The 113,439-nt window shown below is 48.9% G+C and overlaps 4 protein-coding genes across 10 annotated transcripts in view; all 4 read right to left on the bottom strand.

The window, feature by feature from the left end:
* The window catches only part of LOC123032631 (lysosomal acid glucosylceramidase-like), a 16,017-nt gene extending 1,352 nt beyond the window's left edge, over positions 1–14,665 (bottom strand). Inside the window, exons 1-10 of one of the 2 annotated variants that reach the window (XM_044448686.1) lie at positions 14,305–14,660; positions 12,012–12,203; positions 11,308–11,454; positions 10,370–10,503; positions 8,826–8,998; positions 7,382–7,619; positions 4,670–4,897; positions 3,381–3,544; positions 2,404–2,529; positions 918–1,390 (exon numbers count right to left, since the gene is read on the bottom strand). In XM_044448686.1, the coding sequence (XP_044304621.1) occupies positions 1,288–1,390; positions 2,404–2,529; positions 3,381–3,544; positions 4,670–4,897; positions 7,382–7,619; positions 8,826–8,998; positions 10,370–10,503; positions 11,308–11,454; positions 12,012–12,203; positions 14,305–14,371 (1,572 nt within the window). In that variant the 5' untranslated portion in view covers positions 14,372–14,660 and the 3' untranslated portion in view covers positions 918–1,287. Of the gene's footprint in view, positions 1–917; positions 1,391–2,403; positions 2,530–3,380; positions 3,545–4,669; positions 4,898–7,381; positions 7,620–8,825; positions 8,999–10,369; positions 10,504–11,307; positions 11,455–12,011; positions 12,204–14,304 lie in introns of those variants that run through there. The other variant, XM_044448684.1, reaches the window with a different exon arrangement.
* Positions 14,666–26,874: 12,209 nt separating this feature from the next.
* Positions 26,875–59,283, bottom strand: FAM189B (family with sequence similarity 189 member B). 3 transcript variants are annotated; one of them, XR_006416510.1, is made up of 15 exons: positions 58,848–59,283; positions 56,676–58,510; positions 53,970–54,042; positions 51,150–51,206; positions 48,125–48,270; positions 47,571–47,684; positions 45,003–45,110; positions 44,720–44,880; positions 43,725–43,824; positions 42,426–42,513; positions 40,911–41,435; positions 39,701–39,772; positions 38,980–39,242; positions 33,371–34,096; positions 26,875–26,909 (listed from the first exon to the last, which is right to left on the bottom strand). XR_006416510.1 is itself a non-coding variant. In XM_044448674.1 (14 exons), the coding sequence occupies exons 2-14, from the start codon at positions 56,895–56,897 to the stop codon at positions 33,932–33,934; spliced, it is 2,094 nt and encodes a 697-aa protein (XP_044304609.1). In that variant the 5' UTR covers positions 56,898–58,510; positions 58,848–59,283; the 3' UTR covers positions 31,788–33,931. The 3 variants fall into 3 exon arrangements, 2 of the variants coding, with proteins under 2 accessions (XP_044304609.1, XP_044304610.1); XM_044448674.1 differs by lacking the exon at positions 26,875–26,909 and having other exon boundaries at positions 31,788–34,096; XM_044448675.1 differs by lacking the exons at positions 26,875–26,909; positions 53,970–54,042 and having other exon boundaries at positions 31,788–34,096; positions 48,125–48,301.
* An 8,578-nt stretch (positions 59,284–67,861) lies between these two features.
* Positions 67,862–108,257, bottom strand: LOC123032628 (dual specificity protein kinase CLK2-like). Of its 4 annotated transcripts, XM_044448681.1 has the most exons (20): positions 108,086–108,237; positions 103,552–103,715; positions 102,313–102,541; positions 98,721–98,814; positions 98,290–98,356; positions 97,133–97,249; positions 96,261–96,427; positions 95,005–95,099; positions 94,720–94,849; positions 94,428–94,510; positions 91,945–92,024; positions 91,504–91,594; positions 77,592–77,669; positions 76,575–76,715; positions 75,668–75,788; positions 75,448–75,576; positions 74,405–74,564; positions 73,120–73,221; positions 71,825–71,942; positions 67,862–70,065 (listed from the first exon to the last, which is right to left on the bottom strand). In XM_044448681.1, exons 2-20 carry the CDS (start codon positions 103,713–103,715, stop codon positions 69,919–69,921), a joined length of 2,313 nt encoding a protein of 770 aa, XP_044304616.1. In that variant the 5' UTR covers positions 108,086–108,237; the 3' UTR covers positions 67,862–69,918. The 4 variants fall into 4 exon arrangements, with proteins under 4 accessions (XP_044304616.1, XP_044304614.1, XP_044304612.1 ...); XM_044448677.1 differs by lacking the exons at positions 67,862–70,065; positions 71,825–71,942; positions 73,120–73,221; ... (3 more) ...; positions 76,575–76,715; positions 77,592–77,669 and adding an exon at positions 89,626–90,024 and having other exon boundaries at positions 108,086–108,257; XM_044448678.1 differs by lacking the exons at positions 67,862–70,065; positions 71,825–71,942; positions 73,120–73,221; ... (3 more) ...; positions 76,575–76,715; positions 77,592–77,669 and adding an exon at positions 90,333–91,050 and having other exon boundaries at positions 108,086–108,257.
* LOC123032640 lies at positions 81,223–86,217 on the bottom strand. The gene is made up of 4 exons (XM_044448701.1): positions 85,831–86,217; positions 84,011–84,167; positions 83,334–83,421; positions 81,223–82,431 (listed from the first exon to the last, which is right to left on the bottom strand). The coding sequence occupies exons 1-4, from the start codon at positions 86,213–86,215 to the stop codon at positions 82,225–82,227; spliced, it is 837 nt and encodes a 278-aa protein (XP_044304636.1). The 5' UTR covers positions 86,216–86,217; the 3' UTR covers positions 81,223–82,224.
* Positions 108,258–113,439: the final 5,182 nt, after the last annotated feature.

Raw genomic sequence — 113,439 nt, 5'->3', positions numbered from 1 at the left:
GGGCACAATGTGGAAAAGCTCTAGATACGTTCATCAGTAGAAGCAATGTTCCTTCACACAGTACTTGAACAAGGGAACGGTGGGATGCATGACCCCAACGTTAATTTATATATGATTTTATCTATCATTTATTTAAATAATTACTATTCTGCTTTTCCAAGGTTTCAAAAAGGCACAGTAGTGAAAGCAGCACATTCGTTCTATATTGGCTGAGGAGTGGGGTATGTTTTTGACTCTAAGTTGTATGTCATCCCGATGTTGAAAGCCAGCTTGGTTAGCGGTTGGAGTGCTTGACTGGGGCTTCGGAGATTTGGGTTCTAATCTCCCACTCAGCCATGAAGCTCACTGGGCGATTTTGGGCAACCTTAGCCTAGCCTACCCCACAGGGCTGTTGTAAGGATAAAACTGAGAGGAGGTAGATGAGAACTGGATTTCTTGCAGAAAGAATATCGGCATATAAACCTAACTAAGTAAAGTTAATATTTGGGAAGGCTATATTCATTAACAGGCTGAATATTTAAGCACTGAATTGAATGTTTATTGGTAGGTCCATTGTAGTATTTTATCAGCTAACTGTTCCTATTGTTGTCTTCTGATGTTTTCTTTGATACTGCTATATTCTAGACAGTAGTTTTAGCTGATTTTGACTTCCTTTTGGAGGGGAAATAATCCCCTACAGACAAAAAAAATCCCCCTCGTGCATGATTTCAGCATGGCCAGTAGGAGGGAACATCCGCACCCTTCCTTATAGGATGAGCTTATCCATACAACAAAAAGCCTTCAAGAAATACAATGTGCAATATTAATGTTAGTTTGTTTTGAAAACAGAATTGATCCTAATGATTAGGGACCCTTGTGAAAGAGTTCTTACAGCTCTTGTGAAGGAAAACAAGAAAGACTCGAGACAAGTGGCAGGGCAGAGTGCGATTCCCTTTAATTTCCAGTGAGAAAAAAACACCAAGTGTACAGTCCCCGCCAGCGTAAAAAGAGAGGGCTTCGCTTCCCTCCTGGACCCATGCAGGGGGTCTCCTTCATTTTGCCAGTGTGGGTGCCGTAAGCATAAGCCCATTGCTCTCACATCCAATGAGGACACATTTCCATTTGTTTCTTTAGCATCTTGACAGCAGAGTTTGCTCAGGGCCGAAACTGAGGCCTGGCCTAGACTTGCCTTTGGCTTTGGAACAGAGTGTAGAAGAGGTAGGCCAGTTTCACATGGAACAAGGCCACCGTTACCAGGAATGGCAGCAAAAGGTGAGCCCTGGTGGGATTTCCACCCAGGCCATGTCCTCACTGGCGTTGCCACAGGTAAGTCTGGATGGAGTTGGCAGGGATATGGGTCATAATAAGGCCAGGTGTGTCAGAAATCCCGAAGGAGACGTTGGATGCAGACCTAAGCAGAATGGCAGCAGATAAGAAGAGAAAAATGAATTTGAGAGGGGATGGGAGTGGCACCGAAGACCCTTCACACAGCAAAATCAAATGTTGACAGACTTTTCTTTCCCTTCCGAGCAATGCAATGTAGCAGGGCTTGAGTACTCGACTTGGACTTGGGAGAGGTGGGTTCTAGTCCCTATTGGCCATGAATCTCGCTGGGTGACTTGGCTTGCTCCACCTCACAGGGTTGTTGCAAGGATAAAATGAAGCATACATGAGCCATTTTGGGCTTCTTTGCATGAAGAAAGGCAGAATAGAAATATAAGAATTAAATGAAGCTAGAAGGACTGCCCCAGAAATCTAAAAGGGTCCATGTTTAGAATGTGGAAGAGCTACGAAGGGTTGGGGCAGAAAAAAGACTTGTTTTTTCCTTAGGGACAAATTTTGGGGGGGGGGAGTTAGGGTAACAGCAAACATATAATTTTTATTCTTATTATTTTATTGGTCCATGGGGACTTTTCCCAGGCATTCATATCCGTAGTCATCACACTTCCAAATCGGCGCCAGGTCAAGACCTTTTTATTTAACCAATATTTTAAAGTTAGTTAATTTTATTGCTATATTTATTTATTTAATTCATTTTAACTATGTTATTTTATACTTTTGTGGTATAGTCAGTTTATATATTTGTTTAGGATTGGTAGGTTTTAATGTTTGTAAACCACCCAGAAAGCTCTCTGGGCTACTAGGATGGTATATAAATGCAAATAAAATAATAATTATAAATAAATAAATCCCTGTCCACCAGAGATTGTGTGAAAGGTGTCAGTCACCTTCAGTTTGCCCCTTACTTAGTGCTATACAGAGCAAACCACAAACCTGCCAACTTCGATCACCTGGGCACTTGTCACAGGGTGTCGGAGAAGAACAGCTGGTTCTCCTTTGGACCCCACTGACATGCAGCCTACCTGGCCCTTGCCCTTCTCAGGTACTTCCCTCCAGGTAGGTACACCTTGACCCAACACTCACCGGTTCAGGACAATGAGGGCGGCAGATCCATCAGGGCGTAGCACAGCCACATGTTCCAGGTTGCATCTGATGCATTTCTTCAAGAGTCTCAGCCCGATACGCTGGGAGCCTTCTGGGATGAACTTGCTGCAGGTGGGGTGAGAGAAAAGAAGGTCAGAGGGGGCCAGGAACTCAGCAATAGGTAGGCTGAGCCCCCCTTTGAGCGGTTTGAGCAGGGCCAAAAGCTGCCAGGGGCAGGCTTGTCCTGGGCCCTTGTTCTCAAGGTGGCCCAGCAGAGCATCACTGGCCAGGGAGATCCAGGTTCTGGTCCCCATTCAGCCAAGAAGCTCGCTGGGTGACTGTGAGCCAATCACAGTGTTTCAGCCCAACCCCCCTCACAACCCAGCAAGAATGTTGTTGCCAAGAAAAGATGAAGAGGAGAAGAAACTTGGGTTCCTTGCAAGAGGAAGAAAGACAGGGAATCAATGCAATTTTAAAGAGGACCAAAAACAGCTTCATTGCATGGCAGGCAATTCGTTTCGGGAACCTGCAGCCAGCCACCAGCACAGTTCATTAGACAAATTCAGAGAGGAGTGGAATACTTCGTTATGGTTTAACTAAGGGGGGTTGATTGGGGTCAATCACACTGGAGACATTCAAGGCGAAACTGGGCAGCCATCTGAGTGGGATGGTGTAACCTGGTGTCCTGAAACAGCAGGGGGCTGGTCCCAGTGGCCCTCATGGCTCCTTCCAACTCTACTATTCTATGATTCTATGACCATGAGCAACCCAGGAAACAACCCCCAGTTTGCTGATGTGCTGGGAACTCTTGGAGTAGCTTCCAATGAACCACCTACAGTTCTAGCAGAGTTTGCATAGAACAACCCGTGATCCAACGGCAACCCATACTCAACACATACGCTGGGTTATCACCAGGTGAAAAGCATGCTGGTCCCTCCTGCTCAGCGTAACAGAAGCCGGAGGATGTTAAGCCTCACCTGAAGTGCGCCATGTGGTAGAACATGGGCTGTTTATAGAAGACGTCCCTGGCGGCGTCCACGATGATCGGGCTGTCCACAAAGTTCTTGACCCAGTTGGGGCCCCCTTCCAAATTGAGGGCCAGGTTCCAGTCTGTCCAGCCTGACACATGGTGATTGAGGTTCTATAGGGGAAGCAACGGTGAAACGATTTGCAGAGTTCTGTTGCCTTCTGTATATACTTGCCTGGAGTCAAAAATAATCCTCAGGGGACCTTCTCCAGGTGCCCCCACTGAAGAAGGGCCTATTGCTACCTACTATCTTCTCAGGTAATCTTCTCAGCGGAGGCACCACAGTGGTGAAACAGCCTCCCCAAAGAGACTTGCTACATTGTGAGGGTCCTTTTGGAGCTGGATGAAGGCTTCAACAAAGCCAGCCGGAAAAATTAGATCCGTGCCCTTTAGGTCTCTGCATTGCGGGTTTTTATCCTTTTCAAACACCTCCTGCCCTATGTGCCTACCCAGCCTTTAGATCATCTTTTGGGGTCCTCAGGGAGCCCCTCCAAAAGAAGGAAGGGGGTGATGTCCAGAAAAAAGGCCTTTTCAGTCGTGACTCGCCATTTATGGAATCAGTTCCTCAAAGAGGTATACCTGGTCCCTACCTTTTTCTCTACCCAGTTCCAGGTTATTCTCCAGATTTTTAAATGATTAAACTTTAGTTGTAATATTGCATTTTATATCATTACAGTGCCTGTATTTTTCTCCTGATTACAGTGATTATGGCCTTGTTGGATTGTGTTCCTGGACCAATGTTTTTGTAACTTGATATGGTGAGGGTGACCTTGCCGTTACTGGTTTAGTGATTAGACTGGTTTTGCTGTTTTGTTGTAGAAGCACAGAAATATATTCAAAAATATAATATATAAAAATAATAAAGTGCACCATGCATGTTGGGATTGGGCCTCAAGAGGATATGCGAAGAGATTCTGATTCGGAAGAAGAAAAAGAGGGAAAATAGAGACTGAAGAGCCAAAGACAGGAGAAACAAAAAGAAGGGGGAGGAAAAAGAGAGTTAAGTTGTTCCTGTGGGAGCAAAGATTTTTTCTGAAGAGGAGCAGGACAGAGGAAATGGCTGAAGCAAACCAACAAGTGAAATGTCAATTAAGGAGGGAAAACCGAGGACAGGACAACTGAGGGAGAAACCAGGTCTCGAGAGTCTGGTTTTTGGGATTAGGGTTAAGAGACAGAGGTGTGTGAGGGGAGGGCAGGTATGAAGTTCAGAACTTCCAGAGCCTTTTCCACAGAACGTACCTCCAAAATGCTGTGGCTGTAGTCATTCCCCCGATCCCAGGAGCCGAGGATCACGTCCTTCTCCCAAAAGTGGGATCCGGCACAGGCCTCAGTGAAAAGCAAGAAGTAGTCTGGGAAAAACTGGTGGGTGGTTTCCACTGTGTTGTCAATGGGGGCAATGAAGTCCAGGTACCAGTGCAAGCCGATGCCGTGAACGTAACGATGAGCTTGGCTTTCTCCACTCAGCACCTGGACGGACGAAGGAAGGAGGAGAGCATCAGAGACAGCTCAACAGAGGTTGGCAAGAGCTGAGGCAGAGAAGACCAGCATGGAATCACAACGAGGAGGCAGACATAGTGAGAGGAAATGAGACCTTTCCCCAAGCGCCTGACTTTCGTAGCTTTGACCTTTTCCCCCTCAAGGGAGGCTGTGTGACGGACACGATGCTATTCTACTCATGTGGTACAGCCCTAAGCTGTGAACCCTTCAAGTCACTGCCCTCATGGCTGCTCCATTCCTACCACCCTCTTTCTTGGCCTAATGTCTTTTAATTGTGCTCAGCAGCTGCTGCTGCTCCTCTGCACAAGGCAAGTGTCAAAGGCAGAGATTGCTGAACACCAGCTGACATCCACATTTCCAGCAGGGCCCCCACTTCTCCCCCTGGGAGCCTCTTGGCTCTGCTCCTGCCCCTGCTTGCTCATCTCCCTTACATGCCCTCACGCCCCTTAAGATCTGCGGGAGAGGCTCTGCTCCGGAAACCCTCTTTAAAGAAGATCAAAAGAACATCTACCCGGAGCAGGGCCTTCTCTGCGGTGGCGCCCAGATTATGGGATGCGCTCCCTGGACAGGTGCACCTGGTGTTGAGTTTATATCCTTCTTGGTGCCAGGTTAAAACCTTTTTATTTAATTGCTGTTTTAAAAACTAGTATTTTATCGTTGAAACGTCGCTGTCTCTGTTGTTTGTCTTTACGTAATCTTTTATTGAATTTGTTATTTATAAAAATCATTTTATTGTATTTTAATTGTATGCAATGCGAGCCATCCTGAGATGCCAAGGCATGTGGTGATGGCATACAAAAGTTTTAAACAGACAAACGAACAAATCTCCATGCAGAGGTCTGTGAGGATCTGTCCCTAATGAGCTCCCCAGAAGGACGTGCCTCCTTCCCGACACCACCCTCTTTGTCCCAACAACAGATTCTTGGTGGCACACCTTTTCCAAGGTTTGGTGACAGGCAATGAGAGTCTGCATCTAAAATACGGATTTGGTGGAGGAGGGACTCTTGCAACTCCACTGCCATGCAGCCATTGAGAACTTCTGAAGGAAGTTTGGTCCTCACACTGGAAGAGGTTTAACACACCCGTCCTACAAGCGATCAACCTGCGGAGGCGATCAACCTGTGCTTGGGTCAACCTGTGCAAACTGCACCATAAAAGCAGTGGGTCTTGCTTCTGAGTAATCTGGGGAGATCCGCAGAGAGTGGTGCTGCACAAATTCTCTGCACAAAGACTCCAACCCCTATCAGCCCCCTGCCAACATGGTCAGGGACTACAGGCAGCGTTGGCTCAGAGGTTCTCTCAAAACAGGACTTTGGTAAGCTGGTGACCTTTGATCACCCATTAAACAGAACATATTTAAATTCACCCAGGAAGATGTTCAAAACCTAGATATGGGTAAATAGATTTTTAAACACTGGGGCTCTAAAAAGGCTCCTTTGTCCTTTTCCACTATTAAAATACCAGCATGATAATAATCAGGACAATTCTCAGTGTGGGAATGCTTGGGAAAAAAGCGTATTCCCAACCACGTGCTGTTCATGCTTGTGGGTCTCCCAAATAAACCCTTCTGAGCAGCTCTTCCTCGGCCTCAAGTACCTATCACACTTCCCAATTTTACAGCTATTTTAAGGCTCTTTGGGCACTGTAAGGCATCTGCTTTAGTGTCTTCGGATGAAGAATAAGAAAATAGTATCACTGATGGCCGATGCCCTCGCGCCTCTGTGTCAACCCAGAACAGCTCATGGGGAGGTCATGCTCTTCATGCAATTTGCAATAAGGGGCAGAAGAGGCTGACTCAAATGATTCAGGGCCTCCTGCACAAAGAAAAGATCAGCCTTTGCATATGAGGTGGTTTGGCTTAGGAAAATGGTCAGTGAGGGGGAGATACCGAAGGTGAACAAAATGAGCCCTGCTGAGCACAAGGCATCTTCGTTGTTGTTGCTGTTGTTGTTGTTATTATAACATTTCTATGCCGCCCCTTGCCGAATCCTAGGAATCATCCCATGAGGTTGATTGCGGGTTCAGGACAGATAAAAGGAAGGACTTCCGTGGTTAAATTATGGAAGCCAGTGAATGGAGTGATGGCCACCACTTTGGATGGAGGGGGCTGGGCAAATTCCTGCAGGAGACAGCTATCCAGGGCTACTAGTCCTCATGGCCATGCGCAGATTCCACCATCAGAGGCGGGATGCCTTTGTACACCAGATGCTGGGGAACATGGGTAGCTGCTGCACTTCTGCTCTGCTTGGGAGCTTCCTGTGGGTAGATGCTTGTCAGCAAGCCAGGCTAGGTGCAGCTGGGATACGACACAACACACAACTCTGCCCACATGCTTAACCTGGAAAACGCCACACCTTATGTTGCCCATCTGGTGCAAGACTCAAAGGCACCCACAGGGCAACCCATTTCAGAAGGCTGCCTGGCACCCGCATCCTGGGAGCCTGCGGTACTCACCACTTTGGCCCAGTGGGGCAGAAGTACCCGGTTGTCATCCAAGATGATGAGTCGGATGTTCTTGTGTGAACTGTTTGCCAGGGCAGGACCCAGATCCAGCGCTATGAAGTCACGCTGCTGCTCAGCTGTGAACCCGAGGCACTGGAAAGGGTAGCGGCTGATCAGCCCGGCGCTTGGCTCATTCTGGGCTGTCACAGCCCAGAAGGTCAAGTTGTGCTTGGCGTATTCATCCAGAAACCTGGAGAAGGGGAGAAGATGCAAAACCCTTTTTATTTTCCCGTTATTTTAATGTTTAATTGCTTTTAATTGGGGTTTAAGTATATCATGGTCGGATGCTGTGGGCCTGCTCTATTCTATTTATTTATTGTAACGCTTCCCAAGATGTTCTGTAGGAGACGGGACAGAAAAGCTTTTGACGAATAAATCAATCAAGGGAGACGGTTCGGAGCCAGGGTTGCCAAATCCCAGACGCCGAGCAGCTGCATTGATGCAGCACATGACAATTCCCTTCTGTACCGGTAGAACAGGAGTGAGAAACCTTTTCCCTCCTGGCTGAGGGCTGCAGTGCCTCAGGGGTTACCTGTCAGGTGCCGCATCCCAGCAGCCCTTCAGAGACCTGACAAGCCTTTCCAGGCCTCCAGGGCCAGGGCCTGGGCCAAGGGAGGCCCAGCCAGACAGAGGCCACTGACCCTCATCCTAGCAGGGACCCATCAATTCCCAGCCCTGTGGAATTGCATCTTCTCTTTACCCCCTTCAACCTGCTCAATCCGCCACCTCTGCTCTGGCCCAACTGTGGTGGGGAGATGGAAGGGCAGGAGATGCTGCTTGCTCCAGGCTCCTTGCTGGTCAGGCAAGCGAGCTGTAGCCATGATGGGCAAGATGGGGGGGGGGGGAATCACAGATGCCTTCCTGAAGGCCCCCGCCGAGGCCTGGAGGTGCTCCATGTCTCCTTCACTGTGCCAAGGCATCCCCGAGAAAACCATCTCCCACCTTGACCCCTGGACCTCTCCAGTTTGGACAAGAACCAAAAGGAGGTGTGGCTTGAGATGTGAGGCTGAGGCGCAGCCCGTCCTGCTACGCAGACCTGCCGGGTACAGACAGGCCTGGCCCTGGCCTGTGTACCAGACCTGGTCAATTCAGACATTCTGTGCTGGACATGGGAACTCCTTTCCGTAGCTGGAGAGTGGGAGCAGGCGACCTTCTCTGAGGGCTGCATTGCCTTGTGCATGGGGAGGGCTTTCAAAAGCAGTCTGAGGGCCGCATACAGCCCTAGTACCACAGGTTTTCCACCCCCGCTGCAAAGGGCTCTCCCAAATTCCCGAGAGAATGACCTGAGCACAGGTCAATTCCTCTACGCTGGCCTAGCAGCCATCTCCTGGCATCCTGTTGCTCAAAGCAGGAAGCCTCACCTCCCTTGCTCGCCCCACCCTGCTGCTCACTTTACCTGACGAAATAGTTGGCCCACATCTTGTGGTACTTGTCTCCCGCCTGCCCCTTCAGGGACCCCTTCCCTTTCCAGTCCTCGTTGGTTTTCATCCAAATCGGAGAGGTCCACGGGCTGGCAAACAAGGAGATGGGCTTCTTAGACAGGGCCTTGGCGCGATGCACGAGAGGGATCTACGGCAAGAGAGAACAGAAAGCCGGTGAGGAAGGTCTGGACCAAAAGGGAGGCCAAGAAGATCCAGGCCATATTTTGCACAATGACTCCCACAATCCCAGGCCACTGGCCATGGGACTGATAGGAATTGCAGTCCAAAACTTCTGGAGGGCACCAGTTGCCCTACTTAAATCCCGACACTCCTTTTCAGAGGAGTACGACAGCCTCGGAACAGTGACTCATGCACTGGTGACTTCCCGTCTTGACTTCTGTAACGCACTCTACATGGGGCTGCCCTTGAAGACAGTCCGGATACTTCAATTGGTTCAAAATAGAGCTGCCAGGCTGCTGACGGGAACTGGACGTTATGCTCACATGACTCCAGTTCTCCGTCAGCTTCACTGGCTTCCCATTGAAGTCCGGGCCCAATTCAAGGTGTTGGTGATGACCTATAAAGCCCTAAACGGCTTGGGTCCTGGTTACCTGAAGGAGCGCTTACGTCCATATATGCCCAGCCGCCCCTTGAGATCAGCAGGAGAGGCCCTCCTCCGGGAGCCCTCAGTGAAGGAAATTAGGAGGGTGGCTACTCGGAGGAGGGCTTTCTCAGCGGTGGCGCCTAAGTTATGGAATGCGCTCCCCAGAGAGGTCCGCCTGGCGCCGTCGTTATTTGTTTTTCGGCGCCAGGCGAAGACCTTTTTATTTATGCAGCATTTTAAATGTTAATATTATTGAATTTTATTCGGCCAGGGTGGCTTATTTTATTTTACTGTATATATTTTAATTGTCATTGTTTTAATGTATTTTGTATTCGATGTTGTAAGCCGCCCCGAGGCCTTGGCAAGGGGCGGCATAGAAATGTTTTAATAAATAAATAAAATAAAAATAAAATGATTTGCCATTATTGAGGGGAAAATAACACTCCGCGTACATGCATATGCTGTTCATCACGAAGCAGAACCTCTTTCAGCCCAAAGGCTGAATTCCGTAACAGAACGGAGAACTCTGGAAAAGGAACGGCTGACCGGGACATGGAATAGAAGGCAAGTTTGAGTAGGAGGCAACCTTTTGTGCCAAGGGTCTGCTGGGGAAAAAGTGGACAAATTGGGAAGAGGGAGGGAAATGGAATGGAGCATCCCCCAAAAGACTGTGGCTGGCTGGCACACTGAATGTTCCACACAACAATACACTGTGGATGCCTCTTGTCATCTCTAAGCTCTCACTGCCTTTCTTACAAAGATTTCCGCAGAGGCTCTCGGCAGATCTCGGAAGGGAGATGTAACAGTTCCATCGCTAAGTCGTGTTCCCGCCGGTCCCCCTTGCATGCTAATAGACCACCCGACAGGGGAGGAATGGTCACTCTCTTCCCCCGTGTTTCCTCACCCCACACTCACTTTCATCTTGACGTCCTCATCGACCAAGCTGAAGTGCCTCAGCTCAAAATCATTTGGCCAGTCGTCATATGTGTAAGTCCGCACGGAAAAATCGCAGCTGGCCATGGGCAGCCGCAAAAGGTTGTACTCGATTCCTGCAGAGGCGGGGGAGAAGGAAGACAGTCGGAGGGTGCAATCGATCCGCGCATCCTTCGTAATGCAGGACGGTGGTAGGGTGGGCATGGCCGGGCACTCGCTACAGGCCTGCACCACAACATGGGGCCTGCAGAGAAGGGCCCCTGGAGTTGCTCCCCGTCTCCCCCTTGCTGCCTGGGCATTCACCTGCCCCTTGCTCTGGCCCAGACAACAGTGAGGGTAAGGAGGATGATCAGGACTTGCCGCTGTCCTCATGGACCAGCTTTCCACCTATCAGGGTAGCAAGGGGAACCAGGAAGAGGAGTCAGAGCAAGGGCAGCTGATGACAAGGTTACGAGAGGAGCTCAGTTGATGGGGAGAGAGGCCCCTTGGTGGGGTCTCCAAAACCTGGATTGGAGGACTTCTAGCAGGCAGTACTGGGGATTGGATCCAGAACTTCCTCTGGGTCAAACACCTGTTCCTGTCCGTCTGGCAGCTTGGCCAATGAGTGCCAAGGCTCACCTGGGCACTCAAAAGGTGCCTGAATATACACCATCACCTTTCACCAAGATGTACCATCAGTCTCTCAAGGCCAGTGCTGCAGACTCTGCCGGCAGCAGTTTTTGAGACCGACAGATTAGAGAGCAAAGCAAATGAGTGGGACTCGGATTCCCTTCAAGTCAGTGTCTGAATTGAGTCCTGACTGCCAAGCAGACTTTGTGCAACTCACTTAGTCTGGGGCCAACCCTTTGCCTGCTTTCCCAAGCCATGATTCCTTATTGCACTTCCCCCTCACCCCACAACCAACAATTCCCGGCACTCACCTGTGTCCGAGAAGTAGGAACGCAGTAGATTTTCCTGAGCGTTTGGTGTGAGAGACAGGATGTTTATGGCAGCTGAGTCGGTGATGGCACCACCAAATCCTTTTATTATTTGATACCTCTGAGCTGGCTCCACCACCAGGACCAGACCTGAGATGCAAGAGCCGTGCCGAGCCGAGCCGAGAAGAGAGGAAGAAGAGAAGTTGTCAGTGCTAGAAACTGGTACGTATTCCAACTATGGCTCCCATGTCACCCCAGGACAGTGATGGTGAACCTTTTAGAGACCAAGTACCCAAACTGCAACCCAAAACCCACTTATTTATCACAAAGTGCCAACACTGCAATACAACCCGAAAACTGAGGTTTTAGTTTTGAAAAAACAACTCACAACCTCTCCAAGCAATTACACACACACACACACACACACACACACACACCCTTGGCAGCACACTGACCGGCCATGCGAAAGCTCGGACGAGTTGCGGCTAATGCGTTGCAGCTCGTGACGTCATCGCCTGGCGCCACAACCCCTCTCCGAGCGTGCGCATGGCCCCTGTGTGTGCTGTTATCCAGAGCTCGGCTGCTGGGGCGACTGGCTTGTGTGCCGACAGAGAAGGCTCTGCGTGCCCACTGCAGCATGCGTGCCAGAGGTTTGCCACCATCGCCCTAGGACTTCTTACACGCTCACAAAGGAAAAAAGGGGGTACCTGGGGGGGCTTTTTTCTCCTCGAACTTTCCTTCAGTGCGCTCCAGCCGGCTGCCAGATTTGCTGCTCTCATACTTGACGAAGAGGCCAGCAGGAGGGAGGGTGACAGGGTCCTGTGTGTCACAATAGGTGCCATTGCAGACACACACAATGGCATCCTGGCCAAAGTACTTTTTGTTGCAGGGTTTGCTGCCTGGAGGAGAGAAAAAAGAGGTCAGGGGGCTGTGGGAGGACCCCCAGTGGCCCTTGAGTTCCATGGCTCAGTTTTTCACCAGAAGCATGCAGGGCTGTCTCAATGTTTCAGTCTCCAAAGGGGGGAACTGAAAGGCAAGGCTGACATCTCCATACATACTGTTTACTTGCAGTATTTTTTTTATTCTACTCATCAGCCAAAAATGGGCTCCCAGAGTAGCTTACAGAGATGGAGAATGAGACAGGCCCTGTCCTCGGGGTTATGATCAAAAAGACATGACACAAAAGGAAAAGAGTTCAGGAGGGGAGGAGGAAAAACCACAAAGAGTGACTGAGATGCTGAGAGGACTGGCCACAAAGTTTGTTTGCTCCAGCGGGTGGGCTCTGAAACGCCTGCCAAAGAGATTCTGGCTAAATATTAGGATGATATTAACAGCAAGGGTGATGCTGCACTGGGAGCAGAGGTGGTGGGCACTCTTTTGCTGGAGGGAGGGAAACAGAAGCCAGTCAGTCACCCAGCAGGGATGCTGTCTCTGTACCCTACACAGAATGGGGGAGCTGGATTGGGGGAGCGCCAAGGAACTCTTCCAACTGTGTAAGTCATTTTCCAGCAAAAGCCATGATTCACCATAGGTGATCGAGTCAGCAGGCTGGATCCTCGAGCTTGAAGGGGAATTACCAGAGGAAAGGTGAGCAGGTAGCTAGGCACAAGGTGAACCCGAAGGGAGACACTGGCTTCATTGCAGCCTTGCTGGGAGAAGAATATGAGAGGCCCCCAAGCCAGCAATTCATGGTGCTTGAACAGGTAGCAAAGGCTCTCCAAGGGTTCAAGGAAGAAGCATTGCAAAGCAGCCCTCCAGGTGTTCTAGACTGTAGTTCCCATTGATGCCTGTGTTCGGACAACATGATAACCCATGCTCAAGGGTTTAGGATGTGGGGAGTGTAACTTGCTTTTGCTATGGGCTGTTGTTGGCATGTGGGTTCATGAAAACAGACAAGATAACAAATTTTGGAGAACAGTCCACAGTTCACAACCCATCAACAAGCCACGGGTTCTCTCTGGGGGTGTTCATGGCTAATAAGCCATGATTTGTTAGCACAGCTGGGTTTGAACCATGTGATAACCCATGTTTCAACAACAACCCACAGTTATTTTGTCTTGTCTGAACCCAATCTGCCAGTGGTATAGGGGTCAATTTGGGAGACCACCACAGCCATGTCCCTAAGCAAAATTCAAAAACTTCCGGCACTGGTGTTGATTCATATCAGCAAATTAGTCCAAGCGGTTTTCACCTCATCTGGGAGCTATTTTGCAAAGTAAATAGGTCTTAATTGCCTGCTTCAGATTAAGCCACCACAAAATACAGTTGCATTATAACAGAAAACCAGATTGTTGTCTAAGTCCAGGTGTATTAATGAGCCATATCTGGTTAATCATGAACAGCCCCTGAAAAGAATCCATGGTCTGTTGTTAGGTGGTAAGGTGTGGGTTGTTCACCATGGTTTGTTATTTCAGCTGTGCTCAGTAATTGACATTTCGACAACGATTCAAAGACAATGCATGTCAAATTCACTACTTGAGCATGGGTACTGAGTTGTCTGAACGCAGATGCTATGAGAATTACAGCCAACTCAGAGGGAATAGAAAAATCTGCGGGAAATGGCAGATGAGGCCAATGTCCCAGCTAAGCAAAAAGCCCCAGTCCTGTGTCCCTGTGAGCTTTACCTCCGATATCCCACTGGTGTTGCCCCTGACAATTAACAGGGTTCACTGGGAGTTTGATGGGAGTTGTAGCCCAAAATATCTAGTAGTTGCCAGATCAGGGAAACCTGTTTGAAGCTGGGAGATGCTGGAGAACTGAAAGCCAGGGCCTTTTAGAGAAATCACACACAGGTATTTCTCAACCAACACGCAGCTCTTCCTCCCCACAGCGTCTAAATAGGTGAAAATGTGTTGGCAGAGGTCTGAAGGCGTCAAGTCCTGACAGACAGGTTGTTGTTGCTAGGGGTATTTAAGGATTGCAAACCTCACCAAGTTCATGAATTAATATGGAGTTATATCCACCACCCCAGTGCCTCAGACTGCAGGGTGCCACACTCACCCATCGTTCCAACGGTATTGCAGAGCAAGAAGAAAGAGCTCCAAAGGCCGATCTTTCTACACTCCATTGTCACACCAACACCCAAGCAACACCGTGGAGACCTCAGACCTTAATGCCCAGTGAGAAGGAAGAACAGGGGCGTGCCACTTCTCCGTCACATTCGCAAGCAAGAGGGAAACTGTTAAGGAACAGACGCATTGACTAGGCTATGGTTGTGGCCAAATTATGAAGCAAAATGGAAACAGTACAGTCTGAAGGCACATAAGACATCCACCCTTTGGAGCTAAGCAGGTCCAGGGCTGGCCTGAGCTTGGCGAGGAGACCCCCTGGAAACTGCACTGAACCACCTTGAGTTCCACCATGACAGAAGGGTGGGACAGAAATATAATCAAGAAATAAAAGTTTTGGACTTCAAGTCGCACAGTTTGGACTGCAATCCCTGACATTTTCCATCCCGAGAAAAGTTTTAGGACCCTCTAAGGTTGCTGCTGGTCAACAGAGCTATGCAAGTCAATGGTCTGGCTGGAGCTGAAGGGTGCAGAAATCCAGCTAGTAAGGCAGTGTGGTGCAGTGGTTAGAGCATCTGACAGGGTTCTGGTCCCCACTTGCCCAGGAAGTCTAATCACTTCAGGCCACAGACATGACGATGATGAAGACGGCGCTATGAAGCCCCTGATGGCTAAAATGTAGAGCCACGTTGCATGGGGTGAATGTGCAGCTGCGCGCTGAGACTGTGGAAGCCTCGGTTTAAGTCCCCCTTGGCCATGAGACTCTCACTGCAGGCCAATCACTGACTCTTGGCCTAACCTTCCTCCCGGAAAAGTTGTGAGGATAAAACAGAAAGAATTATGTAAGCCACCTTTCAAGAGAAAGACAAGTGGGATATACTGTATTTTTCGCTCTATAAGACGCACCTGACCATAAGACGCACCTAGTTTTTAGAGGAGGGATCCATGGAAAGCTTCCCGATAATCACAGGCACATTCCCCATCACTTCCCCATGGGCTTCATTAAAAGACGGGTTGCCATTTGAAAACACACACCGACCTGTGATTAACAGCTCTCACCTGCGCCGGAGGAGGCAGGCGGAGCAGGGCATGCCGAGCGCGTGCCAGCCAGGTATGGTGCAGCCAGGCTGGCAGCGTGCTGGGGGTGGTCTTCCGGGTGGTGCGGCGGCGGCAGGTCTTCCCAGGCGGTGGGGGTGAGCAGTCCATCTCTCCGTGCGACCGGTGGGTTAAAGCCCACGGCTCCTCCTCCTCCGTGGCAGGTCTTCCCGGGCGGTGGGAGTGAGCAGTCCGTCTCTCTGTGCGGCTGGCGGGTTAAAGCCCGCAGCTCCTCCTCCTCCGCACTGCTCCCCGAGCGGCACAGCTCTCACCTGTGCTGGGGGGGGGGCGGCCAGGTGGTGCCACGTGGTGCAGGCGGGCCGGCAGCGTCCCAGGCGTTGGGCACACACACATTCACTCTATAAGACGCACAGACATTTCCCCTTACTTTTGAGGGGGGGGAAGTGCGTCTTATAGAGCGAAAAATACAGTAATGGTCATAGTAAAAATGAAAGGGACATCTTTTCAAAAGATTCTCTACTGCCTTCAGTGTTTGCTGTTGTCTCCCTTTTAAAGCTTTCTCCCCCAAAACACAAAGCTAAAAATTTCACCTTTTCTGAGAGGTTTCTTAATGTTTGTAAAGTTTTGTTTTCAAATCATGCTTTTAAATTGCTGCAATTTCTAACTGCATTTCACAAAAAAGGTCCAATTTGGGCCCAGAGGCAACCCAGAAAATACAACAAAAGCCAACATCTGGAGAGTCTCCCAGTCACCACTGAGGGTCTAGAACAAGAGGACGCAAAAGCAGTTGCTTGGCCGGCATTCGGTTGCAGCATAATCTCAGGCATGAGAATTTTATGACTCAAGACAACATTTGAATTCAGGACACCCCAAGCTCACAGTCTCCTCTTTCACATGGTCACACACACACCAGAAGGGGTTTACACGCACCTGCTGAGAGCTGCTCCCTCTGTTTAACATCAACTGGTCTGTCTTCAGCTTTTATTCGCTGCCTATTCCATTTACTCTGACCCTTGGCAATTTTATTTCTGCCCGACTTTACCGCCCCTGTCACATTTGCAAAAGCAGTGCTTTACAAGAATTCCTGCTCTATGTTGAACAACATTCCTGCATGCCGATTTCCTAATCTATCAATTCGCAACACTCATCCTCTTAAAAGATGTCTGGATAATCTGCCCAGATTAGCTCATCTCCGGTATGAACCAACAGAGTTTCCACCTTCATAAATCAGGGAAGAAAGCGAGAAACGCCAACATTGCATTACTGGCTGGGTTTCTAGACAAACACCCTCACAAGGCCTTGTAAAACCTGGCTGCTCTCCAAGCAGCAAAGACATATTTTAAGATGTTCTTAACTGCTTAAAAAAAGGCACAGCATTAGCTACTAGAAGAGAATGGAACAGCAAGGAGGCCTTCCAAACATTTATCAAGGGACAGCAATAAAACATAATCCTTTCCTGCCCTAAATGTATTGTTTAAACAAAGAAAACATGGATTTTTCTATGGAAAGATTGTGAATTCTGTCCTATTCTGGGGGTCAGATTAAACTCCTGGGTTTCCAATTCTTTCATTCTAAGTGTGTGTCTTTTGCACCTGGCTCAGGTTTATGGATCTCACGTTCAATTTGATGCTCTCATCTTGAGTGCTTAAAAAAAATGGAACAGCATAAGCATTGGCTATTGTGGCGAAGAGAAAGGAACCTTGATAAAGAGGGCCTTGAAGGCAAATATGGTTTGTCTCCCAAGACTCACTTAAGAAGATTTGGCATTAGTTGAAGTTGTTATTTCGGTATGTGATTTATACCCTGCGTTCCTTCCCCAAAATACGGCACTCACAGAAGATTACATTCAGAAATGAAATTGATGGGCATGTACAAAGAGCAGAGGGTCATTTGGATTCCCAGCTTTGAGGACGGAAAGCAGCTGCATCCTTGTAGCTGAGGATCCATGGTCAAAGTGCCACCAACCAACTACATTGGCTGGTTCTCCGAGGTTGAAAGAACAACCTCGGAGTAGGGGCTTAAGGGGTGCTGCGAGGAAGTAGTACTAAGATATGAGGTATCCTGACAACACTCTCAGACCCCTTCTTTCCCCCTCCCAAAGGATGCAGTTAGACACCCAAAACAGCCAACTAGCTGTTTTGTGGAGTGGAAAATACACAGAGATGACCTTCACCTCTGCACTCCCCCATTACGGGCAGGCTCAGGGAACTGCACCCTAAAGCAATAATAAACCTCTTGCATTAAAACACTGTGAAAAACATCCCAATAACTGTTGCTTTCTCACAAGCAGATCGGCGCAATGACGAATGGCATGCTGCTGAAAATACCACGGGTCTTGGAAGTTCAGGCACAAAAATGAACATTCTCCAACTACTTATAAAATTCAGTTGCTTCAAGTGATGGATTGCCCTGCCTGAAGCAAGTACAGAACTATTTCTACTCCACACACCCCTAAAAAAACCAGACAGGTGGAAAATATTTGAATTATTCAGGTGGCTACAGAACGCAAAGCACATACCAACCTTTCCAGTTGTCCTTCCTTCCCCTCTCCTTCTCTTTCTCCATAGGTGGACCAACAGCAGCATAGTAAACAGTGAAAGTCTGGACATGTGCAGAATACCCACAGTTTTGGTTCAGCCCTTCCTTGTCACAAAACAGGATGCTGCTGAGGCTGAGAACTTGTAGGAAACATTGCCCAGAATAAGCCAGGCTTTGAGCACTATCTGTCCAAGGAAGGGCCCTTTTTTAGCTTAGAGAAAAGGGCCAAATAGGATGCCATGGGGAGCATTCTCTCTCTTGCTGATCACCTTAAGCTTGTTTAATGACACTCCACTGGGCGAGAGGCTGGGGGAGGATACTTTTGCTTCTGCTTTGCGTTTCCTCTCAAAGCGTTTCTATTTACCATAATTTTATGTTTTATATAAGATGCTATGCATTTATGGAACAGAAAGAAGGACTTACAAAAATTTATCAAGAGGCAGCAATAAAACATAGGAAGGAGGAACTCCATTCCTTCCCTAAATGTATTGCTGAAAGGTAGAAAACACTGATTTTTCTATGGAAAGATTGTGAGTTCTGCCCTATTCTGGTGGTCAGACCAAATTCTTGGGCTTCCAATTCTTTGATTCTAAGTGTGTGTCTTTTCGCACCAGGCTCAGGTTCAAGGATCTCGCGTTCAGATTGAAAAAACAAACCCAGGAAAGATCCTGCGATGCTCAGACCTGCCACGCCCACCCTCGCCTCCCCCTGCTTTCCCAGTAATGCAGGAGTGTGGAATTTCTTTTAGCCCAAGGGTAGAATTCAGTTTTGGAAGATATCTCAGGGGCTGAATCTCTGAGCCGAGAGAGAGGACAGGAACTAAACTGCTAGCAAGTGGATGCTCAAAGCAACTCCTGCCCACATGGCAGCCAGGTAACCAGAGGATACCCCTGACCTGGGTTATCTGCTGCTCATCAACCAGGTATACCCTCTGACCAACCAGGCAATTGCAGGAAAACCTGCAACTGAGCACTTGAGTGGGTTGAGTGCTTATCTATATATGCAACATTAACATGGTCAAAGAAAGACATGAACCAATTACGCACTTAATGACTCGGGAGGTCCGTTACCTACAAAAGATGTCCCCATACCTAGCTTCCACCATAGCCCTTCTGGTTCGCAAGGTTCGGGCCAGGCAGAAAAAAAAGACAATGGTCACCATCAAATAGCAAGTGCTGAACTCCACCTATTTGGCAGAGATGACGACGATGGGCGGACAACCAGTGGCCTGGGAGAGCCAGGGTCTTTTTCAGGAGCAGAGACCCAGAACATCGTCCAGATCCATTCGAGTTTCCCTGCTCCCTTAGGGAACTCCCACAGGACCTTAGGGGCGATCGTCACTGTCCCTTGAGAGAAGAAATGGCTATGCCCAGCAACGGCCCACCACTGTGAGCAACCCATGTTGCAGCGCACTGTATTCTGTGATGGCTCAGTCTTGCGGAGACAGCAGACCTGCTCCAAGTGGGAGGCAGAGGTAAAAAAAAACATCCTTTGCCAGCTCTCTGTTGTGCAAGGTCAGCTGATCTGTATTGCGAAGCCATGCTGCTCCTCGGCACGCAGGTGCGTTCCTATATATACTTTCTCACTGCCAGTATCACCAGATGCTCCTGCTCATTCTGGTTCCTGTGCTTGACAGGCAAACTGTCCAGGAGTGGGCGTGCCATGGCATCTCCTTGCTCCTCGTTCTCATCCACACGACCGCTTGGGCTGCAGCGAGAGGTGGGGAAATTGTCTGGCTGCAAGGAGAGGAAGCAACTCCAGCAAGCTCTTAGCCGTGGACACCTTCTGGGCTGAGGACCCTTGGCACATGCCTGGTCTTGACATCAGCACTGCTTCTCCTGTCGGCATGGAGTACGCTGGGACGGGTTGAAAAATGGTGAGAACAGCCCTTCCGTCAGGTACTCACTCGCCTACCTTCCTGCCCTCAACGGTGGGCAAAAGAGAAGGGTCTCTCTTGCTGGTCTTGGGTGAAAGGTTCCTTCAAATTAATTAGTTGCCAGCTCTTCTTTCTCATCTGAGGTCCCACCTGTTTGCCTGGCAAGCAGACAGACAGGCAGCAAGTGGGCAGTGCACCTTGTGCATCTCCATCTCACCACTACCCTTTATCGGGGCCTGTGAGAAAGCCAGGTGAACGACGGGGAAGAGGAAGAGCAAACCTCGGGGGCTAGCAGTCTGCTCAGCAGAAATCCACCTGGCAGAACTTCCCGTCATTTCAAATCTACCCCAGAATATTACCTGCACAATTGAAGAGACCACAAGCCAATTATGAAAGAAGGCAAAGTCCCCCCTTGTTCTCTGACCCCCCCAGCCTCTAATATTCAAAGGTATACCACACACTTTGGCTGTGGGAAAGGGGCAGTATAACAGCAACAGCAACAACCACTACTGATATGCTGCCTAAACAAAGAGTTTTCATTTTGCTCGCCTACTAACAGTAGGTATCTTTTTTACTCCTGCCTTTCCTGACCTGGTACATTCCGGATCTGTGGGAAAGCAAATGCTGGCATCTATAACCATCTGGAATTGACTGGGCTTACAACTCAATGTATCTACAGGGCCTTTCATCTAAGAGAAAACAGACGAACACCTACCCCCGTGACCAGTCAGCTTACCATCTGGTAGCAGTATAGATCCAGAAGTTCAAATCTGCAGGGTGTTCCCTAGACTAGGGTTTATTACTGTACTCAGATGTTAAAAACGCCAAAGGAGAGATTTGAAAGTCTGAGGAAAAAATGGAAAAAATATATTTGGGAAAAAAACGTTTTTGTTGTTCTTTTTCCAAAACACCCTTTCCTTGCAATTTCACAATCTGCCCTCAGACAAAGACTAGAAACCTGAGTTTGCAGATTGTATTCAAGCAGTGTATACATTTTTCAATACAAAACAAAAGCTAACAACAACCACATAACAACTGCAGAAAAGGAAATACTGGAAGCCCCAGGAATCTTAGAGCTTTTATCATCAGCTGCACAGTTTCAAGGCTAACTTCATAAGGACTAGAAACTTGCTTTAATAGATCTTTTTTGTAAGCAACAAGGAAGCTTTGAAGTTTTATAAGCAGTCCTCCAAAAATCTGCATGTTGCTGAGTGTTAATCAACTAGCTTAACAAGACTTAAAATACACACACATGAAGTCTTCTATATCCAAAGAACCATAAGCATCCAACCAAAATGAAATCTCATTCCTGTTTCAAAGTGTTCTTCAAATTGTGCATAATCTAAGAAGCTCTTGGCACAGCTCCAGCTTTAACTATGCAAGGATAGTGGCTGTTGTAGTCTGACACCTTTGCAGGACATCAGGCCAGCAAAAGCTGTTCTAAGCCCAAGAATGTGGAACTAAAAACAGAATGAGTCAAAAGGTGCCTCCTGGGCCATCTAGTCCGACCCCCGGCTCCAGCCAGCTCCACTCATGACATGCCTACCATGTGCATGTCTAGTCTATCCTCGAACACCCTCAACCACCTCCCATGGAAGCCCATTCCATACCCTCGGGGTCCTAACTGTCAGGAAGTACTTCTGGCATCCAAACTGAATCTGGGTTCCCTGAGCTTTGCCCCACTGGGACAAGTCCTGCCCTCCTCTGCAGGGGAGAACAGGTCTCTACCCACCTCAACATGACACCCCCACACATACCTATATGTTGCCAACACATCCCCTCGGAGTCTCCCCTTCTCCAGGCTGAAAAGATCCAGTTCCCTCAGTCTCACCTCATGAATGGACAGTGACTGATTCAATTAAATTTACTCCCACAAAAATGTGTATATAGGATTGCAGCCTGAACAATCAGAGATTGCTCTCTAACTTCTCAAATTCTAGAATTTTTGAATGTCTGTCAGATTTTAGACAGCAAGTTCCTTGGCACAGAGACCTGAGAAAACAAACTTTGCAGAGCATGGGTGGGTAAATGGTGCGTCAACAGACATGGGCCAGACATTTCAGACTCTAATGCTCAATCATCCCTGATCACTGGCTATGCTGGCACAGGCTGATGGGAGGTGTAGTCCAAAACGTGGCGGGGGAGCAATGCCCTGTTGCTTATCTCACAATAGAGAAAACAAACAAACAAACAGCCTTCCCTCCCGCTCTTCCATGAAAAGTAAGAATGCTTGGAGGAGAGAAACAGAAATAGATTTGTACATAAGCTCCAGTTCTGGAGTGGGAAACAAGTTCTTGAGCTGACCCATATGCTCAGAGGCACCTTTGTCTCTCCGATCCTCAGACAACTACTTTGGGGAGCTCTGGGGAGAAAGAAGGTCGATCCCACCAGCCTGAAATTTGCACGCCCCACACTGCTAGTACAAGTAATAAATAATATTTCCCCACCTCCCTTGGCTCACATGCATACAGTTAAGGCAGGAAGGGGGGGGGGCTACGCAGCACCCACCCTCTCCCCGCAAAAACGAAAGGCCCACCCGCGTCCCCCTCCCCATACCTTACTCGGAAAGATGCCGCATCCTCTGCAGACACGTGGAAATGCAACCTCCGCCGCCCGCGTCCTACAACCCAAAGCCACGGGTCACCTGATCCGCCGTCACGTGACCTCCCGGGCTTTGCTGGGATGGGCCGGGCGCTTTGCTTCGCCTTCCCGCCAGGAAGAGGAACCAGCAGGGCGGATGCCAAGCCGTAGAGCTTCAGATCGTCTTTTTTCCCTCCGTGGTGGCGCCCCGTTTATGGAACGGGCTCCCCAAAAGGAGCCTGCCCGTTTTTTATTTTATTTTAGGTGCCAGTGAAGCCCTTTTTCTTTCCCAGTTGTTTTAATTGTTCTTTTAAATAGTGTAAGCCGTCCTGAGACTTTTGTATAATAGGATGGCATACAAAAGCTTTAAATTAAATGAATGAATGAATATTAGTTATTTTAATAGCTAAAATGGTTTGGACATTGCATTTTACATCATATTCAGTATTTCATATTTATCTAAATACTTGCATTTTCTACCCCTGCGGTCCCTATGTGTGTGTTTTAACATATGTTGTATTGATGTTTTTTTTTATGCTTTTTGGGTTTTTTAACCATCCAGAAAGCCTTCGGGCTATTGCATGGATAGAAATTTTTAAAACAAACATATAAATTAATTAATCGTCATGCCTCTGGATACAAAATGGTCAAAAGTCGCAACCTTGACTGCAACCATAGAAATATAATAATAATAATAACAACAACCCTGAGGACAAAGGCTGGCTCCATATTAATCTTTGTAAACTGCTGGCTGAAGAGCAGAGTAAAGAAATGCTACAGTTAGATACACTGAATACATTTATCCAGGCGTTAATCAATTTAGCACCATGGTGTTAGGTGTTCAACAAGCCCTCTTTCCTGGCATGATTAATGTTTCTCAGCTATAACTGGGACTTTATGCTTAAAAGCAATGATGCAATTTGCCCTTTCTTGTGAGTAAAATTTTCCCAAAACATTCTGTGCCTGGTGTATGCCGATTGCTTAATTCTGATCTTTGAAAAAGATTGTCTAACTTCTATTACCTGTTTGGTGCTGCATGAAGCCATTCCTCTTCCCTAAAGCATTTTAAATTGGAGATTTCTGATTCTGTATTTAATTTTGAGAAGGTTTGGAATGGGTGCTTCTATACCTCCAATGGAGTTGGAATGGGGGCTGCTATATCTCATAGTATATTTTGATCCGAGTTCATTACTGGCCTTTAACGTGCACCATGTCCATATTCGTTAATCTTCCAATACTAACTGTTGAGAACCTGCCGTTGTTTGATGGACTTCAGGGTGCTATTAAAGAAAAATGAACATCGGTCCTAGAAAGCTGAACCCATTAAGTGTCCACCCCTCCTTAGGAGCAGGAGAGGGCAGAAAGAAGAGCTGATAGATCTTGGCCAGGGTGACTGACCCTAGTTTGAAAGAGGCATTTGCCATGGCTGCCGTTAAAATAAGGTTTCCGTTAACTGTGGAAACCTTTGCTGTTCTGCCACAAATCATCAAGAGCACAGCCAGTGGCAAGGGTCAACTGGCCAAAGGCACACGGCTGCGAGATTCAAAACTCTGTGAGACAAGATCTGGGCAGGCACAAGCAGCTTTACTGAAGCGTTTGCAAAGGCCGGCTCAGAGTCTCAATTGCCTGAGGAACAAAGAGCAATTTACACAAAGCATACATGAGATTATATACATTTCTTTCCCTGATGCTCAGCACTACCCCCGCTTCACCATTGGCTGGTTACTAAGCAGTCACAATCTTCTCCATCCGCCTACATCATACTACTCCTCGAAATGTTCCCCCCTCCCGCTCATACATCCCATGTTCATGCTAATGAGCCAATTACCTATGAGAGGTGTGTCAGTTATTATTCATAAGCCTATTAAGCGTGCACACTATTTCCTAAGAGTTCAATAGGCCAGTTTGGCCTTGTAGCCATCTCACTTGATGACCATTTATCTCCCAAAACTTGTGGGAGGATGAGATAGGAAGAACAACCCTTCTTCCAGGCTCATTCGAGTTTCCGTTCCTTCCTTCAGTAGAATACGTGCCTGTATACTTAGCAGCAAATGGCGTCTTACTATGAAATAGCTGTGCATTTGCTGGGTTTTTTTCTCTCTTTTTAAAAAGATACTATTCTTGCTCTGTTTCTCACACTGCCCACTGAGAAGAGCCTTCGAGAGCCGCGCCTACTCTGTTACCTTTGCAACCTGCTTGGTCACCTGCCACCTCTTACTCCAACCCAAACAACAGACGGGGTGAGAAGGGGCAGCAGGAGGTGCTCTGGCTGGCTCACTCTCGACTTGCCGAGCAAGCAAGAGGCAGCCATGGCCAAAACGTGAGCAAGGAACAAGGGCAGCTAGTTGAAAAGGGAAGCTTATTGAGGGAGTGGGGCTGCTGAAGGACCCTCAAAAGACTGGGATCTGCACCGGCGCCTGTTGGACCTCAAGGCATTGCCTGTGTGCCTGCGTTCTTGTTCTTTCTTGTATACCAGGTGTGGCCCCAACACAAAAGTGGTTTGTCTCACGTTGCCTTGACAAGCACAGCAAACGAAGTAGACGGCCCCAAAAAATGAATATGTGATTGAGACACAGGAACTGTGTCTCATGGCTGCTTATCTGCTGATGAAGCCGACATGGATAGGACTACAAACATCATGAATAAAATTCAGAATTATGCTGCCCTGCCCTAAGAAGCACCAACACAGACATTTAGGAGAGGAAAACAAAATGGCCTTTCTCAGAGTCAGAAATGGTTAATAAAAGCAGGGAAGAAAGAATATTTCGGATTGGGGGACAGGCGTGTTTAAATGGGCATGGATTACAGACCGGCATGTTTAAAAAGGGAGCAAAGTGTGAAGAAAGGTTATCCACTGTTAGGAACTGCCACTTCTCTCTGAAATGCCAAAAAGAATTCTAGGTTTGGGGGGAGCTGAGATGAGTTTTATCCACAGCTTGCAACATGCTTTTCTATCTCCTTGCCACAGAAAGAAAGGTGGAGAAGAAGATACAGGTACCGTTTTCCACACTCCGGAGGAACAACAATACCTGACCAAACAGGAAAGAAAATATACTTAGGTGTCTGGAAAAGAATTATGCCCCCACATTTTAGCTGGGCAAAGCAATCTTTTGGTCCTCTAGATTCTTCAGAATTCCAGCCTAGAGGTCAAAAAAAGAGCTCCAACTACAGAGCCTGCAGAGTCACTTCCTTGACTCACCTAATGGGGCAAAACCAGCCAACGAGATGAGTTGACTTATGGGGCATGAGAAGGGGGAGGGGCAAACTCACCTCCACACTCTTCCCACCTGGCACAAGATATCCTGATCCTGCTTGTGGGCATCCCCACCGGATCATATTCTACTGCTCCAGTTCTGGAGTTGCTGGAGCACCCAGTCCCTGTGATGGCTTACAGGAAGGGAGTTTCTCCCCAGGATCCATGGAGCTTCATAAGAAGCTTCAAGCTAAACCAGACTGTTGGATTTTTCTCTACTCCGTCCCTTCTAAAACTCCCAGGCAGGGTTTGTATCACTGTGAAATGCACCCTGTCTTCTAGAAAGTTTGCAAAGCCTTCCTAAAAAGCAAATCAGATACCTAAATAAGCACCTGTTTGAAGGTGGTGTGGTGTCTTTACACACCCATTCAAATACTGTAAGCAGTGCTAGGCCCTCCATCCCTTGCATTGTAGGAAGTGAGTGTTAATCCTTCCTAATGAGAGCCAGTGTGGTGTCGTGGTTAAGAGCCTGGGACTGAGATTCAGGCGATCCGGGTTCAAGTCCCCGCTCGGCCATGGAGCCCACTGGGTGACTTTGGGCCAGTCACAGACTCTCAGCCCAACTACCTCACAGGGTTGTTGTTGTGGGGATAAGATGGAGGAGGAGATGTAAGCTGCCTTGAGCCCTTTGTGGGAAGACAGACAGACAGACAGAACTGTGATCTAAGTTTTTCAGGGCACCATCCTATGCATGGCTGAAGCAATGTGGAGTTATAGGACTCCCCCCACCACATCATCTCTAGTAACTACAAAGAGCACGTGCATCACTGAATATTAAAGACTGCTCCGATGCCAAATTTAGCTGGGTGATAACCATCTCCCAGAAAAGCAGCAACAAGATTGCCAGAACATATGTTTAAACAAAGCATTAGCTTTGCCCTGCCAGCAGATAAACAAATTAGGAAGGAATTATTAAACAGCTATTGCAATATCCACAAGGCACAAACAAACTATTTTGCTGAATAAGTTGCTCTCAGAGTTTCATACCCTGACAGGCAGATGCCAAAGCAAATGAGGCATTTGCAGAGATGTCTGAAGCATTTTCTCAACTTAACAAAAGTGCCTCAAGGTTAGGGCATCTCTCCCTCACCTTCGGTTCATCATCTCCCTCTCTTCAGGCTGGGTTCATTGTAATGAGCCAAAGGTTGTTGCACCAGCTCCAAGTTCTGGAGAGCCCTGAAGCAAAATAGTAAGGCAAGCATCTCACCTCTCTTGTCAGCAGCCGCTTTTCCTTGTCACGTTTTGTATTTCTGTGTCTCCTGATAACCAAAGCTCTCTGAGAGGATCCAAAAACCTGAAAGAGGTTTAAAACGCTACATTATTATTATAACAACATTAGCTTCCCATCCCATCTTTCTTCCTCTTGCAATTCACCTGAGGTAGCTTACAAGGTTCTCCTCCATCTTGTTTTATCCTCATAACAGCAGGCATGTGAGGTATCTCAGTCTGAGGCAGTGGCTGGCCAAAAGGCACGCAGAGCTTCATGGCCAACGGGGAACTAGAGCCCAGATCCCCCAGCCACTCTTACCTGCCTCTCTCTCTGGGCCAGGCAATGGCAGTGGGGACAAGGAGGAGATGCCACAGCTCAGTGGCCTGTACACATCCCTGGCATCTAGGGTAGGTGTGTCTGGGCGCTGGCCGGGGACTCCTAGCAAAAGCCCCCTTCCTCAACTTGTTTCTCCTCTTCTCCATCCTGGTCCACTTGTTCACCTGCCCCTCACTCTGGCAAAGGCGACGTGGGTGCCAGCAAAAGCAGAAGAGGTGAGCCCGAGCCACAACCGATGCCAGCGTTCTATAGCTCAGAGGTCGTTGCTGCCAGGCACAAACGGGGCATCTCCACCCTTTCTGAATGGGGGAAATATCAAAACCTGGGATGCCACAAAACAATTGGTGCTTGGTGTGGGGAAGAGATGGAGCCAGGGCAAAGGGGAGCCTGTTGGCCTGGGGTTCAAAGCCCCTGCTGTAAATGCTTGCACGCAAGCACTTAAAAGACAGTACATTGGGTCCAGATTTAGCCAGGCTTAGAGGAGACCCATTGAAGGGGAGACGTGGTAGAGATATAAAAAATGCTACATGATTTGGAGGAGTCAATGGTGCATGATTTGGAGGAATTTGATGCTTTCTCATCATCCTGGAACCCAAAGGGTCATCCCATGGAGTTGATTGATGGGTAAGATAAAGGAAGGACTTCTTCATATAACACAGAACTCAACAATGGAATTCATTTCCTGGAGATCTAGCAATGGCTAGCAATTGGCATGACTTTAAAAGGGGGTTGCATAAATTCACAGAGGAGGAGACTACCCATGGCTACTAGTCCTGGTGGCCATATGCGAACTCTGGTATCAGAGGCAGGCTGCCCATAGACCCAGTCACTGGGGAACAAGGGTGGAAAGTGCTGTTCGCCTGTCATTTTTCCATGAGCAGTAGGTTAGCCTCTGTGTGAACAGAATACTGGACTGGATGGACATTTGGCCTAATCCAGCAGGACTCTTAGGTTAAGTCCCATAGATTTAAAAGGGTTTACTTTGATTATATCTGGACCTAAAGCACTGCCTGCTGTCCCAATTTAACAGATAGCATGACTTGCGAGTTGATTTCTAAACATCCTGGCATACCATCCCAGTCAAGGGTACTTTAGAAAAATATCCCTAACCAAAAGGTCAAACCAACAGGATAGCTTTTCCCTTTCCGGAGAGGACATGGCCCGGAGTCCCTGAGCTTCCTATCACAGGGGACCTGGTGCCTCTAAACCACTGTGCAGTCAAGCCCTGGAGCAAAGGCAGAGATTCCTTCAGGTGAGCAGAGGGGTATTACAAGCTTGCCCATCGTTACATGGCAAGGCAGAAGACATGCCCCGCACTGAGCACCTTTGGTGGCTTGCCAAACTGTACATTAAATCCACGTAACAGTGGCTCCATGCAGCCAATGGAAGCTGCTTTGTATGCAATAGCTGAGTCGGTGGATCAATTAAGCCACATTTAATTGGCCGAAGAGCTGTTGTAACTGGATTATTGAAGTACATTTCTCTGCCCTGTTTGCAGTGGACTGTGTTGTTTGTTTATCAGTTCTGTCTCCATTTCCCAGGTAGCAAGTTGGTCAGACACTGAGGCACTTGGTTCCCAGCATAAATATTTGAAAAGTAAGCACTGTAGACACACACAGAAAACCAAACAGGATTGTCTCTTCGGGCCACAAAAGGACAGTTCACACTCGGAAGGGCAGCAAATAGGGGAGCTCCAAGCCTTTTTGAGTTATCCATCCCCTTTGTCCTGGACACAAATTGCTTGGGTACTTCCCTGCTTTCTATATGGCTCTCCTCCCCATTCCAGTTGGCCAAAATGCCTACAGATTCTTCACCGAAAGGAAGAAACGTAAGCTAAAACATGCTGGAATTTGGTGGATTTTGGCCTGCAGCCTCACTGCAATGTGGCTCCCAGGAACTTCTCTGAATTAAAATGGACACATGGGCTGAAAAAGGTTGGGGTCAGTTTAAATGACAAGCGAAAGCACTGTGAAGAAACACTGCCTTGACTGTCAAATTCTAGTGACTCAAAATATGCTTTGAACAAGGAAGAGAAGTGGGGTGGGGAGGGGGAATTGAAACAACAATTTACTATGGGTACATACTGAAAACCAGAACTGGTTTTGATAGAAGGGAAACATGTCGTGCAATTTTGCCATATTTCCAGTATAAAATATGAGGCTGTAATTTGAGGCTGCTTCTTTTGATGCTGTTGCTTAGATGATATGCAAACACATCTTTGGAGATACTTTACAAGGTGTAGTTGTTGCAAACAGAATGTGAGATAATAAACCTGGGTCCAGACATGAGTTGGAGGTTGAAATTTGTCTTGTTGTTGCTATGTGCCATCAAGTCATCTCACATTTAGGGTGATCCTTTGAATGAAAGTCCTCCAAAATGCTTGTCCTTTACGGCCCTTGTAAACTCAAGGCCATGATTTCCTTTATGGCACGTATCCATCTTAGTCTTCCTCTTCTATCTTCAACTTTTTCTGGGATTATGGTCTTCTGCAGTAGTCCTGCCGTCTTATGAGATGGCAGCTCCAGTTTCATCATTTTTGCGTCCTGAGCAAATCATGGCTTGATTTGGTCTAGGACCCCCTCTTGTTCATCTTTCTGTTGCTCCACAGTATTGGCAAAACTCTCCTCCAGCACCATGTTTTGAACAAATCATTTTTTTCTGTCAAAATTTGCTTAGTCCATATTTTAAGACAAATCAAACCCATTTTATACTTCCAGAATTGATAAAAGGAAAAAAAACCCTTTCTAAAATCAGCTGAAAGCCAGTCACGATTTATAGTCAGTCACAGCAAAAACAGCAAAGAAGCCTGTGAAAGACCAACAAAGGTAAACTATTGGTAGCAGGTGTAAAAATCATCCTATAAACCTCCTGCCCCCCAAAAATGCCAAAGGGACAACCCCAGCTGAAGCTGCCAAGCTGACAATCCTTTACAAATATACTTTATTCTTTAATGCAGGGCTAGGCAACTTGCAAATATTTCGAGGTTTTGACTGACAATTGCCAGGAGGCCTAGCTGGCACAGCCAATGGTGAGAAATGATGGGAGTTGTGGGCCAGAATACCAGGAATGTCACAAGTTCCTCACCAAGAAGTACCATGCCTACTGATCACAGCATATAAAATAAAACAAAATAGATTCTGGGGACTTGGCTACTATTATACATTTCCAACAGCTCTGCTTGTCTGCAGTATTTCTTGCTACACTGTCTGTTCTTTATGTTACAACCATTCTGCTCCATCAGTTCAACCTTTGAAGGAATTAGTTAGAAAGTAGTCAGAAGTCCCTGGACAAGTGGCCTTTTCCTTCCCAAGGAAGCATCAGGTGTCATCAGCATCACGGCCCCACAAACCTAGCTGCTGGGACTCCATAACCCATGCAGGAAACAACTATTGTCATGTGGCATGGCCCCTGTGTCTTGAAGGAACGACAGAGAGAACATCATAATGCAGCAGGGACAGATTCTTCACCTGCTCAGTTATCCCCACCAAGCAATTATTGATGACATTGGAGCCCTGATAGAAAAAAATATCTTAACAATCTAGTGATGGATTTCATTGAACTGAGTTGTAAGGGTGTTTAACAACGACATCAAGAGAAGCCAGCTTGCATGCAAGACGATAACCGCTGAGAGGTGCTATGCATACCTGTAAAACCCATAAAACAAATACTCTGGGCTTGTCTCAGGGAATATGACAGAATTATAACAAGAATTGTTCTTATTTTGGTGCAGAAAGCACAACTCAACACTATACAAATCTGGAAAGATAGGTATCGTCTTATCTGTCAGCCCAGTGACTGTAATTATGAGCAATCTGACATAACAGTCTTCCAATACTGGCTATCAGTCCAGCCCTCCCATACTGCACAGAACAGCACTTGCCACACAAATTTAAATCCCAGGGAAGTAAGAGTATTGAGAGCAGAAGAGGAGGAGAAAGATGAAGCTACTGTGGCTGCCACTAAAGCAAGAGGGCAGACACTATAACCCAGCTAGAAGTAAGGAACAAGCCCTTTGGCGAAATAAGTCCGGCACAAAATAAACTGAGAGGTTATGCAAACGTTCAGAATTCACAAATAGGCTTTGGCAACTGGGGACAATCCCTAAAGGTTATTAAGGCTTCTTTTGAGGGGAATGCATTAATGCTTTAAACTATATTAGTAAGCAACACACATTGCAAAACAACAGCTTGCAACAGTAATTTCAAAATCAGAAACACACCGCATACATACAAGTTGGTCGTAGCTGCTAACTGGGGAACAGCAAATGATTTTATGGAAGTAGAAAATTTGGAACCTAGCACTTGAAAAACTCACTTAACATCCTCCGTTACAAAGAGACCAAGTAGAAATTGACATTTCCAATGGAATGTGGAATCCATTCATTGAATTCACTAAAATTGGGAAGAAACACAGAACTTCCTAAGATACACAGAACTCTGTGGCATGAGTTAGAAGGATGATGAGTGGAAATGGGATCAGATAATCTTGCTTGGAGACTAAACAGAGACCCTGAGTGATCAAAAATAAATTAACTCACATGTAGTATACTTAAATGTGTTACTCCTCATTTAATAAGGTTAGTTTTTTTAAAAAATCAAGATAGCAAGCAAAACAAATAGTCACGGAGATGGCTAGATATGGCTTTATTTGGTTTTCTCAGATAACTATTTGTGCATCTCAAACAGTCGGTGGCGAGCCTTTCCCGTGCCTCAACAAAGGTTGCCATGTTTTCCCCCTTGCTGGGCTCCTCAGCCTTTACTGGCTCCTTGCAGCAGGGATAAATTTGGACAGGTCAAGCTTCTCTAACATTCCATGTTTTATCTGCTCAATTTTGCCTGCTGGACATATGGTGGTTAAAAAGCATAGGTGCCTTGCCACAGCAAAGAAGTTGGCAACCCCTCCTTCCCAGCCAAGGCCCCCACATACTCCCCAGATTGCAAAACAAAAGAGAGAAAGAGAATGGGAATCCTCAATCTTATAGCATGCACCCTGTAGTCCAAAAGAGCTGGGCAATGTGGGCAGGAGGCTGTGAGGTCACATGACAGGCTGAGAAGAAGGAAAGAAGAGGAAAGCATGGAACCCAAACTGGTTAGAAGGGTGACTTTCCGGCACCCCGGAACGTGCATGCAAAAGGGCATGTTTCTTCTTTTAGGAAAGAGCAGGCCAAGTGTCGGGGCTTGGCCTGAAGCTTTGGGGTTTGCGTCTCCTTCTCAGAGTCTCTGAAGGAAAGAAGATGTCCACTTAATGAGGACAGAATTGAGCGGAGAGGAGAGACGGGCTTCTGGTTGGGTTAAGAACATCTGATGTTCATTTTGTCTCCTGATGCAGCAACAACATGCACAGCTAGTACTTGTTTTCCCTGAGCTGCAAGATGGCCATTCCCTGTCCCAAGTCCTGCACCAACACTTGGCATCGTTGGGCCACTGCTGGGGACCAAGCACTCCAAGCAGGGCATACCGGTGATGCTGGATCTGGGAGCTGCCTGACATTTTAATTTTCCCACAATGCCCCACAACACTTTATTCCGGAGTATTCTGGAAAACTTAAAGCATAGACCCAGCCCAATGTAGCAAGGGGGGGGGGCTACCTTGCCAGGACCCCACCCCTGCTCTGTGGCAAGATCCACCTTTGCCCTCCCAGGCTTTGCTCTCTGGGTGGATTTAAAAGGGGATTAACCAAATACATGGAGGAGGAGAGGCCGATAAATAGCCATTAGCCAGAATGACTAAATGGAGCCGCCAGTTCAGGGAGTCTGTCTGGGTACCAGTTGCTGGGCAGGCTTCTTGCTGTAATAACCTGCTTATGGGCTTCCTAGAAGCATCTGTTTGGCCGCAGTGGGGAACAGGATGCTGGCACAGAAGAACCGTCCGTAGGACTGACCCAATAAGAGCTCCTCCTAGTTACTCTCAGCCCCAAGGTCTGAGTCTTGACACATTGTGCAGCTACTACAGGCGGGCATATTTTCTCTCTGAGCCATTCAACCGTCCCTCTCCCAGTCCCTGGCATCTTGGCCAGCGGAAGCAGCCAAGCCAAAGGCACAGCTAAAATGAGGTATCAGAAGTAGGCAAAGTTACAGAAATGCTAGGGTAGCTGGGTTCCCGGGCACAGAGACACTTTGTGTATGCTGGGGGGAGGAGGAAAGGAAGCAGCAGCTGGAGGTAAGGGTAACTCCCTGTGAGGACAAGCACATGGGGCACACAAGGGCTCACGCCAGCTTATTCGGGAGGTCTTGCCAGGGCAAACAGGTGCAAAGGACCCAGATGCGTTGGGCCTTGGTGAGGCGCAGTCACTGTGCAGGGAGTCCTGGCGTGCAGGAGTGCCAACTGTCAGGGTGGGCGCCGTTCTTCACTTAGGTCTTCCTACTTTGCAGACTGACTACCTGCGAAAGTGTCTGTCACTGTCGGGCCCAAGGATGGCTGGGGTGCACTGACCCGGGAAACAAACCCCTGGAGGCCATGGGAGTGGGGCCCCACTGTACCATGTCCTTTGGTTTAGGAGTGGAACCAGCATAAACCGGAACAAGTGTCCTCTAAGGCGCATCCGTGACTTCAAAGAGGGCAGTTCAGCAGGGTTGCCATTATCATGGTGGTCTTTGCAGTCCGCTTTCCCTTCTGTCTTCCCAGTGGAGGTGGGAGAGTGGAGAAGACACAACCGAGTTCTTCCAGGAAACCAGCCTGGGTGTTCCAGTCCAAGCCCAACACCACGAAGGAGCCATCACATTCAGAAGCAGAAAGCCCCGCTGCAGACACACCTGACTGCGGCCCCTTGCCTTACAGGTTGCTTTCTCTGATGAGTCCGCTAAGGCTGTGGGGGCGCCTTCGCTCTAGCCGACGGCCCGAGAAGAGGCGTCGCAAGGATGAGGTAGAGCTTAGGTCTCCACAGCTCTGCAGATGGATCCCTTCTGGGGGGCACCGCTCAGCCCCCATCCTCAACACCTGAGAAACCCCAGACGAAAAGAAATGTTAGTGCGAGGTGCAATTTTCCAGCTCTGTTTTCAGGGTCGAGGTTCAGTCCCGCAGCACCATATAGCATTTCTGAGCATGCACATTTGAAATATAATTCCACTGAATTGGAATTTATGGAGTAGGACTTCCAAAACAGAAGTGGTGGCATCTGGGTGAGCGGCAAGCATCAGTAGCGATCTTTCAAGAGGTTTTTATTCTCACATTCCTAGTTCTCCCTGAAGGAAGTAACTCCGTGATTGAGAACAGTGAGGCAAACAACCAAGCCATGAAGCCTGTCTGAAGGAATGAGGAAGGGAGGAAAAGATAATTGGGTTGAAGAAAGAACGCTACCTTCTATCTCATACTCCCAGTAGTTTTATGAGACAGGATGTCATAGGGCAAGGTGAAGCCAGAAAGGAGTGAACTAGTGAACCGGTAGTTATGAGCACACAGGCATAATAGGTTGGTATCATCTCACACACCTCGAATAGACAATGGGCTAATTATAATGCACATGTGATGTATGTAGATGTGTCTAGTGGGATGAGATGGGAGATATGAAGGAGGAGGATGGAAGGACTGTACCCCCTTAGTACCTCATCCAATGAGGGAATTGGGGAGGGCTATGGCGGCCGAGTTAGGGTACAAAAGGAGATGATTTGTGTGTTTGTGCTTTGGAGAGATTTTGACAGAGTGGGCTTTCCCTGTCTATTGCAATAAACGAAGGCATCTCCTCACTCTGATGGTAGTCTTGGTTATTTAACTTGAGAAGTATTTTCGCTGCTTTTTTGCATAACATCCCTGTCTTTCTCCTCTTGCAAGGAAACCGGGCCAGTTTACCATTTTATCCTCACAACATCCCTGTGAGGTAGGCCAGGCTGAGAATAAGTGGCTGGCGCAAAGGCACCCACTGAGCTTCATGGCAAGTGAGGACTAGAACCTGCGTCCCAATGCCACACTCTAACCACTACACCACACAATAGCCTTTTTTACCCTAGCAGGCCAGACAGACAAGAATAAAAAGCGTTTAGAGAGCCAAAGCCAGATTCTGCTCAGATGCCTGCAACTTCAGGGTTCCCAGACTCCCTTGCATTTTATAGTGAGTCCTCTGCATTCCTAAAAGACACGCTTGCTTCCAGCTGTTGCATAAGATGTTGTACAGGCTCCAGGCTTCTCCACACCTGACATTCAGACCACAGCTTTGCATTTCCCACATCTGCCTTGCAAGTCCAAATTAATCTAGGACAATGGATGTTCATATTCTGCTCTTCATCTGCCTTCCCTTCCTTCATTTCAGTGTCATTCCAGCCATCCAGATTTCTACTGTGTACTCTTTCTAGTCATTGGTACTTAAAACCCTAAACTGATCATCTTGTAATGCCCCAGCAAACAGAAAAGTTTTCACTTGAAGGCTGGCGTCAGTCACATCTCCACGGGGAAGCTGTTCAACAAGCGGCAGTGCCTCAGGTTCTTTCCCCAGCCGTCACTTCATGGGAGTAGACAACCCCTTGATAAGCTGCATGATCTTTAGACAGGGGCAGGGTGGATTCAGCAAGTGGTGTTCCTTCTGGCATTTGGGTCCCAGACCATTTAGGGCAGGGTGAAGAACCTTGTTCAGTCTGTGGGCTGAGAAAATTTAAAGGGGATGCATTGCAGGGGTGGCTGGGGCCAAAAGTAAAGGGGCCAGAGGCAAAGGGGTGGGGCAAAAATGAGGAAACAAATACCAGTGTATTTTAACCGAAAGCTCTTACCGCCGGTGGGGGAGCTTCTGGGTGGGCATTTCAACCTGATGGAATGAGGAGGAGCTGCGCTGAAGATGCACAAGATGTTTGGCAGTTGAAGGAAAGGGAATCTGTGGTTACCGGGGGAACTCACGAGAGTCCGACTGAGAAGTTTCCCCATTCTGGTTCAAGCAACTATGTGTGGCTAGGTCACTCTGATAACTGCATTGACTCCTGGTCCATTTCTGAGCTCTGTCCAAAGCACAATAATCAAATGGGTTCTACAAGAAGAGCCTTTTAGAAAATAATTGCAGGAAAAGATGTGTGAGAGGTGCTCCACTCTGAGGCAACCTGCTCTGGATTTCTGCAAGAAAGGATTCATTGCAAAACCCCAGTGCAAACCAGTTACAGTTCTTTGTCATCCAGTGTCATGGATGTGTCAGTGTCTCTTTCCCAAGGGTTCAAGCAATTAGGCTATGGAAACCCTCATTAACCAGCACAATTAAGTTGCTATCTAAGGGCTGGGAACTTTTTATGAGATCCAGCCAGCAGGAGAAGGAGCCTGTCAAAAGGGGAGGATATTTTTGGTCCTTGCCATCATGATTGTGAGATTAATTTCCAGCTGCCCTTTTTTCTGGTGCTCTCTTCTCACCCACTCTGCCAGGGCCAAGACATTTTGCTTCCTAAGAAGAGGAATGAGGAGGAGGAGGAGGAGGAGTCCTCTTTCAATTCCGTGTACAAAAGCTGACCAGGACTGGCTGCTGTTATCACCAGTGTTCGCTACTAGTGATGGGATAGTGACTTCCACTGCACCTGAAGGCAGCAGGCTCGCTTAGGGGTGCAGGGGAGCTGGCTCAGCACACACCTCTCCCCCACCAACGCTTTGCTGTTGCTGCTGCAACCTCCAACCAACCACTGACTCTTCCTCCTAAGGAGCAGAGAGGCCCTGTTTGTTACATGCGGTTTTACAATTATTTTTGTTATTCATGTTATTGATACACAACCTAAGAGCTTTGTGACTTGGTTTCTAAGAGGTTTCACAGCAAAACTTTCTGAGTGGGTCACAACTATTTATCATAGACTATTTCCTGGATTTATTTCATATTAAATACACACGCATCAGCACAGAAAAACAGCCCTGCTGGATGCAACCCAGTGTCTATCTAGGGCAGTGGTGGCGAACCTATGGCACGCGTGCCGCAGCGGGCATGCAGAGCCCTCTCTGTCGGCACGGAGCCAAGCCGCCCCAGCATCGCCCCAGCAGCCGAGCATCGGATAACAGCGCACATAGGGGCCATGCGCACACTCGGAAAGGAGTAGCGGCACCAGGCACTGACGTCACGAGCTGCGACTCGTCTGAGCTCTCGCATGGTCAGTCAGTGCGCTGCCAAGGATATATACATATTTATTTTATTTATTAAAACATTTTTATGCTGCCCCATTCGCCGAAGCCGAAGTCCATATTTGCTCGGACTGGCTGCAAGTTGTTTTTTCTAAACTAAAACCCCAGTTTTCAGGTTTTATTGCAATGTTGGCATTTGTGATAAATCAGTGGGTTTTGTGTTGCAGTTTAGGCACTCGGTCTCTCAAAGGTTCGCCATCACTGATCTAGGGTCTTGCTGTGCATAGGATACCCACAAGACGGGTGTGCGTGTGACAGCACCCTCTGTCCATGTCCCCCAGAGACTAGTGCCTCTGATGCCAGAGGTCACACATGGCCATCAAGACTAGCGGGCATTGGTAGCCTTCTCCTTCATGCATTTATCCAGTCCCATTTTAATGCCATCCGGACTGGGGACCGTAACTACATCTCATGGAAATTAACTCCATCCTGAACTCTCGCAACAATCAGCTTCATGGATGGTGATACCTCTGAGTCCTGGTGGTGGTGGTATTATTAATAACAACAATATTAAACATTTCTATACATGGTATGATGAAAAAGCAAGAAAATTGGCTCACTATAAAATTTCTTCACACCACATATAATCTGTACACCTCATACAGCCTAGAAATATTCTTAAAAACCCAGAGACCTGTGGCCAAAGTCCTACCAGATTTGTTAGAATATGTGTGATTCTCACCCTCCCTGTCACCATCTTGACCTTCCTGGGCCCACAGCTTCTGGTGCTCCCCTCAATCCTTTCCAATTCCACATGATGTTATCTGTCTGCATCAAGTTTTCAACTCAGCTCCTGTCTTGGCTTAATAGAGTGGTCACTCAAGAATTGCCAGAAAAGGAAGAAATGCATCACCAAAAAGGAGGGCACCAATTTCCATATGCTAATTTATATGCAAGCAGAGAAATAATTATGTCACTAAAGCAGGTGGTCCATGTGTTCACCGGCTTGCTATCCAGGTGCTAACTGTAAATGCAGCATTTCTCTTTAAACCCAAATGTCACAGATCAGTCCGTCAAACAGAGAATGCCGCCTCCCTCAAATAGAGGCCTACCCTGTCTAAAAGGGGACACACAGCTGCCTGACGCACGACTCTGGGAGGCAAGGTGGAGGAACCGTGATGGGTTTTAAAGCTCAGTCAAGCTTGAAGAAGACCCTTTAACACAGCAAGCAGGCAGAAAGAGTAGACCTTCATGGCAAGGAAGAAAGCTGCAAACCGATTCCCTTCTGTATGGGATGGTCACTTCTGCAACCAAAAATAGGAAAAGCATCACGCCTCTCCACCCCAAACAAGGGCAGAAGAGAACATAGATTTGCTCCGAGGGATTATACGGAAATGCAAATTGATCAAATTAGGAGTTAAACAGAAAAATATTTCACCAAAGTGGGCAATAAGTCTGGGACTAAGTGAGCCATGAGACTGCCTGCCTAGTTTGCTGACCCGATGCTGCTAGCGGCAGCTGTGCAACGTCAAGGCCCCGCTCTACTCTCCCTTCTTAGCATTCTAGCACAATATCGTGTTTCCACACACACACACTTCTTCCATCCTGCAGAGATGAGATCAATCCCCTTGAGAGAGGTTGTCTTTTTTGCATGCGTTAGTCTGCACATGCATTGCTATCGCTGCAATTTCAGCACCAGTGATTGTGGTTCCCTTCTTGCATTAAACAACGCTGTGGGTGCGGTGGGGGTGAGTGGGGAAGAGGCATCTGAACATTCACACAAGCCGATGGGAAATTACAATGATTTGTACCTGCTTGCGGCCACGGGTGCCGCTGCGCCCAGCCGTTTCTACTCCTGCCAAAACCAGGCTGCGTTTGGATCTGTGCAGAAAACGGGCCATGAGCCCACGTGTCCCGCGGCACACCTTCAGATCCCCCAGGGAGCGTGTGGTTGTCTTGGACAGATGCTGGGGTACCTTCTGTGGCACTTCCAGCTTGGTCTTCCCTGCCAATTGACACTGAGAGGGCGGCCCACGGAGTGATGGGTGCAAAATACCAGCCTCTGAATATGGCCCTGGGAAGAGACAAAATGAAGGAGATGTTCAGGGACAGAAGTGTGGGATTTGCCCCTAACAGGGACATCAGAAGAGGAAGCGCTGGAGCTTGATGTCTGGCATCTCCAGACCTGAAGAAGACACCCCCGCCTGATGCCCTGGAGAGTTATCTCTGTCAACAACGCCAAACTATACAGTTCTAATGGTTTGATTCAGCATTAGGAAACATTCTGTATTCCTAATGGTCACTGGAAGGCAGCTTGTGCCTTTGCCATTTCGTCAAAAGCTGAAATCAGCTCACAACTGATGACATCTCCTGACTCATATTTAAAATAATGTAACTTATTCTGTGACAGCAATGAGTAAGTTTGAGCTCTGGCTCTGGGGCAGTGAGTGAATTTAATGAGTGAGTGAGCTCATAATTTGCTGTAATTCTTTACAAACTCCCCTAATACTACCTACACAGCTACTCCCTCACCTGCATCTGTTGAGGAGTTGGATCCTTCATCCTCTGATGCTTTGGTGCAGAATACTTCCTGGAAATCACCTTCTGTGGGGTGAGTGGCAATGAAAAGAAGAGGGAAAGAATCAAAGTGCAGGCAAATTCATAGTGCAGGAATGCAGAACATGCAGCAGGTCCCTGGTTCAAATCCTCCAGGATCTCTAGGATGGGCTGGGAAACACCTCCCAGGCCTGAAACTGTGAAGACCAACTCTGCCCAAACTCGCATCCTACAAAAGTTATGGGCGCCACACCCCAACCGCCACATCAAGTTGGGAAAGGCAGGAGGGTGACAACTAATGGGCCAGTCTGTACACATCAGCTTTCTTTGTAGTTTGCATTTACAGGACTGTACCTATTCTCTTGCCATAAGCCAGGGTAGAGACCCTCAGGCCCAGGGGCTGCCCCCATTTTCCCAATTGTGTGGCAATACAGTTGTTTCCCCACCTTAAAAAGATGGCATGCCTCTCCCTAAAGCTTTGTTACTGGCAGTAAGAGCTTTAAGCCACCATTTTTCCGCCACACACACTGTACCTTCGACCCTGCTCATCCCTGGAATGTGGTAGCATCCAAAAGCTTCTCTGAAATTGACTTGGCCGTGGGACTGGGATGGGTCTGGCACCCTTTTACTGTGGGCAAGCCCTCTTCCCAGGCATCCTCTCCTAGACAGAAGCTCCATTCACATGCCCACATAGAGAATCTTCCTGACTGGGCTGGTAAAATACAGCTCCTGGCCCAAAATGAAATACATCAAGAGGCGGTATTATACATTATTTTTAAAGGGAACTGTTAATGCTCTGATGAACCACAGCAGTGGAAAGGTAGGACAGATTTTAAAACTGTAAAATAACCCCCCACTGAACTGTGTCCCAGGGGCCCCTGGATTCCCATCCTACAGCTCTTGATGGCACCCACAATTCTCCCTGAGCTCCCGTCTGACATTTTCTTTTGACCTCTGCTTTGTGGCTATGAAAGAGTCTTAAGGAACAGTCTCCTGGGGGCCAGATATATCCACACAGCGGATTTGGCCTGAAGGCTGCCAGTTGCCCATTCTTGCTCTATGGTTTATGCTCCTCTAGCCAGTTTCCATTCTACTATCCAAATTAGGGCAAAAGCAACACAGCCATACTGGTTGTTCCAAGACAGGCAAATGTCCGCTTTCATCTCTGGCTCGCTGCGCCACTCACCAGCATCGTTGGTCATGCTGATCCCGGGGTCGCTGTGAGAACGCAGCAGGGGGCACTGGATGGAGGGCAGGCGGCAAGAGGCTTCACTGCTTCGGCGCTGCCGCCGCCCTGGCCCTTTGCGTCCCGGCACAGAGGTCTTGGCTTTGACACGCACCTCGGGGAAGCAGGGGCCTATGCTGTGGCCGAGACCTTCGAGGCGGTGGCAGCTGTGAGTATGGGCACTGCATGCCTCCAGCAAGCCCTCGTAACCTGTGCCAGGCGTCGAGCAGGAGTAGGAGCGCTCCCCACGGTGGCGCACCTGAGGCGTCTCCTCAAAGGGGCCCTGAGGGTGCAGGCCACACTGGCCACAGTCCACGCTCAGGCAGTAGTCCGCCCGGCTACGCTGGATGGAGCGGAACAGCACGTAGTCCACCGAGCACGCGGAGCCGCTCACGTCCAGCAGGCACGAGTCCTCAGATGGGCTGCTGTCCCCCGGGATGTCCACGATTTCCGACATCACTAGAGAGCCACTGTCCATGGAAGCTGCTGTGGGGGAGAAAGAGACAGGCCATCAGGACGAGAGGCATGGGACTGCAGCAGGTGGCAAGGCAAGACCAGGCCTGGTGGAGATGCTAAGGGCGTAATGTGAAGCTGAAGCCCCCTCCTCGAATCCCACCTCTGCTCCCTGAACTCAGTCTGTAACTGGTGGGCTACAAGTAAGTGGGAATAAATCAACAAAATTATCTGGCTGGGGAGCTCTCCAGGCTGTGTGGTCTGCTTCACATGGCAACAGGGGGTGTTCTTTCCAGAGAGTGGCCCGGTGTGCGAAGTTTTCTCTTCTTTGAAGTGCTGTTCAGTCCAAGCGGAGTTAAAAGATAACGAAACGTGTGTGTGGGTGTGTGTGTTGTGTGTGCATGTAAAAGAGAGAGAGAGAGAGCAGTGGGAGAATGAGATAGGAATGAGTTTGCTGCATGGGTGTATGTCCACGCCTCACTCCCTGGCACCCCAGCCTTTGGCCACAATGGTTCTCCACCCTGCAATCAAAGCTGGATTTGAAGTGCTGTTTTTGGCTTTGGAAGCCAAAGGGGGAGGAGGCAGAGTACATACAGCACTGCCTCTCCCCTCAGGTTCGGTCCCTGAACCATCCCCAAAGAGGGCTTGTACAAGCAGCTTGCCCAAGATGCAGCTCCTGGTATCAGGATGAGGCAGTTTCCTATCATCCTGGCTGGCTGGCGAAGTATTCACAGCAGGGCCTACTCAACAGGAAGGGCCAGAAGATGTGACCTATTTCGCTGAGACTTTGCTGGAACAGCAGTCCTGCCCACTCTGCTTCCTGGCTTGGTCCCACAAGCCCCAGCACCTGCTTCCCGGCTCCTTTGATAGCTGCATGAGGTTCAGACACAGAGAACCTAGCGCTCAAGCACCTGTCCTATGCTTTGCTGGGGAGTCCTGCCCTTGTGCAGCCAAACCAGGATTCGGCCAGCAAACAGTCCTCGCTGCACAGGTGCTTCACCCAGGGATACCAGCTCTCCTTACCTTCACCACTAAGCACGACAGAGGGGACTTGGTTGCAGGAGCAAGGGCCGTGGGAGGTGTCTGTGAACTGCGAGTCAAACAGCGTCACCTGCAGAGCAGAGGCAGAGGACAGTGTGCAAGGACAGGCAAGCCAGGGCTTGCAAACCGAGTGTGGCCCTCAGCAGCTCTTTGAGTGGCATGCAGCCCAGCCAGTGTCCCCAGCAGCCCAGCTTTTCAGCCGGTAGCATCCATCCTAGCCAGTGGTGCTTGGGGGAGCTGGTAAAGCTACCCTGTCCTCCTGCAGCACCCCCAAAGCACCCAGGAAAGCCAACAGCCACCCCCCCGCCCGCTCTGATGTTACCCTCCGCTTCTGTTATTCAGAGGTACACTGCCTTTGTCTGTGGAGGGTCCTTCGAATTGTCAGAGCTGATAGCCACTGCTAAGTGCATGGATTTTTCAAATCCGTAACACAGGGGTGCTGAAACACTTGCAGCCCAAGGGCTGAATTCTGTTTTGGGGAAGCTTTTGCAGGAGAGTGTACCAAAAATACCCATACTGTAGCTTATAGCTCTTACTGGCCAGAACCAAGCCTTTAAAACTCCTCCAGAATGGAACCAAGACTGCACTGAAGTCAGGAGACCACAGAGCAGTCTGTGAACCACCAGGGAATAGGGCGCAAGGAAAAGGGGTACAGCCCTTGGGGGAAATCCCAGAGGGTTCAGTTGGGACCGTTGTGGGCTGGATTGGGTCCCCAGGCCTGAGGCTCTGCAGCTCTGCTATACAGGGCCCAGCTAATCCAGCAATCTGCTTCCCATGGTGGTCAGCCAGGTGTCCCCCTAATACCACAGCCAGGACAGAAAAGCAGGCACCCTCCCTGTGGTATTTGATATTCAGATGTAGACTCTCCTTGCACATGGAAGTTCTACTTCGCTCTTGTGGCTAAGCATGCCCACAGAGCTCTCTTCTGTGAATGTGCCCAGATCTCTGAACATGAAGCTGCCCATCAATGTACACATGTATGTTCTGTATGTGGAATTAGTTGCACGTGGCTAATACAAACCAATTCACTGGAGATGGACTGCCAGATTGAGAAGAAATGAAGCCAGAAGAAAACATAGGCTCATTTTCCACCTTATTTCCCACTTTCCACCTTCTGCCTTCCACCTTCCAAAGGTGGTGGCCTTAGGGACGAAGGGACGCTCTGAAATCGCTCTAAGGTATTCTGTCCATACACTGATTGTTACAGCTCTGCTCCCATCACTTCCCACACTTTGGATCCCATTGCAATTAAGATGTCGCCCGTCCCCCCGCCCATTATACCTGGCTGTCCCCGTGGAGCCCCATGACGGCCTCATAACTCGGAGGGAAGTCTGTGGGGTACAGAGGCACAGGGCTGTCCATGGAGCCGTTGTAGGTAATGCTGGCAGATAAAAACAATGGTGTTATCCATGAAGCACATTTCCCCACCTCAGTTCCCACATGGCATCTCCAGGATTTGAGGGAGAACCTCAGACACTCTCAGACCTTGCCAGCTTCTGAAGCCCCCTCCCCACATCACCTCGTTCCCAACTGTGACTGCCAACTTTTGCTATAGGCCTCTGCTCCTATGCCTTGAGCAATGGCAGGCCTCACACGAGCACAAGCAGGCGCTCATGGTTGCTGATCTGTGCACTGCGAAATGCTTCTGCTACTGACACACAAGTCAAGAAACTGTTCAAGGCAGAGAGGCAGACCAACCCTTCCATATCCACACACACCCAGTTAGTTGGCAGACTTCTCCCTGAGAAATGAAACTGCCCCATGGCTTCCAGTTCTGACATGGGGGCTGCCCTGAGTCTGTTATCGCAGAAACCAAGTAGAATTCTTGCAGAACTTTAAAGACAGACTGATCCCTTCACCAACACAGCTTTAGGTTGCATTGACTGGATAAAGACAACCTAAGTGTGGGTCAGTTTTGAATGTGTGTTGTCCGATATGAAATGTGCTAACCAGCCATGGTTTCTTAACCACAAATAGCCCGCAAAAAATGTCCATGGTTTGTTGTTTGGCCGGGAACTGTGGGTTGTCCATCATAGCTTGTTATCTCAGTTGGGTTCGGAGTACATGACAACCCACATTTCCACAAGAACAATGCTTCAATGAGAACCCATACTCAAACCCTGGACACAGTTACTGGTTCTGCTAATTTTGAGAGTGCCATGGGGCTTCCAGGGGTCCTTTCTGCTCCTGCCCACCGCTGTGCCCCCTGCAACCTTCCTCCCCTTTGGGTTCCTCCTCTTATATCTCCCCCAGCCCTGCCTCTCCAGCTGTGGCACCTCTGGGCATCGGTCTCCGAGCTGCAGGTGTACTCCGGTGGGTAATATGGTGGCGGTGGCACTGGCGGAACGAACTCGTCCAGGTCCAGCATATGATGCAAGAACGTGTCTGGCGGAGAGGTGCAGTCCAACGTCACGGAGCTGGAACGTGGAGGGGAGAGCTAGCAACAGGGACAGAGACACAGCAAGTCAGAATTCTCCCTCCACAAGGAAAAAGGGCTCAGGTCATTTCTGAGCTGACCTGGCATGAGCGACGGACTGCGCACTGATGAGTGCAACTCACCGCATGGAGGACATCCAAAGAAAAGATCTGTATGCAGCACATGATGGCAGAAAGGGTGCACACCACGATGGCAAAAATGGTCAGGCCACAGACACTGAAGAGCAGGTCCTGTGCAGGAGGGGGGGGGGGGAGAGAAGGGAAACGGGTAGCTGTTAGGAAGGGAAGCACCTGCTCTGCATGCAGTGGTCCCCTCATGCAGACCCCAGTCTCCGGGTAGAGCTGGAAAAACTCCCACCTGAAATCCTGCAGAGCTGCTGCTGCCAGTCAGCACAGACGCTACTGGGCGAGACAGACCATCTGACTCAGTATAAGGGTGGCTTCCTATGTTTCTATTTACATCAGCCCTTTCTTGGGAACAATGAGGACTAGCATCTTTATTTGTAGGGAAAGGGGCTAGGTCAGTGGTAGAGAGGATTTGCTTTGCATGCGGAAGGTCCCAGGTTCAATCCTACTGCTGGCTGATACCGTTGACCCAGGCTGCCAGCCCTTTGAGAAGCAAAGCTGGGAGTGAGATGCAAGCCATCATCCAGCCACTCGGGACTAAGCTATGCACTGTGTTAAATATGTGGCTAACTTTTTGTTTACATTAGTGTGAGGGAATGTGGCCTGATCCAGGCTGGGGATCTGCGCTGATCTGGGGAAAGAAACCTTCTCATTCAGTCACTTTTCCACGCCCTAAATTCACATCCTATTCAGGGGGATGAAGTGGGGAAACCCTCATCAGTTCTAGTAGATTTATTTTCTCTCTCTGTTTATGTTTTTAGCTCTTGCAGGGATAGGATTTTAGCCCCTGCAGGGACTAGGTAGAGACCTGTTCTCCCCTGCAGAGGAGGGCAATGGAGCCAAGCTCAAGGAACCCAGGTTCAATTTGGATGCCAGGAAGTGCTTCCTGGCAGTTAGGACCCCGAGGGTGTGGAATGGGCTTCCACAGGGGGTGGTTGAGGCTGGAACCAGGAGTCAGACTAGATGGCCTGGGAGGCCCCTTCTGACTTGCTCTGTTTCTGTGTTTCTATGATTTATCTGGAGAAAACAGTTGGGTGGGAAGGTTTAACCTTTGCTACACATGTGGTTATTCCACTCCATATTGAAGTCCACACATGTACACAAAAGTAAAAAAGAAAGCTAGGCTCAGGTATGCCCAACACATTTAATATAGTGGGCAGTTTAGCCCTTGGAGACACATACACATTCGATCTCGATCAGCAACAAAGCTCACACCCTTATTGATTTATTGGGCAGGAGCTTCCATGGAATAGAGCCCACGAGACATTCTTCCTTGGCCTGCCAGATATGGGCCAGGAGATTAACAGAGTTGTAAGTGGGGAAACCAAAAAGCTCTGGGCCTTTTCTGTACATCTCTAATGATGCAGGAGTCCCTGCATTACAGTTATTTCTGATTTTTATTGACATCTGAATTTTCATTTTACAGCCATCTCGTGATGTGCATAAGTATTTTCGGCCTTGTGAGGTCTGAAAACAGCACCTAAATGATCCCTTCTATTTCCAGCCTTTGGACTGTAAGTGCTTTTCTTTTGCAGCCCAACCGGCACAAGACAGGGGTTGTGGAAGAGCAAAAGAATTAAAAAATGGCAGGAGAATCATAAGGGGAGAAATACTTCCCCTTAAGAGCCCAATGGGAATGGAACATGCCCAATGCCACAGAATAGGCAGAAGAAAGAAAGAAAGAAAGAAAGAAAGAAAGAAAGAAAGAAAGAAAGAAAGAAATTGGGGTAGAAGAATGGTCAGGGTGGCTGGAGACCTGAAAATTATATTGCAAGATTTTATGGCAGATCCCACCTGTGTCTTCAGTTGCTCAAGGGATTCATAGGGGCACCAACTGATTTTGTTTTGGATAGATATCAAAAGCATTATAAAATGCTTTGCACACCAGATTCTGGGCTGATACAAAAGATGTGGCATTTCCACACCCTCCAGACTATATTAAGCCCAGCCATTGTTCACAACCATCATCACTTGTGTGTCAGCCAAATCTTCCAAGTTTTATTCACAAGCTGTAACTCTTGCATTTCATGGGCATTTAGAGCTACTGCCTGCTTTTTCTATTCTTCTTGCCCATATATATCAACATATGGAAGAGAAGGATGGTTCTAGATGGGAAACGTCCAGCATTAACTGGTGGTTAGTTAATTTTCCACTTTATCCTGCATGAGGAATTTCAGAACGCCTGCAGAAAATGTTACAGATTTTAAAATATTTTCTTCTGCTCACATCTCATATTTGGTATATACCAGTACTTACCTTTCCTTTCTTTTCATTCACTGCAAATACTTTTTTTCCAAAAATGTGTGCAGCTAGAAGTTTCCCTGCACATTGACCTGTTGTGTTTTCCTTCTGTTTTACAGCAGAAGTATGCAGTTCTGAAATCTCTTAATATTGCTCCCCCAATGCAAATACCAAAATTTGAAAATGCCCTTATAAATGATAACTCAAGATTTAAAAGATCTGAATGTTGGAAAAGGCAGAACTGAAAGAGGTGTTTCTCTTTAAAGGCAACACTTATATCTACCAATAGACTTGTCTGCATTAAAACCTCTGCTGTCTACTCACCTTAAGAACAAGGAGCACTCTGGAACAATTTGAATTTGGCTCTGAATTATTTCCACAGGCAGGAAATCCGGGTTCTGAGGAGGCGTAAACACACTTCTTGTATGGAGAGTTGAACTGCAAAAGAGGCAGGAAAGGTGTGTTTTTGCACTGCTGTTAACAATTGCACTGCACCATCGCCTCCTGGAGCATCCTTTCTGATGATTCCCCCCTTACCCTTCTTCCAACCCTCCCTCCATTTGTGAAGCCCTTCACACAACCCCAAGTCACCACAGCTGAACCTGAAGTCCATGTGCCATGACCTGCCCACCTGGGATCACAAACAGCCCCCTGCTGTTTCCCTGAAAGCCATGCCTCCTTCCACAGACCCCCGACTGACAATTGCTTGGTAGCATTTAGGACCTATGGAGCTCAGCACCGCGGACAGTGCTGATAAAGCTCAAAAGAAGAGCTGCCATGGATAAGAGGCCTCACTGACACAGGAGCCCCGGCTCTCCCCTGCTGCCAACCTTATGTGCATAAGAGGCACATGTGTCTCTGCGCTAAGAAACCCCCACCTGGGCTCTCAGGCTGCGCCGCCACCCCTGCTCCTTCCAGTCCGAAGAACCATCCCGTTGCCTCAGCCGCTCACAAGCCTCCAGGGACTTCATCTGCTGGGCGTACTGGCAGGAGAGAATGGAACCGGCCAAGCTGAGCATGACTCCTAGCACCGAGAGAAGTGTGAAGAAGGTAATCTGGGAATGCAGCAGTGGAGAAAGAGAGAGGGAGGGAGGGAGGGAGAGAAGAGGAGTTAAAACTCTAAGGAAGAGGTGCAACCAGATGGCAGGTTCCCTCTGCACCCAGGCAGCAGGCCAGCCATGAGTAGCTCCAGATGCATGCACACATTCTCCCATTCTATCTTGTGTGCACGCACACTCAAAGCTGCTGCCAAGGCTCGGCCAGACTGAGCATCTGCCACAGACCCATATCCCAGCAGGGGCCGAGCAGTAGCAGCCCCTACAATTGCACATCCTCTTGACCATCACAAGCTGTTTATGCTGACATTTGCTTATCCCCATTTATCATCCCCCTCCTTCTCCCTTTCCCTCCTCTTCCCCATGAGCTGTCTCTCTCTTTCCTCTCCTCCCCTGGCCTCCTTTCTCCCCTTCCTTGCCTGCCCTCCCTCCCTCCCTCCTCTCCCCCTTGGCCTCCTCACTTTCTCTCTTCTCCCCTCCTCTTTTTCTTTCTCTGTTTTCTTTTCTCCCTCAGCTTCCTTCCCCCATCCAGTCGCACCTTCAAACACCCCAGCAAAGCAATTAGGTCTTTTTTAAAAGCTTTCACTGACACCTAATTGCCACATGAAGAGCAAACCTGTGGAGGGGATGCTCTGCTAAGGTGGCGGCTTCGGAGTGGGCAGCTTCTGCAGCATTTATTCTTTTCCAGAGTGCTCCCCTGCAGCACTCTGGTTAGAAACTGGTTTCTTGTTTGAACCCTGGAATAGGCATCTGGCATGTAGGAAGTCTAATATTGTAAGTTCTTCCTCATGAAAAGTTGCCTTCAGGAATCTGACCCTATTTCTGTCACCTTTTGCTTATCACCTGCGCTAAGCAATTGTGAGTTTCATTCATGATCTATCTAGGGATTCCCCCTTTTTGCTATAGAAAATGTCTTTCTGCATCTTTCCCTAGTAACATCTCTGGTTTCAGTTCATGGTTCTTCTGGTCCATGCTCAGCTGTGTTCTGTAATGAAAATCCAATTTTTATGTAGACTCTAATTCCTCAGGAATGTTAAGTTGCTTTCTGGCACTATGCTTCAGTTAGTCATCTTTTTCCAACTTCTCTCTGGTTTTTTTTTATATTAGTAGATCATGGTCACTACCACAATCTGCTCCTGGTCTTGTTTTGGAAACCAGAATACAGTTTATCCAACTTCACTTCCAATTATGTGAGCTATTTTTTCTATATTGGCCATCTGGTGATATCCATGTGTGGAGTCATCTGATCAGTTGCTTGAACTATGCATTTATGATAAACAGATTGTTGGCATCACAAAATTCTATGAGTCATTCCCCTGCATTGTTTCTTACCCTTAGACCAAAGTATCCCACAATGTTGGATTCTGCTTTGTCTTCTGTTTGTCCGTTCCAATTGCCTATGATTATCAGCATGTCTTGGTGTGCTACTCATCTCCTTCTGGATGCCGGAATAGAAGTTTTCAATTTCTCCTCTGGCATCTGCTGTTGAAATGCAGGTTTGGACGATAGCTCTGTTGATTGGTTTTCCACGACTTTGCATCGTTGCCCCTTACTGCTTGTGCTCTATCTTGCCTCACCTTTCCCGAGTGTGTCATTTCCAGAGTAACACACTTTGTGTGAAAATGTCCTATTCCAGTTCATTTTACTCTGCTTACAGCAAGTACTGCAATGTTTAAGCATTCCACTCCTTGCTTTACCATTTCCAGTTTGCTTTGATTCTCATGTTCCATGTTCCAATTGTATGTGTTGTGCAGCATCAAACTTCCCTTTCACTTCTGTACATGTCAGTCACTAGACTTCCTTTAGGATTTGATTTGGTTGTTTCATCAGCAAAAGCACTTTGCTCTTTCCCACTGACTGGCTGAGTTTCTTCCATCTCTAGCACAATATCTGGATTCATTTTGGATCATTTCATCATAGAGTTTACAAGGCAAGAGGATTCAGAAGTGGGTTGCCATTGCCTTCTTCTGCACAGTACGAACCAGCTAGTTTGAGCTTCATTCCTGTTGCCCATGAAAAGATCCTGCACCAGGATTACTTTCAACCACTATTGCTGCCCAGCAGCTGCCCTTCAGGAGTTTCTTTGCCACATCACTGTTAGAGAAATCCATTCTTTGTTGTGGGTGTCAATGTTAAACCAGAAGAGGGTAGATACATCTTAGCTTTGACCATGCTGCCTCCAGTGACCCTGCTAGGATACCAACCTACTGAGGGAGTCCGGCCTCCTGGTGGAATTGTTCTTGGCTTCACTGACATGCTCAAAGCCCATCATCATATTAAGGTGTGCATGCAGGAGGGGAAAAGTGGTGATATTAGCCTTTAAAGCCCAAATGGCTTGGGATTAAGGACCTGGGTACCTTAATAAGCACATTTTTACATGCCTTGATTGCCATTTGAGATACAGCTTTAGAACCCCCCAGCATCACAAAGCAAAACAAGCAGTCTGAGGATCTTGAAACTTTTCTCTGGTTGTGCCAGCTTCATGGAAGGCTTTGCTGCCAAGAGATCTGTCCGTCCCAGATGCTGCCCTTCTAGGCGGCATGGCTGGTCCTGTCATTTGGCAGGCTGAGGCAGCTGCTTCGGGCAGCAGAGGCTGTGGGAGGTGGCAACGAGGTATCGAACTGTGCAGTGCAGGCAATCTCTAGAGCCCTGAAAACTTCACTCAGAGGAAATACCCTTCAGATCTAACTCTGAGGGAGACACTGGGGCATGTGATGGCTCCAGAAAGTCTGGAGCTGCTTGCGAACCATTTAAAAACAAAAGGAAGAGGAGTTGCATATTTGGCACCGGTGCAGAGAGGCCGGCCTCCTGGTGCTCGCCTGTGTGCAAATGAAGCATCGGCACTTACCACAGGGGTGAACGGGCGCCTCCAGGAAACGATGCCAACCACTCCGGAGAATGCCAGCTAGAGACAGACACACACAGAAAGGGAGGTTGGCAAGTGTCGGCACTACAGAAGGCCTATGACTTGCAAGCCTTGTCATTTGCTTTCACCCATCCCTCACGGCTCCCCTCTGCGCTGGAGGTGGGTCAGAAAGCTTCTCAGAGCCTGGTCAGGAAAACAGGAGTGAAAAGTCCTTCTAGCCTCAGACATCTCACAGATGGCCTCTCTTTCTCAGAGACAATCTCAAATCACTTCTCCTTGTCTCTGGGAAATCATTGCCCCTGTTTTACTTGGGAAAGATGGCGCTTTTCATGAACATATCCGTTTAATAAGAGGATGCGTGCCCATCTGCCTGCCCGTAAGTATCATCCATAGGACCACAGCTGTGGAACTGAGACAAGCAAAACATGCAACACCTCAGTATTATTTTGCTTTCAAAGTAAATTAATTCTAGCATATCAACATGCTTGAAGTATACATAGCCTCTTCTGTAAGGCAGGGCTGACCTCCCTAACCAGTGCACAGCTTTGCAATCAACGCAATCCGAAGCTGGGGAGATTAGTAGGCCGAAGGACCAGCTATGCACCCACATCCTCCCCCTTATGTGGGTCGCCTCCCCACACCTCAAGAGATTATAGTAGACAGGGCACTCCTGGGGGCGGAAGGCGCACCATGTCAGGGGCCGTGCCATGGCATGCGAAGGGGCGTGGCTATCCTCCGACAGGGCAGGCAGAAGACGCCCAGCCCTGACAGCTGTCTACCTTTGCTTGAATGCACACCTGTATAAAACTTTGCCCAGCTCCTGCAAAGCCATTAGCTCATTTATATCCTGCTGGGTCGGACCAAAAGTTTGAATTATAGAATAGTGGAGCTGGAAGGGACCACAAAGGTCATCAGGTACAACCCGCTGCTGCTGCAGGACACAAATTCACACTATCGCACTCAGATGATTGTCCAGTTTCTTCGTGAATGTCTCTAGTGTGGGAGAGCCCACCACCTCTCCGGGCAGCTGGTTCCACTGCCCCATCGCTCTGACAGTGAGGAAACTTTTCCTATTATCTAGCCTGAATCTGGGTTGCTACAACTTGAGTTGATTATTGCATGACTTACACTCTGGAATCAGAGAGAAGAGATCTTTTCTTTCCTCTTTGTGACAGCCTTTAAGGTACTTATAGAAGGATATCATGTCCCCACTCAGCTTTCTCTTCTCAAGGCTGAACATGCCCAGTTCTCTCAGCCTCTCTATACTTCTATTAATGCATCCCAAAATAGCATTTGCCCTTTTGGCGGCTGCATCGCATTGTTGGCTCATATTTATCCTGTTGTCCACAATTACTCCAAGGTCTTTTCCCTTTTCAGTTGTGTTGAGCCACATATTCTTCATCTTGTATCAATTCATTTGGTTTCTTTTTCCTAGGTAGAGGAATTGGCTTTTGTCCCTACTGAATCGTCATTCTGTTGCTTTCAGCCCAACATGCAGCTTGCTTTGCTCAGAGTCAGGAACCAGAAGCAAAGGACCCATTCTCCAATATCTTTCTCCCAACTTCTTGCATTCTGAAGTTGACTACCTCTGAACATAAAGGGTCCATTTTCCCACAGCGGCCAATAGCTGTTGTCCTCCAACAATTTGCCTAATGTCCTTTTAAACTAAAGCCATCTCAATGTGGGCCCAACAGCACATCTGGCGCATTGGAACCCTTAATGGTTTCACCCTAAAGGCACAATCCTATGCATGTTTAGCTAGAAAACAGGTCCTCCAACTCCTAGCATTCTCTAGCCAGCACCACTGAATGCAGGGAGCTGTAGGACCACCTGAACACGCATAGGATTGTGGCTCAGACAGACAAACGAAGGACGCATCATGCGAGGAAGAAAAGCAGGGCTCATCTATCCTGAATCAGAGCCTTTAATAACACCAGAACAGCAGCTATGGTGTTTACACTAATATTCTGCTCCCACAGTGGCCAACTGGGTGGCTGTGAGATATCCGCTAGGAGAAGATGAGTTGCAACAGAGCAACAGAGCTCTACTGGCACTCGCCTCCAGGGGCATAAATGCTGCAGCAATGTGGAGGCAACACAGAGTCATGGCTAGTGCCCCCGTAAGCCAGGGCACCTGCCAAGGACTCACCCCCCAGCCACGGCCCACTGGGAAGGACCTCCGACTTGCTCCTCCTCCTCCTCTTCCCCATTGTGGCCTCCTGAGTCACCCACCTCTTGCTCTGGCCCAGGCCACAGCGGCGATGAGGCGGGGGAGATTCCACGGCTCCCTGGCTCCCTGGCTCTTTGCCCACCGAGCACGCAAGCGGAAGCCACAATACGGACAAGGAGCGAGATCGGCTGGTGGCCGTGGCACTGAGCAGGTCAGCTCACTGAGGGAGGTGAGCCACTGGGGACTTCTTTTGCCAGAGCCATGCAAAACCTAGAGCAGGCCCTGAGCAGCATGGCAGTATCCATCTCCCCCTTACAAAGCCACCCACTTCTGAGAGTGTTTGCAACAATGAGCATGCACTGCTGCTGATCCATGTCCCCGAGGGAGTCCTGCTGGAAGTGATAATAAAAGGGACTTTTCTAGCCCCAACCCACACAACACGTATTTCCATGAGTTCCAGCCAGTAGGCATAGGCACAAACTTGCTGTAGTCATCAGATCTTAGCTCAAGCCATCTCCCTTCCTTATGGGAGGGGAAATTGCCGGTTGCTGGGAACAGCTCTGGACTGACTTCCTGAGTGAGGTCAGGATCTCTCTATCCCAGATGGCTTTGGGGAGATGTTGCAGAACTCACCTCTTTGGTACGGCCCTGGCTTGGCAGCCGAGATGAATATGGCGGCCCAAGGGATGCGGTGTTTATCGGTAGGCTGTGGATTTTTTTAATGGAGTTCATTCAGTCTGAATTATTAATCATCGTGTTTTTATATTTGATGCAATTCAAAATGTTGCTAATGTAAACCGCTTTGCGCTTAGGAAATGCATTGCAAACACTCTTTTAAAGCCAAGAAGCAGGCAGACTTTGAGTGAGGGGTTGGCTCCTCCAACCTAGGAGAATCCAGATATTCTGCTCTACAGCTCCTGAGGTCCTCACACATTGGCCCTGCTGCCTGAAGGCCCACAGAAGCTGCCAATCCAGCATTGTCGGGCGGGGGGGGGGGGGGAACCAGGTGGAGGAGGTTCCAGCCTGCCCTGCCTAGATTTTTCTAGAGATCCTCTGGGTTGCGTGGCAGGGATCATGTCACAATTCTAATGGTGAAGCGCAGATGCTACGGTAGTCTGTCGTCATGCACAGCCTGTCTTCTCACATGTGGGGCAGTTCCCTTTGCACTGTTAATTTATGGCAGCACACACTTCCGATTCAATTCAGCAGGAACTGTTGCAGAGCAAAAGGAAGACAGGGCAGAGCAGAGGCAAGCCATTTCTGGAGCAAGGATTAGACCAGAGAACCACATGGCTCAGCACCCTAACTAGCCCACAAGCAGAGCTTGAAAGACTTGCTACTTATCCTTGGCAGAGGTAGACCGCTTCTTTATGTGGGTGGGGAGTGGGAGGGATTACGAACTTTTCTAGGCGTGGCCGTTCGACTAGCTGTTTCTGTTCCTGACTGCGTTGCAGAATTAAACTGGGAGCATTACATGAAGCCATTGTCCCACCTATTCTCTAGGCGGCATTGCAATGTGCTGGTGCGACATGCGTTCTGCTCTGCATTTGCACAAAGTACTGGATTTTTCCTCTCTGCTCCCTTCCCCAGGCAAAACGGTTTTTAACTTCCAAAGCACCCATAAGGAAGTGTGAGTAAATCAGGGATGGGTCCACCTGGCCATCCGTATGTGGCTGGGCCACAATGGCCAGTATTCCCCACGACTGGCTATGCTGGCTGGGGCTGATTGGAATTGGAGTCTTGGTGGAGCACACATTCCTCTTCCCTGCATTAAGGCATGGCTGTCAAGCATGATCTCTGAGGTGTGGGGGAAGAGAACCTCACACAGTGTCCCTTTTGGCTAAAATGTGTCCATATCACGATGGGGAAGGATGTTTGCCTAGGTAGCTTATTCTCAGTAACGGGCCTAAATCAGAAATCAATCAGCCGAAATAAACCCAGAAAAGGTACTAGCCTGGTTCTTTTTTTATGAGCCTGCCAGCACATGGTTCCTGTTTCACATGGGTTGGAATCGTCCTCTATTTGACAGAGAGAAGGCTTCAAGTAACCCTAGACAGCTGTCAAAGTTGGGCACCTTGTACCCTCCCTGTCTGAGTAAAGGCACATAGACTGGCAGATGTAGGAACAACTCCCACCAGGATGTGTGCCCCCTAAGGGAGGGGCCTGCCTACTCAACTGGCCAGATGGGGAAATGCCCCACAGCAGGAGGGTGGAGATAGGAGTATGACATTCGCCCCTTAGCGAGCTCATCTCTTCTGTCTTCAAACCGCACGGGCTGTAAAGCCATATTCTAGTTGAGGAAGTCTGCCACCTAGTGGCTGACACTGTTATTGCAGGAATCAGCCACACGGACGCACTAACATTCATGAACATTCATTCATGCATTTTAAAAAACAAATAAACTCGGGTTTGTACATTCCTAGGGTCCCCCCTTAGCACGCATGCCAAGTTTCAGGGGACTAGGCCTAATGGACTTGGAGTATGAGGCTGACAGAAAAAAGGACTGATATTTTCTGATGCCTTCGACATGGTCAACAAAGCAATGCAGGATACTGTCCTTGGGGAATTAAAAAAAAACTTTCTGCCAATTAGGTTAGCAGAAAATGGTTGTGCTTCCTTCCCTCTGTGGCCAGCATAGAACCAATTTGATTGATAGACAAGAGATAGAGAAATCCAATACAAAGTGCAAGTAATGAACATGGAGGGATACCATTCCTCGTAAGTACCTGACCATTCGTTACAATTTACATCAGAGGTCCTGCTTTTAATTATGGCATTCTCTGATTAACTTGTGTCTATTTTGTTGTCTCTCCAGTTCTGAAGTGGAGACTCTTTTATTTGGGGTGGGGGGAGCTTTTAAGGGATAGCTTTGCATTTTCTGTTCCTTATTTAATTGCTGATTTTTTAAAGTCCTGTTTTTAGCGGCTGCTAGTTTCAGCAGCGGATAAACAGCAGTCTGGAAATCTATTAAATCAGCAAGCAATGTTGAGCCTATTAAAAAATGTCCATTAGCACATTACTTTAAATGTGTCAGGAAATGGAAAAAAAATCTCGTATCTTAATCAATAATGTGGAGTGCAGGAAAGGTGAGAATTAAGAGAGCCAGGTTCTAGTCTTGGCTTGGCCATGAAGTTCACTGAGGAAATTGTTGTCTAATCACTGATTCTCAAACTAACCAACCTCACAGGGCTGTTGCGAAGATAAAATGGAGAGGAGAAGGGGGGATCATGTGTTCTACTCTGGGCTCCCTGGAGGAAAGACAAATAAATGCAGTGGACATACGGTACATTTCTCGTGTTACCCACCTGTCCATCAAGCTACGACCTGCAAGAGACTCACCGGAAAGCCAGCCCAGATGGGACAAGAGCTGCGGATGGGATGCTGAGAAGGCATGTTGGTGGTCACCAGGAGACTCAGCGTCACAATCAGAACACCCAGGATCATCTGAATGAAACCGAGGAGGAGCAGGATCTGCAGCCAGGAACGCTGGACACGCAGGTGAGTGAAGCTACGGGACGTGCGGGCAGTCAGTGAGTAGCTGGAATCGCTGCGAGAGGGCATGACGGGGCCCCGAGAGAGGGAGGCTGGAGCCAGCCTGGAAGCAGCCAAGGACACAACCAATTCCAGCTTTCAGGGATCAGACTGAACTTCTGTATTACGCAGGGCCTTCTTTTAAGGAGAGAGCAGTTCTGTCTTTTCTTCTCCTTCCCAAAAAGGCAGATACACAGAATGGTGTTTTGTTTTGCTGTTTGCTTAAGTGCTTTGACAAACACGCAACGCCACTTCAGTCTGCAGGTGAATCCGCTTCTGGAAACTGCTCCAGTTTAAAATGTGGGCTTCACAGTTATGGTATTCGCTGCCCAGTTGGTGTCTGTACACGTAGAAAAGGGTTGGGGCACTGCCACCCCAGAAGACCAAAAAAGGTGTTTTGAGCCTGCACAGAGTGCTTCTTCCCCGTCCAAACACAGCCAACCAACACACATTCAGGGTTAAAAGGAAAGAATACAGTGGGAGAAAGATGGAGGGGTGTCTAGAAGGCTCCAATTCTAACCCAGCCCCTTTTATTTTTTCAGAAAGTTGCCACGAGGGACCACAAAGCATGCAAGTCAGTGCATAACTACTAACTTTGGAGTCTTATCTTCTTCAAAAGCCACTGGCTAAGCACTAAGAACATCAACGAAAGAAAGCACTGAGATATGCCCCCTTGCCATGGGTTTGAGTCAGAAGGAAGGCTGCTCTGAAATCCTCTTCAGCCCAAGCACCAGCTTAGCCCCCTTGTCTGCCATGTTAAATCTGTCCAGTGGCCCATGCATCGCCCAGGTTCTACACAGACAATCACATACTATATCGCATGTAAATCGAAAGAATGCGTGCCTTTTGCACCTTGATTCAGCCCACGCCTGAGTAGCAAGAAAGTTGAATGTGTACGCTATCCGCTTGGAGCTAGGCCCACAAACTGCTGAGAGATGCTGAAGCAAGGGAGGTGAAGAATTAAACAAGGAAGAACTGCTCTGTCTTTCTTCAGAGCTGGGCTTGCTAACATCCTTGCCCAGGATCAGGAACTATAGAAAGCAGATCAGAGCAGCCACTGGCAGAGAGGCCATAGATGGGTGAACAGCCAGAAACAAGTTTGCCCCCAAGAAGACAAACAAATTGCAGAAGAAAGCTGACAGATGAGAAAGATGAAGTGAATAAAATGATTCCCGGACGAGCAGCAATGGATTCCCAGCGGACCGCAGTCCTCTGACGCCTGCCCTGGCACCAGTGCCATTCAAGTCTGCCTGCCTGCCCTTGTGATGCTTCCCTCCAGCATAGGCAGAGAGAGAGAGAGAGAGACAGAGAGAGAGAGAGACAGAAAGAGAGAGGTCCAGACTCAGTTCTATCCACCCAGAGGTCTTTTGCCGAGCCGCTGGCAAGCCGATCTGACTCTGCAGTAAGCAGCCCAAGTGGGAGGTGGGGCAGCAGGCCGGCCTCGTCTGGCAGAGGTGGCAAATTGCAGAGTTAAAAATGTTACCCAGGAAAAGTTTGTGGCTCCTGGCTGCTGCTAGAGGTTCAGCTCCAGCCAAGAAGAGGTCCTGGGAAACACACCCCCCAGAGCAATTCAGAGGGGTTGGTCCTCCTCCTTCCTGCAGACAGAAAGCTTTGGATCGTGGAGGCCCAAAACTCGGAACCATCTGCAAAATAAAGTAACAACAGGATAAAACATCCAAGCAGGAGCAGAATGCAGCTGCACTAAGAATTATTCCATCACAGTGGCAGCTCGTTCTGCATCTCCCCAGAAACTTTGGCTTAGGTTGCCCTTCTCTCCTAGGGGGTGCTAGGAAAGCCCCCAACTTTGCCTTTTTACAGGAGCACAGAAATCCCTATCTCGGCTGGGATCACGGAGAAGATAAAGCATCTGGATTGCTACATCACCTGCTACCCACCCCTGCTCTCCCCTCATCTGTCTCTCTGTATTCTTTCTGCCCCAAACAGGAATTTCAGGTTCAAAGAAAGCAGCTGTAGCCCTACCAGAAATTAGAAGAATCTGGCTGCACAAGCTGCAGGATGCGACTGGGCCAGGGATGTTCTAGGTGCCGCCTTCCTCTGCCAAGCGCCCGCATCTCTCTGGAGGATGCTGTGGCTGGTCCTGATGCTGCAGCGAGGAAGGACACGCCCTGCCATGTTGCACCTTGGGAGCTGTAGTTCACCAGCCAAACGCAAAGCATGCTGTGCTTTTGGCCGGGGTGCATCCAGTTTGCAGGAAAGTGGTGGGGTGGGAGACACTGTACTTCCTGCATTACTCTGGCTGGATGGCAGGGACACAGATGCAGAGCAGGAAACTACCATTCTGTGAGGTCTGGGTAAAGATGCTTGCTCCCAGTTCTGGATTTTGCAGTGCCTTTGCCATGTCTCATTCACAGACTTTTACAGGATTCCAGGCCTCTGTGTTCCTCCCCACCCAGATCTTTTTTTCTTCAGCTGCAGATTATCTGTTGAGAAAGAGAAGACAAGCTAGTTGTGCAATGGCTCCTAGGTGGGAGCACTCAGAGCCTCCTGCCTGGAAGCGTCCCATGCCATTGCTGCTCAGAATAGGCTGCCTTGCTAAATAGGGACAAGGCCTTAGGGAAGAGCTTGGGCTGCTTTTGGAGTGAGGGGAAAAGTCCTGCTTAAGTGCTAATCCTTGAATGACTGCATTTTGGGCAGCTGGATGTATAGGCCCTGCTTTAAGTGAGATCTCATTTTTGCTGACCTCTCTTTTCCATGCACACAGATTAGCAAAAGCTTTCTGTTCCTTTCAGCTCTTCTGTGAAATTATTTCAATTCTCCAGGTTTAACTTAGCTCAGGGATTCCATGCCAGGAAATAGGAGTTGGAGTTTTAAACATGAGATTCAAAGTCCCTACCCTGGAATTAGTAATTAGGCAAGCTGTTTGCGCTGAACATAATTACTCATTCCATGTATGGGGGCCCTTTCCCACACCTCCATGCCAGCATCAGCTCCAGCTTTAGCAAGGGGAAAAGGATCCAGGGCAAGCAAGGGTGCTGTTGGCCATGACAACTAAAAGGAAACCTCCCCATACAGAAGCATTACACCTCCAAAGACCAGATACTAGAACAGGGGACTAAAATTATTCTTGCCCGAGGAATAAGTTTAATTTCAGAGAAGCCCTTGGGAACTGAATTCCAGGGGCAGTCAGTGCCAAAGACGAAGGAAGCAAGGCCAGATTGCCAAACATGCTAGCATATTTCAGCTCAAGGCTCTCTTACAGCCAGAAACAATATCATGCAGACTTTGAGAACCAGGGGGATGAAGTTACATGCAAAAGCCAGGAAGCCTCGAGCAGTTGTGTTGTAGGGGAAAGGGATGGCAGTCTGGAGAACCAGGAGGACCAGACTGATACCCCAGAATCACACGAGAACCTGGGATTCAACACGCCTGTGCTAGAGAGATAAACAAATGGGGAGACCCTTCCCTTCACACCCTCCTGCTTGAAACAGAATCCTGGACTGATATGGCTTCTGCTCTCATGCTGTAGCTTTTCCAGAGGCCGGGCTGCAGGGAGGAAGGGAACTAGCTGCAAAAGCCCAGCGATTCCACCTCCTAGCTCACCACCCCCCTACCCTGCTCTCTCTCTCTCCTGCCATCAGGACTGCTCCCTCGGGGCCTTCCATCCCTGCTAATGGAATTGCTTCCTCTGCCAGAGGCTGTTGCCAATCTCTCCCCTCTTGCAATAAGTGCAAGCAGGTGGAGCTGGCTGGAAACCCCAAACAGTCTGGAGCACAGCATTTGCCACGCTTCCCACTCTGCTCTCCCGGGCATCCTCGGGGAACCTGTCAGGCAGGTGGCAGGAAAAGGTGCCAAAAAGACTCTCTGTGAGCCTGAGGAACACCAGCCACTGCTGTGGCTTGGAAAAGCACGTTCCTTTCTGGCTGTAACCTTGCCCTGCCCCTCATGCCACACCCAGCCCCTTCATCTCTAAAAAAAGAGATGTGGTGAGCAGGAGGCCCTGCTCCGTGACTTGTAGCAACCTCCAGAGGGAGGGAGAGGTCCTCAGTGAGAGCTGAGCACAATGGGCACCCAGCTTTACAGAATCACCCACGTCTCATCCTATCCGTGAATGGAGATCCGCTGGGGTGGCCCCCTTTTGGTTAGGCCAGAAAGAAAAAAGGGAGGACACCAGGAATGAATGTGGGGAAAGGAGAGGAATTCCCGGTGCCAAAGATCCGGGGGGGTCAGAGTGCCTTCCTCAGAGGGACTCCAGCCAAACCATTCTGAAGGGTTGTGCCCTTGTGACTCCTCACTCGTGGTAATTTGAGTGTTCATGGTCTTCATTTCCCACCTTTCTCTCTCCTGCAAGGAACCCAAGGTGGCTCACAATGTTCTCCTCCTCTCCATTTTATCCTCACAACACCAACCCTGCGAGGTAGGTTGGGCTGAGCATCGTGCGTGGCCCAAAGTCACCCAGTGGTTTCATGGCTGAGTGGGGACTCGAATCCAGGTCTCCCAAGCCAAAGCTCAGCACTCCAGCTCCTAACGTTGTCCTCCTTGAGGTCTTCTCCCGTGCTTTGCAACCATTATGACCCTTTTTCTCCTAACAGGCTAAGTCTGGTAGTATCTCTGAACGATGGCATGAAACCCTCGTGCATTTGCACAATTCTGCTGTACCACAGCACCACCTTTTGCTTGTCTTATGAAACACCCAGAAGGGCAGAGAGAGGGAAGGAAAAAGCGCATGGAAAGGAGCCACTTTTAATCCTGCAAAGAGTCCAGAAGCAGAAGCCTCAGTGATGCAGTGGACTAAGTAACATATATACAAAATGGAATCATCAGAAAATGGAAAGGAATTCATGAACAATTTCAATGCAATTATTGATGAAGCAGCATTCAAACAAAATTGTTGCAGTCATCTAAACTGACATATAAACTTGTAACCCAAGAGATTGGATTGTTTTTAAAAATGGTTGAAAATCTTGTTGATCATGAATACAAAACAAACATTATTTAAAATAAAAAACTTAAAAGAATAAAATAGCATTTGAAATGTCTTTAAAAATGCCATTTTAACCCCCTTTAGAAAGACAGATGATAGCTAACTAGGAGTATGCAAATTCATCTTTGAGAACCATAAAGCATCTGGACTTATAATCAAAACAACATACTACCAAAAATCATCTTGAAAACCAGTACCGTGAACCACATAGGCATAAGAAACATTATTCTAAATCAGGAAAGACCATCAAATAGAGGACTGTTCTCTGCAAAGTAAAACACATTTGTTTATTTAAATTTATTTAAAACTTTTGTATGCCATCCCTTATGCATGGCATCTCAGGATGGCTTACAATCATTAAAACAACCACAATAAAACAGCAATGAATAACAACCAAAAAATACAAATTAAATCAGTTAAATAAAAGTGACTGTTTTTATTCAACATGACCCCCATACCTTTGCACCTGCACCAGCTTTGTCCAGTTTTTTTTTAATCCTAAATTCCAAGGCTGAGCTCCAGCATTGCAAACAGTGATGCCAGTAATACTGTAACATCTCTCTCAGCTTCCTGAAATCCCTATCCAATGTCCATTTTAAACCCTTGAGAAGGGAGCACCACCCTTTAAAGAATCACTGTGGATCCTCAGCCTCTCCTCATGAGCAAGAGGAGAGCACCAAAGGCCACTGACACTGACTGTGTAAAGGTGCTGGAAGGCAAGAGAAGAACAGAGGGAATCCTAGCCTCTACTTTCTTCCTGCCTTCCACTAGATGCCTGTAAATCCTCCAGGTTGGCAGGAATATGGGCAACCACACAGGATGGCTCCTCTCCTCTATTTTTCTATCTGTGCAGAATTTTTAGAATGCCGTGTCCTTGGGGCAGGGAACTCTCTCTTATACTGTGTCAAGCGCACACACACTGCTGGTGTAGTGATAACAAGAGATGCATCAAGAAAACAAAATAATGCAAGGAAAATCACACACACACACGTTTTTAAAATTGTATTTTATTCCTTTAAATGTGATATCCCCAAAGAGGTCCGCCTGGCACCGTCGTCACTGGTTTTTCGGCGCCAGGTAAAGACCTTTTTATTTAAACATCATTTTAATTGTTAAAACATATGATCTGGCCAGGGCAACTTCTTCTTCCTTCTCTTTCTCCTCCCATATTTTTATTTACTTAATTTATACTGATTTACTTAAATTTATACTACTGATAATTTTAATCTTATATTTGTAAATCAATGTATTTTTTGTATTTTTGGATTTAATGGTAATTTATTATGTGCTATTGTATTTCAATGTATTTTATCTTGTTATAAGCCACCCCGAGGTTTTGGCAAGGGGCGGCATAGAAATGTTATAATAATAATAATAATAATAATAATAATAATAATAATAATCTATTTTTCCTTTTTTGTATTTTATTCTTTAAAGAAGACAAAGGCATATTTAAATAGGAAACAAGCTACACCAGCCCCTGCATGCCCCAGCTAGCATAGCATAGCGATTTTATCCTGCTTATTTAGGGCTAGCATTTTGACATATTTTAATTGTATTATTTTATCAATGTTATTTATCGGTTTTTTTATTGTAACAGCTGCCTAGAGCACATGATGTTAACGGGTACAGACAACCAGTCGATTTCGGAATTTCCCAATAGTTGTGCCAAATTTTGCCATTAAAAAGCCGTGGCTTCTTATTGTGGCTAGATTTAGACATGTTTCATTCTGAACTCAACCCTTGCGCATCCCTTATTATTACATGATCTGAACCCAGATATGGTTGCCAAACCCATCTCTGCACAAAACTTCCCAACACACCGGTAGAAAAGGAAAATGTGAAAGACTTCTGAGATTTAACCTGATTGCCTATTTGATTTCTGTCCTCTCCTTCGGCCAAAAATGATGCCCAGGGAGGCCCGTGGAGAAAGCAATTCAAGAGGGGGGAAAATCTCTCCCTTCATAGCTAGAAAGAAGAAATGTGGAGGATAATATGGCAGTTTTAGGGAAACTGCACCCCCCCACACACTTTAATCTGGCAACCCCATTTAAGTGTATTTCTTAGCCTGCTCTCTAATGGAGATTAAGGTGCTTCTTTCCAGAATGAAAGTTAAATTCTCTTTCTCACACACAAAAATAAATACAAAGAGGGAAAGACACACACACACACACACACACAGGGCTGAAATAGCCATTTTTTCTGTGCAGAACCCAAATTCAGAAGAGGTTCAAATTGCAGACTGGCCCCTTCTTGGACAAAACAAAGCTGCACGGCAAAAAAGAAGCAAAAATGACCTGAAGAAAGGAAAATACAGAGCAGAGATGGTTATATAAAGGGAATTTGGTCAGCCATCTTGTCAGCATGCGAGGCTTCCTTCAAGTTCAAAGTTCTCATCCCTCTCCTTATTTAAAAAAACTGTTTTTATTAGCAAAGTGGCCACCAGGTTTTCTTCAAAGACTAACTAAGTCAAGCACTTCTTTAGGGTTGTGTGGTGACCGCAGGGCGAAGGGATAGCTGAGGAGGAAGCCATATTGGTCTGTGTCTTCCTATCGTTAGGACTAGGCCCACAGAATACATCAAACACTTGTTTTAAGGGTGTTCTAACTTTCCTTCTGCTACATTATCCTTTTTAAAACCTTGTCTGTGACTGTAAAATAACAACAAAACCAAACCAAAACAAAACCACCAGGAGAACCGGCCACAAGGCAACAAAATGTCCACCAAAATGTTTGACTGACTGCCCCTTCCTTGCCTCAAGCAAAGCAGGAGAGTCAACACACTTGTGAGGAGAAGGCAAACTGTCACCACAGCCATTTCCACCCATGGTAGCTTAATTAGTTGGGAAAAGGCCCTTTTTGGCCTCACATAAATACCTTGTGAAGGGTTGAAGAAGAAGAAAGAAAGAAAAACAGCTCCACAGATGGTTACTTTGCTACATCCACCTGCAATGGCGTCTCCCTCAGTTTAATGAGGCCACCCTATTCAGTCTGTTTCTTAAAGACAAATATCCTTTTTTTCCAGTGGGAAAGTGCTGGGAATGGCTTTGCTCCTATGTTACACATTCCACTTGGTTCATATAGTTCAGTATTCATAATTTTATTCATGATTCCTTTGAATTGTGTCTGTGGGACCTACAAATTGGGAGAGAGAGACGAAGTAGGATGGGGTGGGGTATTTTACTGAGAAAATTATTTAGGGTGCTACTGAATAAATTTAGCTTATTTATCTAATGTGTGCCCTGCCTTTCTACTCCCCAAAACGGCACTCAAGTCAGATTGCACTCAAAAGTTAGATTGCATTCTTAAAATTGATTTAAAAAAATAATGCAAAGATAGAACTGTTGTTTTTGAAAATGCTTGGGGATTTAAAAACCACATGTAAAGAATTATACTTCGTTTTTATTTCCTCATAATTCATAGTCACCAATAAGCATGTTCTTATTTCCGAAAAGAATGACAGGAAATAACTTAGAAATGAACATTAAAACATTTTAGAAAAATGGAAAAGGCCCAAGCCTGACCATGTGTGCAATATGGACCTTTCCCACAGGAATTCTTCATCCAGAGAGATTTGCCTGGCGCCAGCACTTTATTCTTTTTGGCACCAGGCCAAAACCTTTTTATTTTCCCAGTATTTTAAGGTTTAGATTGAGATTTTAAGTGGGTTCTTACTGTTTTATTGTATAGAATGGGTGCTGTGCTTCTCTTTGTTTTACTGTAAGACCGTTCCTAGACCATTTGGTAGTGGACGGTATACAAAAGTTTGAAATAAATAAAGGGACTCTAAGATGCACAAAGCAGATGATACTTCAACATTACAAAACCTGCAGAGAGCTCTAAATAATCATTATTTGACAAGAAAAGAGATCTCCATTTCTGCATCAATGAAACAGGGATCCATTCATGGGCTCGTTTTCTTTTCTCTGCCTCTCCTTATGTTCTATTATAAGTGCTGACATACAGCAGAACTACAAAAATAGGAGAATTTCACATTCCAGTTTGTTTCACCATTTTCAGACAGTACACATTTCTCACTCTAAAAAAATCCCAGCACAAATGCTTGAAGAACGCAAGAGAAACCCTGGAAGATAGCAATATCCTGCAAAGCACTCACAAACTACTCTAGGAGAGGAATCAGAAGCATATGATAAATTATTCTTCCTGGGAAAGCACTAAAACCAAACAAAAACTCAGTGTGAAGTTGCCCTACTTAGCTTCTTCCCGACTTGTCTGGGACACAAAATTGTACCCATTCAGGTGTATCTGTCACAGAATTGATCATTTTACTATGAACATACTTAGCAAACTATGGCAACAGGTACAGTACTACAGACTGAAGAAAGCCAGCTATAACCAAATTTTGAGCTGCCGTCTTCTTTTTGGAGCAACTTTTTCTTCTGCTACTATCTATAAGAGATCCAGATTTAACATGCTTCACTTTTTCCCTCTCTTTTGGCAGTTTCTTCTCTCTGCTGTCCATGGACCTTTTGCAGTTTCCTCCTGGCAAGTCTTCTCCACTATGAACTTCTGTCCAACACTGAGGGCTTTGCTTGGCTTTTTCTTTATTCCAACAAATGGTTTGGTGAGCCAGGATGGTGTCGTGGTTAAGAGTGCTGGCATGGGACTCCAAACTGGGTTTCAGTCCCAGTTCAGCAATTTCAGACCAGTTACTGCCTCCCAACCTAACCTACCTTGGATTCTTTGCAAAAAAGAAGAAACACAGAATATAAATGCAATGTATTATTAATAATTATATTTTTGTTTCCTGGTGCTTTAGATAGCATCATGACCCTCCAGTTTCACTTGTGTTTTAAGAGCACTTTTGCCAGGCAATGAAACCAAAAAAGGTAGGTTTTTTTCCATCTTAAAACAAAGCACAAATCCCAACCGCTGTAATTGTGTTATTTTTACTATATAACAGCCCCACCTGGGGGAAAAGTTGGGAAGTACAAAAAAGTAGGCAAGGCCAAGTCCTTTGTGAAACATTCTAATCTTAATTAAGCAATGAAGTCAAACATAAAGACAATGGATTAACAGCCTCATCCAGAAAAATCTTTTTCCCACTTAAACTATATATTTTTTTGGCAATAACTCTGGCAAAAAGTCAGGAAATGATATCATAAGCAATTCCTTGTGTCAGAATAGTTAGAAAACATGGAATTTCCCAAAAGCCATTTAAGTACAGTAATTCCCGCACAATTCTCCTGAGAATATACTGGATTAGTGGAGCAGCTGTTAGGGAGAATGTACGGAGGCAAGTTTTAGGAAACACCTCTGAAGAGTCAAGCAGAAAAGCATTCCCCTTCCAAAAGGCCAGGTATAGGTAGAAAAGTGCAGAAGGAAGAATACAGAAAGGCCCAGTTTATGCCAATACAGTTTTCGTGGCCAAGGAGAAACTGAATTTAAATGGGAGAGCATTGGCCAGTTTGTGGGACCAAACAATACCTCCCTGTATTTACATAAACCATGGTGGCTTGTTTTATTTGGTGCTGTGCACCAATTGTCCTTTGTACAATTACATGCCCAAGCACAGCTTGTTGTGTAGTTCCACGCCGAGAGGCATGGCTTGTTTGCCGGGGAAACCACAACCCTAACCCTTCCACACGCCACTTGGGTTTGAACATCATGAGAAACCACAGCGGGGCAGCAAAAGACCAAAATGGAGGAAAGCTCACACCAGCGATTAAAAACAAGCCACAGCCGTTTACTTTGCTTGTGCAAGCTTGGCTCTTAAAAGCTGCAGGTAATTTGGCAGGAAGGCCAAGGCTCCAACAACTGCAGAGGACCCAATTCCTAAGCAAAATGACCATTTCTGCTTTGCAAGATGGAACTGAGAAGATCCAATGCATCCTGTTGGCACGCTCTGCCTCCCAGGATAACTTGCTTGCCACTGGAAGTTAACCAACATCCTTCACGCACCTCTGGGGTGTGACGGGTTAATTCAGAAATGCATTTTAAGGAGTTTCAGTGTTTTCCCCTTCTGTCTTCAGTGGTATTATTTACCCCTCCAAAAAACAAAAGCAAAACAGCTACATCAGCCCAGAAGACAATGAGTTAAAATGTTGTTTATTCCTTAAATAAAGTTCTGTAAGTCATCTTGCATTTGGCACAGAGGGAAATGGCACACACATACACACACGAGGACAAGAAGGTCCAATGGACAGAGGGGGGCGGGGGCAGACACAGCATCAAGTCAGTAGAGGAAAACCCCGGATACGAAGTACAGATCCAGTAACTCCAGAGACACGGGGGAAAGAAGAGGCACCGAGCATGGGGTGAAACAAACAGGGAGAATCACAGAACAAAGCCAACCCTTGAGTTAGGGTGAATCCAGGAGCAGCAGTGGCACAGGGCAGATGTTGAAATGGAGATCAGAGAAGAGAAAGCCAGGGGAACCTCTTTGCTCATTGGAGGATCCCAGATCATGAACTAAGTTGCTTAGCATGTAGCAAAAGAGGTACCAGCTGTACCTCGAACCTTCACCAGCAGCTCCTCTGCCCATGCTCTGGGAACATGAATGGAGCCAGTTAAGTGGAATCCAGATCCTAAGACAAACAGCTTTAAGATCTCAGCTTTACACACTCTCAGATGTGGAGAGAGGAGGAAAAGCAGAGATTTTGCCAATACCTTTCTAAATGTGCCTGCTCCTCCACACACAAAGGAGTACATGAAGCAGCCCTCTGCTCCAGGTGGTGGGTGGGAAGTCCTTTTATCTTCGGCATACTTTTAAAAAAAGATGCATTTTTTACAGAAAGGTAATGTCAGAAAAGCAATAAAAGAAACTGGAGAGAAAGAAAACTCTCCACGGGGACGAAATGGGGGGAACGGAGGTCACAGCTGCTTCAGAAAGGAATACATGCTGCTTGAAAGATAATGCAGCATGTTATGGATCATGGAGAGGGGGAACAATGATCAGAGGCACAGAGCCCCCACAGGCTGTGGGGGGAAACCATAGACATGGAACTGGCAAACGCAGATCACCAAAGCAGCTGCAAGAACGAATCGAAGGGTTTCAGTGTCACACATGCTTTCTGCTTTGGTAAAACAAAAAACACCGTACTTTTATTCCCAGTACAAATAAGGCAGTTGATCATGTAGGTCAAACCACCACCCAATGTCCAGCACTGGTAGAAAGCTCTACTCAACCTTGCAGGGGAGCTGTCAAAACCCAAGACCACCAAAACCAGCCAGCATCTCTGCTCTCCACTGCCCCGCTGCAGCACCCCAAAGCTGCTAGAGCAAGAACCAAAGGAAGAGGACGACCCAAACTATCTCCCTGCTTGGCGAAAGGCCAGGTCAGGTGGAGGAGGAAAGAAGCTGGTGCAGGAGATTGTTCGTATTCCTATCAGGAGCGGCCAGGAGAATCAGCAGTGCGAGGGAGACAGGCATCATGCGTCCTCTGAGCAGGGCCGCTTAATCTGTCAACAGGCGGATTTTCAGCAGGTCCTCCTTTCCTTGCCACCGCCTGCCCATGCCAGATAGTAACCAGGCACCTCAGCTGACTTTCCACCCGGCAGGCAGTCTATGCCTCTGATCACTGTGCCGTGTTACCCCTGCCCGTAAATAGAAGCAGCAGCCTATCAGGAAGAGGAAGAGAGGATTGTGGGAGGACTGGCTTCTCAGGCTGTTGCTCGACTAAAACTGGGCGACACAAGACATGTAAAGCGAGAGGAACAGAACTAGCCGGTCTGTGCCACTCTGTGCCCGGGATAAGTCAGAGGAAGCGTGGTGTGAGTGCACAGAGGCACCGACAAAACACGAGTCAGTTCCAGCAAGGCATATAGCGGGTGCCTCCATTCTCCACAGCCCTTGGGGGTTGGGTTGGGGAGGGGAGAAAAGGAAAGGAAGCCTGAAATTGCCCCCCCCCTTCCATTCTGGGGAAAAGGGGTGACAGTTCCTGCAGCAAAAAGGAGGAATGAGCCAGCAGTGCCGATTCCATGCCGAACCTCGGAGGGAAACGGGTGTACAAGGGATGGCGGGCAAAACAGCCTTCTAAAAAAATCAGCACAGGGAAAGGAAAAAGTGCAACTTGGATTTTCCGCTGAAGCTGCCCTTCGTGGGAAAGGGGTCAGAGAAAGAGCAGCAGCCAATTTCTCCCGCACTCATTTTAGGGGGCTCGGAAGGCACTGCTTGCTGCCCCGGTGGCTGCGCTGGATGCTGCCGTGCGCACTGCTTGGTTGGAGAACACGCCAGCGGCAAACTCCTCCTGAGCCTTCTGGAAGCTGGCACCCGTGCGGCGGTAGAGGGAGTGGATCTGTGGCGGGGGGGGGGGGGAGGGAGAAAGGGAGGGGAAAGCACAAGAGTCAAGCAATGTGCAGTTCACTGGACGAAACAAGTCATAAACCTGATCTCCTAAAAAATGGGGAAGAGAAACCTTCCCAAATGGAGGAAAAAACAGAAGTCAGGCCTCTCATTTTCGATTCTGACATGAAAAGATGCAAAATAGAGATAAAAAGGCATGCACACTGTGCCCATGAAGAAAAACAGATGCTAAGGCTGTGAGCCAGATTAGGATTCTGAAACTTGTCTCTTATGCAGACTCCCGTCTGGCGCACTGTATTCTGCTTTGGGTAGGGTGCAGAGATGGGGCTTCACCAGGATCTCTCAAGTGTATCTGTTGGAGCCACTCACTGGCTTTAAAGGAAAATGTGGGAGTTTTTCAGGAGGCTGCGTACTGTGCCAAATGCCAATTCTGCGAGACGGTTCTGTACTCCTACACTGACACTCCTATTGCTAGGAAAAAGGGGTACATGCACAACCTGTTTGAAAGAGGATCAGAACATCCAAAAAGTAAAGTAACTCATTTCCTCTCTCAGCACCCCTTTCAAATAAACATACTGTGCTTTATTGTTTCATGTTGATATGTGCCATCAAGTTACCTCCAACCCTATAAATGAAAACCCTCCAAAATATACTGTCCTTCACAACCCTTACAAGCTGAAGGCTGTGGCTTTCTTTAGTTGGTCTTCCTCTTTTTCCGCATTTGACTCTCTCTAGCCTGTCTTCTTCCGTGAGTCTTGCTTTCTCAGAATGTGCCCAAATACAACAACCTCAGTTTGGTCATTTTTGCTTCCGGGTCAGGTTCTGGCTTGATGTCATCTAGGAGCGCTTTGCCTGCCTGGTGGTTCGGCGTATTTGCAGAACTCTCTTCCAGAACCATGTTTCAAATGCTTCCTGTTATTGCTTTACTGTTCAATTTTTCCACCCATACACAATGATAGGGAATAAAGTAGTATAGATGATCTTGACTCACTTTTAATTACATTTTTATAAAACAAAATCTATCTCATCAACTTCCACTGAGTTCTGTCCATAAATCTCTAACGCTGGGGGTCCCAAACCATTTTTGAGTCAGTAACTACACCTGCAATTTTGCAATGCATCATGGTTATTTTCACAAAATGGATGCTATGGGATAGGGCTTGGCCATTTGCCAGCTGGTGTGGTGGTGCGTGAGGCCAGTCACAAAATGCTGCTTTTTCCAGTGATACTAAAACAAAAGCAATGACCCAAGAACCTATTCAAAAAGCAGAGGCAGATTCTGAGCTCCAAAACACAAAGCCACTAAATTTTGATCCCAAATATATGCATTGCTTTAATTTATATCCTACTGTTGCAGTAAGGAATGGTGCCCAAGGTATTTTTTAAAAATCTTAAGAAATAAATCAATCAGGAGACACAAAAGGCTTGTTGAGTGCCAAAAGGGGAGCCCAACGGAACCCGTATGCATTACGTTCTCCCAGCAAGAGAAAAGAGAGAGAAATTGCCAATTGCTTCCCTTCCTCTATTCACTCTTCTAGAAGCCAAATCGGTCCTCTTAGAAGCTAAATCTGCCCCACTCCTTCCTGGTGCTCAGCTCTCACCTTTCCTTGGAGCACTAACTGTATCACAAGTCCACACCTGCCAACAGGTTGCTTCCAAGGCAGACCTCACGGGGAAAACTGCAGTGGCACACAGGCATGGGGAAGGGAAGAGGTGTGCGTGGGGCGAAGGCCGGGGAACCCAATACTCACTCGCTTCAGCATGATGATGCCCATCCCTGCAACGGCTGTAAAGGACATGGCCACCACCATCATAAGGATGGCCACCCCCGTGTTCCTCTTCAGTGCTGTGAGGCTCATAATCCAACCACTGCAATGAGAATGCGGGAAGGGGAAGAGAAGGACGCAAAGAATGAAGCCCCGAGGCGGCTCTGGCTGGGTCAAGGCAAGCTGGTATGTTCCAGGTGCTCTAGACCACTGCAATATCTAAAATATCCAAAAAATATCCAAAAAAATATCTTCAGTCAGCAGGGCCTGTGGTCAGGAATGGTCCGAAACATCTAGAAGGAACGAGGTTACCTGCTCCTGGTACAGAGAATGGATTATTCCCCCACCCCACCTAGCTATGTTAAGCACAATCGGATCCCAAGCTCAGTCCATTTGCCAGGTCAAAACAGATGGTGTGTGGGGGGCAGTGATGGCTGCTTAGAAAATGCATTTAAACACAAAAAATGGCATTAAATAGATTCTAACAATGTGTGTACAAGCAAAGATTCCTTCCTCTGCACAGGTGTTATCACCCTTCACATCTGGTGAAGTGAACGACTGTTGTGGACTTGGCCCCCACTGCTGCTCCCACAAGGGAGTCAGAAGTTAATCCACACAGCTTGCACGGGCCTATTTCTTTTTGCTTAAAGCATAACAATTAACTGCTGTAAACCACTCAGAGAGCTTTGGCTATTGGGTGGTATAAAATGAATTCAGCAGCAGCAGCAGCAAACAGAGTTCAAACTTGATCAGTAACTTCTCTTACTTACGGAGGTTTTCCTGATCTGTGCAGCATGAAGAGCAAATTCAGCAACAGCTCGATGAGGCTAAGAAACCAGAAACTAATTTTTTAAGTTGTTCACTCTATTTCTATTTCTTTGGGGCTCCAGTTTTGGGATTTTATGCTTAATTATGTGTGCCATAATTGCTTTGGAAGGAAGGAAGGAAGGAAGGAAGGAAGGAAGGAAGGAAGGAAGGAAGGACGGACGGACGGAGCTGATGGTTATGAATCTGAATTTTCAATCTATCACCATATCTGAGTTTGGTGTTAGTGCAAAATCGTGGAACACATGCATATCGAAACAACCCAGCACAAAATCCTGTAAGCCTCTGTTCCTTTCCCTACAGGAGTAGAGGGTGTCCCAGTCTGAGCTGCTCCTTCCATTCACTAGAGGAAGAAAGCAGAGCCAAAAAAAATGAACAAAAATATAAACACACCTTTGTAGGTGGGAAAGCACCACTCCTAGGCTACAGTTCTAGTACTACAGGACGGGCCCTACCTGAAACCTGATCCAGGGATGCCAATGGCCTGAAAAACGTACAGCACGTCCTGTGCAAAGAAGATGAAAAAGAAGACGAAGAAGTTGAAAGAGCTGTCACTCCTGGAAGAGAGAGAGAACAGCCATTAGTGCTCCTTGCGCCACAGGCCCTAGTCCTCCCACTGGCCCCAGAGGATTGGGGCTGCCCTAGTTTTGGCTGCAGCTGTCAAGCAAAGGAGGGACCAAGAGACTTGAGCCACAAACAGATTCAAACCGCCTGCAGCCCAACTCAAAGACACCATACGAGGTGGATAAGGGAAACAGCTCTGTCCTGATCTAATACAGGGGTGCAGATCCTCAGGACCGTGGGGCACCCACGGAGCCCTCTCAGGCTTCCCAGATAGCCCCATGACTTCCTCTGGCCCTTCCCCCCGCCCCGCTTCTGATCACTCCGTGGCTCCCCAGCTTTTGCATGTCCATCTGCCCTAATCTGAGCTGGTGAACACCTCTGCTAAGGCTTAGTTATTACCAGGAAAAACCAGGCACTAAAACAGGCTGGTCCCTTTTATGAGAGCCAGTGTGGTGTAGTGGTTAAGAGCCTGGGACTGGGACTCAGACAATCTGGGTTCTAGTCCCCACTCAGCCATGGAGCCAACTGGGTGACTTTGGGCCAGTCACAGACTCTCAGCCCAACCTACCTCACAGGGTTTGTTTGTTTGTTTGTTTGTTTGTTTATTTATTAAAACATTTTTATGCCGCCCCATTCGCCGAAGCCTCGGGGCGGCTCACAATAATTATAATATAAATTAAAAATATAAATATTAAATTAAAATACCACAATACAGTATAAAATAAGCCGCCCTGGCCAGATAAAACCAATAATGTTAACAGTTAAAATGCCGCTTGAATAAAAAGGTCTTCGCCTGGCGCCAAAAAACAAATAACGACAGCGCCAGGCGGACCTCTCTGGGGAGCGCGTTCCATAACTTAGGCGCCACCGCAGAGAAAGCCCTCCTCCGAGTACCCACCCTCCTAATTGTTGTTGTTGTGGGGATAAAATGGAGGAGGAGAATGATGTAAGCTGCCTTGAGCCCTTTGTAGGAAAAAGGCAGGATATAAATCGAAAAATAAATAAATAATAAATGTATTGTTTTGTCTCTGGCTTGCCCACAAGCTGCAGGCGATTTCACCTCCCTGAAAACTCTGGCCCAGGTAGCCAAGCAACGATTCCTCTGTACCTTGCAGCATTCTGTTTCTGAGTGGCCTGCAAGGACTGGAGTGCCACTGATCCGTTGGAGCACCATACCTGAAAGCCTTATACATGGGCCGGAACCAGCAGAGGAAGGAGCAGGGTGTGAAGAGCAAAGGCCACAGGATGGAGAGGCCAAAGCCGGAACCGCCTGACACGTCCACACAGAACCAAGCCAGCATTGCCAGGAAATTGAAGAAGAGGGTGAGCGCGCTGGCTGCAGGAGAGAGGGAACAAGAAAATCAGCCAGCGACCTGGGTTTTATTAAACCCAGCTTTTACTCTGCAGACAAGCAAAGGAACTGCCGTTTGTTTCTTCAATCCCTTGGCTGGTTGTTTTCTTCCTCCTTTGCCCATTCTATTCCTGACCCCAAATGCCTTTCCAACACCGTAGCATTGGCATGTAGAGGTGCTGGGTTATTTTTTTACTGCTCTTGTCCCCTGCTTCTGAAATCTGGCAAAACAATCCCTGAACAACCCACAGTTCTGTCTGTGTCAACAACCCATGCTTTAAACAACCCAGAGTTTGAAACCCAACAACATGGGTTCTCTTTCTGGGTTGTCTGTGGTTAACAATCCATGGTTTGTTAGCATGGCTGTGTTTGTATGTCACAACGACCATTAGCATCATGGGCAAAGCAGATCAGTATCTTTCATCATGAGTTTCACTGCTTCCAAGTCATTTCTGCCACCTTGTCTGAAGACAGCTAAAAACACCACACTGTGGGAATGTCCCAGCGCTAGTAGTAAACACTCCACCAAGAGATTTTTAAGGCTGTGTTGCTATGAGTGACAGAAAGATTATATGTGTTTATTCCCCTCTGGGGAATAGCCGTAGTTTAAGCAAAAGAACCTCTGGACCGAACAGTGCAGGGTTTGGGTCCCTACATCTCCAGGTAGGGCTAAGACAGACCTCTATCTGCAACCCTAGAGTAGCACTGACAGAGCATGTGTTCACAGTTCTACAGTTATTACCTGCTGTGAAACACTTTCCCTTAAACACAAAGCAAGATTCCAGTCCTCATGCTTCTGATCGGAAGAGAGATGCATAAATCTGGGACCGTTTGCATGCAAAGCAACAACTCCCTTTCAAGGGCTTACCCATCCAAAGGTAGTACATGATATTAACTGTTTTCTGGGAGTCCACAGGAATTTCTACTGGAATATCTTGATAGAAGCATGGCTTCACGGGACAGAAGGAAGGCAATGGAGGCCAATTATTTTGTCGGACTGTAAGCAGAATGGGAGAGGGGAGAGGGGGTGATTTTCACAAGTACTTCAGCAAGGGGTCGGGGGTTCTCGCTGTTGGGGCAGCCTCTACCTGCTCCGTTGCTCAGAGCAGCGTTCTGCAATTCTCGCTCCCTCCGATCCAACTCCTCTGCTTTGCGGTTCAGCTCCTCCTGACGCTTCAACAGATCAGCGGTGGCTGCTGCGGTCGAATCCTTCCAGGAAAGAGAGAAGAGAGAAGCACCCATCTGTTGCAGAGATTATTCTTCCATTTTGGGGGCAAAGGGTTCTGCCAGAGATGCTGCCCACAGTTCCTCATTGAAGAGCGGCAAGGCCCTCAGTGAACAGGGAAAATCAAAATCCACAGCACTCTTCAATACAGCTTTGTGCTGTAAAAACTAACTGGAAAGCACCCTAGCACGGAAAGGGAGTTTCAGTGAAAACCCAGAGAAAAGTGCAAGTGTCTCATAAAAAAATCCTCAAGTTGTTGCTGCTCAGGCACCACAGTACAGAAGTAAAAATAAAGATTTAAAAATATATTACTGTCCTTAAAATGAAAGGGCCTCTAGTCAGGGCAGCTACCCACCATGTGAAGCCATGGGGAGGGGAGGGGGGACTTCAGTTACTGTGTACAATATTCTGAGCATAGCAGTTTTAAAAAATCAAGCTGCTAGTCCTCAAGAGGTTGCGGACAAAAAACCTCAGAAGCCACAGTGGGAAACTCAAGAGCATTTTTAGAGAAGGGGAACAGCAAAAGAATGCAGATTTCACCCTCAAGCTGATAGTCATTCGTATCAACTGCAAAAATCATTTTGCATGAGGAAACGTCCAAACAATTATTCACTCGATTCACAACTGCCATGGAAAATCATCCCACAGAACCTAGATTTTAATTTTTTTGTAATATTTTCTTTAGCAAGCCAGCACTGCACACACGACCCGAAGAAGCCCTCTCATGCCCACAATATCATCCCAAGCGTTGGCACCATCTATCCCGGTACCTGGGTGCCATAGGAACCATAATTCCTGGGTTCTGTGGGGCTCGATTTTCGGAGGGGCTGCGGGACAGAAGCTGGTGGCGCTGGGGTCACTGAAGGGACAGTCTGTGCCGAGGCTGGAGACTCAAACGGAGGGGGAGCCTGCTGCAGAAGAGAGAGAAGAGGACCGTCAAAACCTCCCACGAGTCAGGGTCTGCAGCCGAGCGACACAGGGGCAATTTTGCCAGCAAAACCCCCCGGGTTTCTCTTATCGTTTTTTCTTCCCCCCGAAGAACCGTGCAACTCTCCATGACTGCTTTCAAGTGCTCAAAGTACGACACACGCACTACCTGGCTATTTTTCACCACCCTGCAAGGTTAGCTAGGATTATCCTCTTGCTGCAGATGGGAAACGACGAAGCCGGCAGTGATTTGCTTAGGCAGAGAAAGAATCAAGGTGCAGATGTGCCGATTTTCAGCTCTCTGAATCGTTGCATGCTTTGGACAGTCGCCACCAGTGAGGGCGGAAGACCCAGAGGGGAGTAGTGAGGGGGAGTGGGGAGTAGCCCATCTGAGCTAGTAGTGAAATAGCTCGAGGCAGGCTAGCATGGCTTTCTGTGACCCAAGGAGCACAGTCGTGAAGAAAGGCCATGGTTCAAGGGCAGAGGGGCTCATGTTCGCTCTCCAGGAAGGAGGGGACTTTTGCAGGGCTGCTGTCAGTCAGTACTGACAAGACTAGGCTAGACTGGACCCAGATGCTTTACGTTCCCGCGAGGCCTTATTTAAGCCCACCCCACGCCAAGGGCTTGTTCACTTTGCCACAACGCCTTCCGAGGTGCAAGTCAACGGCAAGGAACCGAGAGAAGGCGGCAAAGCATCTTTTGTTGACGAAACAGCCCACCCAAGTTACTAGATCTCAAGGTGTAAGCGGGCCATTTTGAAAACATGCAGGCACACAATCCCACTGAGACCAAACATGGCTAGTGCCTGAACACAAGCAAAATACATTTTCCAGATATCCTGATAAGAGCAGCTCTCTTACCCTGGGGTTGTTGAAAGGATTGTAGACGTCCAGAGTGGCGTAGTCAGAACTAGGCTTGTGCTGGATAACAGCAGGGTCCTGAGAAGAGGACACAGCTGTGAGAGTCTAAAAACAGAACTACTGAGCTTTTCTATCCATGTCCACCCTTCACAGGAAACTGGGTGGAGTTAAGCGATCTTCTGTGCACCTAGTCTAAAGCCGAGGGCAAGGGAAGAGAGCAACTATCAAGTGTGCCCTTCCAAACCCTTCTCTGCTACCCGTTTTCTACTTTTCTGCCAAGGGCACAAGTCTCCATTTGGGTGCAAACATCTCAGATTCAACCCTCAAACACCCCCAGTGCATTGATGGAAATGGAGACTACAATTTTACTTTTAGTTAGACAAACAGGGTGGCTTGATTTCAATGAAGGTGTTTAAACCAGCTACAGAAACCTTCATTAAAATGAAGTTCCCCATGGTTTAGCTCTCTTGACAGGGCGGTCATGGATAAACTAAGCTCCAGCTCAGGGCAGCCAGCTAATGCCTCTTTACTTACTGGGCTGGACAACTGATTTAACCTGGAAAAGTTGGGATGGGCCTATCAGGGCGGGGAGGACAGCTTCCAATAACCACCTAGTAATAAAAGCTTTCCAGAAATATTTCTCAGTAAACAGAAAACATTCTCTGGCAACCAAAAATGATTACCCTGGCATAGAAGGGGGTCACGTGGGCACAGAGGAAGAAGCAGTGTCTCGGTTTTTTGGAGAGAGGGGGAGAATTTCATATGATACACTAGCAAGAGACAGACATGTTAATCGCAAGAATGGCAGAGTAATTGGCAGGAAACACAAACAGACCAACCCGTGTTCTGCACTGCTCTTAGAATGATTAAAGAAGTCCTGGCTCCAGGCCCAAATTTAGGCAGATTTTAAAAGTGCAAGCGAGTGAAGATGCTACAATAAAGGGACAAGCTCAATTCACCAAAGCACATCTGGGCAAGGCCCCAGCAACAGGAAATGACCGAGTTTCTGCAAGCCAAAGCCAGAACAAATCCAGTAAATAAATCCAGGAGAGTTTAGCAAAGAAACTATAGATATGCAACTACAGAAACTATGATTTACTAGAGTTTAAAGCGCCCCCATATTCTATAGCTCCATTATCAGAAAGATTATGATTAGGCTGGGGTTTATTTTTGGGAGGAATAGGACCAAAGGCTGAGGTGACATAGAATAACATGGTTAATTATTAGCCCACACAGAGAAGCAGCTGTGCTAATACATTAGGAGCCAAAAGGGTGCCCCTCTTGAGTTTTGGGACTCCAACATTCATCAGCCCCAGCCAGCACGGCCACTGGATTAAGGAGACCAAAATATCTGGGCTTGGGGGAAGAACCTAGCGGCATGACAGCAAAAAGGGGCACCGTTAATCCGAGGCCGGCTGGCAGCAGATGAGAGTCCTGCTGCGACGGGATGGGAATGGAGGTGGTGGGTCCAAATTCCCCTAAAGCAGAGGTCAACCTATAGCTAGCTAGAAGACTGCAGTCCAAACTACGCCCCCCCCCCAAACTCAGGCACCCCTAGAAGGCACCCCAGTGAGTTAACCACCACCATGCGCGCATTAGCTTATCGCGAATCGATACCTACGCGCCGTTCTTCTGCTCCCCGCACCCCGAGCAGCGGATGCCCCCGGGAAGGCGACCCGGCGGGCGAGGCACGCGCCCCCGGCTGGCCCCTAGCACTGGGCGGGCTGGGAGGAAGCCCGCCAGAGGCACCCCCGCCCCCGGGAGCTCGCGGCGGGACTGCGGAGGCGCCCCCGGCCCTCCTTCCACCGAAGGGCGGGCGGGGGCAACCCAGACCCGCGCGCCCCTGCCTCGGCCCGCCCCCCCGCGAGCCAGGGGTTGGCTCAACAGGCACGGGACCAGCTGGCCGGCTGCCTCGCTTCGGAGCGCGGAGCAGAGTAAGGGCAGCACCCCGCCCGCGCCATTTGCCCCGGGAGGGAAGGACGGACGGACGGGAGGAAGGTGCCCCGGGGGCGGGGAGCCCCCGCGACGTACCTGGAAGGGATTCCCCGGGTCCTCCTCGAAGGGGTTTCCCCCGGTGTTCAGGGCCATGCCTGCTCGCGCGCCCCACCTCTCCCCGCGAGCGCTCGCTGCGTCTGCCGGCCTCGCCTGCCGCGGAGCCCCTCCGCGCCCATTGGCTGCCGGGAGGACGCGCGTCACTCGCGAGCGGGGAGGGGATTCCCGCGCACGTGACAGGGTCGAGCATGGGCGGAGCCGGGGGAGCGGCCCGCGAGGGCTGATGGGAACTGCAGTTCTCTCCGGCTGGGCCCGGAAGCGCTTGCTTGGGGAACGCAGAACGTGCTGCGCGGCGTAGAGCGGTCGGGACGGTCTTGTGGCTGCAGGCGCCGCCGCCGGGAATCTTAAAAGGGTCCTCGTGTATATTGCGTAGAAATGCAATAAATAATTCTGTGTGTCTTTCTTCCTCTCTATCTCTGTGCATATACGTACACATATATACAGAGGCTACCTTGTGTCAATTTTGCTTTAATGGAGTTTTTGTTTTGGTGAAATTAATAAAATGCAAATATATTCATAATCATGGGACGGGGGCTCAGAAGATCTAGTCCCACATACCTTGGAGCTCACTGGGTGACTTTGGGCCAGTCACAGACTCTCAGCCCAACCTACCTCAAAGGGTTGTTGTGGGGATAAGACTGAGAATGGGAGGATGATGTAAACTGCTTTGAGTTTTGCGCAAGAAAAAAAGCAGGCAATCAATCTAATACATAAAGATGATGATGGATGGATGGATGGAAGAGGCAGAAAGAAGAAAGTCGCAGATGTTCCCTGGTTCCTTGACTACAATGGCCAGGGATGATGAGAATCATTCCCATCCCATCCAGAAAGGAAAAAAAGGACCCATGGAGGGCACCAGGTTGGGGAAGGCTGGAGGCAGCACCTTGCTCAGAAGAAGTGTTTGAAGTCATCGAGGCTGTGCCCGAGTCGTGCTGCACGTTCTGGCTTGCATTCTGCCCTCACAACAACCCTGTAAGGTAGGCTCGGCTGAGAGTCAGCCACTGGCCTAAGTCACCCAGGGAGCTTCAGGGCAAAAGGGGGACTAGAACCCAGGCCTCCTGAGTCCCAGTCCAACCACCACACCACACTGACTAATTAGCACTGCTTGTCCATTTCAAAATGCAGCAAAAATGGAAAACACTACTCTTTGAAGCACTGCAAATATTAATTATACCTTGTCACGTTGCTCTTTGATTTTGTTTTTTGGTTCTCAAAGGTTACTGTTTGTTCCAAAACTGACTATCCACTAGATCTGTATATTTCCCCTTTTTCCACCTTCTCCCAAGATTCAGAACTTGTAGAATCCAACCTCTGTTTCAGATCAGGATTATTATAATCTCCCAACTTGGCTTGGGACAGGGTGCCAAGTTAACCTCTCCCTTTCAAAACATCTTCCAGTGACATAAGCGAGTAAACTGAGCCATCTGTCACGAGCTGCTTGTCAGCATGACATCGTCCTCTTCTTTGTACTGCCGACTTTTCTCCCCCTCTCCCTGTGCAGGAGGGTGCCGGAGGATAGATGAACCACCGAGGGAGGTCAGTACCCCAGTCGAAAGCATCAGGAAAGACAACAACGCAAGACAGCTACAGCTTTTTATTGGAACAATGCCCTGCACCTGCAGAGCTCAGACTTCCGGTGTTTCCCTGCTCCAAGCCCCAAAGGCAACAGGAGAGTGAGTGCCGTACGCTGAATCGCCTCTTTGAGCCCTTGTCTGGCCTGGCGGATGGCAGCGCTGCTGAGCCCCACATATCGCTCTTTCGCAGCCGTGACGACTGGAGATGTCAGGCACCGAAATAAAAGAACTTTGCTTGCAGTGACCAGGAGTTCCATCACTGGGAATGATGACGGCACCTGGCTTGCAAGTGTTGTGCCCACTTCAGAAGAGCGGCTCCTTGTCCAGAGCGGGAATCAGTGTGTTTCGCTTCCAATGGACTTTTTGATGAGCGATCTTGAAGAAGCCGACACTGGTGGGGGATGCTAGATGAGGGGTAACTGACAGCAATTGGCCTGTGGGAAAGGAAGGGGGAGGCCAGTGCAGGCAAAAGGAACATGGGACCTGGGCCAGTGGGGCTGGCCCCATAGAAGATGTCAAGAGGAGCAAGGCCGTTCCACGGCTGACAGTCTGCTGCATTTTTCCTCTGCCCTCCTCATCCCTCTTTCCTTCTGTGCTGCGTCTGTTTTAGGTTGTGAAGCCTAGATGAAGGGTTCGCCCATTGACATACGCCATCTGTGTGCTCTAGTTTTTCGAAAGGTCTTAGCAGTAGAATAAAAAACACTTTAAATAAAGACCACAAATGGTCAAGATGGTGGCACGCAGTGGATGAGCTCCCAGTGCAAGCGGGATGAAGAGCATAGCCTTTGCCCAAGGCCCACAAGTGCCAATGCCTCCTAAGCCCCCACAGGCCGGAGGAGAGGGGAAACTGGCACAGCCCTTAAAGAATTCCAAGGACCGCTTGGCCCGTTTCAAGCCCACGGGGTAATGGGGGATGTTCGGCCCTCCACAGCGGCACCCCTCCACCCGGAGGGGTTTTCCTGCCCCTGTCAGAGTCAGGTTTGCCAGCGCGGCGCACCTGGGGAGGCTCACATGACGGGGCACTGCACCGGGCGCGGCAGGGACCGCACAGCGCTTTCAGCGGTGGTACGCCAGGCGCTGAGGTCCAAGCCGCTGAAGCTCGGGAAGATGGAGCCGGGTTCGGAGGCGGCCTTGGGCTTCATGATCGCCAGCAGGTCCGGAGGGAGCTTCGTCTTCGCCCCAGCCACTTCCAGCTGCTTCTTGTCGATCGGATTCTGGGAGGCAAAACCGGGCAGGGTGAGGACTGGGAAAGGAGGGCTGGCTGCAGCAAGCGATGCCTGGGAGACTCTCTCAGGGGTGAGGCCTCTCCGCCCTTCCCCCCCGGACTCCAAGGCCCGCTTAAGCCAAAGGTGTCCGACCTCTTCCACCCGTGGCCTAATTCCATTCCTGGGGGGGCTGCATTCCAGCAGTGGGAGGGGCAGAAGGTAAAGAGAGCGGGGCCATGATGCAAAAAACCCAGCCTGCGGTAACTTAGAACGCTTAATGCCATTAGCAAAGTCCTAGAGGAGTCCCGGCCCTTTTTTTAATGGGGAAAGATTCAAAAAAGCTGGGCAGCCAGCAAAAGACGGATGACTGTGGGGGAACGGCCAGGGCCAGGGAAAGGATGCGGCCTGAGCAAGCTCGGGGCCACACCGGGCCCCAGAACGTGCTACCTTTGGGCCGAGGTTTCAGTGCCACGCCAAGCGCCAGTGCCTCAGCCCGTGCCACTTAGTGGGGGGAGCCTGGGAATGGAGGGGAGCTGCCGAACAGAGAAGTGGAGCCCGCCGGCTTGGAGGAGGGCCTGAGAGGCGCTGGGGTGGAGCTAGCAGGTAAAGGGTTAGAACCGAATGGAAGATCACCTCCTCGGGCTTCAGTCCTGGTCCCCGACCTGACGTGTGCAAGACGCCGTGCATGGCAGGTCGCCAGTCGAAGCAGGGGTGAAAGAGAGCAGAACGGAGGGCAAAAGGATAGACGCCTTCTGGTGCCTAAAAGGCTGCCGTGATGGAGCCCTGTCTAATTTGTCGGGGGAGTGATAGGGGCCCCTCCCTAACCTCCAAAGGCAAGGACACACTAAGGGATGGCCCCACGTGGAGGCCGAAATGGACACCACAGGGTCTCGGGCAGCGGCAGCTCTGACCTTGGGCAGCTGGTATTTCTCCCGCAGCTGTGCCCTCATGGAAGCTCGCTCGGCCTTCCGCTGAGCAAACGCTGCATCCCGCTTGCTCCTGAGGGCACAAAGGCAAAACACCATCAGGGAAAAAACAACACCACCCATGCAGCACGGGAAAGAGAAGCTGGTGGAAAAGATGGGATCTCTTCGGAAGGTTCTCTTTCAGGCCGGAAGTTTGGACAAGCAGCTCTAATCTCTGGGGTTGCATTAGACTTCATCAGTGTGTGCCCCACAGTTCTGTGCAAGCACAGAAGCAACGCAGAGTGAAAACCCAACATCCTGAAAAATCTTGGCCTCCAGTTCTTAAAAGCAATTTTCTAGTCCTGATGGAGGATAAAGAGGCTACAAGACTGTAATCATTCTCTTTTCTGTAGCAGACACAGATGCCCTTTGAGAGTGTATGTCAGTTTATGCCAGCAACACGTGGACCTTAAGGACCAGGAACTTGCTTTCCAGAAGTTAGATGCTGAATAGGGCTTCATCAGCTAAAGGCTGATTCACATATTGTATTTCTTAGGTGCACAAGTTATAAAATAAGGCACGGAGAGGGCAGCCACTTCTTTGAAAGGTGTCTTGGCAGTAATGCGGAAGAGAGTTCTGGATTTCACAATCTTCTAACACAAAAGCAACGGAGGGGCTCTTACCTCTGTTTCTGGGCTTGCTCTGGGGCTTTGCCTCGGTGGAGGCACCTCGGGGCACCGGAATCCTGTTCCTTAGGGAAGTCTGCTGAGACGCAACACAACAGCTGCCTACCTGGGCCTCCAAAGCGCGGTTTCACCGTGGATCCCATCTGGAAGGGGGCTGGAAAAGGAGGAGAGAGGAAAAACGGCTACGGTATGCTTTAGGAAAAACCGAGTGATTATAACCCATTACAACTATTTCCATGCTGTCCTTTCGTAGAGGGTTGTGTGCGTGTGTCTGCAGCAGCATGCAAATACTGTGCAAGCAGATAATGAGTCACACACACTTCACGGCCACAAGATGGGGCACTCGGTGATTAGATCCGGTGGTGCAGGACAGGTGGACCGACAGGGGAAAGCCATGATGACCAAATCAAGCGTCTCTTCTTTCCCGAGGTGAACCTAATGCCCAACGATGGGGTTTGAAAGTCAGTGCTGCCGTATCTTGTCTGCCGGGAGCAAGGTGGGCCCTTGCGCTGGGAAAGGAATCAGACTTTACCGCCAGTCCGACATCCTCCCCATCTGCCCCCAAGCCCTGGAGTGGGGGATTCAACCCTCTTTCTGCCCAAGGGCTGATTTCCGTGTTGAAAATCCGCCGCAGTGAGGCGGGGGGCACATCCAGGTTTCGAGCAGGTTGGGAAGCAAAAGAATGGCAAAATACACCAGCAGCTTTAGCTGAAATTTCTCCTGTTGCAGCCGCATCTCAGGACGGTCGCATCAGCCTCTTACAGTGGGGAAAAACTGCTGGGAAACGAACAAAGATTCGGTGGCTGCTGGCCAACTGGGGACTGCGCAAGCCGAATTTGGACCAGTGGGCTGAAGTTCAGCACTCCTGTTCTAGATCCACAGGTAACATCTGGCTGTCCTGTGAAGGATGAAACACCTACTTTTCCCAGGAGCCTGGGGAAGATCCGAGCTGTTCCTGAATTTAAGCAAGTGTCCAACTTTCCTCTATAAAACCAACAGGGGGATTATGGGAACAAAGCAAGTTTGGGCCATCTGCAAAAGTTTTCTATGTCCTTCACTGTCCTCTTCAACATAGCTTATTTCTGGTGCCATGGAGAAGGCAGAAAACCACACTGGGTGAAACCCAATTGTAAGATTTTGTGATTTCTTGTGAAGAACGAATCAGTACAATTTACTGGGACAATTTAATAGACTTTCTCAATCAGACCAACCCCAATCAGAGTGTGTGTGGGGGGGGGGGAGTGGGGAGCCAATAATTCAGAATTTGAAATGCAGTCTTAACGACAAGGAGCATCAAGAATTTTTATCAGCTGTTAACTAACTTCCGATATCCCAAGATTATCTACAGAAAGGCGATTGTGACGTGGGGAAAATTGCCTGGAAGACAGGCAAAACATTGCAGTTTTTGCTGGTGTAGCAAGCAAGTTAGGTTAAAGATCAAGAATCAACCTCATGAGCTTTTCTGGTTTTTGTTTCAAGATATACTGGGGGTCTGTAGACCAGATAAATCCCATATAGAAGTGGGAGAGGAGGAGGAACAAGAGGAAGAAATTCTGAAATTATACATATATAAAAAGCATCTACCTCACAACTTTGTGGTTAGCCTGAGAATCAGCAAGTGGCTTGCTTTAGGGTTCATGGCCCAGCAGCAACTGGGATACAGATCTCCCAGTGCAACACTCAAACTGCTACGCCACACTGCCTCCTGTGAAGGACACAAGCCAAGGCAGGCAGAAAGCAAGCGATGCGATGCTTGCTTCTGCTGGCCCTGGGTTGAGACACTTCCCACCTGGATGCTGCACGTCCCCCAGGCTCACCTGTGAGAACCTCCGAGATTCCAGTCTCTCTCCTCCAAGGGTCGTCTCGCTTTGGATGTCTCCGAAGGATGGTTAGAACACTTGGCCAGCTCAAGCTCTTTAAAATGGGATCAGGAGCAATGCAAGAGAATCTGGGTGACGCCGGGCTTTCCCTAATCCACCTGAGGAAGAGTGAGGCCAGCCATCCGCAGCAACCAGATGGCACCGTGAGGAAAGCAGCACACGCCTGACAGGAAGAATGCTCGGCACGTGCCACCCGCCCGAGACAAACCGCTCCCGTCCCGAAGCATCCATCAGCGATTTCCTGGGAGTCATCAGAATGAGCTTCTTTTGAAAATAGCATGTTTGTAGTCCTCATGGCTTGTTCCAAAAGAATGCAAGCCATCGCTAAAATGGGGATCAGAGATGGTAGAAGGGAGAATTAAGTGGTTACCAATGACAGTCTTCACAGGTGTGTAACACACACACACACAAGTGCCAATCAGATTAGCGGTGCTAATGACAGATGGCAAAATCGCCCTTCTAAGGATATTTCTAAGAAGGGAATACTTAAGAGTGACATCAGCTCAATTCTGTGGGAAGTTAATGGAAGGCATACAGAAAAATATTCAAAAGATGTATCAAAAGAATGTATGCAGAACATATCGGGGTCTAACCCCACCCCTATATTCTCAGATATTTTCTGCATTTCATGTTTTCCCCACCATAGCTTGCCTTTTAGGAAGCTGCATGCCCCAAATCATTTAGGATATTCGTTTTTGCTGGTGGGTTTCCTCACTTGACCTCTGTGTGAACAGAATGCTTGGTCTGATTCAGGACTCTTCAATTCCCAACCCTGAGACAGACACCCCAGAATCGGAGCCTTCTGATCAACTGGGAGGATTAGCACATAGGTGCCCCGAAGGCCACGTGCCGTGATCAAGCTGGAGGATGGAGGAAAAGGGCCCAAGGCTGCATTGCCAACCACCTTGGGGCCCCCAAAGGGTTCCTCTGCTGCCACGTGCCCACTGGGTACCCCCAAACCTGGCTTGCTCGAGTTGGACCGTTCACGTGGGCTTTCCTGCCTAAAGAAATCACTCAGCGGCTGCCCTTTGGAACAGACTGACACACCGGGGCATTAGATGCGGAGCTTGGGGATTTGGGGGCCAAGGACAAACAGCAGCAGGTGGTATCCAAGCTTGCGTCTTAAGCTTCTTAGTGAGACGAAGGTGGTGGTGGAGGAAAGGGGATGAGTAACTTGTGGGGATGTGGGTTGGTGGGGCAGCACAATGCACTTCAGCCCTCCTCTTTCTGCGTACAGATACGCAGTAGCTGCTGATGACCGCCCACACGAGGGCAAGGGCCAAAACTGCCAGGTGGTGCAGAATGCCAAGGTGCTGCTTTCAATAAAAAGCAACGAAAACTCAAGTTCCCAGTCCTCTTTGTCGTCACAGAAAACCTTGAGGAGTCTTTGCTTTCCATTGTATTCTCTGTTCCCTTCTTGCTAAACGAGATAGATTAAAAATGGGATCAAGCAGATTTTTTAAAATGTTCTGGGGACATTTGTATTCGAACCACACTCAGCTAAAAACACTCAGAATGTGACCTGGGCCAAGTGGCTCTTTTTTGGCCTTCCAGGGTTGGTCAGAAGGTAAGATTGGGCGAGTCACATCGTATAGGTGTACCGCTCTATGCACCTTAGAGTGGCATGCATCCAATAAAAGAAAAATCCAGAATTTTCTTAAAACGTAAAAGCCAGTGTGGCTTGATACTGTTTTCAGTATTGCATTTTTGAGTATTGGAATGGGAATCCAGGTTCTCATTCTCATTTATGAAGTTCAGTGGGTAATTTTGGGCCAGTCACTCACTCTTACCCTAACCTACCTCACAGGGCTGTTGTTGGGAGGATAAAAATGGCACAGAGAACCTATTTAGTCACCTTGGATGCCTTGTGAGAGGAAGGAGGACAGGATATAAATGCAATGTAATGATAATAATACATGATTCTATTATTGTGCCAGAAACTCTTCCAAGAAATATGGAAGAATAATTTAAATGTACGATATAGCAACTAGAGTTATAATTGCAATAAAATAGAAAGCAACTAGTGCCCAACTAGTGAAAATTAGAAAAATAAATTAATGGAATACAGAGTAATGGCAAAATTAACCAGCTATATAAATAGAAGACCAGTCAAAGAGTTTAGTGATAAATGGAAAGCTCACTATAGTACTTTACTTAATAGAGAAAAATAGAATTTATGTAAGGGTGACTTAGCTGACACATTTACTAATCAGATATATATAGCAATTAAATAATTTTATGTTAAATTGGAAGCCTATTATAATTAGCAATTGAGAGTGTTACTATTAAATACAATATATACAGTGATCAAATTAATATAATTGCTTTATGAATCTAACATTTTTATTATAATACTCTTCTATGTGGGAAAAAAGGAAAAAAATCAAGTATTGCTGGTGGGTTTGTGAATATGTTATAAGGTGGATTATTATTTGATACCCATGTTAAAGCCTTTTTTTAATAACCAGGTATTATTAAGTCAAAATTGCAGTTATAAAATTGATAGACATAAAAATTGACTTTTTGTGTAATTTCTCACCCTTAGCACTATATGTAATTTTTGTGTAAGGTTTCGGTCTGTCCGTCTGTCTGTCTGCTTTGCTCTTTTCATCTATTAATTACAAAATAAGAATAATGCATGATTAATGCCCTTCTGAAGAATTCTCACTTACTGCTATGTACAAAGTTGTCCAAGCCCAATATTAATTCAAGCAGTTTTAGCAACCTCAGGGCACGGCTCCCATCATTACGTACCTGCCTCACGTGCTCTCAACAGCAATGCCTTTCTGCAGCCACTACAGGACAAACCAACCAATCTTTATGCAGGAGGAATCAATTCACCCCAACTGAACACCAACCATTTATGAACATTAATTTAGAAAAGAGTGGCATCCCTGAACCTGGAAGACATGTACATCCAAGGGATTTCCAAGAGGGAGGCTTCGTTGTGAAATGGCTGAATGAGGGTATGTGAGTTTGGATCTACGCGAGGTTTCTACGCAAATAGATGCAAGGCTGGTCCAGGGCTCAGTCAAGATCGGGGTTCTTCTGTCCCGCTATGGGTGACATGGTCAGTGCAAAAACTGGCAATAGCTGCTGTTACAGCTCTCGCATTTTGCCGCTTCCCTCCCCATTCAGCATTTGTTTCTCTGCAGGGTCGCTCTCCCTCTTTGCTATCTGGGGATCACGTCTCACAAACCGGACACAAAGCGCAAAATCCATCTGCCGCAGTCTGTCTATCCCGTTTAAGGTGAGAGAAACATTGTTTTTTTCAAGCAGATTAACACGATAGTCCTCTGGAACAAATCTGAAGAGAGATTAAGGGCAGGAGGTTTTCCTTCTACTGCTCTCTTATGGGTGAGCCCTGCTGACATTTCTAATGAAGGACCTGGTGCTGCTCTTGGTACTGAGTCGTTTTGCTCATTTGCTGCCTTGCAAAGCTGAAAGAACTCCAGCTTCCAGGATGTCAACACTTCTTGTTGACACCTAAGAATTTAAAATCTTCCTCAGACTCTCTACCAGTGCTGGCTCCTTCCCTCCCCTACTGTCTTGTGAACAAAAGTCCTTGAGGGTTTTCAGATTCACAGAGCTATTCACTCCAGATCAAACAGAAATGCAAAATGGCATTGAAAAAGGTACACAAAAAACCAAGGTAGCAACATTAACTCTTTAAAAGATTGCAGGTTTTTTTTAAAGAGCCTCTAATCAGACCAGGAAACCTGAGGTCCTGCCCAATGTATCCCAAATTTAGGAGCATGGCCCATTTTCAGGAAAAAAAAAATAAATTAGAGAACTTAACTGAAAACAGATTAAAGGAATCTCTTTGTGCCTTTCTGTCTGTAATTGGGTCAGCCCAATTTGGGGTGGGGGATTCCTGCCCCCAGAAGGAGCTTGCCCACTGGGTAAATCACTACTCTGCATTTTCCTTCTTCCAATGGGGGCAGGGGGGGGGGCTGGCCTAGCTTTAACAGGCATCACAACTGGAAGGAGGAAAACCCAGAGCAGCGTCTCATTAAAAAACCCCCACAGCAAGCCGCCTCCTGCAAAGGCAAGCCATGTTTCTGCGTGTTTGCATCGGGAGCGATTGAAATGTACCCAACACAGCAAAGCTGGCTCCATCCTGGAGAACACCTGGGGAGAAAGACAACACACAGCAGAGTTACACAGGGATGCGTGGTGCTCTGGTTTCTCTCCTTTCCTTGTTTGTAGCTGCAGCACAAGGATTAGGGATTTTTGGCCTAGTCACTCTGCCCCACTGATTGAGACAAAGCCAGAGGGCATGCAGCACTTAACCTGTATTTCCTCCCCACACACACACAACCGAAATGCAGACTGTAATCCCCTCGGGGCAGAAGAGCATTAGACATCCCATGTCCATTAAAACGGCCAGGATTTGCAGGGCGGAAGAGGAGAAAGGAGCCACACCGCAAAGCTCGGCATTAATTCACGTCATATTTTATTCTTCCACAATGACTGTACAAAATTCATATAAAACTCTGGCATTGGAATGGGCTATGGTAATTATCCAAAAATAATTCCCCAACAGGGATCCCTCTGGCCTTATAACTTACACAGGGGCAGGAATGGGGAACGGGGTGCACTGCAAAGGAGGGCAAGGGGGGGAGGAGTATATACAGCAGAAACTGACGGCTGCAGGGCAGGTAGGAATAAGGGCATAAATCCCAAGAAAGTCAAGTTATTTACAGGCTGGGCTGGGCTGGGGAATGCCACAGGATTTCCCATGTGTTATATATACACTATTTCACATATTAACAAGCTATACATGATAACCGACCAAACAAAATAGAAACTTGGGCGTGGGCAGCTTGGATCAGGATTTCTTCTGTATTGTAATTATTTGTTTAAAAGCACCAAAATGCACGATCATAATAAGCCGCACGAGCCTCCACGGGGGCCAGGTGTGCGGGAAGACTGGAGGGGGGCCGACGGAAGAGAGGCGAGGGGTGCCGCCGGTCACCGGCTGATGTCTCGGCTGGAGTCCCAGGCCTTGGGGCCATGCTGTGGCTTCAGGCAGTCGAAGAAGGGGTGCTTCAGGGCCTCGGCTAAGGTGAGCCGCTTGGCCGGCTCGTACTCCAGCATGCACTCGATGAGGTCAAAGAGCTGGTGGTGCTCCTCCGCCTCGGAGGCCAGGTACCTCTGCAGACAGAAGCGGGCCACCAGAGGGCACGAGTCACCCGCCGGGGGAAGGACTCCGGCCACCCACCCCAAGGAGCCACACAGCCGCTAGGCATGCAGGAGGGGCCAGGTTCACTCCGCGGCTTCTCCAGTTGAAATCTCTGCTAACCAGACTAGGAAAAACCCCTTTCTGTCAAAGGCTTCATAGTACTTTCCATCTGGGGAAGACTCCATCATCCCGTCCCAAGAAGCTCCAGGTTTAAAAAAAAAATGCTGGGAAAGGTCCCTGGCCAAGGCCCCGGAGAAGCGCTGGCAGTAGAGAACGTGAGACTGGAGAAGCAGGGGCCCAATCCTGCTTCGCATGCCAAAGCGGCCCTTTCCTTCTACGCTCTGCTCCTGAAGGCAAAGCCCAGCTGCCCGGCTCTGAGCTCTGAGTGACTTGCTCCCCTAAGCAGCAGTCTGGGCCTGCCTTACCCGTAGCGGTTTGCAGTTCTCCCGAACGTAGCGCCCGGCAGAGGTGTTCTCGTCCCAGTCCAAGCGGCCGTGGTAGAAATATTTCTGCTTCCTGTGAAGAACAAGACGCAACAAGCTCAGAGGTGTAAGAGGGTTGTTTTATTTTTTTTTTTTTAAAGCCATGAAACACATGCGTGTGTGCTCAGGAAACATAAGAGGTGGATGTTTAGAAGATAAATCCTTATGTTACGACAGGCTTCTCCAACAAGCGACCTTGGGAGCACAGGGGTGATGGGAACTGCAGTCCAAACCATGCCTTGTAGTCCTAAATACATTCTGTGGGCATTCTCGGTTCTCCTTCTGACCCAGAATGGAAGGACGCCTAGTGGGCTTCGCGAGGGCTTCCAGCTGTGCCCGCCCACCCCAGAAACAGCCCTCCCCCACCACTGGAAAACAGCCCACCTGGTCTTCCTGATCATACGTGATGGGATGGGACCCAAGATGCGCTCCATCATCGCCAGGTGCTCTCTGTTATCATGGGTCTGGAAGAAAAGCATGCTGAGGTTTGCAACATGTTGCGGGAGAAGCAAGGGAGGAAGGGCTGGAGATCACAGACCCTCCACCCCTTAAAGACGGTCAACTAGAAATCCTTTATTACTAGATAGCAAAAGTGGCAAGTTCAGGGTCTCTTCAGAGTTACGGGGTCCAGCTATCGTGAGACAATCTTCTCCCCTCAAGGACACGGCAGGTGCCGAGCAGGATCAGACCTGAGCCTTTTTGCTCCCACATCTGTTTGCAGGACCAGCAGGCACTCTAGGCAGCTAGCCAAAACTGGCCAGGGGGCTACTTACATCGTAACCCACAGCCACGAAAACTGTGGGATTCTACAGCCACGAAAACTGTGGGACTGTGGGATTACTGGGATTCTATCCCCCCCCCCCCCGGTAAACAGAAATAATAGGAGTTGTAGTCCAGCAACTTCTGGAGGGCTGATGGACCCACAACCCCACCTTGGCCTGCCAGTGCTTCGTATCTCTGCCACCACAATTATATCCCTCCTTTTCCCTCTTACAAATAGCACAAAATGGCACATGCAACTCTCCTCTTCTTTTTATCCCCTGAACGACCATGTGAGGTAGGCTAGCCTGGGCCCCTGTGACTGGGCACCCAGTGGCCACATGCAGACTAGAAACCAGGACTCCCAAGGTCCAGCTCAGGGCTCTGGCAACCCCCAGGCAGTTATGGACGCTCTCCCTGAATCACTGATAGAATTGGGGCCCCTCTAACGAAGACCTGCAGCACTCGCTTATTCCCACAGTCCAGCTCCGTGCTTCCTCCTGGCCCCACTGTAAGCCTCTCTTTACTGGGCCGTTTTGCCTGTCCTGCTCCTCGGCCAACTTTGCTACCGTTCCCTCTCCTCCATGGCCTCAGAACCTCACTGTATCCCGGAAATATTGCCTCCTTGGATATTCTAATGCACCCAAACAGTTCCGCAAGGGGATTATACACCCCCTCACAGAAGTATTTGCTCCTGCAACCGCAACTTTTCCACTTGTCCTTGTGCTGCAACCTGGCAGTGAAAAGGTTTTAATCTGCCTTTTTGCCACGTGGCCTACACAAGGTGATCCTGGCTGTGAAGGCACAGAGTATTTTTATGGAGGCAGAAAACAAAACAAACAGTCAAACAAAAAGTATTCACCCCCTTTGCTGCGGCATGGCTAAATAAGTTCAGGGGCCTCCAGAAGCCACAAAATGGTTGCATGGGATCTACCCACGTGCAATTTCAGGTCCACCTGATCACAGATTCAATGCACCTTTCCCTGGAAGGTCAAGTTTGCTGAGAGCATCTGAACAAACAGCATCACGAAGACCAAGAAGCTATCAAAACAATCCTGGATAAAGTGGGGCAGAAGCTCCAATCGAGGCTGGTGATTAAAAATGTCCCCAACTATGAGTGCCGTTAAATCCATTACTACAAAATGGAAAGAATTTGGCTGCGCTGCGACTCTGCTTAGGGAAGGCGTCCACCAAAACTTGGTGACAGAGGGAATTAGAGAGCCAGTGTGGCGCAGTGGTTAAGAGCATGGGACTGGGACTCAGGCGATCCGGGTTCAAGTCCCCGCTCAGCCATGGAGCCAACTGGGTGACTTTGGGCCAGTCACAGACTCTCAGCCCAACCTACTTCACAGGGTTGTTGTTGTGGGGATAAGATGGAGGAGGAGATGTAAGCTGCCTTGAGCCCTTTGTAGGAAAAAGGCAGGATATAAATAAAGAGAAGAGAAGAGAAGAGAAGAGAAGAGAAGAGAAGAGAAGAGAAGAGAAGAGAGGCCAGTGCCAACTCTGATGGAGGCAGGGAAATCCACGGCAGAGATGGGAGTTGTCCATGGGACAACGATCGCCAGAACGTTCCACAAAGCTGAGTTTTTCAGAAGAGTAGTGAGAAGAAAGGCGCAGCTGGAGCAAATCCATCTCAAAGCCATCTTACATTTGGAGGCTGCGAAAAGGCAAGCGGGAGTCACAGAAAACTTGGTGGAGGAAAGCTCCTTTGGTCTGAGGAGACCAACAGGGAACTCGTTGGCTGTACTGCAAGACCCAAAGGCAACGGTGCTCATGGACCATTCCCAAGAGAGCTGCCTGCGTGTTTTTTTTTGGTGGGGAAGCCTCTCCTCACCAGGGACTGGAAACTCGTCATGACTGGGGGCTAGAGGGGCACAGCCAAATGCAGAACAATCCTCCAGCCTGTGAGTGACCTGGTCCTGCAGTAGAGCTTCCAGCAGGACAAAGACTCAAAACACACCACCAAAGTATTCGTTGGGTTCTCAACGAATACCCAAATGTCTTAGAACGCTTCCATGATTGCTGACTATTGGCTGGGGCTTATAGGAGTTGCAATCCAAACCATCAGGAAGGATGCCACCGGTAGCCTATGCCTCCCCTGCACTCACCTGGAACAAGGTGAATCCCATGTAGTACTCGAAGATAATGCAGCCGATGCTCCAGACGTCACACGGCTGTGCCCAGCCAAGCTCTGCAACACAGGAAGTGCCTCAGCAGCTGCCCAGAGACTCCGCTAGCCAAGATCCTCAAAGAGGCAAGAATCGGCACAAAAGCACAGTAACCTCCTGGGAAGGGGTCCTCTGAATCCGCCCCCTGCCCCAACCCAGCCATCAACCATGCTCACGGTCTCCCCCATGGGCAGCCGACCCCAAACCAGCGCCAGCGCGCTGCGACGCCAACCTAGAATGACCTCCGGCGCCCGATAGTGCCTCGTGGAGACGATGGTGCTGTGATGCTCGTGGTCGAAGGTGGCGCTGCCGAAGTCGACCACCCGCACGGCCGTGCTCTTGACGCTGCGCTCGTCCCGCTTCTTGTGGGGGGGGGAGGGGAAGGAGGGGGAAGTAGCGGTTAACAGCTCAGCCAAGGAACTCCTGTCACCCATCCCTGCTTGGCCGTCCCCCCAGCACCCTCCCAGGACCACCCTCCCAGGGAGCTGAGGGGGCTGCCGCCGCCGGGCAAACCCACCTTTTCCAAGTTGTAGGTCATCTCATAATCCGAGCTGACAAACAGGATGTTTTCAGGCTTGAGGTCTGTGTGCGTGAGCTTGTTTTGATGCAGAACTGGGGACGGAGGGAAGGAGAGACGTTTCGCCCGTTTAGGATGGGTTGCAGGCAAGGCAAGAAGCATTTGGAGAAAGGAAGCTCTGCTTCCAGGTGGGCGACTCCCGGCCCTTGGCTTAATTTCACGCAGCTCCCAAACTCATTTCCAAGCCCTGTGCTTGCAATTACTTCGGCCCACAGGCAAGCATGGTTGTGCGATGTGAGAAAGGAAAATGTGAGGGAGACGACGCGGGCAGCAGAAGGAGAGAAGAGGCAACCCCCCCCCCCCCGCAACTTCTGGCTCTTGCCCTTGCCATCTCCTACTTGGAGTGTGTGGCCTGCAACGGATGAGCCAGGAAGAAATGTAGCCCCCAGAGAGTAAACAGTCGCTTCCCCTTCCTGAGATCTGTAATGCTTGGAGGTCTGCAAATTGCGACCCCCGATCCACCAAGACATGCCCACTCCCAAAAGCTTGTTTTTGGTCAGTTTGTCACTTATGGTGTAAGCAGGGACGCCCCAAACAGGTGCGGGAGACCGTCTCAAGCTGCCAGTTTGCACCACCGACCAGAGGCCCTTTTTCAACGGCAACAGAGAGAGAACTGCTCCACATGCAAAGCAAGCTCTGTCTTCTGATGCAGCTCAGGCTGCGGGTGCGGCTCTCGCCCACAGAATTTCTGCTCCTGTGCACCTCAGCTTCCGCTGACAAAACCCAAGCTCCCAGCTCTTATGAAGGCTGCAAACAAATGCTTAAAAGCATCTGAGCAACACTGGCTGAAATCTCAGAAGCCGGGACGGGAATCCCAGATGCCGGGGGATCCTTCCCCTACTTCAGCCCACCACGACTTTGCGCATGTGGGCACGTGCGGATTTCTTATCCAGGTTACACACGGCCCTGACTGTTCGTGGTGGACAAGGATGAACTCAAACAGCTTCCTTCCTGGGTGGGTAGGATAAGCCCAACGATTTTAAGATTGGGAGCCTGGCTTTACTTCGTCTCCTCTCCTCCTCCTTTTCCTTGGACGTGGGATCTTTCAGATCGTAAGTTACAGGATTGGGCTGTCCAAGAACCCATCTCTGTGCTCTGCTCTAGGAGCTGTTTTGAGCAAAGGCCGGGCTACCCTCTCGTGTTCCCCCAGCGCTGCCCGTGTCTTCCCATCCCGGGCACATGCTCTGGGCACTCACATTCGACAGCTTGGCACACTTGGTACGCCATATGCCTGATCTGGTAGAGCGGGTAGGGCAGGTAGTTGTTATCCTTCAGGAAGTCGAAGGTGCTGAGCCCCAGGAGTTCAAAGGAAATGCACATGTGGCCGTGGTAGTCAAACCAATCGTACATCTGCACACAGAGGCTGGAGAAGAGAAAGCGGGGGGAGACGGGGTTGCCTGAGAAACGGACCTGGGGAAGCGGTCCGGCAGATGCGCCAGCTCCTTGCATTCCACATGGAGAGAGAGATCCGGTCAGCCTGAGAAAAGCGGTGCCACTATGGCGGGTGTGACGGAAAGGATCTTGGGGGCCTGTGTGCTGTATTTAGAAAATTAGGCAGGTTTTGCTTCCCCTGAGAATGCGTTTAATGTTAACAGCAGCTCGGTCCCAAGCTAAGGTCCAGATGGCATAGATTTTTAAAAAGAGGATGGGGAACAGGACCCAGTGGAATGTTTTCAGGGGGAAATTAAGGTTAATGACAGACAGGCATGGCAAGATCACCCTGTCTGGAGAAACCAAGGTGCTGACAACGGCCCTGCCCACTCCGGGCCCTGCCCATTTTGGACGGCAACAGCCCTGCCCACTGGTCATTCTGACTGGGGATACTGGCAGCTGCAGTCCGTATTATCAAGTCAAAGATTTCCACAGACGGCTTGCAGCAGCGACACACCAAAGTGCCAATAAATGCAAGCTGCGGCCAGCGGTGCTGAACCGAGCAGCCAGATGGGGCCTTTTGGACGATGCCTGTCCAAAAGGCGAGGCCTGCTCCCCCTTCTTGACCCGCTTTAACAGAGGGTCCCTGCGCACACCCACAGGTGCGTGTCGTCCCTGCCCCACCCCCTGCACTCACTTCTGGTTGTCTGGGTCCTTCTCGTTAATTTTCTCCAGCACATTGATCTCCAAACGAGCTGCCTCTTTGTATTTCTCCACGTTCTTGATTATTTTTAGCGCCACACGTGTGTTGCCCCTGGGGAGCAAAGCGGGAGAAGAAAGTGATCTCCAAATCAAACTGCCGGGGCACTCGGTGGTGCGCACTAGAACACCACACAGAAACATTGTGCGGCCGGCTGCAAATCACACCCTTTCTGGCTCCCCGGTTTGCTGCTTTCTTCTCTGCACAGGGCATGGACACAACGCCAGGGGTGTGTAGAACCACACCTGGGGAGGAGAAAGCGCAGAGGGAGATGCGTTTCTCCCTGCCTCACAGCCCTGCAGCCCTCCACTGTGGGAGCTTGGGGACATCGGGTTTCTTCCCACAGTGAACTACAGCTGGAACTTGCTGCCATGGTGTGCGGCAAGGATGGCCCACTTGGGTGGCTGCAAGAGGGGAGACGCCTTCGGGGAGGAGCGCGCCAGCCGTGTGCTGGGGAACATGGGCGCGGGTGGGTGGTGCTGCAGCAAGCCCCTCAGGTTCATTACGCGCCGCATAAGCAGAGAAACTCTTCGTCTCATCCCTCCTGCCAGTCCGCTTCGCGGCTGACCCGTGTTTCAGCTTTCACAACTTGCTTGGGCGCCAGGGAATGCCACGTAGAGGGAGCAGGCAGGTTGCCGGAGGAAGACCTGGGCTAGCCGCCGAGGAAAGCCGCTCCGCCTGCAACCAGCAAGGAAACCCACCAGGCCGGCAGGGGAGGGGTGGGCTGCCCCTCAGGCCTGACCGCAGGCAGAAAGCCCCTCCCGATCCACCTGGCCCTACACCGCGCCACATCTTGCAACGCTACACGTTCATCGGCTCGTCCTTGCCAGCCACCTTTTGCCCACCTTAAAGAGCCCCAAGTGCACCTATCTAGCCTCGTGGTGCAACCCAGCATGAAAGCTTCTGCCCCGATGTCCCTTAAGCCGGGACTGGGGGAACTGGAGATGCCGCCGAATTAACGGCTCTGGCTGTCCCTGGGCCTTGGCTGCGGCTGATCGGAGGAGAAGCCCAGCGATATCCACACTCCAAGCAGTGCAAGACTCGGGCAGCTGCTGCTTGTGGGCCCCGGCCTCCTCCCTGTGCCGCCCGTTTACCTGCGGTGATCCACGCACTGCACCACCCGGCCAAAAGTCCCTTCTCCCAGGGTGCTAATGATCTCATCTAGAAATGGAGAGAGAGAGAGAGACGGGTGGGGGGAGACGGGGACGTGTGAGAGGACTTGCAGCCTCCTTTGGGAGGACATAACAACATGCCACTACAAAGCCTGCCTTGCCAGCTCCAAGAGCCGGCCCCTGAGAAAGCCAATACAATCCCTGCCACTTTGGGGTAATAATACGGAAGGATAACAGGGGTTGGGAAGGGAGAATCTTAAAGAAAGGAAAGGAAGAGAAAAGAAAGGGAGCTGTTTGTTTTTAAGAGAAGCATTGCAAAGAAAAACAAGAAAGGAGGGGGAAATAAGAGAAGAACTGTGTGACTGCAATGGGAGCTTAACTAGAGACTAGATTATGTTACGATTTGGCTGTACATCTTTCTTGGAGCCAGTCGCCGATGCGATAGATGAGGTGGCCTTCAGCGTCGTCTTCCACGCTCTTGGCTCTCCTGCCGCTTTGCTGACTCCGCTGCGAGGGGGCCCCCAAAACGCAGAACACAGGCGGAGTGGGGAGGGTTTTCGTGTTTCATTCATTCATTCACCCGGCCAACCAGGGCGTTTTCAAACCAGCGAAGGAAGGGCAAGCCGGCCAGCCAAGCGTCACCCACGGAAATGGTAGGCCCGTGGCGGATTTGAGGAAGGAGGGACGATTCCCAGGCCCAATTCATACGGCACAGAGGTGCATACAGGTATATAAAAACGATAAGGGATATTGCAAGGGAAAAAAAAAGTCAAGATAACACACACTAGCTCAGGATTTATTTATTTTTAAAAGAAAAGTAAATAAAATAAATGTATTATCAGAGAAGAAGAAAAATATGACAGAGAAAGCTTTCTGTAAATAGATCCACCCAAGGTAATGCGAAAGGGCAAGGCAGAGTGGAGGGCCAGGGCCTCGCACCCCGAAATCCCCCTGCCCTTTGGAGTATACGGATTATGCTGCCATGGCCTGAAGCTGAGCACCCGGGGGAAGGGAGGCGCTCAGCTGAAACAGGCAGACTGATGGTCGGCAGGTGGTGAGAACTGTCCACATAGGATACAGAATAGTAGGGTTGGAAGGGGCCATGAAGGCCATCGGGTCCACCCCCTACTGTGGCAGGACACCCATTCACACCATCCCGCTCAGGTGGCTGCCCTGTTCCAGTGGCCAGGCCTGGCGCCAACACGAGCACGGCTGGGCGAGTGGCCAGGCCCGGGGCTGGTGTTCGCCGCACACCCGTTTTTCTTCTCTTGCTACACGTTCCCCAGGGCAGCTGGGGGCGTGTGGCCAAGCACCGGTGGAGGGGACAGCTGCCTGCCCTTTGCCCCTCCCCTGAGAGCCCTGGGCCCTGCGACATTCAGCCCTGAGCTCTGCTGGGATAAAGACGGCAGCAAATGCCACCGGTGCTTCCCTTCAACGTACCCTCTGCCCGGTAAGAACCCGCGCGGGGGATAGAGAGAAGGGGCTGGCCCTGCCTGGTGTACATGCTGGGGAAGCATCCAGCTGGGGGCCCGTCAACTGCTGCAACATCACAGCTCCACCCCGCTGGGCCTGCCTGCCTGCCTGCCTGCCTGCCTCCACCCTGTGCTCTCTGCCCCGCACCTCCAGTAGTGATGGGAAGGGCAGGCCTCTCCTGGCTTAGGGCACTGGGCAGCCGCCACCCCTCAGGGCAGGACTGGCTGGACAAGCAGCCTAATTGTGTCTTGGGGCGCAAAGCAGCTGAGGGCAAGTTTAGAGCTGCAGCTGCTCCCCGGGGTTAGGCTCCTGGATACACCTCACGAGAGCCTTCCCCAGTTCGCCCTCACCACCGCCGGTTCTCCAGGCAGGCTAGGCCAGCATTTCACGAACGCTGCCATGGGCACTTCATGAGCGAAGGCGTCAAAGAGTCTCGGGACGGACGAGTCCTCCAACTGCGTCTCTGTGTGATCTGCTGCTCTGGATGTGCCCCCATCCCATCGGCCTCGGCTGGATCTCTGGATCGTTCCCCAAGCAGAGAAGCAGCAAGAGCTGCTACTCCCGAGCAAGACTGCCTACTGCCAACCAGGAGGCAAGCCCAGAACAGGGACTCACACAGGAAAACAAGTTTGGGGGCTCCTCCACAGGCAGGAAATGCTTACCCTTGCGGAACCTAGCAGTAAACCGAATCCAGATGCGGAAATGGGCCGTGATCCCAAGCTTAATGCAGGGAAAGCCGTGTGTTGGCCATTACAAGTTCGGGAAACTTCTGGCTTGTACCATCTGGCTGCCTCTATCCCAGGGAAGAGTCTAGCAAAGAGGCAGACCTGGCAGCATCCTCGTGAACTAACAGTCCCGCGGGGTGGAGCTACATGCTAAGGCGTTCCAGCCTCGCTTGGGAGGAGCACAGCTAGCCATGGCCTGGCAGGCTGATGCCCGAGTCCTCGTGCTGCATCTCCCTAGAGTCTCAGCTCAGCCCTGCTTCACATGCACAAGTTCCCATGTTCCACCCATCGCGTCCCCACCTTCCTGGGGACACCCAGAAGAGTTGCCGCTGGTCTGCAGTTGCGGACAAGATCAGGCAACGACCTGGCTCAGCATAAGGGCAGTCCCTTTCACTCTTCCTGAAAAGCAGGCCTTTATACCTAAGCATGAGGACTGGAACCCTACTTTGCTTTTAGGGGGAGGGCTGTAACTCAGTAGCAAGGGCCTATGTTTTGCAGGCAGAGGGTCCCAGGTTTGCTTTTGCCAGGCGGGGCAGCAGAAAATGCCCTTTCTAAGACCAGAGGGACCAGAGAGACCATTGTCTTGCTCATGCAGACAATGCAGAGCTAACTGGGTTAGTGTGATGAAGGAGCATCTCGCACCCCCGTTGCTGGGAAATGGACACAAGGGCATCTCTGCTGGGCAAAACAGACGATGCCGGACTAGCTAAACGTGGCTTCCTATTTCATATGCCCACAAGCAGCCAGCCAGCCATTCCTGATGGGTTTGCAAACCGACACGATCACTTCCGGGCTGATGCTGTTGAGACATGGGCTACGTGGCCTGCCCTGCCAAGCAGAGGGGAGAGGACACGACTAGGGAAACTCACAGCCAGGGGCAACATGGCTGACAGGGGCTGAAATCGCTCATCCAACACACAGGGTTTGCCGCTGCAAGGAAACAATGCCTGAAACGGCATCTTTAGCATATATTGATAGAAAAGTGTGAGAGTACCCCAAATCTGATGCATTGTCCCAACCCCCCCAAAAGCACTGGAGGTGGTTTAAAAGGGGGACCAGGCACAATCAGGGAGGGCAGGACTTCTGGATGCCTTTCTGACAGCTACACATCCTCTACCAGATTCAGAGGCCGTGAGCCTCTGAATGCCACTTGCAGTGGGAGGTGGCTCATGCCTCAGGTTTAGCCTGCGGGCTTCCCAGAGACAAGAGGACGGCTCTGTGGCGGAATGCCTGCAGGACTAAACGGACCAAGAGCTCTCCTGCTATTCTACCCCAGGAGTACAGAGCTGAAGGCCCAGGGTGCCGAATCAGGTATCTGCATTCCTTTCCTCCAACAGCCGTTTGGTGCAGAAAAAAAACTCTAAAAGGTGGAAAGAGGCTTCCTGATGCTTAGGAACTGAGAGGAGAGGCGTCAATCCAAAACATGCTGGGAGCTTCTTGGGCTTGTCCCCTTTGCCTGTGGGCCCAGGGAGCTTCTTTGAAATCGGATCTGGCTCCAGAGCTGAAAGAAGTTAGCCACCCTGGTCTAAACCTCGCAAGCCACCCTGGCCAAAAGACAGGGAAAGGAGCAAGCTGGGACTATCCCTGGACAGGGGAGGCAGGACCACCAATCCACCAGGGATTTCTCTCCCAGACTTATCCAAAAACCAGCGAGTCAGCGTACCTGGCACAGGTGCTAGTCTCAGGATTACATCAGCAGCCCCAGAGCGGCAAAAGCCTCATTCCCTTCCCCCGGGAAGTATCAGGCTGCTCTTGGAGGTCGTGATGCCCCCAGCTCAGCAGCAGCAGGGAGCCGGCAAGTACTCACCGATGAGGAACGGCTGAAGGAGCGGCTACGGCGGCGCCTCCGCCGTCGTTTCCGCCGACTGCTCTTGCAGCTGCGGTAGCTGGTGTCCCGGGAGTGCTGGAACTCGTAGGCCTGGTGGTACTCGGCCTCGTAGTAAGCGTCACCCCGCTCGCGGCTGTAGCCGTCCCGCCGATAACCATCGCAGTACCGCCGGTCGTAGGCCCGCCGGTCGGATGAGTGGTTGTCGTAGCTGGGAGGAGGGTTGAGGGGAAATGTGCTCGGGAACAGCGGCGGAGGCAACGGTCCCCAGGCAGCACCGTGCCTGCTTCGCTCTCCCACCTTCCCCTTCTGTCCGCCACCCATCCGGCGGTGGCGAATCCAGATGGGTTCAGGGCCACGAAGCTGGAGCAGTTCAGTCTGAAACTGGTTCCTCTCTCTATGACATACTATACCTCCTCCATCCGCTTGTTCGGCACGGCCTGTAATTTTCCTCTGTGCAAAGTGCGGATACACCCATAGCCAGCGGAGGCCACCCTCTTTTGGGCACCGGATGTAGCAGGCCTGAGCCCGTGACAGCTGTGCAAAGGCGGGTCCCTCTTCCGAAAAGCCGGCCTCCTCCCGCCAGTGTGGCCCCTGAAACCCCACCGGATCCCCTTTCAAGTTTGCTCCCACACCCCCATCCTGGAACTTCTCTTCACACAAGACAAGGCTTATCTGCAGGATTACTGTACTTTTCCCAAAGTGTGCCTCCAGAACTTAAACATACAGCTGGAGCAAACATGGGAACAGGACAGCAGGCCTCAGTCTGGGCATCTCAATCTGGCCCTTTGGTGTTCTCCAGACAGCCTTGCCAGCAACCCTTTTCTCCCCAGTATCCCCCAGTTTCCTGCTTTCTGCATGCTTCCCCACTCCCATTCTAAAGAGTTTAAATTCTTCTCAAGCTTAGCAACTGGGAGTAAGAGCTTTAAGCGAAAATACGTTGATAGCTGGGTAGTTCCCCACCACACACGCTTTGCCTCGCCTGCACGGCACTGGAATACGGGCACCAAAACCTGCTCTGGCTGCGAGGCGCCCGACAGCCTGGGTATTCCTGGACAATCACTTGGGAGCAACTCAGAAGCAAGCTCTGGCTTCATGCTCTACCAAAGGACCCCCGGGCAGATAGCAAAAGCCCTGCGGACCCCACCCGAGCCGAGAGCAGCGCTACATGCAGCCCCGCCGCCTCCCTCTGCCGAGGCCCTTCCCCTTGAGCAAGCTCACCTGCGCGATCGGACATGGTAGCTGTCTTCCCTGCAGTGCCTCCGCTCACTGCTGCTCGACCGCGAGCGACTCCGCCGCCGCTTGTGCTTGCGACTTCTGTAGCGTTCGCGGTGGCTGCCCCGGCTGCTGCGTTCCGAAGAGCGAAACCGTCTGGAGTGGGGCATCTACCAAGAAATCGGTGTTATTCGCATTGCCTTTCACGCACGCCTGCCTGTCTTCCTCTTGCAGGAAACCCAAGGCTTACAAAGTTCTCCCGCTCTCCATTTTAGCCTCGCAAAAATGAACCTGTGAGGGAGGTTGGGATCAGGGCCCGTCACTGGCCCAAAGCCACCCCGCAAGCATCACGGCTGAGACAGGACTCGAACCCAGACCTCCCAAGTCTCAGCCCAGCCCTCTTAACTGCTACACTGCTCTGGCTCTGAGGGAAACAAAACAGCCTTAGCAGTTCTCTGAAGTGGCTGAGCCTGACGAAGTGATGTAACAGCTGGATGTTAATGGAAAGCAAGAGCATGAGCATATGTTGAATTGCAAAAGCTTTTGGCAGATGCTGCAGATGCACGTAAAGAGCAGCTGCAAAGATTCTCCAAAACAGAAAAAGTTGTCTTGACGCAGACCATCTAAGCTTGCTTCCAACCTCGCATCGGCCTCTGCCTGATGCACAACTACAAGGGTTGTCTAACACACCAGACAAACTTCCTGCTTCCTCTGATCCTTCTGACAGTTCTAGCACAGAGGCTGTTGAAACATGGGCATTATTCATACAATACAGACTGTGAGAATAAGTCTCTTGCTAGTGGGGTGTGTGGGGGAGAGAGCCAAAGGCAACAAACGCACCTGAACAGGTAGCCAAGGTTGTCTTTGTAATGCATGATGCATATCCAAGTTTGCTCTTTGGCAGATATGGAAAGCCGTTCGAATGAGCAACAGCTGCACAGAATGTGTATATCAATTTACACATTTTCTTCTGTTACACTTCCACACTGAATGCACTCTTTCTCCAACATTTCTGAACTAAGCAGTGGCAGAAGGACCAGGAATATCAGCCATTCCGTAGGATCCACGTGAGTGAATCAGTAGACACGGTCTCAAAGGTTTAGCCAGGATATAAAGGAGCTAAATTCTTAACAGAGCTTTGGTGAGGACATCCCCACAAGGAACCACCACAACTATGGAGCTGACTAAAACACTGGCTTGTACTTAAGCTGCTACGCTGTTTCCTCTGAACCAAGAAACTATGGTTTAATAGAAAGTGTCCTTGCTGATTTGCGGGCTGGTGTAGAAGGAATTAAAAAGAAGGTTTCAGGTTTAAACCCTGACACCTCCAAATTCTTCCCTTAAACCTTGGAGAGCCAGAGTCCATCAGTGGCCCCCGTTCACATGCTCATTAAGTACAAGTTAAACAAACCATAATTAGTCAGGGTCTCGTGACATGCAGCAAACACACTGCCTTCTGCCCCCTTACCACTTTCGCTTTGCACTAATTGCATAAACAACACAGGAACATACTCCTAGCTTGTCTGATGTGACACATGAACCTGGAACTGTTTGTTGCTGGGTTAAAACTTTGGGTTGCTGGTTGCCTAAACTATAGTATTGCTTATATCACGAAACTCCACACATAACTCTATGCCACTGTTCATAACAACTATGGATGATTGCTTTTGCCTTGAATTGCCTTGCAGGCATGCAAACAAACCACAACTTGGCTTTATTTCTGGTTTCTTTCCTTCCCATACGCTCTGCCAAGCATTAGAGCGATGAGTTTCATGTTAGGTTGCTCTTGCCAGCTTGCAGTGTTTCAAATCAGACAGCGGTACAAACAAGTCACCATGACAAACAAGCCAGACTGTACAGCAACTGTATCTTCCGTCTTTGCTTTCCAACCTGTTAACAAGCTGCAGTTTGTGTGTTTGTAGGGATGTGTTCCGATACAACAAGCCAGCTTTCAACAAGCCACACCACAGCTTAGCGTTATGCATTAAGCGGACCACAAGAGCCAGCTTCTCCCCACAAAGAACCAACCATGGACACTTCATGTCCACTGATCCTGGTCCACATATGGTTAATACTACTAATTTTATTGTTGCTATCGGCAACTTATTATTGCTATCAACACTAGGAAAGCAGGGTCCTCCTCCTTCCTGGAGCTCTGCCATTGCCTACTTCTTGTACTTCAATGGCACTGCATATTTCATGCTGCTGTTAACCACACCGTTAATAATACAGGATAAAAAGGTTGCTGCCTCTTTCACAAAACTGCCTTCATCACAAATCTCATGTCTGGCGACTGTGCTCCAGTTATTATTTTTACACTGTCATTACAACACCAATAATTATTTCCTATAACTAATTCACTTCATTAACTAATAATAATTTCCTGTTCACTTAGTAACACAGTGAATAGGAAAGCAGCTGTCCTGCCCTGGGGAGAACGTCCCCTTTTCATTTCTAATGTTGAACAGGTAAGCCTGAGGACTCGGGAATGCTAGGCTTTCTTATTTTCCTTTATTCTGTGCAGCACACAGCCGAGCCCATATTAGGTGTTGTGTTATAAATAAATGATAACAGAGTATAGAACATGATTACACCACTAAGAGCACCACTGCCATCCTTAGCTGCGGCTCTTATCGCCTGTTTCATGCACCATTATCGCACAGCTCACAGTGCGATCACAGAATTTACATTTAATATCATTTACTGTGTTTATCTCCCACCCACCCCCCTTTCCCTCTTGTGAGGAACCCATAATCTGCCTCTCCATTTTTTCTTTATCTTAATAACAATCCTATGAGTGAGAAGTTAGGCTAAGTGACTAGCCCAAAGTCGCCCTGAGAGTTTCATGACAAGGGCGAGTAGAACTCAGTGCAACACTGCAAACCAGTACATCACACTAGCACACCATTATCAATAACAACATTATTACCAGAAAGCTAGTCTTTCCTTTGAAAAACGACTGTTTGCCCCATTTCACCTATGATGATGATAGGGAATTATTAACACTGCTAATTATTGTGATCAATGACAGACAATAATGATAAAAGAGAACTGACTTCCCCCATTCCTGCATGTTATATGCATGCTCACCGCAGCGCATGTATTACAACCACACAATTAACTATGCTAGTATGATTACCCTCATTAATAAGAGCATCACTAATAGAAATGAAAAGGAATCAGCCAGTTTCTCTCCCTGGAGAACTGTCCCTTCACCAATCCAACGGGTGCTGCAGACATCAGAACTGCACCATTAACAACAAAGAGTCATGCAGCACCTTAAGGGCCAACAAATCAATTGTGGCAGGAGCTTCCACAGACTATAGTTCACCTTCTGCACAGAAACTTTAGGGAGCATTTAGAAAGGGGGGGGGAATTGTAAACAGCGAGACTGAAGTTCTACTGGTACCGTATATACACCCCAGACTCTCCATGCCTTCTGATGAAATGGGCTACAGTCTACAAAAATATATTCCAGAACAAACTGGCTAACTTTCAGGTTGTCACAAGACATTTGCTGCCACAGACTTAACATGGCTGCCTTCTGTAAACTATTAACTGTAAAAGCACCGGTTGTTAATAACAGCGTTAATGATGCTAATGGAAGAAAGAGCAAGCTTGTCTCCTTTCAGGAGTTGCACTAATCAATCTTTCTCCCCAACAGTAATGGTGTTGCATAGATTAGGATTGCAATGTTAAAATTGCCAGAGAGAGAGAGAGTGAGTGAGCCAAGGTAGAACAAGAACAAGGAAGTGTTTGGAAGATCAAAGACTGAATTCTTTAAAGACCAAAGAATTTAGTCTGGCATTAAGCTTTTGCATACATTGGCCACATCATCATATGCTATTAACAACGGGGGTTGTCGTGTGATTGTGTTGTCGTTTAAGATTAAGAACACGCCTAAAGCAAAGGGAGCCAGTCCCCTTCCCTAAAAAGCTGCCTAGGTCTCTCCCCACCTTACTGGGTTTGCAGATTATGATACTGCAATGTTGAAAGAAAACTTTATAAATAGAAATGAAGCTACGGGAGTTCCCCTGGGCCTTTCTCCAAAACAGGGCCAGGTAATCCGGCGCATTCCATATGCCCTGACTAAAACTCACACTTTCCTGACTGTTGGCCACGCTGGCTGCAACGGGCAGGGCTGCAGCCCAAAACAGCTGGCAGGCGCTGGCTGGCCTAGCACACTGCCCTCCAGTAAACAGCACTGCATATATTCAGTAAAAATGTAAATATATTCGGGGCAAAGCTATTCGCAATACCGGAGCCGAGACTGGCAGTCATGGCAGTCCTGAAACCTCCGCCTCGCCCCCTGAAGAGCTGCCACGATCGAGAAGCCCCAGGCTGGCCTGCCCACAAGGCCCTGTCCCCGCACGCCCCTCCCTGCCCCCCCAACCCCCTCCCCCTCCCGGCGGGTGCTGCCCTCCAGCCCCCTCCCCGAAAGCCCTACGCCGCCCCAGGCCGCCGCCCCCGCCCCGCCCCCGCCCGGGGGCACTTCCGCCCGTCCCCTCAGCACCGGGCCCTCCCGCGCGCGCTCCCGCACCCTCTTGGCCGCCAGCCCGGTGCGCTTGTCCCACAGGAAGTCCGTCTTGGCGATGCGGGAGCGCGGCAGCCCGTCCTCCTCCTCTCTCTCCCCCGCCTCGAACCGAGGGACGCAGCCAGCAGCGCGGGGAGCAGCTCCGAGGAACGAGCGAGCCGCAACACACATGCGCCGACGTCGCCACCGCCGCCCGCGCGCGCACGCACCACGTACGGGTCGCCGTCAGAATGCGCCGTGGCGTCACAGACCGGAGGCGAGGGGAGGGCCATAGAGAGAGGTCGGAGATTTGTAAAGAGTGGCCCAGCCACTTGGCTGGATAGAGAGCTTCTGAGGTTGCATTTCTAAACCCGTCCTGCCCCCGCAGCATTGTCTCCTTGAGGCACCTTAATGGTTAAATTTGCAATATTATGCATAAACAACCCCTCTCCGATTTGGTGCCTTCCTAATTGCCGGATTACACAGCCCATCATGCCCAGCCAATGTCCATGTTTGTCTGAGAATGATGGGGAATATGGTCCAAAATAAAGCCTTGCTGCCTGGGGTGACGGGAGTCAATGGCCAAGCTGGCTGGGGACGATGCGAGATGTCTGACACATTCAGAATTCGCCAAGTTGGGCAAGTTTGTGTCATAAAACGCGTGGTTATCCTCAATTCGATGGAATTCTGAACAGGCACAATGAAAACAAGAATATTCATTCAATAAAAGTTCCATTAAAACAGTGATTATCTATTTTTTAAAAATTCAGGAGAATCTTACTTGGGCAGGCTTTTTGGATTATTTTTATCATCGTCATTACAGACGGTTCAATATTCTTGCTGTTGTTTTTAAACTCCCAGTTCTTTGGTAGTGTGTGTGATTTAATTATGTATGTTGGTCTTAATCCTAATCTGTCTGATTTAAAATCAGATATAACTTTTCCAAATATCCTCCCATTTGTACTGAACCTCCAGTACTCTAATGTGCAGAGGGGAAGCCATGTTACTCTGATGCAGCAATTGCAACACAGAAAGTTGTGGCATCGACAAGCTTGACACACTTAATATGGCAGAAGCCTGTTTTCTCCGAGCAGCTCAAGCCACCCTGGCCAACGGTCAGGAATGCTGGAAGTTACAGTCCAAAACTGGCATGAGCTTTTCTGACTGGAGCACAAGTTCAAAGTGTGACTCACTCTAACTTTTCTAGCTCTACAGATCAAAGAGGGCATGGAAGACGCATGCGTAGTGTTTGGGGGGCACGGCTCTCCCACACAGAAAGGAATGGGAGCACGTGACCTCCCCTCTCTTGTGGGCGAGGGAAGAGCGAAAAGCGATGGAGGGGCGGAGCTAAAGCACAACCATGCCCCGTCCGTGCCCTTGTTAGCCACACCCCCCGCAGGAGAGCAGCACGTGGTAGGCGTCCTTCCCGGGACCCATAAAGCAGCTGTAAGCCTCGCTGGACTCCAGGGGGCGCTGCTAAGAAGAGCCGAAGCCCTGGCCGTAACTTGATAATTAATTCAGTAGGTTTGCATATGGTAATATACCTATGCTTTAAAATCTGCATGTCTTTCAAGAAGCCTGTCTCCAAGGATATTCCAATTTGTAAAAAGGTTAGGGTTAGGGCATTTGATTTCACAAAGAAAAACATCAGGCAGAAAGATGCGAAGGAGACAGCAAGGGATGCAACATGGCCAAAAGAGGCTTTGGCGAATGGGGTGGCATAAAAATGTCTTAATAAAAATAAAATAAATAAGACAGCTCAGCCAGATGCCAGGGCAGGTGCCCCTGGACCCCAGGGTAGTGGGGAGTTGGACTCCCAGATAGTTGGGTCTCCAAATGAGAGATTCTGGTTTCTAGCCTTAAGTGGGCTGCCTAATAACAGCTGCGACCGACTGGCTTCCCATCTAAAAAGACACAATACACAAGGCAAAAAGGAGACAAGGAGTAAAACAGTCCTTCTCCCTCTTATCCCACTCTGAACAGCCTCCTGGAATGGCTGCTGGTGGTGTCAGGGATGGCAATAAGGAGAAAAAATAGCAAGAGCCACAACCAGCAGTAATGATTGTATGCCAAATACATACATGGACCTTTCCAAAGGATGAGAACACAGGCCTTTACCCCAAAGACCTGACAGAAAGTGGAAGAAGTCACAGTGGAGGCTACAATCTCTCATATCAGTGAGACCACCAACCATTGATAGATCTGGAGTTCAATACTCTGAAGAGCTCCTTTAAAGTTCAGCTACGCTGCCCCACTGAAATTGGAACTAGCAGACACAACAAAGGGAAGCAAAGTGAAGGCAGACATACACAGAGAAGCAAAAGTCATGATTTCACTTGCATGAGCTTAACCTGCACTCCTCAGGGACGAAACTGGAAGTCCCGCTGGCAAAAATGTGTTTCACTTGGGAAAAAGCCTTCATAGGAAGCATGGCCTTTGTTGTTGTTGTTAGTCGCGAAGTCGTGCCCGACCCATCGCGACCCCACGGACAACATTCCTCCAGGCCTTCCTGTCCTCCACCATCCCCGGAGTCCACCTAAGCTCACGCCGACCGCCCCAGTGACTCCATCCAGCCGCCTCATCCTCTGCCGCCCCCTTCTTCTTTTGCCATCTATTGTGCCCAGCATCAGACTCTTCTCCAGGGAGTCCTTCCTTCTCATTAGGTGGCCAAAGTATTTGAGTTTCATCTTCAGCATTTGGCCTTCTCAAGAGCAGTCAGGGTTGATCGCCTTGCGGTCCAAGGGACTCGCAGGAGTCTCCTCCAGCACCACAATTCAAAGGCCTCAATCCTTCGGCGCTCAACCTTCCTTATGGTCCAGCTTTCACAGCCATACATTGCAACTGGGAAAACCATAGCCTTGACTATACACATTTTTATTGGCAGGGTGATGCCTCTGCTTTTTAGTGTGCTGTCTAGATTTGCCATAGCTTTCCTCCCCAGGAGCAAGCGCCTTTTAATTTCTTGGCTGCAGTCCCCATCTGCGGTGATCTTGGAGCCCAGGAAAATAAAATCTGTCACTACCTCCATTTCTTCCCCATCTATTTGCCAGGAAGTGAGAGGACCAGATGCCATGATCTTAGTTTCTTAATGTTGAGTTTCAAGCCAACTTTTGTGCTCTCCTCCTTCACCCACATCAAGAGGCTCTTTAGTTCCTCTTCACTTTCTGCCATTAGAGTGACATCATCTGCATATCTGAGGATGGCCTTTAATCGTGTTTAATCCTTTCCTTTTGGATCCTGTTGTCATGATTCATGGAGTGTCTTCAATATTCAGGAAGGGAGACTGATCACTTTCTTGCATCTCCATCCAGCTTTTCAGAAAAGGATATTTATTTCATTTATTTATCAGATTTATATCCCGCCATTTTCTTTTTAAAGAACTCAACGTGGCTTACATCATGCTCCTCCTCTTGCTCTCAGTCTTATCCCTGCCACACAAACATGAGGTAGGTTGGGCTGAGTGTCTGCGACTGGGCCCAGATTTGGTTCCAAGGCTGAGTGGGGACCAGAACCGGTGTCTCCCGAGCCCCAGACCCACGCTCTTAACCACTGCACCACACTGCTTGTCTGTCAAGGATGGTCTCCCACAATGGCTTGAATCAGTAAAAATGACAGATGGGCCTTGCCATGAGACGTGGAGACTAAAGTCACAAGAGACCCACAAGAGAACAGGATGGGAAGTCCAACAAAAAGGAAGGGGAGAGGGTTGTTGTTCAAGGCTGGAACAAAGTGATGGACAATGACTGGACACTACAACATTCTGATCTTCCCTTCCACTGGCTTGAGTGCTGCTCTTGTTCCTCCTGTCCCAGGACAACTGTCAGCTGGAGAAGCTGGGTGTTGCTTTTCCCCCTGGCTGAGATGGGGAAGCAAGCATCTCACAACTTCTCCTTCTCTGGCTCTGAATGAACCAGATCACTCTCCTCCTTGGGCTGATGTATTTCCTAGGAAGCAGCAGATGTGGTCTCCCAGCCACCCTGGGTACACCGGTTGCCGGGAAGCTGCTTCTCGGTTACCTGGAGCTTCTGGTTAGCCACTGTGGACTAGATGAATCCGACAGGGCTCTTGTTATCTTCTTGGCTGATGGAAAAACTGACCACGGTGCCTTCCCTTCTGCTCTCCAATCCCAGGGTGGCCAATTAGGGCCGACTGTGCATTTTCCTGAATATATTTTTTTAACTCATGGAAAAGCAAGGCTCTCTGTGCTTTATTAGGACTGACGCATTTTTAACCAACTTTTAATGCTCTGATTTTGCATCTTGGTTCAGATTTTACTGCTGTTAGCTACCTTGATCACAGTTGATTTTATAAAGGTGGAAGGAAATATAATAAATTATTTTAAAAATCTATGTTTTGATGGATGGGACCAATTTGAGCTGTACTTGCTCTTGAAGAGGCTCCAAAGATGGCTTATGAAATGCTGCAATTGTGATAAACCAAATCAAGAAGAAAACACTAAAAGAAGAAATTTAAAGCACCATGAAAAAATAAGTAAAATTACAAGCAGTGTGCAAAGGATTAAAAAGGATGGGAAAGTAATTTAAAAAAAGACTTTACCTAGTTCTGAAAGGACATTGGGGTTGCCCCCAGGAAGGTAACCATGGGGAGAGCATTCCAAAATGTTCTTCCAAAATGTATACCCCTTTTCTCCTTCTTTGAATGAATTCAGGAGGGGCCTCCTTTGGTTTTATCCTCATGACAACCTTGTGTAGTAGGCCCCAAAGTCATCCAGGGGGCTTTATGGTTGAGTGTGGACTAGAACCTTGTGTCCCAGTCAGCTCTCTACATACCACACCACATTAATTCCCACAGTGGCTCTCAATATTATTACGAATAATAGCAATAATGATAAGGAGAAAGCAGCAGGTTTGGACAGACAGGTTCCTGGGGGAAACTGAGGTCAGTGTGTTAAGAAAAGAGGAAGAAAAAAATGTCTAGGACAAGCTATAGGAAATTTATAAAAATGAGACAGAGAGATATGGGGTTTGGACAGGTAGGAGGAAGTACCTATCCTTGTGTAACGCATTCAGATGCGTGTCTCCCCTATCAGGTTCCACTAGCCAGGTATGTGTGGATCGCAGGGAAGCTGGGAGAGACGTGAGACCCTGACATTCCCATCATCCTTCACTGTTGCCCATGCTGGCAAGGGCTGATAGGAGTTGCTGTCCGCCCACGTTCCCCATCTCGGGTACACGAGATCGCGGCCTTAACTGAAGGGAAAAGCGGCAACCGCGATGCCGAGGGCGGGCGACGGTGATGGCAGCCCGATCATCCCTCGCGCACCACGAGGGAAGGGGGCGAGCGCTGTGCGAGCCTTTGCTGCAGAACACGGGAAGCCGGCTGGGGAGGCCTGGCGAATTGCCCCCCCCGGCCCCTCTCAC

The sequence above is a fragment of the Varanus komodoensis genome, unplaced genomic scaffold (assembly GCF_004798865.1).
Source record: "Varanus komodoensis strain SLA01 unplaced genomic scaffold, ASM479886v1 scaffold55, whole genome shotgun sequence".
Lineage (NCBI taxonomy): Eukaryota > Metazoa > Chordata > Lepidosauria > Squamata > Varanidae > Varanus > Varanus komodoensis.
The sequence above is the reverse complement of the archived record's forward strand: the minus strand, read 5'-3'. Positions and strand labels throughout refer to the sequence as shown.

What these genes read in the sequence shown, in the direction of transcription:
- FAM189B (XM_044448674.1), bottom strand. Translation starts at nt 56,897, where the DNA reads ATGCCCTCTCGCAGCGATTCCAGCTACTCACTGACTGCCCGCACGTCC. An exon ending in GAGTGCTCCTTGTTCTTAAG is followed by an intron (nt 45,111 to 47,570) that starts GTGAGTAGACAG and finishes CCTCCTGCACAG; the next exon opens with GACCTGCTCTTCAGTGTCTG. An exon ending in TCGGAGACCGATGCCCAGAG is followed by an intron (nt 43,825 to 44,719) that starts GTGCCACAGCTG and finishes TTTATCTGCCAG; the next exon opens with CATTACCTACAACGGCTCCA.
- LOC123032640 (XM_044448701.1), bottom strand. Translation starts at nt 86,215, where the DNA reads ATGGCTTGCATTCTTTTGGAACAAGCCATGAGGACTACAAACATGCTA. An exon ending in GAGCAAGCCCAGAAACAGAG is followed by an intron (nt 83,422 to 84,010) that starts GTAAGAGCCCCT and finishes TTGTGCCCTCAG; the next exon opens with GAGCAAGCGGGATGCAGCGT. An exon ending in AGAAATACCAGCTGCCCAAG is followed by an intron (nt 82,432 to 83,333) that starts GTCAGAGCTGCC and finishes TTTGCCTCCCAG; the next exon opens with AATCCGATCGACAAGAAGCA.
- LOC123032628 (XM_044448681.1), bottom strand. Translation starts at nt 103,715, where the DNA reads ATGCCCCACTCCAGACGGTTTCGCTCTTCGGAACGCAGCAGCCGGGGC. An exon ending in CGACTGGCTCCAAGAAAGAT is followed by an intron (nt 98,357 to 98,720) that starts GTACAGCCAAAT and finishes CTCCATTTCTAG; the next exon opens with ATGAGATCATTAGCACCCTG. An exon ending in AGTGTGCCAAGCTGTCGAAT is followed by an intron (nt 95,100 to 96,260) that starts GTGAGTGCCCAG and finishes CTCCGTCCCCAG; the next exon opens with TTCTGCATCAAAACAAGCTC.